Genomic DNA, 144,179 nt, shown 5'->3' with positions numbered 1-144,179 from the left:
AAAAATATCTCAGTAAAATGTGTTGATAAACTAGCACCTGGGACCATTTTAAACATCGCCATTAATCTGTGTTCCATGAAGACTTCATACAATGAGCACAAATGTGTACAAACACAAGCACACAGACACCCACACACTTACTCTCTGTTCGCACTGAACTGCTGTTTATGTCGCATGGTTGACGAATCATCTCAGGACTGAGGGAGTGCTTTCGGGGTCAGAGGTTATCACTGTGGTGAAAGAGAAGCTGGACACTGATATTGATGAAGGGCCATTTTGATCTCATCCAGCTCGATATTTTACGATTTAACAAAACTTCTTACTCACATCACATGTTAAATGTGCATGTGGTATGACCCATAGCCTGCATTGCCATGGATCACTCACAGCACTGATTGTATGTGTGTATGTTTGACCCAGTGGCGACTACCTAGCACTGGAATAACAAAAATGACCACAAAAATGAATAAATGGGTTTGCCTAGATGATTTATTCACTAAACTATACCATATAAGTCTGCTAGCTGTCAGTGTCGAGATTAGGGTTGAGATTCAACTGGTCTTGGATTACAATCCTCTAGGTGTATAAGAAGGAGCTGTTGTGTCACTACAGTGCATGAAAAAGTGCAGAATGTACATTTAATGAGAGACTGAAGGCATTAACAGTTTAGTATTCTACATGTACATATTCACAGCGTTTAACACCAGTGTGTCACGATAGGCCGCTCCTAGTCCTGTCCATGTGTTCGTGTTGTGTTTTGGTTTAGCACATGTGTTCTGTTTTGGTTTTGTAGTCCTGCCCCTTTGTTTAGTGACTCCGCCCCGATTGTTTCCACCTGTGTCTTGTGATCCCTTGTTTACCCTGTGTATTTAAGCCCTGTGTTTGCTGGTCTTTGTTGGATGTACTGTTGTTTGTTCTGTTTGCATTGTTTTTCTGGTTTGTCTGTCATGTCTGCCCCCGATAAATCTGTGTTGGCTCTATGACCCTGGACTGTCTCGACCCTGATTTTGTATTTGCCCATAATAAACGTTGCTTATCTCCGCATATGCGTCTGCCTCCTCGATCCCCGTTACACAGTAGTGTGCTGCCGTTAATGACACACTTAATTGGATGACTGGGTCTTTATTGTGTAGAGTCACAAACCTCTAGATAAGGTGATAAAATGAACAGCAGGCAATGTGATCGAGCATTAGGCCAGACGTGATTTCTAAACAAGAAGGTCTGGGGACAACCATGAGAAATTTTGAGCTAAATGTGGCTGGGAGCATAGGCTTGGCAGTGGGTGGGGTGTAGAACTAAACTAAGTTTGAGATTTGTAAACCAGTCCAATGCCTCATTAAAGCTGAGCCCAAAGTAGGGAGCAATGGTGCTTTCGTCAACATTGTCAGAAAGACAACATGCATGGCCTCTGAAGTTGCATATTATCCTGCAGCCGCTACTAGTTTACCAGTTAGCTTATTTTGCTTGTGTTATTGATTAAACAATGAATTAATTAAACAATCCAGACATTAAGTAAGCATGAACTAGAGGAATTTGGGGGTGGGGGTTTTAGATGGGACACATCCTTGTTTGTGTCGCTACAGTCCAGAACAGAAACATTAAAGAACAACAGAACACAAAATCAGAACACATCTTCTTTAACATGATGTACTTCTGAGTAAAACAGGATATTTAGGCAGGAAAAAATGGTGGGTGGGATATAATTTTATTACTCAGGATTTATGTGAATTGAGAAAAGGAGCCATTCCAAAAAGAGCATGGAATTAGACTCTGATGTTCAGCCAAATCTGTCAGTGAAAATAAAGAAATAAAATAAACAGATTCTGTCAAAAATTAACTTACTACACCATTTTGATTGTTTTGACTATTTTGATTCTTTTCTGATGTTTTTAAAACTGATTCAGCATGCTAGCCTTTTCTTACACTTTCATGGCAAAAGCAAGAGAAAACAATTCAGGAAAAAAGAAGTTAGCATCAAATTAAATCTGCAATAAATCTGTCCTTGAATATAACTACCTAAATGTGTGGGACAAACAGATGGACTATGCCTGTGTGTCTGTGTGTGTCTGCGCATGTCGCTCTGTCATTACCTGACCCACCTCTCGGCCTCACAGGCAGCAAAAAACTCCAAATAATGCCAGACATCTCAGCAATTTCACTTGTGTTAACATGAACAATGGTTGCCAGTGTAACCAAATTGAAGTATCTGCATCAATACCTTTTTTCAGGCTGAGTACAAGCGTACTTGCTGATACCACAACAACTTACCTATTTAGAATTAAGTAGTTGTTAGTGTAAATATGTGCAATGCACCTTAACAGTTAAAGCATAAAAATCTAGCTCATTTTGTGCATTAGCTAGCTAGTTACATTGGGTCAAGTAGCACTGCAGGGGAATGGAGTTTAATTCCATGTCAAAAGAGCACTTCTATTCAGCTGTAGGTAAAGTACGTTTCGCAGTTTCGAAGCTCCTCATCTCTCTCTTTCAACATCCGTCTCTGTAGAAAGTGACAGCAGGAATCACATCTGAGGCTAATGCTTGCAAGGCTAATCTGAAGAGCTCACTTGTAGAGTTTTACGTTTGGACTCTTTTGTTTGACTGGTTGAGCTGTAGTTGAATGTCCTCATAAGCCAGACAAGCACTGTGCAATTCTAGAAATCATGTTCTTTGGTGAGTCACACTGTAAATGTGAATAGTCTATCGTGTTTGAATAAAGCCTACAATATACATATTCATACTAAAGCTGGGTGATAAAACGATTATTGCGATATAACTTTCCTCGACAGAACAATAAAAAAATGTTGCTAAATTTTCAATACAATGCACCATTCTCACACTTCCACATTCTACCGAAAGCCCTGGAGGCATTTTCTACTGCAAGGAAAGCGACACTATTCTGCTGTCGCCAGAAGTCGCACTTCTGAGAACTTCCGAGTTTTTCGACATTATTAGAGAGGGAGGGTCGACGAGTAAAACGCGTTGCTAAATAAACTGAAATGTCTGAAATGAGGAGTTATACATTCCCTCTTTGAGTGGAGCGACCAGTGATCTGTTCTCCTGTGACCAAGTATGAGTAACAAGATAAGTGACGTAACTGTACTGTCCTAAAGTGAGCTCTTTTTGTACATCCTAACAAGCTTTAGCAGCATTAAATCACTTCTGCTCCACACAACTAAAGTGCTGTTGCAGTGCTCGGACAGTCATATTGAAGTATTAGTGCATTCTCAAGCAACAAAAGTGAAAGAAAGAAGTGGGTTCATGCAAGTTATAACACTGATTTAAACGAAAGTAAACTGAAGAATCTGTGAGGCATTGGAAAGAGGGAGAATCTTTCCAGGCTAGCCGTTTTTAGCAGCTGGCTAACTTTAAACAGTGCTCCATAATTCACATAGCACGATGAATTGATGATACTGTAGATCAAACAAGACACAAAAGCACCGCTTTTATCTTAAACATACCTAAAAGGAGGACTCTATTTGTCTAGTTTTGATATATTGAGGTTCATCCCTCTATTTATTATAGAGAAATCCAGACATCTGCTAGCTGGTGTTTGAATACTGTGATAGGCTCTGACATTGCTGTGGTAAGAGTGATGGCAGTAAGGTGACGTGATCCATCACTGACATACCAAGCCAGGTAATATTTGCTGTTCATACTAAGTTGTTGGAAACTAAACAGTTTAGCACTGTTGTTGGCCATGTTTGTAATGGTATAGCTGTGCACTCGTCACCAGACAAACAAAATAATTTGTTTTCTTTCTTAAACTATAACTATTACAAAAAACTGTGGCCATGGTTTTCCAGCTGATAAAAACAGCTCACCAGACACTTTCTCCCACTTTCCCTTAACAGCTTTGTGAAATATTCCGCTGTTAGGTGAGTGTTTGTCATGGTCTGACCATAAAGGATAGTTTAAAACAGCAGGAGCAAAAATCAGCCTTCAAACTTAAAAGAAATAATGATTTGACATTTATTGTGATATGTATTGATATCCAACGATATGAATTTTGTTTATCATGATAACATTTTTGGCCATATCACCCAGCCCTAATTCAAACTTTATGAAAACTCTCTGTTCAACTGACCTGCTATTTGAAATGCAGCCACCACAGACAACTCTGTCTACGGACAGTTTCATTCAAAATAACTGTACACCTGAGTACTGAGCAAACATGCTGAGAAACTGATCTACAGCAGCTCGGCTAACCACACTCTGAATTGAAACATACATGGTATGTTGTGACAGTCTCACGACAGCCTATTTTACAGAGACCGTTTTAAAAATCAATGTTATAAATGTTATAACCTGCCATTTTACTCTGTCAAACAGAATAAACGCACAGATGGGCTTTGGTATGAAATGTCGATTTTTTAATCTCCATTTTGCTATGTGTCTCCACCGACATTGTGAAAGTAGTCATGATTGTGTTTGTGAGTTTTTAAAACAGGCTAAAATCACAGAAATAACTCATAAGTGATTATTTTATTACCGGTCCAGAAACCAAAAGTGAAAGTGAGAGAGTAAAGTGATGACAGGGAAGGAGGTTGTCCGCTGATATACATGTATGTGCAGCCAGGAGCGAAGGTGATGACAGATGTCTCGCTTCATGATAGGTCATAGTGGAGGGAGGGAGAAGGAAAACACGCTAAGACAAGAATCATTTACTCCCGCCTGGTACACAGTGATGCAACCAAACTGCAGAAGGCATTTAGGGGCCAAAAAAGTTACTATTTCAATTAAAGATTACTGAAAAACAAAAGATTATTGTCTTCTGTCTGAATGATATGACACAATGGATTAGGCTGATTTTAACTACAGACATGAACTAACTAGGTTAGAAAAGGTCTGTTGTGATTTCAGGTTGACTTTAACAAATTGTCCCAAGATGTGTATTGTTGAGACAGACTGAGAGAGTAATCTAATGGAAGGTTGGGAGTTTGAATATGCACATTTCTCTTAGTCCAGTAGTCAGTACTGCACAATACTGGCTCTATGCAGCTAAACATTCCACCAACAGCACCATTCTCAAAGAAGCTAAAGTGTGACTTTACCTTTATGACAGAGTGGAAACCCATCAAAGTGCACTGCATGTGTCACCATGAAACAATTTAGAAACAGCCCTTCCACCATATTCACTCATCCTGTGAGAGGCTTTAACGTGTTGCTTGTTTACAGGCCGTCTTGCTTGAAGCACCATATACCTTTATCCTTTTTAAATTCGTTGTATATTCCAACTGGACAAACCGCATAACTCACTGAATGAAATGTAAAATCCCGCGTATAAAGCTAAGAGCCTTCCTTTCAGAAATGAATTGCATTGCAAGTGCTCAGGTAATGAAAGTAACAACAGGTCTTTCACACCTTCCTGAAACCCACATCAAACCTTATTGACGGAAAAAATGCCGCGTGGCTCCATAAAACGACTCCGTTGCGTCCTCTGTAGTGTCTAAGGGCAGTAATTACAAAGCTCATTTCAGAGGCAGCGCACCGCCCGGCCATTAGCCCTGTGAGAAAAGCCATGAATGCAGCGCGTCCATAGCTGAACGCAGCGCGGTAGTCAGGCCAAACACGCTTTGTGCCTCTCCTATCCACCAATGAGGAGGGTGGTGGTGGTGGGGGCGTGCGGCGGAGGGGCTTACTCACCCTGCTGTCTAAAAGCTGCAGGCCGCCGGGGTCACGGCCATTCTGCCTGTGTCCACATCAGAGAAGAAACCCACAGATCTCTCTCTCTCTCTCTCTCTCTCTCTCTCTCTCTCTCTCTCGCTCTCTCTCTCTCCTCTCTCTCTCATTCCTTCTCCCTCTTTCTCTGGCCAGTAGAACATGCACACACAGTAGCCTGGACCTCTCTCAGATGTATCAATAGACTGATATGTACCAAGGTCAGAAAGAAATCTTTTGAATGCAGCTGCGATCAGAATAATATCCAGAGGTGAAAAAAATGGAAAATGTTTACAAAGCCAAAAAAAAAAAACTTCTGCGTCTGCTGCTGAGTCTGCCCAGAGCAAAGCAGATCTTTAATGGAAAGAAGCGTTAACACGGCTACACCTGCTCCGGCACTTTTGTGCTCTCGCGCCGAGGAGCATCTGGACAGACGAATTGAACTCGGATTCAATTAACTCGTCCTGTAAGAAGGGGCAAAGTGAGGGAGTTAGCTATACAAGCCTGAGGAGCAAAGGTATGATTGGTGTTAGCCTTCATTCAACCCACGCACGAAAGGCAAGTGCAATGTAAACAAATACAGTGGCAAATGTTTGCTAAACGCTCTCTCTCCCTGTAAAAGCGCGGAAGAAGCCCATGTCTCCTTTTTTCCACACAAATTCTGTGCGTACTTAAAGGGACACATCAGAGCGCGGATTCTAATGGAGTGGCAAAACAGGCAGACAAGAACAATTAAGCATCAGCCGAGCGGGCTGTTAGAACTGACACTGGGGGACGGGCCCATATTGTGTTATTGCGGATAGATCTAACAAGTCGGAGACCTGGGCCGTAAATCAGCTGAGTGAAGGACATTCTGCTGCCAGAGAGAGAGAGAGAGAGAGAGAGAGAGAGAGAGAGAGAGAGAGAGAGAGAGAGAGAGATGAAGAAAGTGATAAAGACAGTAAAGCCTTCATGAGCGCTGTATACAGTAATAAGAGGCAGTACAGTAGCAGCGGTCTTTGCATGTGTAGATAAGCTGTCAGCCTTGTTTTAGCCCTCTAGAAACCTTCAGAAACCAAACGGTTTAATAGGGAGTGTTTTTAGGGGGCTGGTTTTGGGCTGCCTCTGTGGGGTTTGATGTCTGGGTAGGGGAGAGAGAAGACTTGCAGGGGGTTTGGTGAGGATAGGGCTTTTTATCAGCGCAGCGCTGAACGACACAGTGTCACATCCTGTCTGGAACCTTTCATGTTTCACTTCGCTGCACACTTCACAATCCTTCCCCTTCCCTCCGCTGCCACCGAATACATTAGCGTTGTTGTTCTGGCAGTTGTCATGTTTTGGAGACACAGAAGTAAAATGCAGAATAATAGCAATAACCAAGTTAAATCTTAGTACCCCACAGAGTTAAGTTTTTCCCCCTATAGCGCTGGGGGAAGACTAATAAACAGGCCTTGCTGCCAGGATGCAGAGAAAAACACCAGACTTGGACTCTAAGTAGTCATCAGAAAATCTCAAAATGGAAGCTATTTCTGGGCCATATTACAGAAACATGCTAACTCTGTAATCCTATCTGTTTATTCACCTTGGTAACTTAAGCCTGAATTTAGGAATAACAGTTCTTTTACCTTAATTTTAACTTCTGACAGGAAAAGAGTATTACAGAAGCATCCTAACCGGACAACATTTCCTGTATACGTTGCCGTCCTAACTTCTATTTTAACCTTCCATATCTTATCGTTTTTAGGCAGGCAGTATAACTGCTAGCATAGTGACGGCGCGTTTATTTATGTTGCAAAACGGTGGTTTTCGTTCGAGATGTTTTTTAACGCAAATTTCGGTTTCGCAAATCAAGGAATGTAGCCTCGAACGGCAGGGGTCGCTGTCACAGTATTCTTAACTTCAATTTTACCGCACTTTAGTTCATTTTTACACTGGAAACAGCGTTAGCTGTCATGCTAGCTAACTAACGTACATGTCTACCGTATTTCATTAGCTAACTACGTGTTTACGTTTCAGCCGTGCGCGGAAGTCGGTTGCTTAGTAACAGACCTGACAGTTCATCATCGACCTCAGTCGAGTAGTTTAGGATCTCCTAAATTGACATGCTGTAAAACAAAATCTAATCCTAAATTAAGATATGATTTGCTTCTGAAATAGAGTTGTCATATCGTGACGTTGTGAGATGTGAATTTAGCACGACAAATTGTAAGTTTCTATGCTATAGCCCCTGACAATCTCGGTAATTCATTAAGATGAGAATGTTTAATTGAAACGTTATGTGTGCTTAAAACTGAGACATATCCCTCTTTTTTGGAGACAGACAAAACTCCTATCCTGTAAAACAGTGGCTTATGAATTTTAAATAAAGTGAGCAGAGAACGAGAGTAAAGAACCGAGGCATCGGCATACAGACTGCAGGATCACAGCACGCTATAGTCTGCCAACACACTGACATGAATGAAAAAGTTCTTTAAAATGTAATTTAGCATCTAAAATACTCAACTCTTTCTCTGAGGAAATGTTTTATTTTTAAAATGTGCCACCATGTTTTGTTATTATTCTGATGTTATGGGGATAAATAATAAAAAAGATCAATGTTTAGATTTTAAAATGGTAGCTAATTGGCATTGAAGAAACAGTAATTATTCTATCGGAGTGGTAACTTGATAACTGAATCCAAGCAGGGGCGTTATTTCTATGCTGTTAATTGTATATAAGAGAGTGTGTGCTGAAACGTTTGAGTGAGTGTAAGTGTGAGGAATTCTGAGTCCTGACATCTGCTCTTCTCTGGCAGCATGTGAAGAGGGAGCAGTCCCTCAAACACACTGACTTGTGCAACACACACACCCACCCACACACACACACACACACACACACACACACACACACACACACCAAGGGCATACACAGCTATTTGGCGATGCGCAAGTACCCATTTACCTGCATTTTAAAACAAGACCATTTGAGATCATGAAATTGTGTGATTATACTTGCTTTATTAAAAACATAATGTTTTCTAATAAATACACTGAATAGGTTCCTTGTTAATAAAGATTAGCCTTTATGGCTCTGACTGTATGCTGATTTATATGATGTATTGAGTATATATTTGCATGAACTTGTATGTGATGTGGCCTGAGTTGAGAGACAGTGTGGGCTTCAGAGTAGTTTGATGTTCTGTCTGGATCTGCCCTGCCCTCTAGTGCTTAACTGAGGAAAAAGTCCATACGAGAATAAGAGAGCAGACTGGAGAGATTTATATATATATAAATATATATATATATACATATATATATACTGGACAAGCACACACATACATACACTCACTGGCCACTTTATTAGGTACCAATTAGGTATCAATTGCTTTTTAACACAAATACCAATCACATGGCCACAACTCAATGCATTTAGGTGTGTAGAGGTGGTCAAGACAACTTGCTGAAGTGCAGACCGAGCATCAGAACGGGGAAGAAAGGTGAATTAAGTGACTTTGAACATGGCGTGGTTGTTGGTGCCAGACGGGCTGGTCTGAGTATTTCAGAAACTGCTGATCTACTGGGATTTTCACGCACATTATTTAAAACAGTTTATTTTCACAACACTACACTACATATCATTTGACTTCTTCACAAAGGCTCAAGCTATTGCATGGATTTGTTAAATTTTGTCACTAGCACACTTGATTTAACATTATGAAGTATTGATTATCCAAGCCAGGTGTGGATGATAACCACAAGTAATACTAGGCTGACATGAGGAGTGGTTTGGAAGTGATTAAATGAAAACATTGATACATAAAATCACTACTTATTGTAATAGTGCTGTTTTTATTTATTGTAAAATTGGCAAATGAACACTTGTTACTCAGCTTTTTAAATCTAATTTTCTCTGGTGTGTGAAACTTTTGAAAACGCCTTAAAAGTGAAAGAGAAGAAAAAATTGTGTGAAAAGGTTTGCGCAAAAGTCTTTGCCACCTGAGAACATTATATTTAAAAAACAATTATCTAGTATTTTTTTACTCAGAACAACACTAATATTAGAATAAATGATAAAAACAACAAAAAGCCAATGTTTTCATTGTTTCCAAACGCCTCATTAAAGAAGCCCAGTACTACTATTAGTTATCATCTAATGCTTAGTTTGGCTAACCAATGCTTTACTAATGTGCTGTTGATGGTATCTAACAAATCTTTGTGATGGCTGGTGGCCTTGAGGAGGAATTCATAACCAAACCTGTGATCTTTTCAGCTCATAAGATATCAACAACTTTGCTAAAAATTGTAAAGCTTTTTACTGCGTTAATGTTTGCGTTACATTTTTTTCCAATGTTAAATGGGGCTTTTACAAGCAAGAAAAAAGTTACTTTCCAGGTAAATTGTCTTAAATAATTTGTTTAGGTGCCCAAGACTCGCACAGTAATATTTATGTCTGTAGGTCTGTATTTATGGGTATGTGTAGATCACACATTTTTGATGCATCTGTTTACTTGCTTTCGAGTTAGCTTATGTGTGCTGGTCGTTCTAGACTCACTTGACCATGTTTAGCCTGATCACAGTGTGAATAACCTTTTTGTGATCAAGTAATAAACAATTCAATAAAATACAAAATAAATAAATCAAATAATAAAGAAAAAATGAGAAAACACAGGAAGAAATAAGGTTTCTTAGATGGTTTCACTAAGGCATTAGTGTCATAGAAAAATAAGAAAAAAAGGAGGATTTCTAATTGAGGTCTCAGGATTTCCTGTTTATTGCTTTTTGGTTTTACTTGAAAACCTTTTATTTAACTGCAGATTTAGCCCTATGTCCACATCAACTCACTGTTATACTTTTTTTCTGATGGAGGTGCAAAGACTGAGCCAGAAAGAGTGAGAGAGAGAGAGAGAGAGAGAGAAAGAGAGAGAGAGAGAGAGAGAGAGAGAGAGAAAGAGAGAGAGCACGACATGTTGGAGAGACTGAGAAGTAGCAAATGCCCAGTGAGAGGTCAGCTCAGTATTGAATTTTTTGAATATTTCTCTAAATACCTCCTGGCGCTGTAAATATTTTTGACTACAGCCTGGTACTTTAGGGAAGGCCAGCTCTCCCAGCACAGCGCTGCTGTTCCGCTAGCCTGTCCAGAAAAACAGAGTGAGAGGGAGGGAAAAAAAGAAACAGTGCTTTGGGTTATTCATCGATTGACTATTCAAATCCCAACATATGCTGCTCCACTTCCACTCCTGAGTGCTCGGAGAAATGAACCATTTCCTCTCTCTTCCCTCTGCCTTCTTCCCCTCCACACACACACACACACACACACACACACACACACACACACACACACACACACACACACACACACACACACACACACACATGTAAATGGACCCTAAGCACATGTGGGGTGTGAGTGGGCTGTTTACTGCTTAATGTATCTCAGCCAAAGGGCCTGTCAATCCATTCAGCAGTGCTGTTTTTATGTATGTGTTTATGTGTGTATGTATTTGGGGGGGGGGGTGCTGATGATCATTAATTTACCGCATTAATATCCTCCACATTCTTGTTTTAGTGCATCTGGACTGCTATAATGTTCAAACCAAAACCATCTTCACATTATATTTAAAATATTTAGTTTCATTTTACTTACATCTTATCGTATATTGGTCATTTGAATGCTTAATTGGTTCATCTGAGCAAATGTAGCATGTGGTTCTTTAAAGAACCTTTTAAAAAACCCTCTACAACCAAAAAGAGTTTTGCTGTTGCTACCAGTCATCAGGGCCATAACTAGGATTAAAATTTGGAGAAATTCTCTGCTGAATTATTGTTACACAGCCAGTTTCTAAACTCCCTTATCATTTTTGCCAGTTCATTTTAAATCTAACTTTTCCTTTCATTTGTTCATTTCCCATCCCTCTATTATTCTTCTGTTAACTGCTATTACTGTCCCATCATTTGACTGTTTATTATCTATTTAGTTTATTATCTATTTAGTTAATTTATTAACTCTTTATATACCTATTTATTTCAGCTGCATTAAAGCCTATATATTACATATGATAAATTGGATTTGATGTTACTGACCTTATTTTAATTTGTACTAATTTGATGTGGTTTATAGTTACCCCTCTCTCTCTCTCTCTCTCTCTCTCTCTCTCTCTCTCTGTACATTTCCTTTTTTGTTTCTCGCTTCTTGGCTCTCATTACTGACATAGCACAAAATATACATTAGAATATGTCAAAAAAAGGCAGTCTCTGCCAAACCTCAGCTAACAGGATAGTTATTCATTTAACTCTAAAAAGGCTACACAAATGCATGCAATGGTCAAAATGATTCATACTGGAATCAGTAGTTTTCTTCAAAAAGAATATATCCTGTTTTTATCTTTATCTGAATGAAATAATTTAAGAATTATTACAATACAAATACAAAAAAATACAAATGTTTTAATGTTTAAGTCATATTTTTGGTCACTTCCCATGTACATATACAGTCAAGAAATATATAATTCAGTACCTTATAAATCCACTAGAACCTCTCCTCAACTAACCTGGCAAAGAGGCACCAGATTTAATGATTATTTATTTATTATTTATTTATTTGTTTATTTATTTATTTATTTTCTCAGTTCATCAGTCAATAACATGTCAGACAATATTACAGTAGAAGCACCACTCAATATTTGCTAGCTAGCTAGTGATAGTTAGCTAACAGTTAGCTAGTATAAACTCTAACATTTTACAAGCCCGCTGATTTAGAATATCTAAAATATGTTTCAAAATCTGTCGTAAAGCAGTTAAAAATGTGTAGAGAAAACTTACACTATCACATGAACATGAATATTAAATGACTGCGCAATTCAGTGTTCAAAAGAGATATCTAAGAAGCCTATCAAGTGACAAAAAGTTCTTGGGAATCAATTTTTGGCTAAAGATAGAAAATGAAAAAGTCTCATATGATAAAAAGATAATATTCTTCATTGTCCATTTCTCCAACAGAAAGCATAGAAAAGTGACAGTCACAATATTTTTTCATCAATCTACGGACTGTCAAGGAATAAAATACTCTTACTGATGAAACTTGACAAGAATGAGGAGGGATCATTTTAACCCCCTTTACAAAGACTTGTGGTAATGATACACTTTTTCCTCAGAGCCTATATATATATATATATATGACCAGGAAATATATAAATGACAGAAGGCTTAAAAACTAAATTGGGAGGAACGTATGGAATATCAAAAAATGAACTGTTCTTATTGATAAAATACTTCAAAACTCACATCCTATCAGGTCACCTGGACCTCATTTATGCATTCTAAAGTTAATCCTATCATAAAACAGGCTAAGCTACCTGTTGTTTTCCGAAATGCATTAAGTCATGCTATGCCATCACAAGTTAACAGTAAACTTTCTCAGGCTTTTCATTGTATGTTATAGTAGAAAACAGAATACAACAACTTGACCATTTGCAAAAGTCCCACATTCCTTAGTTATTGTCTAGCAAGCTTTTCTGTACAGCAGGCTACCACATTATCAGGTCAGTGTTTCAAGTAGTTATGGCCATGCAAGTCACAGAACATCTATTTTGCTAATTGTAATATTTGTGTAGCCCATTTTTGGAGAGTTCATACCAAGCAGTGGTTTTTAAATGAGCTAGTCAAAGTTTTAAAAATTTTATTGCATAATAGTTCTTTGTAATTCCAGTGACCCTGAGGGAGAAGCGGCTTAGAAAAAGTGTGTGTGTGTGTGTGTGTGTGTTTTGTAATGGATGGTCACATGGAAATAGCTGTTGACCATCACAGTTTTACTACATCAAGTCTATTCTAAAATACTCTGTGTATGCATTTCCCTTTAAATAACAATATTCCAATTGTCACTGAGTAGGTACTAATGGAGAGCCCTAAATATTTCACCAGAATTACAATATAAATACAGCAGATCATACACCAAAACTGATGAAAAAAGAAAAAAAAGCTTTACATGTTTGTTTGTGTGTTTGTGTGTCTTTCTCACAGTATGCTGCTGTCACAAATCATCCGCTTGTTTTTTCCTTCACAAGTTGTTTTTTGTTCTCTCCTTCTCTTTCTGCTCAGAGTGTTTGTGTGCCTCTCCTCCTGCTCTTGCTCCTTCACTGCCACTCTTCTCTCTCTCATCCCTCCGTTTGATCGGCTGGAACAGCGATCCGTCTCTTCTCCGAGCTGTCTTCTACTCGCTCCTGAATGTCCAAACCACTCTCTATAATCACACCGTGAGAGCTTCTCTAGCCTGGGCCTTTGTCCACTCAGCTCCCTACTCGTCTGTCTGCCCGTCAGACCACCCATCAGCACATGCTTTTTCTAGTGGGAAGATGGGGGAAAGCCCCCCCAAGCAGCACAGTCAGTCGTCCTGCTACATGTGGAGAAATAGTTTAACATATACATGCCTTACATCAGAGAGAACTCTCTAATTCTGACATTAACAATTAAGCAGCAATTCATTTACAGATATCATCTGAATTGAACCAGCATGGAAGCATATGAGAAGGGTTTGCGTCTCACTTGCTTCTTTTGGTAAGAACTGTGCTGATGTAACACATTTTGATCATGTAAATTCTATGCATCATTTTTTCAGTGCATCATTTTATCAGGGCTTAAGTTGCATGCTCTTTGTGGATTGACTGGAAAGTCTGTAAAACACACATTGTTAAGCAGCAAATATTTCAGAAATGATTTGTTTTGGTACAACCTGCCATTCCAGTCCAGACTGCGCCTGTGATTACAGCAACTGTGAAAGATGCTGGAAAAGTAATAAACTAAAAAAATCACATAAGATTAACTTTCATTATACAAAGAACCATTCAAATGAAAAATCTAACAAATAAGTCTATAAATCAATTAAAAAAATTAGATACATTAATATATTTGCAAAAAACTGTGGTTCATAACAGTCAGTATGTTCAGTTATGTGCGTGTACACAGAAGAGGTCAAAACAGGGGTCATATTTGGAGGACTATGATACCTTTATAAGGCTGCAAAAACATGCACATACAAAAAAACACACACACATAATGCAATGTCATCCAATATATAGTTTGGCTAATCATTGCTTCACAATGGTAAATAAAGTGTGCTAATGAGGAAAGAGGGCATCTATGAGAAATCTGTGTATATGAATATGAATTATTTCGTTACATTTGTTTCTAAGGCAGTTTATACCTGATGTCTATACATGAAATTGTTTCAAAACTATACAGTGAAAGAAAAAGCACCCTAACAAGTGTTTTTTGCCAATAACAAGCAGTGTGTGTGTGTGTGTGTGTCTTCTTCAGTTTTTGTGGTTCTGTATTCCATTTATATGAAATGTGTAGAAGAAAAAGAAGTAGAGAGATCCATAATATAAGAAAATGGAGGGGAGGGATGATTTAAGGATGATTTAGATATCTAGACATTTAGGTCTTTTGTTATGAAATCTTTTTTTTATTTGATTCAATATTGCTACTAATAAAACAGAATTAAAGTGCACTTAAAACATACGAGCTCACCTAGGTGTCTGAAATTTCTCACAAGTGTAGGAATGTTATTTATACTGAATGGAAAACATGGAAAATAGTTATTTATGAATATGATAATGACAGAAGTGGTGATAATAAAGATGATGATGGTGATGATGATTAATTTATTGATACTCCTGTTTTGAATGATGTACACTATACTGAAATATACAGTTAGCACTTTAGTAGAATGTCATTGCATGCTCCATAGTTCAGTCCATGCATACTGCTCCATGGATCTCTAGGCTGCTGTCAGTAGTCATTCACCATCTTCAGAAAACACTGCTGACTCTTCCTCCACCATATAGATACATACACTTAATTCTGGCTTTTCCTGCAGATATAACTGAGCTTTTTTCTATTAAAATTAACATCATCAAATGTGCATAGGACTGAATCAGAGTGTGCCCCATTATATATTATTTTTAAAAATAGAGCTTTGGAAAGAACTCTATAAGGTTTTTTTTCACCCCTTGCCTTTTGAGACTTAATGACTCTCTTGTGACTCCATGGAGAATTACACTCAGTAATTGATTATTAAAACCAGAAATTGCAAAGCACATCCATTATTTGATGAGTGAATGTGTTATCCTTGTAATTAACAAAGCGGGGTACTTGCCATCCTCCTGCACCAAGACCTCAGAAATGGAAAAAAAAAATCTGGGGTTATCCTACAGACAAGGGAGCCCACTCTAAAACACTGCAATTAGCTTCTATGCAATCTATCAGAGAGAGAGAGAGAGAGACAGAGAGGGAGAGAGAGGGAGAGAGCATTAGAACAGAAAAAGTTTGAAGGAGGAAAAAAAAGTCCAAGTGTTCAAAGTGCAAAAAACATTTGTTTTAACTCTGAGAGTGGGTGATTCTTCACTTTCGTGTAAGTTCAAGGTCCTGATACAAGAGTTCTATTGTACATGCATTATATTGAGCAATAGTGAAAAGCTTTTTTTTAACCCCATTTTGAACAGTCATTAAGACAAAATGGATGGTGATATCCTGTTTACCTAATACTTAAGCAGCCTATAAGCATCTCTTTGCCTGGGAATTGTAAATCTGTCACTCTTTATTCTATTTCCAGTCCACTAATTGAATCATCCCCCAAGACTCACAGTCTGTGTATGCAATGTAAGTGATGTATTCTCATTAATTGGAGGAGACAATAACTTATTAATCAGTTCATTTGGTCAGACCGCTGCCTTTGCATTACACACATCTGTTGTTCTTTGAAGCATATTATATGTCATTTAAGCATTTTCAGTCTCACACATTAATTAATGATTAGAATGCTGTTGTTCTGTTTAACACGGCTCCAAGGAATTATGCCACACTTAATGAAATATTTATCAATGTATGTTTGTGTTGCTGCATGATTTTTGCAGAAGTCAAGGTCATGGACAAATATAACACAGAGATAGCTACACGTCTGGCATATATGAGTATCGTCTGCTCTTTTCTTCCTATATATTAGACAGCTGTATAAATATGACATGCAAGTCGTGTCTCAAGGGACCAACTGACTTTGATGATCTGATTCAAAGCTTTAAAAACTGACAGTGTTCTCTCAGTCTAGACACTATTTGTGTTCCTCTGTTGTTGTTGTCATTTCTGTCAAGAACTTCTAACATACCGTTCCATCTTCAAGTTCTATCACTCTGTGCTATTTGCATGCAATGCATGTTTATTTGTTTGTGCATGTGCGTATTTGTTTTCATACTTTTTGCAGGACCACAATGTCCTATTTATGCAGGACAAGCAAAGAAAAAGGAGGAATCCACGAAGTCAGGACCTGCAAAATGCTCTTTTGCATTTATGGTCCTTAAAATGCTTTTAGGCTTAGCATTAGATCCTTTCATGGTGAATGAAGCAATAGAAATGCTCCAAACTATTTACAATAAAATCTCTTTAAATTATCTTACATTAAAATTTACAACCCCAATTCCAATGAAGTTGGGCCGTTGTGTAAAACATAAATAAAAACAGAATACGATGATTTGCAAATACTTTTCAACCTATATTCAATTGAATACACTACAAAGACAAGATATTTAATGTTCAAATGGATAAACTTTATTGTTTTTTGCAAATATTCACTCATTTTGAATTTGATGCCTGCAACACATTCCAAAGAAGTTGGGACAGGGGCATGTTTACCACTGTGTTACATCACCTTTCCTTTTAACAACACTCAATAAGCGTTTGGGAACTGAGGACATAAATTGTTGAAGCTTTGTAGGTGGAATTCTTTTCCATTCTTGCTTGATGTACAACTTCAGTTGCTCAACAGTCCGGGGTCTCTGTCGTCATATTTTGCGCTTTCCAAAAACAGTTTGAAATGTGAAGTTTTAAACTTTTCCACTTTGCGTCAGTCCATCTCAGATGACCTCGGGCCCAGAGAAGCCGGCGGTGTTTCTGGGTGGTGTTGATATATGGCTTTCGCTTTGCATGGCAGAGTTTTAACTTGCACTTGTAGATGGAGCGACGAACTGTGTTCACTGACAGTGGTTTTCTGAAGTGTTCCTGAGCCCATGTGGTAATATCCGTTACAGAATGATGTCGGTTTTTAATGCAGTGCCGCCTGAGGGATTGAAGGTCACGGGCATTTTGATGATATTATGGACTGTAGATGATGAAATCCCTAAATTCCTTGCAATTGCATGTTGACAAACGTTATTCTTAAACTGTTGGACTGTGTGCTCACACAGTTGTTCACAAAGTGGTGAACCTCGCCCATCCTTGCTTGTGAATGACTGAACTTTTCAGGAATGCTCCCTGATCATGACACTCACCTGTTTCCAATTAACCTGTTCACCTGTGGAATGTTCTGATCAGGTGTTTTTTGAGCATTCCTCAACTTTCCCAGTCTTTTGTTGCCCCTGTCCCAACTTCTTTGGAACGTGTTGCAGGCATCAAATTCTAAATGAGTGAATATTTGCAAAAAACAATAAAGTTTATCCATTTGAACATTAAATATCTTGTCTTTGTAGTGTATTCAATTGAATATAGATTGAAAAGGATTTGCAAATCATCATATTCTATTTTTATTTATGATTTACACAACGTCCCAACTTTATTGGAATTGGGGTTGTAAGAATGTTTAGTCTTCTCCTGTAAAGTTGCCATTTTTGGGTAACAGCAGTTGTAAATACAGTTGTATGCAAAAGTTTGGGCACGCCATGGTAAAATTGCATGTTTTGTTGATATGCTAATTGGAAATAAGTAAAGATCCTCTACAGTTAAAACACTTCTGCACACGTTAATGCACACTTATTGTTTATTTGCCCAGTTCAACATTTAATAAAACATAAAAAGTGACGTGCAAAAATTATATTTTAAATTGTTTGTTTTATTTTTTCCAATGTTAAACTTACTGAAAAAGTTTGTTCCCTGAAGAGGTTGCAAGAATTATTAGCACCCTTCATAAAGATGGGATAAAAAGTGTGAAAAAATGTGATTAACTTGCTCAATCTTACACTGACAATGTGAGAAAAATCTGAACTCTAACTGAAGTAAAAGTTGTCTAAGGAAATAAAACCTGTTTTTAAATGACACCATGTGTCTTTCTTATTGTTATTATTATCACAACACCTTCACTTCTCTTTTCCAACATAATGAGTCTTCTCCTATAATGCTTGATTAGATGTGAACAAGGAATCTGAGACCACTCCTCAACACAGACTCTCTCCAGATGCTCCAGAGCCATTGCTCTTCTCTTTTGGACTCTCCCTTTCAGCTCACCTCACAGGTTTTCAATGATACTCTGGTCAGATAGCTGGATAGGTCATGTCAAATGCTTGATTCTGTGGTCATTAAACCATTTTTGGACATATGATTGGATCGTTATCTTGCTGGTAGATCCTACCATGGCGGAGTTTTAGACATTTGGCAAAGGAAACCAGATTTTCATATAAAATCTCCAGGTACTTCATGGAGTCCATGATGCCACGTATCTTAACCCTTTAATATTACAGTCTTATTACAAACATGGGGGTTATTATTCATTAACTACAGTGACTTCAATGCAACCTAAAGGAGCTTACAGAAGTGTGTAATAAAAACTCGGGTCAATGGCTTGGTGAGGGATTAAAAAATAATAACTAAAATAAAGTAAAAGCAGCTTTCCAGAAAAACGGCTTGATTAGAAGCACAGAAGTAGCTGGTCAAAAACTAGAAAAGGCGTAGAACGGCAGCATAACTTCTTAATACATCACCTATATAGGAACTACAGTTTGTTAGCCTGTATTTTTATGTGCTCATGGTGTAAAACTAAAGATAAACCTTGAAAGTCAGGGCTATGACTTATCACCAACCTAACAGTGAAATACTGCCTTCAACCTCACAAGAAAATTAAACAGAAAAAAGGAATTAGTAACTGTAAATGTTACTGATAAAAATGTAACTGAGTAAAAAGTTATAACTTTCCATTTGATGTTTTACTTAAGTGTATGTTCTTGTATATAAAACTGACTTTCGATATCATGAAAAAAACGTGTGTGTTTTCATCAGACTATGTTGCTTTGCAGTGTCTCTAATCATCTTTACTTCAACTGATAGCAGTTCATTCTCTACCTTTGGGGCTTAAGTGACATTAAGTGTGACATTAACAGTAGGAAGTAAAGTCATATATGCCATTGAGCCCACTCTGACCCCTCTTCAGGGCACACATCCTGAGACACACTGCAGTCACATCCCCTCACCTCCGGTCTGAGTTAGTGTGCTTCCCCCAGTCCAGGGCTCAGCTGTTCACTGGCCTCCCCCTCTGTCAGGTGCATCCAGCGGACACTGCGCTCCCAGCTGCCCCTAATGGCTAGCAAGAAAGCGCCACAGCTAGCGGAGGAGGAGAGCCCCAGACGGAGCACCGCTATCCACAGGCACTCTGGGCTGCAGCTATTGGGGTGAATTCATTAAGGAGCAGCTACTCCAGAACTGCAGCTACTCTCTTTCTCCCTCTTTCTCTCTCTCTGACAGCTGCTGTCTGTGGAAGGCCCTGGAGCCAGACATGGATCAATGAGAGAAACACATCCAAGAGAGCGTTTAACAGCAGCAGACCCTGGAAGAAAGGGGGTGTATTTAAGATATCACTGTACACATGTGCCATGCATCAGAATGGAGAGTGAGAGAGAGAGAGAGAGAGAGAGAGAGAGAGAGAGAGAGAGGTTGGGCAGGGAAGAGGAGAGGTGATATATTCATATTCTCAGTAGGGAATAGACACTGATTTAAGAGCATGTGGAGGAAACACATTATGTCACATGAACTTTGTGTGAACTTCCTCATGTCTGAGTGAGTTTCTTTCTAAAGTAATTGGGTTGGAGCTCCACCAGGATTCTGCTCTGACGGTCATACTACTAGCCCCACATACTGGACTATAAAAACACCTGAGTTAGATGATTATAAATGAATTATGATTATAAATTGAATTCCAAATCTGCTGTTCCAGAAACTTTGTATATTTTACAGCAACAACAATGCTATAATACATGCCTATTCTATGTTTACTTATCATATAAGTTCAGTGGCTACAAGTTACATTCACTGGAACAGTTCTTGATTGCTTTAACATGTGTGCAGAGTAAATGGTCCTATTGTTTTGTAATCCTGAAGCCTTCAAATACTGTTTTCACCAAAAAAGGCTGACAACATTAGAAAGGAAAAAGAAAAAAGTAAAAAGGAATAAACTGAAACAATAAAACAAAAATAAGAAAATAATCTTAATTTTCATTTTTAATATTGTGCAGTAATATTTTGCTGGAACTGGTTTTGAAAACTTTCTAAAATGAAACCAAACTGCAGACTCAGCAAGGTCATCTACTGCCATCTAGTGGCTATTCACATAATGGAAGGCCACACACCATACACCATTCATCACAGCAGAGATTCATCTTACAGTAAGGTATATGCCATTAATTATTGTGGCCCAACATAACATTACACAAGTGGACCCCTAGAGGCTGTGTTCTACATAAAGAAATGTCTTACATATAGATAAGAGGTACACACAAGCACCGTGTACAGAGCCCACATTCATCCACAGTGAGAGCTACTGTATGTACAATTACTTTATTTAATACTTTTGAAATATGAAGTAGGGCAGAGTATCAAAACATACCTCCAAAAGTATGTCACTGCTTAAGCGTGGCTTTTGGAAAGAAGTGGTTGGAGTTTCTAGACAGCATGCAAGGTCTAACATCAGTAAACTATTCATAATTAAAAGGGAATTCGCAGTTTTTTTTCAATATTTCTACACAATTAAGTTGCTAAAATGTAAAAGCCATTCAGAGTTATTTAATGTGAAATGTACAGAATTATTAATTGCTGTGGTGAAAAGAGCTAAATGTCTGAAGCGTTTAATGCCTCTAAAAGCTCCCTCACAGAACTTTATTGCATTATATGGTTACAAATATGTTGCCTGATGCCTGAGATGCTACTTTATGATAGTTTTGCCTGAAACGCATTTTTCAAATGTATTCATAGTCAGGAGGTACATTAATACTACTACTACTACTATTAATAATAAAAATAAATAAATAAATAATAATAATAATAATTTAGCACAGAAAGAGAGTTATTACAATTTAATGAAGACCATTGTATTTGGTTTATGTACTACTGGAAGGTTTTTGGTGTGTACTGTACAGTAATGTTAGCTACTAATAAATGTTCATGTAAGGCAATAATCAGTGACTAAAGCAAATTCTCAAATCTCATGTTTTATTACCTCCTGTGGATATTTCCATGTGTCCTAAGAGGTGTCAGTGACCCAGGTGCCATCATAGTGAAGTAACAATCTACTAGTGAGAGTTATGATAGCCTTTCTTCAGAAGGGTGCATATTCCTTAGAGCAGATAAGTCACTTGATGTTTTATCTGGAAATGGATTGTTTTGATTTAGCAGGTCATGAAAATGGGATCAGACCCAATTAAGGCATCTTTCAGATAGAAACTATATTAAAATGAAAAAAAAAGAAAATCAGTCCACATCAGTCACAATACGCACGTAGTAAAAACGAAATTGAGATTTGCTGCAGTACTGTAAGTATTGGCAGCCTCCTATATCTTAACTGAAACTGTTATGTACTTAGAGTGTGCATTGTGTGGCTGTATTATCTACTAAAATACAAACATGGGATCAGGATTCAATATCAAGACTCGGCTCAGGACTGGGACAAAAAGATGGCATCAAAGAGTACATAGTTAAAGTCTGTGCCCTAAGATAATGATCTAAATGTCTCTTTCTCTTTTTGAGGGTTTTCGAAGTTCAACATAAATGTACTTTGGGTTGTGTAATGCCCCCCAGTCTCATGGAGGGGTTTTTCTGTTCATGATTTTTCAATGCATTTTGCAGTGGCTGGACTTGTTTTTATCATGGACTCAACAGGAAGAGCTTGCAGTTTAAGTAAGTAATGCATCTTTTAATATTAACCTTGGTGGTGATTTAAAAACAAGTCTGAACTCATTTATCTCCAACACTCTGAAATCATTTATTTATGAATCATTTATCTCCAACACTCTGAAATCATTTATTTATGAATCATTTATCTCCAACACAAAGTAACGCAAATAGCCATTCAGCAACTTTACTTGAACAGTACATGTCAGATTATGGACTGGTGGATATTTGGAGATTGCAGAATCCCAGAAGTAAAGAATATTCATATTATTCCCACATCACCAACATAACAGTGAAATACTGCCCCCCCTCAACATTAACAAACATTCTGACATAACTGCATGCACTCTATTGGAAACAGCAGAAGTTGTGATAAGAAGAAAAATCATTTCATATTAGCAAAAGAACAAAAGCTACAGGATTAGGTGCAGACACTGAACCTACTGGCCTCTTAGACATCTTTTGAATCATTTTGTAAAGAAATAATCAAAATCAAATATAAGCCTAATAATATTCTGCTCAAGAAGACTGAACAGGTCATGCTTAGACTTAGACAACAGCAATTTGACTTTGGAAATAAAACTGGAAACATTTTAGCAAATTGTTTAAACAGGAAACGGAGAAGTTAATGATAACAGCAATCTCAGATTTTTCCAATGAGATCAATCAGGACCCCTTAGCTATTAATGATGGTCTTTTTTGGTTCCAATCTCTACTCTTCAGATAAGATAGCCTCACTGGAAAATTGAAATAGAAGCATTCCTGAGTAGTGTCACCTAAACTATCTACAACTGTATCAGAATCTTTCCTCTGAAGAAGTTACCAAAGCCCTCTATCTAAAGCCTATTCAAAAATGACCAGAACCTGACAGCTACACGGTCAAATTTTACACAGATATGGCATCTTATTTCACTATTCTTTTTAAAGGTAATCTTAGAATTTTTCAAAGCAAAAAATCAACAGATTGCTCCATATTTTACTAATCAAAATAATCAACAATCAAAATATAAAAATCATAAGTAAAGTTTTTCTCAATCAGATCTTGTAAGCACTGATCAAGCTGGTTTCATCACAGAGAGACATTCCTCAGAGAAAACACACAGATTATTTAGCCTAATTCATAAACATAACAGCAAAACTTCTCCAAATATATCACCATGTGTAATAGTACCCCTTGATTCTGAAAAGCTATTTGATGGGCTAGAGTAGCCCTTTCTCTTCACCTCTCCTAAACACTTGGGATTTGGCCCATACTTTATCATCCAGATAAAAACATTATACAGCTCACCTTCTGCCTCTGTTTCAACAATCAGGCATATATCCAGACCCTTTCAGCTACAAAGAGGAAGTTGACAAGAATGTGCTTAAACAGCTTTACTGTTTTGTCTTTTCATTGAACCCTTGGCTGCTTCCATCAGACAGTGTGATAAAATCTCAGGTATACAGTCAGTTATGCCATTATAAAGTTAGTCTATATGCAAATAATGTTTTACTATACATCACTAGTCCTTCATGGTATCTTCCATCAGACCATAGCCCAATCCAACTGAGATGATGGGGTCCAAGACATACTATCTAAACATCTGTTAAATACCTGTTAAATATAAAAAATGTTTGTATATACTTAATTATATTATTTAAATGCAACAAATGACAGACAGAATAAACTACTGCATCTCTAATTGGCTGAATATCAACAGTTAAAATGAATACCATCCATCCATCCATCCATCCATCCATCCATCCATCCATCCATCCATCCATCATCTTCCGCTTCTCCGGGGTTCGGGTCGCGGGGGCAGCATCCTAAGCAATGAGGCCCAGACCTCCCTTTCCCAAGCCACTTCCACTAGCTCTCCGGGGGGATTCCGAGGCGCTCCCATCCCAGCTGGGCAATATAGTCATGCCAGCGTGTCCTGGGTCTTCCCCGGGGTCTCCTCCCTGGTGGATTTGCCTGTGAAACCTCACGAGGGAGGTGTCCAGGAGGCATCCTAACCAGATGCCCGAACCACCTCAACTGGCGTCTCTTGACGTAAAGAAGCAGCAGCTCTACTCCGAGTCCCTCCCGGATGACCGAACTTTATGCCTTATGGCTCAGCTCTTTCTTTACCACAACAGACCGGTAAAGAGCCCGCATCACTGCTGACCCAGCACCAATCTCAATGTCAATCTCCCGCTCCCTTTTACCATCACTCGTGAACAAGACCCCGAGATACTTAAACTCCTCCACTTGAGGCAAGAGCTTATCCCCGACCCAGAGAGGGCTCTCCACCCTTTTCCGCCTGAGAACCATGGTCTCGGATTTAGAGGTACTGATTCTCATCCCGGACAAGTAACTCAAACCACCCATAGTTAGACACTGAGGGCAGTTTAATTAAGGAACTGGACATTAAAAGTATCCCATTCATAGACAAAACAATAAAAGAAAAAACATATATAAATATAACACAATAAGTACTACCTTGAATGCCTGGTAAAATTTTAACAAAAATATCAATTCCTCCGATCAAATTCCTTTATGGAACAATACCATGTTTTAAAAAATGACACATCCTTTGTGTTACATGCAAAATATATGCAATGACATCTTCTTTAAGACCAGCAATTCAAAACTCAATTCAATATAAAACCCTTCACAGAACCTACATTGCTGTCTCTAAACTACACTGTATGTGATTTAGCCGCAGTGATGCATGCCTACATTACTCAGCTTTAACAGATAATTACTATCGGGCTTTCTGGATTTGTCCCCATATCCTGCAGTTTTGGTCATTGACAGGCTGAGATTTTGGGCCTTGTCACCCCTTTCTGTCCCAGTGGACCACTTAATGATCTCTCTTCATTTTCAGCACCCAATCACCTCAAGATTCTTATATTAATATCATTTATCATTGCCAAACAATACTGTTGAACTGAAAGGACAGAATCCAAATTTCAGTCCAAATTGTCTATAGCTTATTCCCAATTCTATAAAACATACTGTAATACCTGGAGGAGGCGCTGCTGCTGCTATATTGTAGCGCTGCCTCTGTTGTACTGCCAGAGATTGATGAACGTAATGTTCAGCCAATCATATCAGATCTCATACTTTGTAAGCCAGTCATATCAGACCTGGGAGGAGGGGATCTGGTCATGCACTGCAAAGTAATGGTAGCCTAAGAATCTGGGTTTGGGTTTAAGTGAGGTAAAAAAGAAGAGGTTAGGCTAACATTGATATTAGCTAACTAAGTGACAAGCCAAACTAGTTTAATTGCAATTCAAAGTGAGAGTGTGAACGAACAAGATGGATAGAAATAACAGCTCTTATTGTTTGTTTTCAGATTTCTCTTCAGTAATTTGAAAGAATGACGCCAGGATTTATCATATATTGTTGTTTACAGTAAGTTCATATCAATGAAAAGGACAAGGCTCAATCTGGCTTCCTGTTCACCAGATTCTTGTTCGAGTCTTCCCACTGTAAAGCGCCAGAATAACAACTGCAGCACATCAGCTTTGTGAGAAAAGATAATTAGAACACAATAGTAATCAGAAAAGTTTTATATTCCTCAACTTATAGAAACTTACTGCAGACCTGTTTCACAGCAATACCAGAGAAAAACACTCCATGAAGCCCTGTATATTAAGCACTGGACAGATGTATGTGAAAACAGCCCTTGAAAGATAAACTTTCCTTGATTTGCTTTAGGGTCCTGGCCATTTAAGGACTTTAAGGGTAGTTATATCAAGCTTTGGGCAATGCTTGATGTAGGTAAAATCAGATTGATTGCTTTGCTAGCCAGAGACTATGTAATTTAAATGTGAAATGGAGAATATGAAGAACTGCACCATTGGAATGAGCTTTTAACTCTTAATAGGACTATATCAGACAAATTTAGGGAGTATCTACATGGTCACTAATGTGTGGTTCCTTAAAACATACAGTTGAGCCATTGAAATTAGAATTTGTGAAACTTTGAAGGACTTCACAGCTAGATCCATAGCTGGAAACATCATTTATTCAAGACAAGGATAGCAATCTTAGAAAGACCACAAGAGGTACAAGAGGCCAGCTCTTCAACCTCCATCACCTCCCAGATCAAGCTGTTCTCGCTGTTCATCTGCAGTACAGCAGATGCAGCTCTGCTGATCAAAGTCTGATCACTCTGTAGCTTGGTTTCAACCGCAGTTTTAATCATTAACAGGATTTCATTTTCTTTTTTTGGGGAACCTAACAGAAAATCTGTAGCACTATGAGTAGACCATTTAGGTGAAATATCTAAAATCATAGTGTTACAGGATGAGGATCTTTTATGCAATGTCAGCTTTTGCACTAAACAAAGTATAGTGGGGTCTGTCTGCAAGCTATGTTGTTGATCATATCATAGAGTTCATTTTGTTGAGTACTTTGTCAATATGTTATGTAGCAGTTAACTAGCTTGACAGAGTGACTGGTTGTTGTTCAGACAATTGATGGTCAAGACCATCAGTTCTATTGGCAAAAGATTTACTTGCTTCATGGCAAGAAATGGCACTTATTGCTATTTACTACTTGGTTGAATCTTAGCTTGTTTATTGTTGCCCTTGGCTGCTATTGCACTATATTACTACCTACACATTTGCACCGTTTATGTACATGTAGATTTTTGTAAGAATGGTCAGATATATTCATGATTTACTACTCTCATCTGTTGGTTCCTTTTTCTGTAAAGGGTTCTCTCAGGCAGCGGTACATGTAATGGGATTGGGTAGCATTATGTGAGTGTGATTTATTTGGTTGAATAAAGATTATGGCGAGTTAACTTCCCCAGTGACCTTGTGTGGTGACTGGCTTAATTTCATTTGCATTCTTCTCTCCAACATCACACTGACCCCTTGACTGCTAGATTTTATTTAAACTACCTAAAATGTGAGTTGGAGTAATGCAGTCTTTAGAAGTTCATAAAATAGTCCTAGTTATACTACATGTCTACACATTCTCACTCATATTTGGACATATCATAGTTCAAATGATATTCAAAACTGTGCTGCACTTATCATAACTGTACAAAGTAAAAAAGTAGTGGTACACTCCAATATATTTGTTTCTCATTGAGTTCAAAGAACACTGCTCATGCTGTGGTATTGCTCTAACCAGCAAAAGCAGTTTATAATAATTGAACAATAACCCTTCAGTAATAAGTGAACAATTAACCTACAGATTAAGGGGTTAACCCATATTTCAACTAAGAACAGCTCTATGTAGATTAGAAATCCTTGCAGGATCCACACTCATAAATGCCATGCAATCTAGAGAAATTTGTTATTCTTTTACTTTATTACCCTTACGTGAATTTAAGTCCTATAGCTCAGAGTAATGGTGACCCTTTAGAACTATAATCAAGGGATTTTTAAACCCAGACATTCAAGTATTTGTTCAAGTCATTGGGTAGAAGTCGGGAAACAACCTGGACAGGTTGCCAGTACATCACAGGACATACACACATACTCACACTTGGGGCAATTTAGTATCTCCAATTGGCCTGACCACGTCTCTGGACTGTGGGAGAAAACCTCTGGGGAGCACTCAGAGGAAATCCATGTAGACACAGGGAGAACATGCAAATAGCATACAGAAACAACCCTGGCCGTCCAGTCAGGGAATCAAACCTAGGCCCTTCTTGCTTTGAGGCAACAGCAAGATGTTATGATACATTTACAGAAACGGTGCTAGATTTTATTTCAGAGACATAATTACGGCTGCAGTAGATTTATTACATAGCTTACCTAATTAGCACATACTTGCAGAGTATAAGCATCGGTGCCTGCTGCAAAAACAGCTGATCTCAATGCACCAGTTTGCCACTGTCAACAACTCATTATTTTTTCACAAATTCGTCAGAGCTATCATATTGCGTTCACTGGTATTCATTATAATGATCTGTAGCAGATGAATATTGCTCATCACAAAACTGCATTAATGACAACAAAACCAGTGTGCTCTGTACATACAGCTTACTGCCTTATTTGTCTACATAGGCCCATTCATAGATTAAGCGTTTAAAAAATAAGACTGACTCTTGGTTTTATGAAACATAGCTTAAGAGAAAAGTCCTCGATTAAAAACGCCCCTTCTAATCAATAAATTTAAGTATTTGTGACACTATGTGCTGTGACACATTATTCAATTTCGCACATACAGCTTGTTTAATATCCATAAAAAAAAAAACATTGACAGTATAATGTGATGCTCTGGAGCAGCTGAATATGAGCCTAAAGTCATCATAACCAATGCCAAGCATGAGCTAGAGGAGTATAAATCCCTCCCACCTCTGGGCTGTGGAGCAGTGACATTGCATTCTCTTGAGTGATAGAACACCATCCAATTTATCTGTGTTAAATTGGAGTGGCATTTGTAATCCTGAGCTAATCATCCAACATCTTTATCTGACCTCACTGATGTTCTTGTGGCTGCAAGTAAATCCTCACATCCTTCCAACTTCTAGTGCAAAGCCTTTCAAGAAGAGTAGGGGCTGTAACTGTAGCAAGAGCATGGATAAACTCACCAGTTAATAACCTTGATTTCAGAAGAAATGTTGGATGAACAGCAGTTAAAAGACATTCTGGATACATAGCATACATTAAACAAGGTAGACGCTACCATGCTACTTTTCACCACTGCAACAGTAACTCCAGGATACAAGGTTATGTGTCCTTATGATCTGTTGCAATACATATGTTTGCTTCATAAGCTGAAGAGTAAATGATGATGATGTGGAAGCAGGTGAACAAAGCCAGTTTTATAGGAGACATATATAAACAGTGTCATTTCACATACACTACACTGTTGGAGTTTGTATCAAAAGAGCAGAGCATTTTTGAGCAGAAGCACAGGAATATTGCAGCAGTAATAAATCTACACATTATCAAAAGTCTTTAACAGTCACAGATATCCCTCGGCAATGGAAATTAAAAGTTTACCAGTGTTTTGACTACAGTGCAATAACCATGGCAAATAAAACCTTTCAAAATGCATTTTTTTATCCATGGATATAAAACAATTTTGGATTAATTTTACAGTTCATTCTGCATACTAAAGATTACAAAACAGGACTCAAGCAGTACACACAGACAGAAAATTAGCTTCTCTACAAAAAGACATTGCAGTCTATGATATATACTGTTCTCTTTTCATTAAAAAGAAAGAAAAAGAAAAGAAAGGTTTTCCTGGCTTTAAACTCAAAATGCATTTATCTTTTTTTAACAGTATTAAAATACCTTAGTTAATTTTTTCATCAAGTACATTGCTCTTTAGGTTTGTGTTTTTTTACAGTACATGTTAGTCATCCTATCAGCTTATATTTTCTTAAGGGCAGGGTCAAGGAGGGTGAAATGACACGACCTGAAGAAACAGCACATGTTCAGACCATAGCTGTAGTTGTGTTTTTCACTTTTCTATAAAACATTTACCAGATCAGGTGTGGAACATTGTTAACCTGAATATTGACAAGTATCTATAAAATATTAATTTAAATATACAACAATTCTGAAATGTTCAGTTATTAATGACAAGTGATTTTTCTGTCTCACATTTTGTCCAAGCTTGAATGTAAACCACTTACAGTGTGATCCAGCATCATTCTAGGTGGTGGGTGTGAATGTTTGTATTGGTGGGTGTATTGATACATTCCACATTCTGGTAGAGAAGAGACAGAAGGGGAGAGTGTTTACGTCTGCATGTGCATCCATGGCTGCTTGTTCATGCTTCGCAGTTGGACAGAATGTGGCCTACATGCACAGAGCTAAGAGTCTCTTCAGCTAGCCACACACCTCTCAAACAAACTATACATATCACATTTTTTTTTATAAAATACCTGAATATTTTGTTACATGATTAAAAGAAACAAAAGGAGAAAAAGAAAATATTTACCCAAACGCTCAGAGGGAGAAAGTGTCCATATCCTTCGAAACCCCTCCCTCTGCTGGCAAAACCAACAGGTTCAGCTTATTGTGCATGTGTGATTATGGCTGTACCATGTCTGTCAATTCTGTTCATATGATATGGACACAGGTTGTCTGCCATTAGAACTTAGCTTTGATTGACAGTTTGCTACTGTAGCTCCCTCCCATCCTCAGAGAGAGTTTTGAATTCAGGCCATTAGAGCTGCAAAGTCTAAAATTTCAGCACAATACATCAACCAAACCCTTCATCTCAAAATACATCAATCCTCCCTTATAGTAAAACACATTCTCAATGAGGAACACTGTCAATGAATCCAGTTGACAGCATTTAACAACTCCTTTCTACCTCTCTACTAAAGTCTGTTTGATCTCTAAGCACCCCAGTGTACTGAATGTGACCCTAATACCAATAGGTAGGGGGGTGAACAGTGAAACCGGGCAAGGGGAGTCAGTGGTTTAGGCTGGCTGGCTTCCCTCCAAGTTTCCTGTCCAAGGCACGAACTGCACTGGCGATTTGTCCAGAGTTTCCCTGTGTGTGGTTACGTGACAGTGCGCAGAGGGTCAGAGGCGAATAGCGGGGTGCGCAGAGAGATTTTGGGCAGGGGTTAGAAGGGTGACTGGGGACAGAGCAGTTGGGCTTGAAACAGAGTGAGGGTGACATGGTGTTGGAGTAATTCAGTACTAATAGAGCAGCTGGGGTCAGAAAATGGATGATATCACAGCATTGTGGGAGATGGAACAGGGGGCCCACGGGACAGGTGGGGTCAGGGGAGCACAGGGCAGGTTTTGGGGATGGGCTCACAGAGTGGTTCGGGCACAGTGGTGTTTGAGCTTGCAGGGCAACACGCCTCGATTCAGCTGGTAGAACTCCACCAGCTGCAGTAGATCACTGAAGCGTGTGTTTCCATCATCCAGACTGTAGAACAGCTCACCGTCATCCTCCACCTCCACATACACACACACACACACACACACACACACAGTTTCACTGACCTCACAGCAATAAACACATATTAAGCTGAAGTTGCTATCAAGTTTAAAAGAGGACTCACAGGTACAATCTGAAAGTGTCTGATTCTCTGTGTGTGACACAGGGACAAAACAAATGTCTTGGGGTTGCTTTGGCTGTCCCTTAAGAGAAAAACCCTGAAGAGAAACAAGATGTCAAAGCAGAAAATCTGATGGAGCTAATGAACTACAGATCAGCATCAGTGTTATAAAAATCAAGTTAAGCAGAACATACCCATCAATGAGACCATGCTGGGTGATCAGCTTGTGAGCCTCATCCCGAGACAGCTTGCTGTGGAACCATGGTTGAGCCATATGAATGGCTAGAAGGCAGGAGAACATATCAGCAAAGACTGTGAAAAAACAGAGTAGGGCTGCCCAAACCTTTTGTCTGGTTATTCATTACCATATCATTAAGCAATAACTACAGTGAAATAAAACTTTCCAGAGCACATAGTCCATTATAGTGTATAGTCTCAAGACCACAGATTAAATGCTTTTGTCTTGTTTCAATCTTAGGGTAAAGAGGACTTCTTACTTTTCCTTGAGACAAGTAGAATGCAAGCCCATATTTTGTTTCTGTTTTTGTTTTTTTTCTCTGGCTTGATAAAGCTTAATAACAACTTCCACTTATCTGGAAAATTCATAACTCAATGTTAGTAGTCACCACTTAATTCTGAAGCAATAAGCAGCCTGTTAATTAAATAACATATTACACTATATTTTGAGAATTGAAAAAAAAGAAAAGTTATATATAGTTTAAAATATGTTTGTTCTCTTTGGGTGACGGTCTGGCATTAGGGTGCCTGTTTATCAGGCCAAATCAAATGCCCCCATAGGCCAACTTTCAGTCTTATGTTTGGGCAACCCTGAGGATAGACAGACAGAGAGGGAGAGAAATGAATGGGGGAATGATTATACGAAGGGCTCACCTATGTTGGAGAGGGAGCTTTGGGATGGGGAACAGCTTCCATGGCTCAGTCGATGGCAGCTCTTCCTCTGAAGAAAAAAGTCAAGTATCATACAGACATGATCACTAGCAACAAACTAACTTTTACTATGTACAGTCAATTACGTACATGAGACCTGCTGTAATTACTGACTATTCACAAATAATAACCAGTTAAATAAACTGCTTGAGTAAACTTGTCCAAGATACAAAGGAATGATTTCCATGGAGAGGTTTCACTTAAAAAGGCTGACCAGGTGAAGCTCACCTAATGCACTTTTGATGTGATAAGAGCAGTATTTGTGCCTCACCCTCCATGACAGTCCCTCCTCCACAGCCACTGACAAAGCCTCTGATGGGTTCTCAATCACACGACTCCTGTGCCCTGAGAAATCCATGGCCACAAGAGAGTTCTCCGAGATGCTTCTCTGCATAACACACAAATGCACCACATAAAGCACACAAACATTAAGCACTTAACTATTGTCTTTGTTCATTGCACTCACACATAAAAAAAACAAAAACAAACAAACAAAAAACACAAAAAAACTGCAGTGGAACACTTAAGCTCCTTTGTATTTGCGGAGTCATGCTGCCACCCAGTGTTCTAATAATGTAATACTTGCTCAGAGTAAGAGTATTAGCAGGGTGAGAGAGAGAGGGTTATTTATGTGGATTGGATTAGAGTGTGTATATAGGTTGACAATGGGCCACATAGCTTTTTGTGTGTTTTTTTTAAGCTGTCACACTGACTAGCTCTTCATCCCTCATAAGAGGGCTAAGAAAAAGGAAATTACTCTTTTGCCAAGATTACCAAGCTTGCACTTAGTAACCAACATGGTTTACTATGCACCTTTAAGCTTCCGTGTCACAAAATCCTTAAGAAGCATTTAAACAAAGTAGTCAGTGTTCTTTTCTGAGAATATAGACATTCCTCCTTGTGTAAGACCCTGTTGCCCTGCTAGAGACAGTGAGAGAATAAAATGTGGGTCTGTTTTCATAATGGATCACAGAGTTCAAGTCTGGATATCCAGACAGAACAGTCTCTGTCTGAAATAGTTTTAATCAATGTTCAGTTAGGTTCACATTAAAGAGTAACATAGCCTACAGAGTATAAAACCAGAAATGGAAGAGACTAAGAGGTTTTCTGAGAATGCAAACTGACCTGCTGACTCAGGAAGTACTGATTATCACCTCATGTTTCATACTTTAGCCCCATACACTTTCCATCCATTCCAGTGGTGGACAGTAACATGCTTTGTTACTGTACTTAAGTACCTTTTTTAAGTATCTGTTCCAGATCTAATACTTTCATTTCACTACATTTCAAAGTAAAATATCCAGCTTTTAACTCCACTACTTTCTGTAGTGTATGCATTGTTACTTGTTACTCTGAAGTGGGTGAAATTGTGATTTTCTAAAACAATATGATGCACTTTCAAATTGACCAATAGCACTGTACTCTTCATGAAACTCCACCCGTTACTTCTGATTGAACATCATCTGCAGGATTTAGTCTCTATATTTATTCTTTTAGCGCCACTAGGCTACTGTTGCCTTCAAATGCATACTGGAGGTACAGCAGACTACTTTGTCTATGCCTTTAAAAATTCGTATGCACTGTTACAAAGATCGCTAAGAATTTAAGGCTTAATTTTCTACCATTGTCACTGTAAACTCTATAAATGAAATTGTGCATTTTGTAGCTTGTCAGATGTAGCAACAGTAAATGAAGCAGGCTGCTACAATGTTGTGTCTGAAAAATGTGGTGTGTTGCCTGTGCAGGTCAGGGCTTTGTGCCAGTGCTAAATTCATCTGCTTCTTTTTCTCTGTGTTGCTGGGAAAAAAGCTGTGATGAACTGGACTATTGGTCTTCAACAAAACGCAAGAGTAACCAAAGCAGTACTAAAATATTTCAGCATATGCAGTAGCATTATATTGTTAATACAATTTTTAATAAACAGGAGGTTTGCTTATTTTTTGAAACTAGTTATTCTGTAATAACTTGAATAAATCATAGTACTTATTCATTTGATACAAGAGTATAAATACTTTTATATTTTATCTCAAGCAAATAAAATATATAAACAGACAACTTCTACTTTTTACTTGTAATGTAGTAGTGTTAACAAAGGGTATCTGTCTTTTCACTTAAGTACAGGAGTTATGCACTTTGTCCACCATTATTCCATCTACACAAATTCCACATTATAAAATGATGGATCACTACTCATTTAAGAACAAAGTCAAGCAAGGTGTGCACACACACTGACACCTTATGAGCACAGGAACACAAGTGCTTGTGAACACAAGCCAAAAATTAAGACAGTGTGTGTGTATGTGTGTATGTCAGTGTCCACCCTAGGGTGGTTTGTGTGTGTCCAGGTCAGGACAGACTATGTGCGTTCCACTAACAACAAGCTGAGGTGATGAGTTGTAAAGTCAGCGAGCAGCTGATGCAGAGTTATATTTAGAGTGAGCCTGGCTCCCCCAGCATGTTCCACACACCAAAATATCTCAGGGGCTTACTCTCATTCAATACTTTCATTTAGAGGCAAAATTACCAAATTGTTCTCAGAAATGAGTATGAAACTACAGGTTCATATTTATAGCATCTTTGAGAAGCTGTGCTGGCCAGAGGGCCTGTAAAGCAGCCCAAATCAGTACTTCACAGAGCTGCACCCAGACAGGAACATGCTGAATTGACGGAGTACATTTTGAGCTTTGCAAGGGACACTGCATTCTAGTTCTATGTATTGTAGAGTTGGAACTGATCTCTCTTGTTCCATGACTTCATATTACATAGACCAAAGGATGGGCTGTGGCCTTTTTTAGGTGTACTACAGCCCAATTTAAGTGACAAAGGACAGAGTATTAAAATAAAAGAACTCACCATTGGAGAGTTTTTCTGCTTCTGATGAGGCTGAATGAAGTTTTGGTAGAGCTGCATTCCAAACTGCACACATTACAACATCATCATATTAGACTGGCTACATAAATTGTGGAGAAAGATCGACTGAACAGGTGGTGATTGCAGAAAGCTATGTAGACAAACCACTTAAAGAAAAAAAAACTTAACGCATCATTCAGATATAACCAGTAAGGATAGTAAGAAGTTTCATCAGAAAATAGTATAAAGAGAGTGAGGGCAGGACAGAGGGAGGATGAAGGAGGAAGCAAAAGTAAAAAAAGAGTGCCTCTTCACCTTGAAGAGGCGCATGGCTGTGATCCAGCAGGTTCTGGTCTGTTCATCATCAGCACAAAGCAGTTTGAGGTCCCGTGCTGAACTTGATTTACTTGGCTGCACATAGAGTCACATGCATAAACACTACCTTACCAACCATCAAGAGCCTAACCACACTCACTAAACTGCCCAGTTTCCCCAAATCATCAGAGCATTACAATATTTTTACAGCTTTCAAGTATATATGCATGCACGCACACACACAAGCACTCACATACACAGTACTGCACAAAAGTTTTAGGCACCAGAGAAAAATGCATTTAAAACATATTAATCTGGGCAGTAAGTTTGAATTAAATTAAAGTTAAAACTAAATTAATTGAAATTACCTGGTTTGGATAATTAGTGATTAATTAACTGAAAGCAAATGTGCTGGTGATGCAATTTACCAAATTAATATGATGGCTGGTGACATCAAAGATATATCTGGAACCAAAACTATGTTCTTCATGGGTTCTTCTTCCAAGTACTTTTATGAAAACAATAAATTCTTGTTCCTTTTACTGTATCTATATTTATATTGTAATGATATGTTTTTTTATTAGCACAAATATTGTCCAGATAAATGGTTTTAAATAATGTGTTGAGGTGCCAAAGACTTTTGCACAATCATGTTATATCTTGTCTTGTGATATTACATAATATCTCACAACTGAGTAAATGTCAAGGGAGATAAGAATCCATATGCTATGTTTGATTAAGGCTTTATATAACTCATATTAAACAACAAAACTTAGATAAATGAAACTCTTAATTAGCTTTGCTATAAAGCTAACTGTGCATGACTGGCATATATAATATAACTAGATATTGCACAACCAAATATATGAGCTTTACGCATTTGCGGATTTAGCTGGGGGTGTTGTAAAGGAGAGAGCGCAAATACTTTCACACAGAATCCGTAGTCTGCAGGAGCTCCATGTGTTTTTCTGGCCGATAACAAAGTGTAGACATCACTGTCGCAAAACTCTGCAACAAACTGAAGATGCCTGGGCTCCTTACAATGAGAGAAATGGAGAAAAGAAACAACAGAAAGAGAACGAAAGAGAGAAAGAGAGGGGGAGGGAATTTTATGTCAGTTGCTTAGTGCAATCAGAAAATCAAAAAAAAAAAAAAAATCACAGGACTTTCTTATTCAAAAGCCATAAAAACATGTTGCATTCTCAGCATGTGAGGCTTCTTATGCAGGGGTGATGAGGGAGGGTGGAGGTGCCCTGCATTCTTCTGCCTCTATCCCCGAGTTCCAGCACTAAGCCTGCTGTAGCAGGGGGATGAATGTAAACATGTGAGTTATGTGCAGCATCCAGCATGCTGTCAGGACACATGCTAAACAAATGAAGAGTATACTGTAATACGGCAAGCCAATGCAAGCGTTCAAAGCCCACTGGAGCAAGAGAGCCTTTGGAGCTCCCATAGAGACACACAAGAATGGAGCAAAGTTACACTCCTCACTAATGGACTCCACAGCCTGACCATATAAGCTGTTGTTAGAAGGTGAAGGACACTGGTTTGAGTGGTGCAATCCTGGTTTAAATCTGAAGGTGAAGGACTACTGCTGAAGCTCTGGAAGGGCCACTGTGCTTGTTGTGGTTTAACATTGTTATTCTAAGACTTATAGTTGACACTGCAGCAACAGGATTTAAAGCGTAGGAGGACATTTAGGCATATAATACCATGGCTTAGGTTGCAGCACTGAGACTGAAATTACTGGACCAGTTAAAATCATGTGGATTTACTTCGATGGTTCATCTAAGCTCCACTTAAAAGGTTTAGATTTAGCATTCAGTGTTTGGAAACATTTCTCAAGGACTCTGCAATGTATGATTAAAATCAAGGGCAATACTCACACAATGTAAGCGACTTAGGGCAATCTTTTCAATTTCAAACAGGGCTGCCCTCTCAATTACAACCAGGGTGTAATATGTACAACAGGAGATAAAACCAAATACATGTTGCAATGCCAACAGCTTTATCTTAACAACAGTGAAAGGGAGCCAAGTGAAAAGAAAAGAAAGAGAGAGAGGGAGGAAAGAAAGAAGGCCTTTCCCAAGCAAAGCAACACAAAGCATGCCTTTGTCTCATTTCTATGTGCTACACTATTCTAATTTCCTAACTGCCCACAGACAGACGTGGACAGACAAGCAGACAGAGAAAGAGGCAGACAGACTGACTTAAAGGCAGAAAAAGGAGAAATGCACACTATGCAATGTGTAAAGATTAACCAGTGCTAATATTTTATCTAAGGCAAGGGCTCATTTCCAAAACCTAAATCAAAAATGAAGACATGGTGCAGAGCAGGTCTCAGCTCCCAGGCAGCGTTAGCAAGCAGAGAGCAATCTCTTCTTACGTGCCTAACAACAACTCTTTGTTGCTAAAAATGAAAAAAAGAAGAAGAAGAAGCAGAAGAAGCAGAAGAAGAAGGGCAGCACTGGCTGGCATAGCACAGAGCAGGTATAAGCTTCACCTGGGGTGAGGGGGAAGGGTTCAGAGCCTGGCACAGCCCCAGCCCCCGTCGCACAAAATCCGGCTTGACCAGTTCTGCACAGCCAAGGCCCACAATGCTGCTCTGTTCGATCTAACCATCACATCTAGCAACAGAACTGCAGGGGATTATTGCCTGAACGAGGGTGCTCAGGAATAACCCATGGCAGGTTCATGAGACCAAGCTCTGTCTGCCCCTTATACATGTCCAAAACTGGATAAGCTAGGTGTTATTTAGGTAAGCAATGACAGAATTACTGTCTTGTATTTATTACCTTTGATGTGCCCTTATTGGAAAAGTACAGCCCAGACCTTCTCAACACAAAGTAGAACTTCTTCCACGATTTCCTGCCTTGCTCTTTTGAGTGGAGGAAGCCATGAATCTCTGGACACGTGCTAGAGTTAAGAAATGTCTGAGAGGACACAAAAATGCACAGGTTTCTTTATCATTCAGTGTTACATATCAAGAGACTTAATTATTCTTCCCTTAATGCAGGAACCTACAAAAGACAGGCTTAGTCATATGTGCTCTATGTTAAAGCAGAGACTTGGAGAGAAAGGCTGCTAAGAGTGGATACCTGGATAAGTTCTGAGTGGTTCATGAGGCCGTTGGTTTCACTTGATATAGACACCATGCTCTCTGGGAAAAAATCCTAGTGAGATAAGAAGAGCATCAATCATGATTAAATCAGCCACTGAGCAGGTTTAGTGAAGACTCTGAAACAATCTAAACTCTGACATTGGGACCTTACATGGATTCTAAAGGTTGACTTTCTAAAAGTGCCCTAAAAGTTGACTTAAGGTTCACCCATGCACATCATAATTTCTCCTGGCCATGGTGGAATGGAATAATCTTCTATAAGCAGAGTGAACAAAACCAGACATGAGTCAAACGTTAACTCCAAGGAAATTCTTCAGACCTCTGCCTACAGGAGTAGTAGTAAAGCCTTTGTCCAGGCTGTGGTGCAATGGCCTTCAGTTTTTAATGTATTTTATTAATTACAGTTAAATGAGCATTCTTATGTATATTCCTGCACCTCTGCTTCCAAGCCAAAAAATTAAACATTACCGAAGCAGCATGCTCTAACTCTTCTCTGTGAACATCAAATACACAGGCACACACATATACGCATATACATGCACAGTACACACCAGAGGTTTCTTGAAGAATTCATATTTGGCATAATTCTTCCTGAAATACAAGCGACTGTCTGAGTCCATGCCCCAGTTAGACTGCACCTCCAGGACTGATTCGTGGTCTTCTATGGTTCTCTCTGAAAGCATGAAAAGAAGTATGAGACAATAGGGGAAAAGGGGGGTGGTGGTGGAAAGGGGGGCAAATGTACTTTCACATATACTCAGAACTCAAACACACACACACACACACACACACACACACTAGAGTAAGTCTCTAATAATAGCAGTCTATTTAAACTAAACCCTGCACTTGGAGCACTTTCAGTGTTTTACAGCTTTTATTCACTCCAAGTCTTGGCCTTTACACCCCCCTGGCAAGTTGGGCCTGACAAATTAAATATTAACACGTTTTTCAAAAATTATGCTTCATTAATGAGTAATCTTCAATAATAACTAGTGTGAGGTACAAGGGAGTCAGGGGAATCTGGGTGAGCTGACTGCATTGCTTCACTTTATCATTAAACATTATTCAGTTCCTTGAACCCCAAATGAATGTTTGATGAATGAATGGAAAGCGGCTATTTAGAGGAAGCCATCTGGAAGAGTGAGAGCAATGTTATTCAAGACTAATTAATTCCCATAGCATAACTGCAATCAGGGCTGGAGAGGCTCATCAAAATGCGCTGGCATCCTGGGTGCTGGAGCACTTGGCATCTCTCTGGGTGTCTGTGTTCTCCTGCTGCGAGGCAGAGGGCACTCTACTCGTGGCCGATCTGTGGTCGATTAAGTTTTGCCAGCGACACTCACAGACTGGGGAAACTATTCCTAAAGCAGTACTTCACCTACATAAGACCTGCATCCAGAGCAGAAATAAGCCCTGCAAAGCATTTTGGATGATATGTGTGTGAACCTGCTTTCAATGGGAGTTCTTCAAGGAGAACTCTGACAATGAGACACTTACCAGATAGAGTAATGCTTTAGCTGATTTTAGGCTCAGGTGAGAAACAGTTCCATTATTACCTGACCTGTGGCAATAAAGCACCATGCCAAGCAAAAATGAACCCACAGTTTTTCTCAGCTGCTTAAAGGGATTGATTTTTGCTTCATCATTAGTTGATTTTAGCTTTAAAAATTCAATTGTAAAATGTTTATAATTAGGTACTCAAAGTAATTTGCCTTTGACTGCAGATTTTCTTTAATTTCAACACTTTAAGCTGTAAACAGCATTCTGGCCATTGTGATATCACTGAAATACACATCAGGTAAATCTAGCAGCACAGAGGCTAATAGCAGGCGACATGGTTCACTGAACTTATTGTGCATGCTTCAGTGTCCTTTACCTCTAATCACTAGCCAGTGATGCATGACCTGATTAGGTTTTCCTTACACATGGACCATTTAAAGAACAGCTTCTGGACTTTCCAACCAAATCACTGTTATATTAGTAGCATGAGATTGTTTTTCCCAGGTACACATATTGAGGGTTCTATCTATAGTAATTTGAGAGGACATCTTTTATAGATATATAGTGTTTTTTATTATTATTTAGGGCTTTAGTTCAACTGGAAAACTGGTTATTGGATCTCAGTGTTTGGAAACATTTCAGGTGCATGTTAGACAAACCTTTAGTAGTGTTACTCAAGTTGAACAAAAAGGAATATCTAGGCCTGCCACAATCATTACATAATCATCTAATCACAATTATTTGAACTGATCATAATTATTTACTATTATTTTCTACAGTTGGTAGCTTTCACAATTACATGTTTACAATAAAATAAAAGAATGTTAATTAGGTGTGTTAGATGCTTTTTTTTAAGACAAATACATGTGTGGCATGCATATGCCCCCCAGGCCCCGATGATGATGGCCGTGAGAGCCGGCAGGAAGGCAGGGCCCAAACACCCAGTGGCGATGAACCTCAGCGAGGACGGCAGGGAAAGAGCTGCGAGTGTGGAGGGGCCAGAGCGCAAAACCTGTACTACCCTGATGGACACAAGTCACTGGCGTGACTGTGAGAGGAGGAGTATGAGGACGCTGGTGCTGGCTATGAGAGGCACCAGAACAACGAGCGAGTCCCGAGCTCCATCTCCTGGGCCCCGCCCCCAGTCATGCAGCGAGACCACTTCATTAAACCTCACGTTCGACCTGGGCGGCCGAGCTGCCAACTGGGGGCGGTAAAGAGGAGTAGTGCCGAAAAACCCGGGAGAAGGATGCCAACACACTGAGGGAGTCTCCACGGCAGAAGAAGAGGCCATCAAGACCCTGGTCCACCTGCACCTGGCCGGCTGGCGGGAGCTGCAGGCTATATCTCAGGACGCTGAAAAGCACTCGATGCAGCTTGAGGAGCAGTGAGTGGCAACCCGTAAGATGGCCAGGAGACTGCTGGCGGAGCGGCGAGCTCTCGTTCCCTCTCGGCTAGGGTGCGCACACTGCCCTTAATGAGAGCCAGCTGATGCTGATTTGGCTGGCAGCGTGAGCACCTTTTAAAACGTGCTGAGAGGCAACAGAGACAGAGCAAGAGAGAGGGACAAGCTGCAGCTGCAAGAGACTGAGTGAAAAGCTGAAAAGCTCCCATGAAGAAAGGACTGAAAAGTCTAGGTAGAAGCCACTGAAAAGTGGGCAGCATAGGTTTGGTTGTGTTTACTTTGTGTGATTGTTTGGGTGAATTAAAAGATATGGCTGCTGCAACCTTAAATCCTGCCTCCAGCGTGCTCCTTGAGGCCAGAGTAGCACATGCGGTGCTACAACATGTAAATAAAAGTAAACAGAAAATGCATTTATTGAGACGTGTCAAGGGTCTTCTGAAAATAACAGAAGTTATAATTACTGACTTGCTACTGTAGGACCTTTAGAAGGCAGTGGTGAGTAATGTTTGTTTATTCAATGTTTGAACCTTGAGCTGTGTCTCCTGCCAGTTAAGAAGTACTAGCAAGTCTCAACAGCTAGGAAGCAAGATGGTTACATAGACAATTTGGCCACTTTAGGCCTGTACTAGATACTAGGTTGTACTACCTTGTACTAGGTTCAAAAAGAGACTTTTTGCTTAAGCTTGGCCCCACTACAGAATGACTGGACCAATTCTGAGGGTGATTTGCCTGTTCTGGCATTCACAAAAGGTGTCCTGATTTGAAGAACAATTATTTTTCCAGATTATCCTGTGATGACAGTTGTGTAATCCAGTCTTTACCCCTCTGATCTATGCACAACCTAGTGCACAACCATGACTGTTCCAATTTCGAATTGCAAATATTAAAAGATGTTCAATATTTAGCACTTAACATCCTGTAGTGTGGGGTGAAAGCTAAATCTCTCATATGAAATGCTGTGCTGATTTCATGCAAGGAAAAAATGTGGCCCAAAATCATTTTATCTTGTGATATCCATTTTATCTAATAATTTTATTCTATCAATTTTATCCTGCAAGATCAGGTCAGTAATTCATGAATAGAATCTGAAAGCATGTGGTGTTTTGTTTTGGGCAAATATTGTAGCATAGGGTCTTGGATGACTGGAAGAAGACTAAAGACAAAAAAATCAGCACAATCGGTCACTAATTATGTGTGAGGTCTCACGTTTTCAACATCAGCTAGAATGTAAAAAATCCTGCAGTGTGGACAAGGCATTAGGTTAATGCTGCTATTACTAATGACTATCATCATTGCAGTGTAAGTACAATAAAATTGATTCTACTCAAACATACTGAACATAGAATCACAATGATAGTCTAGACTGGACCAAAGTCCTTCACATGGAAAAGTATTAACAGCAACTTCACTGCTGTAGGGCTCTCTGCATTGTGGAGTTAAACCTTTATTCATTATATTCTATTACATCATCTTGTGGTGAGCAGTTCAAAAAGCAAGATCTTTCATGTAAACACACAAACTATAATCTGTTTTGCTAATGTTTTTAGAGGTCAAATAGAACAGTGTTACTCAGCCCTGGTCCCGAATGCCCACTGCCCTGCACCTTTTGGTGCATTCCCTGTCACCAACACACTTGATCCATTTAAACAGCTCATTACCAGCCCCTTACTGAGTTAAAATGTGTGTGTTAAAGCAAGGAAAATACTAAAATACGCAGGGCAGTTGGCATCAAGGTCCAGGATTGAGAAACACTAAGCACTGATTTAGGATGACATTTTTTTTCATTTAGACACCTACTGAACCTTTTGCCAGGATTACTCATCTGGAAACAGTACTTAAATATGCTCTATGAAGATGGACCCTGAAGAGAAGGAAAGCGGAGGGGTGTGAGGAAACAGAGGTTCCTAACTGAGGAATAGATACATATTAGAGAAATGAAATATAGAAAGACATAGAGGGAGAGAGCGAGAGAGAGAAGGGGAGAGTGAGAGAATAAGAGGAAGGAAGGAACAGATGGTTGAATTATGCAACGGTGTGAAGAATTCTGCTGAGGAATATTCCTGTGTGAAGGGTAGGCTACACCAGCAGGGCGCGGGAGTCACTGCTAGCGGAGTTAACTGTTTACTGCCTATAGGAGTCTCACACTACAATTCATTAAACCTTTGGTGTCTGCTGCAGACTCACTGCACATTAACCACATGAGGCCTGCTACCAGCTCAAGGCACATTTCATCTCTTAGAGTCTTCCACACATCACATGATTTTACACCATCTTTCCTGCGTTGGGTGGTTTTTCACACAATGAAATCTTTCAAATCTCCGTCACGTCTTCGGTCTTGAAATATGAGCGTGTGAAAGATCCTCTGTGGCTGGAAGTTTCTAACTGTCTAAGGTGCACTGATTATGTTCAGATATGAACAAGATGCTTATCGGTGATTCTAAAGTGTGATCTGAACTGAAGCAAGACATTTTTGAGATAGCTTATTTCACAGAGATGGTAAAGGATGTCAAAAGAGATCTTTGCCTGTCATGCAGGACTAGGCTACAGAAATTTGATTGCATTCAACAGTGAAATTTTGCAATACGAGTGCTTTCCTGATAAAAAGACTCTCCAAGTCATGCAATGCATTCCTGGCTTTACTGGCAACTTAAAACTGATGCTGCACTCACACTCTGCACTGTATTCCACAGATGAAGGCAATCATCTACCTACTCTGTTTACAAGGTTCAAAATGTACAAAATGCCTGCAATGCTTTAAGCACAGACTAACTTGTCTTGTAACACTGTATGACTCTAACATAGATTAAGCCTAGTCGCAGATGGCTACTGATGTAATAAAAAAAAGTAAAAGTTTTCAAGAGCAGTCTTTCTATCCTTGTTATATTAGTATTAAAAGCAAGGGATAACACATGAGGATCAGATCATTAGGAATCATGAATTATTCTATACAACATTCCAAGGATTATATTACAAGAAAGGATAAAACACTGATTCTGTTATGTTCCATTAACAGCACATTCAAATTTGGACATAGAGGGTGAGAGGTATGCATACCGATGCCCAGATGAGCAAGGTGTTCAAACAATGTCCAGCTGTGGTCATCGATGCAGTGGTTCTTCAGCACGAACAGCTGGCAGATATCTCGGGCAATGATGTCACTTGGGACCTCCACAGCTCGACTGCTGTTGTCCTCTGTGTACACTTTGATCACCTGCCACATGGAAACTCATTCATCAGCAGGGAACCAAATTCAGTTAGTAAGAACATTTTTCATGACAAGGTGCTAACAGATACAGACAAGCAAAAAATCACTTTTGACAGAGGTGACACAAGAATATAACTCAGTTATATGCCTTTTGAATGAGAGCAGTTAACTGCAGCATGATAGAGCTCATATGATACTACAAGCCAAACCGTCCACCTCACACCCCACATACTCAGCACCCCATTCATTTGGAATGACTGTGAGGCAGTGACTGCCAGGCCAGCAAACTGGGAGGAAACCATGAATGTTCCCTTTCACTTGCTGCACATTTTCTAGACTCACACACACCAAAAGCAACAGCCACAAGAGCTGCACATATTATCGGCAAATCTGAGTCTCTTTGGTTGGCTCTAAGTTTAGATCAGCTATCAGTGAGTTCTCAAATTATCCCTTACAAAAAGAGAACAGTGTTTCTATCTCTCTTACAGGGCATAAACCACTTTACACTCACACACAAATACAGATGCTTGCACACAACATACACACACACACACGCACAAAGAAAAAATTTAGCATGAGCACTGAGCATTTCAGCACAACTTACCCCTGTGTTAGTCGGTTGGCAGAGCTGTGATTTGGGGCTAGCTCTGCAGCTTAGGTAAGGCTGAGTACACAGCATTGTAAGAGCAAGATTTTATGTGGAACATAGAAACATGCATCAGCTGAGGGAGCAGCAGCTCTCTCCCTCCCTTCTCTGTTCTGGCTCACTCTCTCTTTCTACTGTCTCTCTTGTTCTCCTTTCTCATTCTCCTCTTCATCTGTCTCTCACTCTCTCCTCTCTCTGCCTCTTTCCTCTGTGTCCTACACTCACTCTCTCTCTCTCCCTCTCTCTCTCTCTCTCTCTCTCTCTCTCTCACACACACACACACACACACACACACACACACACACACACACACACACACACACACTTTGCAGCTGAGCTGAAATGAGGTAATTAAAGAGAGCAGCCTCAGAGCTCCAGCACTTCCTGCCTCCCCTGCTGCATGTCACCAGCACTCTGCCCAATCACCTGCCATCTCTCACCCACTGCAGGCTCAAGGGGCAAATCCTGCACCTCCTGCCTCTCCACCTCCCCCGCCAAACCCAAACCACCAGGGAGAGAGGGGAGGGGAGAGCAGAGGGCAGAGAAGGGAGGGGGAAAGGAGTCATAAGGCTTGCTCCACCTACCTTTTCCCATAGCCGTTTCCAACCCCTGCCCTCTGTCTAATACTCGGCATGGGAGCTGCAGCATTTCCAAAGGTGCTGCTTAAATGTAATTCTAGTGGGGTTCAACTCTGTGTAAAGTTGCAAAAGGTATCCGGGGGAGATGGGGGCAGTGGGAGAGGGACAAAGAAAGATTTAACAAAATGTGAAAAGAGGACAGAGATGGAGACAGAAAGAAAGAAAGTGAGACTGGGAACTGGTGTAAGGTGTCCAGCCAGGGCTCAGTTAGGGACTATTGATAATTTATACTTATAGCAAAGTCAACCTACAGAGTGATGAATTGAACATAAACTGGTGATAAACAGACATCCAAGGCATTCATGCTGACAGATTGTTGCTGTTGTTGCTTTGACATTTCTTGATTGAACAATATGTCTAGTGTCATTACAATTTTTTATATAGATTTTTTTATATTTGATATGAAACTGACAATATCAATAATGTATAAAATAAAAAATGTTGGCAAGAAATCTTGTTATTGATTAGCTGGCTTGATGTTTGTCCTCCTCATTTACATGACCTTGCTAGAAGAGGGAAAATATAGATGGAACATCTAGAGTAGATGGACTGGAGGGCCAGTGTCCAACAGAGTTTGGTAGTTTCCCTACACAAACACACCTACAAAACCTATGAGTCAAATCAGGTGTGTTTGAGCAAGTAAATCATCAAATTATGCTGGTTGCTGGCCATCTAGTACTGGAGATGTCCACTCCTGATCTGTTGCATCTAGTACTGGAGATGTCCACTCCTGATCTGTTGCATCTAGTACTGGAGATGTCCACTCCTGATCTGTTGCATCTAGTACTGGAGATGTCCACTCCTGATCTGTAGAAAACTAAATTGTGGCTGAAAAAGACAAGCTCAGTATGGTAACACTGTAAAACTGTGGCTAAAACTTAAAAATAGTTTGTTGTTTAAACACCATTGGCTAAAGGGATGAGCTGCATTTTCATCTAAACTGAATGGCTAAATTATAATTATCCATTATCAGTGTGTGAGTGTGTGTGTGTGTGTGTGTGTGTATATGCTACTGAAAGCAGATATGTTCATAACATGGATATGGATATTTTTTAAAAGCATAAGTTTTGATCTCTCACATGTGTCAAACAGTATTCTGCGTTAATAAAACTGAGTTGATGTACTCCATGGAGATTTTTAAAACTCTGTTTTCTTGGTTTCATGTGGATGTATTTTTTTTAAACTGCTGACACCATGTGCATGTTTATTGCATGTTTACATAGTATCACACATCAGACCACTCAGAATAACTTTATTACGTTTCCATGACTGAATTATGCAGACACTGTGAAAAATAGGTGGAATCCCCTTTATATGGTACAATACAGCGCTCAAATTCCTTTAACAAAGTAAAACAATGTCTCTGGTAGAACAAGAGTTAGCAATTCATATGTTCTTCTCTAAATAAAGTAAACAATATAATATTTAATCAGTATAAGCCAGAACATAGACAAAATGGGGAAAAAACAGGTAGATCTTTAAGCAGATGCAGGTAGGATGTACTACCAGACAGTGTTTGGATTATTCAAGCCTGTTCTAGACTCAAAACAGCACCGCCTTGATAAAGTCACAAAACTACCTTTCCGTTCTGCCTGAAGAAATTAAGCACATTTCAGTCCTTCTGATATAATCGTGAAGCTGCAGTTGCCTGCTGAGCTGAACTTTTTGGATACCTTAACTACAAAGGACTCCAGTGACCATTTATCTCTCTCTCTTTCTGTGTGTGTGTGTTTCTCCTACAACAACAGTTCAGTCTACTTTGATTAGATACTTGAAATTACACATGGATTAGGCATTTTTTGTGCATGTCCTTATTGGCACCCATTTTTGAATTCTCTCATTAATTTTGAGGACAGAACTGGGAAAAGGAAACAAGTCGTACATGTGCACTAGTATGCATAAGTTTGAACACACTCAAATTAAATTACATGTTTGTTAAGTGAAAAATATGTTAGCATTGGTAGTATTGGTAGTAGTACAATTTCTTTCATTTAATTTTTGGTTGAGGTTGACATATTGTAAAAAAAACAGGCTACACTTTCATGTTTTTTCCCCTCAGGTTAGTTCAATCAAACCTTTGCCTAGGACTGTATCTTCAAATATAGACAAATACAGAATAAAAATTTGTGTTCTGTGTGGTCAGGTCATGCCTTCTACTGATGGTTGTGGGATGAAGCAGGAAGAAAGAACTCAGGGAACGTCTGAGTTCTGGAGTTCTTGACAGTTTCTGTTGTGCACCAGGAGGTTAAATCCCCTCTTTCTGAAGGGCAAAGAGATGAGTATAGAGGTCATGGAGGAGCAGAGAGGAGAGAGGGAGAGGGAGATGGAGGGCTGAAAAATGTCAAAGAGAACAGAGGAGAGAGCTGAGGGGAGTATACATATTTTGTGAATGCAAAGAGGAATTTCAGCAGTGGTCTTTCTCCTACATAACATTTTAATGACTTAGTAACTTTTAATGCAATGTCTTAGAATCTGTACTGCAAACTTGTTCTAGAGGTTTGTGCATGTGCAAATTCATGAGCATGTAACCAGTGCTTATGGTTGTGTGTGTGTGTGTGTGTGTGTGTGTGTGTGTGTGTGTGTGTGTGTGTGTGTGTGTGTGTGTGTGTGAGAGAGAGAGAGAGAGAGAGAGAGAGAGAGAAAGAGAGAAGAGTGAATGAAAGAGACAGAAAGACAGAGAGAGAGTTTGTGTGATAAAAATACAGATAAAACATCTGTAAGGGCAACTCAAACTGTGCAGTGTGCTATCACTGAACACAAAGACTTGCATTCAGCACCCTCCACCAAACACACACACACACACACACACACACACACACACACACACACACACACACACACACACACACAAACAAACACAAAGACACATGCACAGCTCAATCCATTACTTCATTCAACGTATTCTGAAACCCAAGAAGACCCAAAAGTCAAGCATTAAAAATGTGTGTGTGTAATCGGTGTCTCTCCATGTGGCTCTCCATGCAAAGAGATAAGCTCTGGATCAGAGCATGCTGGGAACATTGGAACACTGAGAGACAGTCTCCCTCAGACTATCACTCAGGCAAACAAGGAAATAAGATTAGCAGTAACCTGATTACACCCATGACAGCTTTATGCACCAACTGTCGTCATCACATCACACAAAGCAACTGAGGATGGGCATCAACTGAATTTTTATGTTCCAGTTCTGAATTAGTTTCTGTGAAAGAGTTACAGTTTCACAAAACATTTATGCATCTTTTATGAAGGGATCTTTCAGAAAGAGTTTATGATGTCTTATCCAAACACACACGCTGCAAAGCCTTCCATTCCCCAGAGAACAGCAGAATCAAAAGAGCTCTAAAGCCTGATGCTTTAACATTTTATGGTGGACTTGTTCCAAAAAATAAGCAAGTTTCACTTTTTCTGGCAAGCACTAGTGTGCACTTTTTATGTCATTTGGTCTTTGTTGGAACTGACGTGTTTCAGTGGTAATCAGCAAGATTCAGTCAGTTCTTTTAACATCTCAACTTCTTGTACTCATCGATAAATAGCACATTATTTTCTTCTTTTGTTTTATACCTTGGTAAATTGCATTCATTATAGATGAGGCTTTTTGCTTTCAGACTGGGAGAATATTCTACTGAGCTTCCTGAGAGGACAGAACCTGGCCTGCGTTTGAATTCGTTACTTTGTCCTAAAGACGCCACAGGATTTGTGTTTTCCACTTATACTGAATTGGTTACATAATATAGGTAGAGGATGGAAGGAAGGAAGATTGATTTCATTTTTTTTTGTTCAAAACAAATTAGTGAGGGTCATGCTTCATCCAGGAGTTTCTTTGATCAAAAGTTTAGACATAATAGGCCTTCTTTTTAAAGATGAGCAGGATGACATATAATCAATCCTGTATAAACTCCATATTGATATGTTTATTAAGGCTCTTGTACAAAATTTGCTGTTATGTGTGCTACATGTGACAGGTGACTGTGCACCTTTCACTGTGAATGTGACCAGCATGGTATGCGCACGGAAGCACTATAAACTTGATGAGGAATGTGTCAAAGTATCTAACCACACTATTAGTTAATTACTGGATAAATATCCCTGTGCTGAAGTAGAAAGAGCCCCAGACTAGTTGATTGGGATGGCCACTTCTTTCTAAATAAAGTACTGAAATGACTATTTCATTTTCTCTTGTTCTTTTCAGTTGGTACAGACGTGAGTAGGTTTTACACAGTAAGAAAAAGTAACGTGATGAGAAAAGAGATTACTTTTCCAAGAAAGTAATCTATAAAGTAATTCCATTACAATTTGAGGGAAGTAATTTGTAATGCATTATTTTTTTGAGTAACTACCCCACCTCTAAACGTTTTAGCCCTATCTAGGAGTGTAACGACTCGGAAACCAAGGCTGAAACTGGGATCTAAAATCTCATTCAACGCCTCTATAAATAAACAAACAAACAAACAAATAAATAAAATGAACTATGAGCTGAACTAATAGCCTGGATAACTTTATTGCAAACTGATGTTTTCCAGACGGATTAACCATACTGTGGAGAGCAGAGATGGTTAACACTCATCAGCTCAAGGTCAGTACCACACAGATCTGTTCCTTAACAAATCTGGCCTTCCATTAGTGTGACCTCTCGCCTCACAGCTGCATATTTATCTGAATATCACACATAAGTGGCCTTGGCATGACCAGTGCTTATCCTATGTTCTCTCCATCTATTTCTCCATCTGTCTGTCCCTTGTTCCTAACATGAATGTGAGGCTCCAAAAAAGCTTCGACATCCCCAAGCCCCACTGCAGTTCACACTCTCCAATTAAAAATTCTCACCTGCTTTCAGTGCTTGTATTGCTCATATCTACATCAGGCAATGCCAGATTTTAGATGGTCTTTTATTACAGAAAAAAGTGGTACATAATTCACAGACTGATTTGTGTTTTTAATCTCAGTCTTAAAGCTTTCTAGAAACTTTCTTATGTGAGTTTAGCATCTGTCTGTGTAGTTACAGGCATATAACAGCCTCCAGCATTTCATGTGACCTTTGTAAAACCTCAGTCAAAACCCACACCGGCAGCTTTAATAATTATTTTAGGCATATTTTCCTTTTAGTCTGTCTCACTGCAAACTGAGTCTGTGAGTTGAGCTTGTCTCACTCTACCATGTCTCACTACATGCTGAGTGTTTCAGTTTAGTGTCTCTCTGCAATGTGTTCTACTATATTTTCTCTAATCTAAATGTAAATCTAATATAATGCCTCATAACAGAGATCTGTACAATTAAGAGGTGAGTGAAAATGCTGATTGTGATATGTTTCCAATACAAATGCTGGATTTTGGGTGAGCACATGTGGATATATAACAGCAAACACATGTATCACTGTAACATATATACACTATCCCATGTTTATCAAAAGCTTCCACAGATTAATCGAAACAGCAGGAGGGACTTTACAAAACATCTCAATTTCCAACAACTTCCTAGAAACAAGCTTTGCAGTATAGGTAAACTTGGGAAGACAATGAAACAGTAAACATCCAGCACATCCACCACACAGTGGCTTTCCAAACACCTCACAATAAAGGAAAACATAAGTCCAAACAAAGAGTAAAGAAGAGCAGACGAAACAAGCAAATTCAACATCCGAACAAGCTTACAAGTTTTTTGGTTTTCTACATGATTGTTCAAAGAACAGAAAACAGACGCTCATACAGACTGACATTTTTACTAGAGATTACTAGAGACTAGTACTAGAGATTAGGTTCTTAAAGGAAGGCTTCAAGGAAAGAGTTGAACCGTTCTTACCCGCTTCTGCAAGCAAAGAGGAGTGATGGCAGGCAGTGTAACTCTTCTGGCCTGAAAATTCATACTGCACTCCTTAATGTGAGGAATGTCCATCCAAATTCACTTTTTCTTTTCTTTAATATTACTTTAGTGGCTTACTAAATGTCTATGAACCTCTAGGTATCTAAAATGCATGCATTATAATCTACAGAGTTCCCGGGACTAGGGACAGTGATCATATGAGACTGAAAGTCAGATAAATGCTCTTCTCGTCTCTAACTCCTCCTGTGGCCTTGAAAACATGCAGTGTTTTTCCCCACAAGAAAAGTGTCCCATTCTAATAAAAACTCCTGATAAAGCACCAAGGAGTTCAGTTAGCTCTCCGAAGGTCAGGAAAAAGACCTACAGTATCTTTATCTGCTGACAATATGTAAACCTTCCCTCAAAAAGGCACCCAAGGATGATGTGACTTCCACACTGCAGTCTCCTCTGGAGAACTAAATGAAGTAGAAAATACTTTTGCTGTAAAGCATCAAGCGCTTTTGGCAATATTATAATGCTAGCAAAATAATCAAAGCCCATTTCTTGGAAAAAAGGCATTTTTAAAAGTCCCTTTTAGAGAATCACAATGATTATTAATCACAATCAGAAACTCACAGCAACTTCTGTGCTTTTAAATTTGTGCATATGTTCACATGGGCACACAATGTGAATTCACTCATATTTCATATTTCAAAGGCTGAGATTAAAGAGAGTGTTGGTTAAATGAAATGATAAAGCAAGACAAAAGCAACATCTGTCCTCAGAGTAGAGAGGACTTCAGATGAGCCTCACAAGGGATAATGGATACTTGAGCTTATTTGGATGAAAAGGAAGAGATGGGGAGTGAAGGGAGAGAGTGGGGGGGGGCAGGGAATGGGAGAGAGTAGGGGGAAGAGCAAGAAACTGAGAGAGGTAGAGTGAGTGAGAGAGTGAGAAAGAGGGAGAGGGAGTATGAGAGACAGAGAGAGACGTGAGAATCAGCATGTTTCTAATGGCTACAATGTTTCCCCACATCTGCACAAAAACATTGTCCTAAAAGCTCAACTGGATCAAAATAATAATGAAATACTATAATGTAACATAATGAAAATATCTATGATCATTTTAAAACCTTTAAAACCTAGATCAAGGAAGAAGGCCTAATAAATAAAATAATTTAAAAAAGGTTTGATAGACAGGAATATTTCTAGCCTGAAAGAAATCCACTGTAGAGAAGAAGGGTGATAAGCAATTTCTGCTCACTTGAAGAAATCAAATGAGTCTTATTTTCCCAGGGTGTGCTAAGATGAGAATGCATGTTAAAATAACGTTTCTTTTGGATGGCAAGATTCATTTCCAGATATGAGAACTTCCAAAACTATATTTAGACCACTTAAATTGAATGTAGACTCCTCCACAGAATGTGCAATAGCTGACTCTACAGCCAACTGAAATAATTATTCATCAAACCTCCACACATTCAGTTCCATCACACACATACACATTCCTTTCAGCCAGTCTAGATCAATGTCTTCACGTGTTTCTGTTAAGGCTACAGGTCCACACAGGCTCGGATGAGCAGACTCAATCAAATCTGAACAGAGGTGCAACAAAGCAAGAATCTTACATCCTCTCAGAGGAGACAAAGAGAATCAAAAGTAATTAATAAATCAAGAGTTAAGTGTCTTTCTCTTTTTGAGAGCAGTAAAGAATTTGTGTCTGTGTTTCTGTGTGTGCTGGCACAGGTACCCCTTAGCTGGGACTGTGATATTCTTTATTTACTTGAAGTTTATTTTTTATTTAAATAAAATAATAATAACAGCAACTTTCTCATTTGTAATTTTGAGTCACTGGCACTGAAGCAGGTTTGAGTGCAAACAGTGATAGCTTGTAAGTTGAAGCATAAACCTTGAGAAAAAAAGAACATAAAGGTGCATACTCTTTTTTTAATACTGCAATTTTTAATTTGACCACAAAATGGTAATTAATCTAGTAAGCAATAAAGGAACTGCAAATGTCACACAAACTTTACCATCTGCAGCTGCTTAACTTGGCCTGTTGTCTTCTTCTCTGAAGCCATTTTGCCTGAGGTCATTTGAAACAACCTGTTTTGCCTGATGTATGAGAGCTAAGACATGATTATATTTATGTGTTTTTCCTGAGATCTGAAGCAGTTTTTTCTGATGTCTGAAACTTGATGCTGTGTCTGAGGATGCCATAAAACGTACACTTTGCTATTTAGGCAACTTTTAAGTGTAGATAATTCCCCACAGCACTGAACAATTTCAGCCAGCTTAGAAATACAGCCAGGTTTATACAATAATGTCATTAATGTTAGGTACAACAAATGTGTTAATGATCATGTTATTAACTGACCATCTGCAAAATTTTGAGAACACTGTCCCTTGGTTACTGTTGTTTATGTCTGCCAAACTTTCAGTTCAGGTAGAAACTAAAATTTAGGAGCACAAAGATAAGGTCAGGATAGTTTAAAGCGAACAAAATATGCAGTCTGCAAACAATGTTTACATTAATTGAACAATGAAAATCGAACCATAGAAAACTCGACATTGTTCATCATGTCTAACAATGAGGAGGTTTTAGGAATGCAATTGAAGCTTTGCCTTCAGATGAGCTAACTAAAGCTAACACTAGAGCTGATGGTGCAGTGTCAGATGCTGAGGAGGACTCATCCTCTTTAACAAAATGTATTTCAGCAAACTGTAATGAAACAATGCAAAGAATGGCATGTGTACAAGTGCATTAATATTCATGTTTACACACAATGTTTTAATCACAAATGTGAGCACTGTAGTCCTGTTTAATCTGACTGAAGCAGCTAAGTTAAGAAAAGCTAAGTAGACACTGAAACTGATTTTCACAAGTTCTATAATGTAATTTATCATTAGTCATGACATTAAAAATAGTTTAGCATTTAGTTTAGTTTAGTTTATTAAAACTTTTAGCAAACTCAATAACTTAAAGTTAGTTGAAAAGATAAAAGATAAAGTTAGCTTAATTTAGAGTGAGCACAAGACTGCCTGTTAATAGCTTTGACACAGAGCTGTAAGTGTGGACCAAATCCAAAATTATTTCAGCTTAAAGAATGAAAGAAAACACTACCCTCTAGATCAGAGGTCTTTAAAGGTCCAGTCCAAGAAAAATTTCTCAAGCAAAGGTCCAGAACATATGGTCTAACTTGCATTATGATTCAGTGCCATATACCATAGACTGAAGTAGTAGTTATATCAACATCTTACATAGTCAACAACTGAATGTCGAATTAAATCAAGTAGAATTCAGTAATATTTCAACAATATTTATTGTCAGTCTTCTCTTTTTAGAGTGTACCATGCAAGATAATCCGGCTCACTTTCTTCTCCGACTGTTGTTTCTCATCTCATCCCTCCCCTGTGTGTGCGCCACAAATCTCAGTGCTCATCGTAATGCACAGATATGACAGGTTGAGTAGTGTCATGTCAGATTTTTACAATGCATGCAATTGGTCTGTGAGACTCAGCGTCTGGGTCCGGACTCGGACCGCGGTCCGCCTATTAGTAACCTCTGCTCTAGATGATCAAGATAGCATGTCAGGCATTATACATTCCTCAGAAACACATTTCCACATTTTTTACTGTGGTAATTCTGATGAATTTACTGCCACTGCTGTTGTCACTGCAGGCTTGTTCTGAGGAGTTTTCCCTTTGCTTGATGGAGGAAGGAACGTTTACAGAGGATTGTGAATGGTTGAGAGTCGTTAAAGGTTTGTTCAATTATGATTGAGTTATTTATTTATCATTTATTATCAGTGATTATTATTTGTGGGAATACTAGTATTTTCTTATGGTCTGCATAAAATAAAGAAATGAACAACAGGTTTTAAAATCAACAGTAAATGAGTTGTAGTCTCTGGGGGTTGTTACCATTGCAATTTCGTTAACTGTCACTGGGCACAGGCAGGTTTATTTGAGCTTCATCTAATACACCTGATCCAATTTGTCAGTTAGTTAGCAAGGCCTTCATGAGTTGAATGGAGTTTTAGAAGAGGCAAAAGGCTATTCTCTGGAGAGCTGTGGCTCAGTAGGACCCAAGTTTGACACACCGCACTAAACACAGAGTGAAGCTACTGAGTCAATCTTAACTATTGCATCACTTGTAAATTACTTGAATTATAGTCATAGCAGTGAAGTATAAGGTACACTACTGCTTAATATGATACTGGTGTAATGTTTAAATGCTCTCTGATTTGAATCATTTTTCTTCTGAATGCTATCATTACCTTTCTGACAGTCTGGAGAGAGAGAGAGAGAGAGAGAGAGAGAGAGAGAGAGAGAGAGAGAGAAAGAGAGAAAGTGTTCTCCTGTTCTCTTGAGAAAAGAAAGTGAGAGAAGAGTCTAGTGCTCTCTGTCTTTATCTAGAATGGGAGCACAGACAGGCAGACGCTAATACTTATCACAGCCAACCCAAAAAAAAGAGCAAAATGAATAGAGTCTGTTGATAAGCAAGTCTCTGCCATTCTCAAAACACAGGCAGACTTGGAGACACTGGTCTTGACCGGCAGCAAGACACAAACACCAACTGCCACACACCCGAGAACAGCAGAACTAAACTGCAGAGCTACCTGGTTCACCGAGGTCGCACGCAGTCTACTAGTAGTGCATCAATACATAATACAGCTCCCCAACACACTTTATGAACTAAAGGTCCCATGCTGATAGTTGCTGGATGTACTCACTGCAGTTTCACTGTAGTTCCATAGGGAATGTGTTAAATTAACTCCACCTTTTTTACTCTTTTTACTCTTACTCAAGATATTTTTAGTAGCTAATTTTACACTATAAGTTAAAAAGTATTCAGACACCGCTTTCTACAAGTAAATTCAGCTTTTTATGGTGTCCTGTGTGGACACAGGAGTTCAATTGTGCCAACTGGGGACGCACTGATACCATTTTTTCAGACCAAGTATGAGTATGTTTCTTAATGCTTGTCAATATCGATACCATGTTGAGTAACTACAAAGAATTGTAGTTGTTTTTAGTGCAATGTACCTACAGAGTTAAATTGTTAAACATAGCTTTTAAGTGACACACATTAGCCCCTTGCATTACATTAAAAACCCCTGGAGTAGCAGTGGAGCAGAGAAGAGTTTGCTCCACATCAAAAATGTGCTTCTGCACAGCTATAAGTAAAGTACATTTCATAGTTTGGTCACTGCTCCTCGTCTATCTCTTTCAACCACATTCTTTGTAGCACAACAACAGCAGTAATTCTACATCTTAATTCTTTGGTGACAACTCATCATCATCACCATCATCGTTGACCGCTAGTCCAGACAGGGTCGCGGTAGCAGTTGGGAGAGCAGAGAATCCCACAGATGACCCTGTCCCCCGCAACTTCCTCCAGTTCAATCCCGGGGACCCCAAGCCGCTCCCAGGCCAACTTGGAGACATAATCCCTCCAGCAGGTCCTAGGACGACCCCGGGGTCTTGTCCCAGTAGGCCGTGCCTGGAACACCCCCACCGGGATGTATATATAGTTTGTCCTCACTTCTTTGTGTATTGCCCCTGTTTGAAAGAGCATTATTTAACTGCCTGTCCCGTTGTATTTTTGACCTGATTTGTTTGATCTGTTTTTTTTTTACTTTAGACCTTTTTGTACTGTTTGGTCTTTTTTGCTCACTGGATGTCCCTTTTGGATTTTGTTCGCTCTCTCTTGGCATTGGCCTTTGTTTGTTTAATCACTACAAGTTTGGACCTCCCTTTTTCATGAAAAGCTCAAACTGTTTTTGTGTGTTTGCACTGAGATGGAGTTGCTCTTAATCTCATTGTACTGTGTATAGTGACAATAAAGGCATTCTATCTATCTATTCTATCTTCTATCTGTTTGCGAGCATCTGATTTGTTCTGACTCCTTACTTACATATCTGTACGTTGTTAAAGTATTTCTATTTTTTAAGACTTTTACTTTCAGCAAACTACTAAAATGTCATAACTTTTTACTCTATTACTTTCTGTAGCATATGTCATTATTTATTACTCTGGGGGGGACTACATGTTTGAAAGAACATGATAAAATTTCAAATGGAGGCAAACCAAACACGGTGCATATTTCACTATATCTTTAGACTTTTAGTGCCATTAGGCTACCGAGAGATCCCACCGTTGTGTATAACCATCAAATGCATAGAGACCTTTTTTGTCTATTCCTTTCTGAAATTTTGGATGTCTTGATACAAAGAGTACTATGCATTTCACAGGCTACATCATATAACTTTGCCACTGAAAATGTCATAATTGACAAGCTTATTGGCTTGATCAGCTGTACCCATATAGACAAAAAATAGTAAGCTGGATACAGCTCCACAGCTACAGCTATAAATGTCAGTGAGACAGGAGGAGTGACATTGCATTGCCTGTGCAGATTGGGGCTATGTACCACCGCAGTTTGTGCCTGTTCTTTTCCATTGCACTGTGTTGTTGGAAAGAACTAGTTAAACTGGACACTTGGTCTTCAAAAGCATGCAAAAGTACCAGTGTACTTGCATGGCCAGATGTTATCTTGAATCAAGAATATCGTCACTCTCCAAACACGCTTCTCCAAAATAGTAACTAGTACAGGAGAGGGCCAAAACTTCCAACATAAGTTAAAGTAAAGAGATCTTATTTTCTATTAGTCTAACCTTCATGAAATTTTCACATGAAGTAAAAAAAGCTGTGGAGCTCAAATTATGCAGAAAACAAAAAATCATGGACAACAACGATATACATTTGGGGACAATATGTGTTTTGATGCTAGTACGCTCTCTTTAAAACAATTTTTCCCTGTGAGAGGTAATGTTTATTTTTAATTGTTGGGGCTCTCTGTCAACTGGTTCCATTTAAGACTAGCACAGCAGCTAAATGCTGTCCTCCATGTTTAGCCTTTACTTTAGACAGGACTAACTGACTCCTTCCCAATGATTTAAGAGTTCTGCTCAGCTCGTATTGCTGCAAAACATCAAATAAATATGCTAGGCCTACACCATTAAGTGATTTGTAGACCAGCAGTTATAATAATAATAATAATAATAATAATAATAATAATGTATTTCTGATTATTCATACATATTTTTTTCATCTCTGCAGGCAGAAAGGTCTCAGTAAAAACTGTTCATCAACACAGTAATTATAACCATAAGAATATCTCACACTACTTTTAATTTAGATACTTTGCTTTTTAAATCAAGCAGTTTTGTACTTTAACTCAAGCAGAAATGTAAATAGAGGACTTCCATTTCTATTCAAATAATATTTTACAAATCTTGCACTCAAGTACAGGATTTATGTACTTATGTAATATGTCCACCGCTGTTTCCATATTAAACTAAGAGCTGGCAGTACAAACCAAATTGGTTTGTTATTTCTGAACAGTTTCTGATAGGAGCTTTAATGGGAAGATGTTGTCTCTGCTAAAAATTAAACTAGACATGCTTTAACCACAAAACAGTTTCATCAATAGAGTGCAGTATCAAGTAAGGTCTGGTTCAGACTGCAAAGCTCACTGATTTGGTCTGCTGGAAAGCAATGCATAAGCTGACTTGAGTTACATGTGTCAGCATTTATGGATGCATAACATGGTGTCTAATTGTTTAGTGTACTTTTATGTCACACTTGTTTCAATTACATTATTATTGAGTTGATTTGTGATTATCCATTCCTTAGAAGTGTATCTGGGTAAGATGAATGCTAAGCAGCGCCTGAATAGAGTATATGCAGCGACTGGATGCACCACAAACGCTCTCTCAGCCATTTGCTCAGCATAACACCAGAAGACCTGTGACGACTGTGTCTGTGACTGCTAAGAATCCAGTGCTCTTCTTTTCTCTCTACCCGTCTCTCTCTCTCTCTCTCTCTCTCTCTCTCTCTCTCTCTCTCTCTCTCTCCTCTTAAGAGGGCCTTCGTCAGCACTCCCCCAACTTATTCATAATGCATGACAGCCAGGGTAAAGCTCAAAAACTTCATATTCTCATTAATTTGTAATAAGAAACTGTTACCACAACTTTAGTACACTTAACACACATTAATAGACTTTTTCCAGAGGAAATAGTTTGATTTTATCTTTGACCCAGCTCCAATGGAACCTAAATAAAGTTTTTGCCCTAAATATTTAATTAAAAGTTCAAAAAGACATATAAAACTTAAAAGCATTAAAAAAGACTTTAAAAGAGATTTTATGTAAAAGATTTTATAGTTCCTCTTTCCAAATTTTTTACATACGGGATAAATTACAACAGGGTGGTTACATGACAGTAAACCATGACAAACAGCATGATGCTGCCCAGATAAGAGGAGGGGTTGGTACTGCCCCTATTATTCTATTTGTACTACAGCTCTTGTAAACAGCGAACATCACAGACTTCATATGGTTTGTTCCCCAACTAAACAATCTTCCAGCAAAGTGTAAAGCATATGGAATGATTCTCTGCAAATTGGGCTAAAAGAGGCATTTAACATGGTCATTTGCAACTATGTCAGTTGTGGTGGATGATGTTTTGCATATAAATGGATTTTATAAATGTATTTTAGACTACTTTTATAAGATTTGAAACTTAAGCAACAAGAAAACATGTTATAAGTGTCATTTGTAACTGGTCTAATCTTGGCAGATTATCAGATTAATGCTGTCTACTCACTAGACTACAGCAGATCAGCCAACTCAATTCACAATTCACATGCTAGGTTACTATCATAATCATAAAGTGAGAAATTATAAACTGAAGTAAGTCTTTATAAACTGATTCCCTTTGTATTTGCCTATGCAGAGAACTTCTCTTTTAGGCTGTGTAAACAAGGATTAGTCAGAGTTTATCAAAATGACAGTGGGCAAGATTAGTCCATATCGAGAGACAGCCATTTTAACGTAATTTTTCAAATAAACAACTTAAACATCATCCTGCTCTTGCCTTGAAGAAATGTAGCTAAGACTATTTAACAATGAATATTCAAAAACGCCTCGTATGACTGTGTAAGGCATGTGTATCGAATGGTAGATTAAAGCTTCATAATATCATTCTGAAGTGAGAAAACACTAATAAATGAATAAATTAAAAAATACATATATGCATACATACATACCTAAAATATAATATCCAATCTACATGTGACCATCTATAATAATATAAATACATGTAGCTAAACTACCATGTTAAGCACATGAGAAAAAAAATACTAAATAAACCAAATGCTTATTTGTTAATTTTCTATGCTGTAAGGCCATGTTTGGAAAGCTGCATATGCTGCTGTGTGTAGTAGGGGTTTGTACGTCCCTGGGGGTGGGCATAGTGAGCAGGACTGAGGTCATAATCCAAAGAGCAGCAGGATTTTATTTCACAAGCTCGTCAACTAAGTGCCTCTGATACATCTTACACTGAACCACCCAGACAGTTTGGCCAGGAGGGGCTCGTGATGCTATGATCACTACTTATCTAAGTACACCCCTTTAGAAAACACTATTTCTGTACACTATATATTGTTATGCTCTAGTAGTGTGTGATATATTGGTTCATCCAGTATACCAGTTCAAATTCTTTGTAAGCTACTGCATGTTTGTCATAACCTTTATACTGGTATGCCTGGTAAGTGCAAATAATGCAACATGCAAACAGTTTAAAACACACAAACATTATCCTGTTTTGCATAATGACAGAGACAGGAGTGTTCCAGTTTTTTCAATGAACCTCCCGCTTCCTCAACTACTGTTGTGTAGGCAGTTATGGTCTGAAATTCAGACTAATATGAATAAATATGGAAGGAACAGCATAACATGACTAGCCCGCTTGCTGCACTTCTGTTTCCTCTCACACCACCTGGTCAATTGTATCAGTCTGCTCACATTGCATGCAATGCATCAAAACAAGTAACTCTGCAGATTAATGTGTTATTCAGGGTGTGGGTGGCTTGGAATATAAATTCCAGCTGTGTCTAAAGATTGTATAAGTTATAAAAACATTAATGTAGAAAGCAATATTGACATTTATCTAAATTTTGTTCAGTTCAGTTCTGGTATTTTGTACAATATACTGAAAATTCACTTCAGATACTAAATTCAGATCTTATTGAAAGTTTAGAGAGATTCCAGACTAAACAGCCATTATTAACTTGTTAATAGTTAGGGATGCATCAACGTTGTTAGTCATACTTTTGACCCATCCATCTGTCTTTTTCAACATTGGTCTCTGTAGCACAGGGACAGAAGGGATCACATTGGAGGCTTTTTAGATTTTAGAAATCAAAAAGTGACAACTCACCATATATTTGAATAGACCGTGTACAGATGTTCTATGCTCACACAGAATAAGAACATTTGGTTTGACTGAATGTCATGTGAAACACAGCCTCTACATACAGCTCTGTATACAGATAATTTCTAATGAAACGTCATTCAAAATACCACACTGCACACCCGAGTACTAAGCAAACATGCTGAGAAACTGAGCTATAGCAGCTAGTACCATGCTGTGCAGTGAATCTAAAACCAGGCAGTGATGCACATGGGCAGGACTACACAGTCTCTCTGCTGCCTACTTTACAAAGACAATCACCTAGTAAAGCTGGAATATAATGACTTTGGAGCCTCAAATGCTGGCTTTTTTCACCTCTGTTTTACAAGCCTATATGTCCTACATTGTGGAAGTGATTATGATTGTGTTTCTGTGAGCATTAACACAGGTTAAAATCGCACAGTGTATGCCTAATGGGAATATACCAAGGCAGAATGTTTAAACATGACTTTGCATCCCACTGCCACAGCAACAGCAACACTTTGCTGTGTTTTTTTTAATTAACACAGTAATGTGCACAAGGCTACATCACATGGAAGCACACACACACACACACACACACACACACACACACACACTTTTATCCTCTGTTCGCAATTGCACACATGCACAATATTTCACTTGGAACTATTGTTTGTCATCTTGGCATCAGGTGGTACTGGATGCCTGTATTGGTGCATTTTTTACAAGTATGAATAAACAAGCATGGTACAGTATGTACAATATACAGTATGTGCCAATAACAGATACCAGTATCAATATCAATGCCTCACTATTAATAGATTTATGTACTTATGCACCTAAAATGTAAATACACTATAACATGATATATACCGATGTATAAACCAAACCCATGATGATAGAATTTTTTGGCCATATTATCCATTAACCACTAATTAAGCTTTCAAGAGCATCTAACATGCTGGGACACACAAGACAGGTTTGCACTCTGTCTTAGCAATAGGTCTGTGGTTTTACTTCTCTTTGACCTGATAGCATTGCTGCACATATGTTTTTTGGAAGCACACAAACACACACACATGATTTTTATCCTCTAATCACAAACATTTCACTTAGAACTATTGTTTGTCATTTTAGCAGTGAATTGGATCATAGTTTTAGGCCGAAGCCCTCTGGGAAACTTATGCTTATTTACATTTACAGGGTTGATTTTACTTGTACATGTAGCACAATTCATACAGTATCATATGTTCTCTAGAAGTTTCATTCAGCAGACAGAGCAACATTGCTGTGAGCTGTTAAAATAAAATGCTTCAAATATTGGCACAACAAAAAACTTATCTTGTCTGCATTATTTGACATCTTTATATTAATAAAAAAAATGGATGAATGGGCGATTATAAATGGTTTCAAGTTATGTTTAATTAAATCTGTTTAGATTAACTTGCATTAAAAGTTAAGAATATTTTTTCCTTCTCCTGTAAAGTTAAAATTTTAGACACACAGGATTTTTGATATTGTGACCATATGTAGAATCTAACTACGGAGACAGGCTCAGGGTAAAGGGGATTCTCAAAGCTGCATTTGATCTAAAAAGGACAAATTTAGCCTGCTCAGCAAATAAAGGAAGGACAAACTAGTGTAGAGAGAAGGAAAGAGAAAGACAGCTAGAGAGACAGCAAGAGAGAAAGTGGGAGAGAGAGAGAGGGAGAGAGTGAGAGAGAGTGTGAGTGAGTATTTAGGCTAATAATACATTGTCTTGTTGAAATACTGCAGCATGTTCTTAGTCTGTGTCGAGGGAGAAGGATAACCTGCAGTCCTTGAACTATAAAAGATGATGCTGAAATGTGTTTAGGGCTGTAATTTGCTCCATAAATAAACCAACAGTCATGGTCAAAACTTACATAATTACTATGAGACCATACATATAGGAATGCTTACATAACTAAACAAAGCAGCATGGAGCTGAGATAAGATACTTATTCAAGACAGGCATAAACAGAGACACCACAGCTGCAGCACTGTATTCAAAACAAAAAGATCTATCACAGAAGACTCTTCTCTTCTTCATTCATGAATTCTCTTTAAGGATCTCTCAGGGGCTGCACAAGCCACAAGCTGAAGCAACATGATCATTCATATTTTCTGAAAATAAGACATCATAAATCATTGTTCAAGCCACATTCACATAAAATTCAGACTTGCGTTAGCCATGTTGATCGTGTTCGTTGAGAGGAAAAATTATGAGGAATGCTCCTTTAATATAGGACATGAAACACGTTTGCTGCCTATTACTGAAGTGTGAAAAACAGATCAAGGCAGGAGTTTGAGGGCAGTAGCTGCAGCTCTCCCACTCAAAAGAGCCTTGAGACAGCCGGTCTGCCACGCTGCCTTTGTCATGGAAATCCAGCATGACACTGCAAACGCAGAGCCTGGGAGAAGCGCTTTCTCACGACAGAAATAGCTTCTTAAAAAACCTGGCTAAAACAATGGCATGTCAGCAACCAAGGCCCTGTCCACGTTTCAGTGCTCATTTGGAGCATAGTTGCTCACAACTGACCAATCAATCAAAAACTTCCTTAAGCTCAGGCTAATACTGCTAACTTACATAAACATAATTTATGTTACACAGGCGTGTGTTTCTATGGCATGAAGTTCACCCCAGTACACCTAGGAGACAGGCTTTCTGCTTGTTATAGTACAGACATTATTCATGTTATTACAGTACAGGATTGGCACGTCTTTGACAGAGTTATGACCTACCTGCTAATACCAGGTAGAGTGTGCTTCTGTACTGTAGGCTTTAATATCTGTGGAACAGTGCCCTCTTGTTGATAACCATGACCATCCACAAATACTCACAGCTCTAACTACTGCAGTAAGATGAAACTAGATGAAGAGGAATTACCATTTATTAAACAAACAAAAAAAATCTAAATAAAAGGGAAAATATATGCAAAGAATATCAAGTATAGCTCTGCCTATAAATTAGATTTTTGAAGTAAGGTTTTACATTAGAATTCAAAGCCATGTATTTTCAGTTCTGCTTCAGCAATAAAACTTCACCATTAAGACGGTGGGGCTGAGAGGGTTGGGGGGGGCAGTAATGATGCAACACTTAACCTAGTCAAACTCTCATGCTCTATTCAGCAGCAGGCTGGGGGTTGTGATGATGTCATTGCTGTGTGGAGGACTGCAGTGAGAGCATATTAACCCTCCTGCCTCAAAGGTTGGAACAGGCAAACAGCTGTGCTCAGTGACATGCTGCTTTTGTTCCAGCCACAGCAACGGCTCAGAAGGGCTCCGTGAAAGACCTGTCAGGCCCATCAGGCCAGCACGCAGGCTCACAACAGTACTCCTGCAAAGACGCCATTCAAAGTGGCCAATGAGGAGCACAAGGTCAGAGTGGTGTCATCCCACTTCTATAGCTGCGACTTCACAGCTCCACTCCTCCAAACCACCAAAAGACAAAAGCGAAGCCAGCACAATCCTCCCACACGGCTCCCACAATAGCAAAGCAAGCATTAGAGAATTGCAATCGCTCTGTAATGCAGGGATGTCAAACGGGGGTCAAGTGTGAGCCAAATGAGGGACCAGAGCCTTGTTTGTGATGCAACCAATGTCTTGAGACAGAGAAAGAAATGAGAACAAATATAATGAATCCCTTTAAAAGATACTTGATCAGACAAGAAGGAAGAGAACAAATAGTAGTCTGATTAACTACACTAGTGCTGAATCACACAATTACTAACTATAGAGTTAGCAAGAGCTACTGAGAGAATAATAATAAACCCTGAAAGCGATTAATTAAGAGCCTGTGCTCAACTGGGTCTGATACTGCCCCAAGATCCTCCACTCTGCTCTGTACTGCTCTGCAGGCTGTAATTTCAGCCTTTAGCACAAGTCTGAGCTGGCCTTTCTGTCACACACACACACACGCGCGTGCACACATACACACACACACACACACACACACACACACATGCACATGTAACCTGTCAGTCTGGTCCTTATGTATCACACGCATACACCTGATGGTAATTTGCACCTCTATACAGCCCCACAGTCATATATGCATGTGTTAGAGCCTGAGTAAGTCTCAGAAACTGTCTCCATTAACAGACCAATGAAAATAGCACCGGACAAACTTTCCATATGACCAGTCATTTTACTTTTTTGTTAATTAATTCAATTATACAACATTAACCACATTTAATAAACAAGTGAGAAAAGACAGAAAAGAAAAGACAGAAAATGCACAGATTTGGAAATCAGTTAATCATCTCTGACCACCACTCTGCACTTCTGTGTCAATGAAATATGACATATAGAATTAAATATATGTTACACTGAATATAACCCAAGGAAAGACTGATGTGATTAATTAACATTAGCTGGTGACAAAGCAAAAGGTGATAAATTATTTCCTTCCTGAGTATGGGATTTGTAGCTGTGATTTTGTGACTAGCAACAAGTTACATGGCAACAGGGTAACAAGTGACAAATGGAGCTAAGGTTTTCTCAAGAAAATCATGTACATGGTGAAGCAACAATCTTAATGACTGGCTCCAACACATTCCTCAGACCAATCATAGACATGAGGGTCCCCAGGCTCTGCTCTTTGAACTTTTTGCTCCTACCAGCATTTGTTTCTGCTTCCAACAGTACTGTGCTAAATACAAACCACATAGGCCTGTCATGATCATGAAATTTTTAGATTTTCGTTAGAAGCTGGACAGTACACATGTCCACATGTGACAACAAAAGTGTCTTCAAACACATTCACAAGACAGGAACTTGATGTGACATTAGCAACTAGCTGTCTGCTAAAATGCATGTACAATAAGCATTCACCCCTATAGTCATTGTCTATGGGGGTAAGTAAATTTACTTATTAAAAATAAGTAAATAGCTGTGATTCAGCAGCTACTGACAAGCTTCAAATTGAGCTGATTTAATTGATTAGGTCAATTTGCATTTACAATGTTACACAAATTAGCTATGATGCAGTGAAACAACAATCTAAATGACTGGCACCAAAAATTTCCTGGTTCAATCATAAATGTGGGGGTCTGACAGTCAGTTTTTGCTTTTGCTTCCTTTTTATGTTTATTTATACTCACAGACCTTAATCTGTATGTGCCTTAAGTCACTTTATTGTTCATTTCAGGGATATTTCTGATATTTATATTATTATTTTTATGTTGTTTTACAATGTTAGCAACTTGTCACCTGCTAATGTCAACATATGATAATTTGAGAATATAATTCATTTATTGAATGAATGGATCATATCTGCCAATCTCTGTTCATCTATTATAAACTATATATAAAACTATATATATATATATAGAGAGAGAGAGAGAGAGAGAGTCATGATTGGCCCCTCCCAGTCCTCAATGTGCTTTGGAGTTGTTTTGGTCTCGTCCATGTGCTTTCTTTGTTTTGATTCATCTCTGTCCTGATCCCTTGTTTCTTGATTGTTCTCACCTGTGTTATCCACCTGTGTATTGTTAACCCTCGTTGTTTCCTTGTATTTAGCCCTGTGTTTTCCCCTGTTAGTTGGCTGGTCTTTGTTTGGTCTCTGTTTATGTGCTTAGTCTGTGTTCCTTGTTGTCATGTCTGCTCATCGTTCTCTCCATGTTGACTCGTTGACCCTGGACTGTTTAGACCCTGATATTGGATTTTCCCTTGATAAATCTTGCTTCTCACATGTGCATCCGCCTCATCATCACTCCCCGGCGTTACAATACCGTACTACATTTCCTGGCAGAATATTTTTTACGTTGCTTATTATTAATAATAACTTACACAATTTTTCAGAAAAAAATGTTATAATTTTATAAAAGCAATAAGACACTTGAGGCTGTGTGTTACTGCGATTTTATTATATCTGCTTCGCCTTGTGCCCAAGAACGCCCTTCCCATGATAAAACTGCAATAACATATGGCCTCTTGTAGCTTATTGCTTTATCAACTACTGGACATGTGTAGACACCGGAGTAAAAAAAAATTCTGTACTGGTAATTTTGAAGTTTTTGTTGCAATAGTTAAACTCATCATCAGTCACAGTTTAAGCAAGTTGTTTTATAAAGGACTCTTTAATTCAAGCTTGTAGAAAGCTCCTGTTCTACTATTACACTTGTATGCCTTATTTAATAAGGCACTGTTATTATGTTTTACATTAAATATGCACTATGACATATGAGCACACTGCTGCACATTTCAAAAAAGGAGAACTAAAGTTTCATATCATTACAAAGCTGGAAGAAGACCTCCAAAAGGTGTGAAGCAGTGACTTCTCTGCAGCAAGAGATCTTTGTTGAGAATATAAACCAAGGTAAGGAGTTAAAAGACTAGAGGTGTACACATGACTAGGGTAAGGAATGAAGACATCAGAGTTTCAGAAATTATTATTTTAGACCCCCCTTTTACAGTATATACTGCACATAGTTTTAACTGGCTTCATGTAACAATTTTAAGGTTGCTTTCATCTCCAGTGAGCACTCGAATCTGGATGCAAATAAGGTCAAACATGAATGCGTCCTTATAAATGAGGCAAGATTTAACCTCATCAAAGGCATAAGGCCATGCAAGTAATAACAGTGGTCAGCATGCCAGAGCATGTCTCTGGCCAATGTGGGGGCAGTGTTACCATGTGTGTAGACAACTGTATTCAAGAAGCCCTCCACTACTTGCTATATTTGGACTACATGAAACTGAGCATCTTGTTCTAATTTCAAAATTATTTTATATTTTCTTTTGCCAAGAGGTAACATTGTAATTTAGTGGCTAAATAGTGATCAGCATAATCTGCACCGTCCATGCCTGTTTCATGATATTATTCATAAATGAATAATTGGTAAATTCTGAATAATTCAGTTTTGTTTATTTTTCCTTTTGTAAATACAAAAAGTGTACAGGCTGCACAATCTGTATAGTTTTGAGAAATGTGTTAGGGCATTTTGGAGCAGAGATTGTTTCTTGAAATGTGTGTTAGCACTTGATAATGACAGAAAAAAAATCACTACAAATCAATGAAAAGTTAATTACATTACGTGCAAGCAACCATCTATTTATCAAAACCACTGGCCTATAGCCTGATAGCCATGGTGTTATATGTCTCTTCCACCCTTCCTTGGTCATTATGTACAAATCAGTAACTCTTACAAAAAAATAAAAAGTATTTTTGACACTAGTCGTGTCACTGTGCAGCCTTTTCAAAGATCACATGTGACAAGAACACCAAAAGAGAGCTGCTTTGTAAGATGTCTTTGTGGAATAGACCTGTAAAGATGATTATTAAAGTGGTGATCAATTCCCCTGAATCATATTCTACTTATATTCATCAGCATACAAACAGCACTGATCCAGGATTAGAACTCCTACACTAAAAAGACTAATACATGTGGACCTAAGCGATATTCTGAGATCAACAAACTGCCTGTGAACTATCACAAGAGTAAGATGTCACCTTTACAGCATTGTCTTTACAAAATATAGCTACTGCAGTGCCATGACAGTGGCCTGTTAATGTAAGGCATAGTGTAAATTGTGTAAACAGTCACTATACGCATGTTAAGAGTGCAGCATTGCTTCATGCGCAGTAATGCATTATGCGTAATAGGAAAAATGTGGAGTGTACAGCTGACAGAATGTTCACACAACATGGTTGCCATGACATTAAGCTGTGAACTGTTTGGTGATAAGCTTGCACACTGATTGTGTTTACTTTTCATTGACATGGCTTGGCTCCCTTAGGTGTTGCTCTCACAGATGTTGAGGGGTGTAGAGGTAACTCAGTTTTGGATGGCAGTCACACAAAACTATACTGCATTTCTAGTTTACTTTTAGGTAGTTAACTTCAGTGGCGCAGGTTCTTCCACAACATCGGCCAGCCTGACTTTACATACTGTATTGATGTAGCTAGACTTGTTCACCGAATCAAACTGCACGCCAGCCATTTGGATCTCTATATGTGGGCACTTGTTAAATAAACTATAAATCTCTGCACAACAGAGGGTGTGGGTGATTTCAATCACTATCCAATCACAAATAGTCATCAGGAAATGTGTTTTTTTTTTTTTTGTCCAGTCAGAATTTAGTAAGAGTTGTTTTACAGGTTTGCTTAAACTTGTAACCATGTAGTTTTTTTCCAATTACAAAAATAGCTGTTTCACTATTTTGTGTCTGTTCCAGTTTGAAAAATTTAGGCTGTGTTCATATTAAGCAAATATTTTCAGCTTATGTCAATTAAAAAATGCATGTAGCATAACCACACAGTGTACATTGGCCAATGCTCTTCTGAATAATTAAACTCCAAACTCAATACAAAGTAAAACTCAAATACAAAATAAAACACTGCAATGGCCGCACTTATCTGACCACTCTTCTAGCTACTTCCCCAGGGGTTTAAAAATAAAAGTAGCAACAGCTAGTGTGAACAGAGGCTGATTTAGGCAAATACTAATGATGTTGAAACATGTGAAACAAGCTTAATATTTTTTTATTATATTTGAACCATTTTGTTCAAGGCATATGTATTGAAACAAAAAGTACATGTTCTTTTAATCACTAAATTCAGTTTAGGGTGACCATAGTTTGGAGCGAATTATTATCTCTGTTGTTTCTACTTAATTGCTACTGGCTAGAATAAAGAAAAATATAATTTATTGCAAACGTTTTCACCATAAATGTGTAGTATTTTATTGTCATTTAATATAAAAATAATTTTGTCTATTTAAAATCTACATGACAACCTTTTTAGGCAGGCCTAGCAATCTAACAGAGTGGGCATGACTCCCTGAGGCCTGCTCATGTATGTCACTAATGTTCAGCATAATATAACAGTCAGTTACCTGAGTTGCGCTGTTTTTGGTCCACGGTAACAAACACTCGGAGGAGAAGAGGTCTGGGAAGGCATTTGGGACCAGACTCATCTGCATCTCCTCTCCCTCTCTGCATTTCCTTGAGAGTGAGAGACAGAGAGATAAAAAGAGAAAGAGAGAGAGAGAAAGAGAGAGAGAGAAAGAAAGAGAGAGAGAGAGAGAGAGAGAGAGAGAGAGAGAGAGATATGCATCATCCAAACACTATTACATTAGGGACCATCAAAGTGCATAAAAGATTAAAAAGAAATTATCTTGACACAATTTGATCTTCTTAATGTAGCTACAGAGATGCCTCCATTAGGAAAATGTTGACACTGAGAGACTGCGTTGGATGGCAGGAGGCAGAGGTGAGGTCATTGTGATGATGGGCCAGCTGACTGAAGTCCTGTCTCCCTGGAGACACATGCTCTTAAACCAGGGATGACATCATCGTGTCTACCTGAGACACATCTCATCGCTCATGCAGGCTGAAGAGCTGCAGGCTGAAGCTGTGAGCTCATCCCTTCTAATGGTCTGCGTGTGGCAGATAAGCCTCAAGCAAACTTTAATGGGTGTTAATGAATAAAATGAATGCAGGAGGAAGAACGTAAATATGAAAATCAACGTCTGCAAACACTCAGTGTGAGTGCTGGCACAGCTACATAACTAAAAAAAAGAGACAAATGTTCTATAAGAGAATATAAAGGGATAAGGATGGTAGGAAAAGGAAAAACAGGGAAAAAGTGAGGGAAGAGAGAGAAACAGCAAGTGAAAGAGTGAGGAAAAAGGGGAAGAAGAAGGGCACTGAGGGGGAAAACTCAGCAGCACGTGCCAGTGAAAGCATGGCCATTTCTCAGGCACCCTCCAACCAGCAGCTCATCAGTAATGCTTATAATACATTTTCAAGCATGTCAACATGTTACAGCCATTGGACTTACATGCCATATATAACATCAAAATGTATGTGTATGTGTGATTAATGCAGCGATGCATGCACAACCCTGTTGTACGTCTGGTGGGGGCAGTTCTGTGATGTGAGGAAAAGTGGCGGCCATATTAGTTGTTTTGATTTTTATTTATGGCACAAATATGCTGATCATATCAATTTAATCTCCCTCATGTTGAAGTGAAATGAACAAAGAGTGACATGTCTTTGGGGAAACCTCTGTCATGTGAAGCAGGCAAATCAAGATTTCAACGTTCTCAACGTTGTATGCAGAGGCCTTACATTCCTGATTCGGGCCATGTCTCGCCTTAGTGTAAGCCCTCTGTTAACACTGCGATTACTGAGTTACTGAACACGGTCTGGAAAGTAGCAGGTGCTTGATTTGAGTCCAGTTTCTGCCTGTGTCTTAGAGCTGTCAGTTAAGAAGTGCAGCCGAGTGCTGGGACGCTGTTTACAGGGACAAAGTCTACTGCGTTTTTCGGCCAAACCTGTGGGAGAGCACAAAGGCTGCTCTGTGTCTCTGCAGTATGTTCTTACCGATTACATATGTTAAAGATTAACTGCTGAAAAGTGAGTTACAGACACAGACAGACAGACACATACAACAAAACAAAGAAGGAAAACTGGTGGAATGACTGGGCTACATACTTGACGGCACACACACACAAACAGTCACACATATAGATTTGCACCTCAGACTTGTTCCACACTTCCCACACATTCCCAGAAAGACTTGCTTAAACACTGTAAGCAATAGTAAAGCGAACTGAGCCTATACGTGGACAGTCATGATTACAGGCAGCAATAAGAGCCAGAGGAGCCTACTGGAGGGAGAAAAGCAGCCCTACCTATTCCCTCTGAAGAGAGTGGCAGCAGCAGCAGTAGTCCTGTTGTGCAGGGCACCGGGTGGCTGGAAGGGCGAGCGCAGCGGTATGAGGGCAGGGCCGCTGCCGAGCACACTCACATTCCCCTTGCCTTCCCGAAATATGGCTGCTTTCTCGCTGAGGCTGACTGGAGTGTCTAGCTCATCCAGAGAGTCGCTCATAGCACTCATGGAGGCCGCTTATATCCACCGCATCATCTAAAGCATAGAACAGGAGGACATACAGCGTCAGGGGAGTAGAGTAAGAGCGTGAACGTGTGTGTGCTGAGCATGGAGCAGCACTCCTCTTCTGTCAGCATGTACACACACACACAAACACACACACACACACACACACACACACACACAAACACACACACGCACACGCATACACACACACACACACACACACACTGCTCCCTTGCCCGACAGGCTGTCCTAGCATGGGAAGCAGGTCCCTCCTACCAAAACATGATCTACCACAATAAAGTTATTTTTAACTCGATGACTCCCAAACGAGCACTGCTCACACTCACACACGGCTCAAAATCCCCTTCACTGCTTCATCCCGTCCACTCAGCCGTGCCTGAAAAAAAAGCTTTACCACTCAACTACGTTTTCGTCTCTCTCTCCCTTTTCTTCTTTTCTATGCCATTTTCTTCTGCATCTGTTTTTTTATTCTTTTTTATACCTGGAAAGCAGACCTGCTCAGGCAGCTAACTCCTACAAAAGGCTTCTTCATTGTCGGTATGCAACTTAGTGCAGTAATGAGGCCTGGAGGTCAGCCAGACAGTAAAACCTACTGTTCTTTTGTCACAGACTTCGCACCGCACCTCCCCACCCCCAGACACTCTCCAGCTCCTCTCCCTCTCCTCCTCTGGACTGTTATAGAGCAAGACCTCTCAGCCTCAGATTAGTTGAAACAGGTGGAAGCTCTGTGTTTGTGTGCGTCTCCTACACAAAGTTTAACTTTATAAAAACATAACATAAAGTTTATATGATAAATTAAGATATAAAAGACTAAAATATAAAGACACAAGCCTGACGGGAGAGAGAGAAAGAGTGAGAGATACCATGATGATGAACTGATAGGAACCATACATGTAAAGGGGTAGAATGGAAGACTACATAGTCCATATTTATCAAGCATCTCAGAGTAAGTACGCTGATCTGGGATCACTCTGTTCGTTATATATAACTAAGGCCCAACCCAATTTTACCCCTTGCCCCTACCCACTTAGCCCTTAGCCCTGTTTTGTGCGTTCGTGTCTAGGGTTAAGATGTCACAATTTTTGTTGAGATGAAGGGGTAGGTCGAAGTGTGTGTGTGTGTGTGTGTGTAAAAAAAGAAAACCGGCAAGATGGCTGCGCGAACGTATTTTGTATTTTCTCCGTTAGAATTACGATAACCATAGTATTATCTTAGTTTAAATGTCGTTTTCGTATATATGGCCCTTTTCTTTATGACAAGCATAAGAAATCGCTAATAGCATGCTAATGTCTCGACAGCTAGAGCTTAACTTTCCCGTTCCACCTTAAGTAGTCCAGTAGTTCTGACGCCTGAAGCGCAAGAATATAACCGCTTCATCATTTAAGGTGGAACGGGAAAATTCGAACAAGAACCGGGTGAGTAGCTGACTTCAGCATCGTAAAACCAATCGCGGTGGGCGATAATACATGTGACGCAATACTATACCCCCTCTGTAAAAACTTCAAGAGCTTAAAAACCTCTTTTAATGCCCTAAATGTAACTAAAGCACAGCGGTGAGGAGCTGAACTTATCCTTCTTCTCTGCTATCACTGAAGACGGGACGGGTTGCCTACAGAGCAGCGCTAGCAGCTGTTAATGAAGCGATTTTTTTTTATTTTAAGGTTGTCGCATTTCGTAGGCCAAGATTTCAATCACTAATAAGTGTTAGTCAGTTACCCCTTGTAACTCAGTCCCAAGAGGTTAGGCTGACACTCGAAAACAAGGGGTAGGGGCAAAAGGAAGAAATGGGATGGGCCTTAAATTAAATAAAATTAAAATGCTAATTTAAAAAAATTAAACCGTGTGAATCGATCATGCCTGATCTTAGATCAGTGTTCCTACCCTGAAGCGTTTGATAAATATGAGCTGAAGAGTTTAGTTTTGGGCATATCGGCAGAAAGGACAAGCAACACAAAGTTAGCCAATCCAACCTGACACACATCATGCCTCAAGCACTTCTGATCAAACAGATAAGATACCACGGCCTGAGTCAGAAAGTAAGACGAATTTGATATTCTTCAAGAAATTACACGTATTTACATATATAATCATAATATATATATATATATATATATATATATATATATATATATATATATATATATATATATATATATATATATGTAAATAAGTACATATATGATTATATATGTAAATAAGTACATATATACACACACACAAGCTTATACACTTATATTAAACCTGAAGTCAGCTTCAGACAGAACTAAGTAAGTATTTAAAAACAGACAGCAGGACAAAATACACAGGTTAACTTACCTAGCCTAGCTAGCTAGCTAGTAACGTTAAGCTAGCCTGCTAACCTGCCTGCTTTCATACCTTCCAAGTAAATGCCACCAGCCACAGCACAGACCGCTGTATCTCCTGTCAGGGAACGCACTTTTTCCTCAAAATGACTAGATTATATCGGTTGCTTCATTAAATACAGTTAATATCAATTTTTAAACGTTTGGGTACCTTATTTCCTTTCGCTTCAACGTCGTCTTCTGGCGCAAATTCCTACAGCCGTTAGGATTCAAATTCGTCTCGCGCTGTTTACCGTCTTTTAGAAATGTAAATGTGAGCATAACACGCTGCTTGTTGTATACCCTATTTAATTATAAGCCCATCCGTGTGCACTGTGGCTTGCATGAATCCGGGGACATTACATAAAATGTGTTTTTGTCTCATCCTCTCGGATGAAACATTTTCTAAATCTTAGCTAGTAGGAAAGGTAAAGAGAGCATGTCTGTGTGCGTGTATGTAATTAGGTAAGCTCCAGTAATGCATGTCTCACTCTAATTTTATACTAACTAGTAACAATGCCACTCTGACTACAGAAAAAGAAAATAACCCAAAAATCAAAGGATGGCAACATACTGGCAATCAGAACGGCACATAGTAGACTTAGCTAAGCCTTTAGCAATATCTTTGTGTGAGAGCATGTTTGGCTGTCCATGTTTATGCATGTGAGTATGCCTGTTAAAGCACTGTGATTCCAGAAATAGGCCTGACCACATTCTTCTGCAATCAGTCAATGCAAATACTTTCTAATTACATTAGCAGGAGAACAGCGCCAAATCAGGAGCCATCGCCAGCTCCAAGGCAGCAGGACACACTCGCACACTACTTCATACCCTCAGCTGCTGCTGCCCTGTGCCCTTCCTGACTGACAGTGCGGAATAAGAGGGAGAACTAAAAAAGGAGGCTGAGAAGGGCCTACATCTACATAAAAAAATTGTCTTGCTAAACAGACCTGGTGCATTCCTTGACTGCAAGTACATACATGCACTCACACAAACACACACAGACATACACAGGGTTCCCAGTCTTTTAGAATTTTTTTTTTCCCCAGGACATTTTGACTTAAGCCATGGCCAGACCAATGGTGAATCAAAATTGCCTGTCGAAAAATAAAATTCACTCAATTTTTTCCAGGATGTGCAGAAGTTATCCACTGCCAGTAGAGTGTAATTTCACTTTGTGTTGAGTACATCTAGTTGAACTCTAAAATCACAAATTCCCAGATGAGCAAAACAAAATCTGATCCCAAAAATAGGCCTGAGACTTTCTGGGCTGAGAACCAATGATGTAGACCTCATTCACTCATTGCAAAAAAAATCTAGGTAAAAATACACTACGCTCCATTTGTTACATTGTATTTCTTGTCAAGCTTGAAAGCTAAATACAACCTAGCTGAAAAATACTGATGTTAGGTATCAAAAAAACCAAAGTTGCTAAGGCTAATAAACTAATGATTTACATGTCATGGAAAGCTTGCCAATATGTGAATAAAAAGTGTGTTTAAATAAAGTCATATTTATCAATAAATATTTCTATTATATACTGTGACTTTTTATTGTTAAATGCTGCAAGAACCTGGCTACATTCTAGGGCAAAGCATTGAGCCCCCAATATTACTGGCTGACATTGATGACCTCTGTATTTATCAGTGAAAATATTGCAAATAATGCATTGATAATTATTTACTTTTTAAATGGCTATAGCTAATCATTATTTACTTTTTAAATGGCATTGAGCTCATAAGTTCAAAAGGATTGGACTTGCACTGAGGTGCACCACTCAGGAGCCAAATGAATGACTTTTTTTAGAATACAGTGATAGATTGACATGTCAACCAACATTCACATCTAAGGATTTAGTAATTTCATACCCATATACCAGTCTTTTAGGATGCTGCTAAGCTTAGAGCCAGCATGTGCACCTCTATCACATCAGTACAGGCTGAACTGAATTTAAACACATGGTGAAACAAATGGGAACAATAAGAGCAAATTAAGAGAAACTAACCACTTTTTTGTTCATATAAAATTATCTTGCACAATGATATATACTGTTTGTGTTTTTAGCATGTGATGTCAGCTCAGACATTACAAGTTTCTCATTTTCCAGCTGTTTTCCACAGCCTGGAATACTAGTCCATACATTTCCAGGTTTTCCAGGATGTGTTGGAACCCTGATACATACACATACATAAACACTCAGGCTTACACATCCATGCATACTTATGCATAACCATATTAGACTATTTTCTCAGGTTATATTGCATTTTCATATTTCAGTACCTGGTTGAAAATGAATCCCTACATAGGTCTCAAAACAACAACAAACATTCTTATGAAATAAAGACTATGTGCCATAAACCTGCAGAATTCATTCTAAAAAGCAAAAATTGTGCAACATATACTTTCCATTTTGTTTGTTTCAACAATAATCTGAATCTAAAGTGCACTCATTGAATAGTATTGAGAGGTCAAGCATTTAAAACATTTCAGTAAATAGTTTTAGTTCCTAAGATTGTAAAATGTTATTCCAAACCTCTTTTGCTATCTCTTTTTGTACTATTCATTAATCTGGCAACATGGCAACAAGAAAAAAATGACAAGAGAACCAGAATGGAACAAAAGCAGTGTCTTGGGGCAACAGCTCAGTGTTTGTAGAAAATGCAAATACTTAATAGTTTTGTAGCATTTAAAGGCTCTGATTAAAAAAAAAGGTTATACTAATATTTAAACACAGTACAGAAAGAACAGCATCTCTCAAAAGCTACAAATGAGCTGGGTCTGGTTTAAAGCATGACAGCATTATAAATCATTATAATCTTTCGGAGACAACAGTTTGGATCTTAAGAGTGTGAAACCTTTGGTAAAAGGGCCCTGGATAATAATAGCAAATCCAATGACCTCGACCAGCCTCACATAATCAGTTCGTGAGACAGTTGCTGTTGATTCACAAGTTTAGACTTTCTGAGATACACAAATCCACTACTAAATCAAACAGACTAATTTACCACCAAGGTTACTACATTTGGTTATATATTAACACTCAAGAGGAAATAAAAGGCTATGTTCTGTATTGCACATATAACTACCAGCTCATGTATAACTGTTAGTTCAGTCAGGGCTGCAAGACATTGATTAAAAAATGAATATGATATTATAGGCATATTAGTAATGAGATAAATCACTTGCAGCCTTTCACAGTGACCTAACTCCAGAAGTCAAAATCACACTTTTGATTAATATGCAATTAAGTATGACATAAAAGGCAAGCAAATGCCTCTCAGACTTGGTATTCTGGGCTAATTCTATGTTAATCCAGCATTCACAAGAGCAGCGTTGGTATTGCTTTTATATTTTATGTGAAGTAAAAATCAATTTTAATGAAAGAATTCAGATTATCTACATTTACTGCTATGATTTCATACTAATGTAGATATAATAAATAAATAAATAAACTAGTCTTTGAAATCAGTCGAATTGTAAACATTCCATTTCTCTCACAAAAACCTCTTGCAACTTTTATAAGAATATATTTATGAGCACTGACATGTGGTACTAGTTAGTAACAGAATCACTGAAACACACTGTTGAGTAAAGCAGGAGTAAGCCGTTTGTATAGAAAGGAAAAAGTTGTAGAATACACTTTGTACTTTAGTGTGCACCACATACAACTGCTGAAACTTCAGAAACTCTTCACTTTCACTCACTTTGTTCAAAAACAAATCTAGTTTGAAATCATTAAGACAAATACATTCCCAGCAGCAATGTATTTTTAGTTTTTCTTTATTTATTCTTTTAATAGATTTGCTCAGGGCACAAATGTAAGACATAAAATGTGGGCTATGCACATGTGTATAAGCTGACATACAATATTGAGTATATTGTCATAGAGCACAACTCATAGGAATACCTTTGGGATGATTTGGAATGGCGTTTGTGATTCTGAACTAATCATCCAACATAACTTTGTTAATCATCCAACCTGACCTGACCTTGCTCTTGTGGCTAAAAGCAGTCAGGTCCTCACAGCAGTGTTCCAAAATCTAGAATAAAGCCTTGCCAATAGAGACTGTTACTGCAGCAAAAAGGGACAAACCTCATATGAATATCCTTGATTTTGATGTTAAATGAGCAGATGTGTACAACACACAATATATGTACACACACACATACATCTCAGAACAAAACCTTGTATCTCCAAAATGGTAACTTTACAGGAGACAACAAAAACGTTCTTTACCTTCAAAGTAAGGTAATGTAAAGATATTTAATTCAAAGCAATTCTAAAGCATTTCTGTTGGTCCAGTCATTAGATTTTCACAACATTTAGAAGACAGCTCCTGAGGTCAAAATATACAGACACTAAAAATTGCAAAAACTGAAGATACCTGTTTTTTTGTTTCTGGTTTTTTTTTTTGGGACAGCAACAACATGAAAGTAAAAAGAAGTGAAAAGAAGTACTGAAAAGAAGTTAATTTGCCCAGAAAAATATACAAATTAGAATAGATACTGCAAATAAAGTTAATAGAATATGTATTAATTTTATGTATGTCTCCATTTTATTGTTCAAAGCTTTTTTAATGTAATTTCTCAGCACCAGTTGCCCATTATGTGAAAATTTCACAATTTAAGGACCAACACAATTTTGCAAAATTGCAAGGAGAAAATCTGTTTAAATGAATGTCTATTACATTATTTTTTTGTGAAAAGGTAAAAGAGCTACAATATTTTCTTTATTTTATTTTATTTTCAATTTTATTTATTTGTTACTGATTCAAGGTCAGAGTAAAGGTTAGGTGCAGACAGAGTCTTACGTAGCTACAGTATTACTGAAGTCAATGGAAATACCTCACATAGATAGGATTACAAATCTGTATGTGTGTCTGTGTGCGACCATAAACATTAACAATATAATAAATTTACTTTATCCTGTAGGTGAGAGCTTGCTCCACATATGCTGGCTGCTGCTGCACAGGTCTCTCTGTAACGGACTGTGCTTTTACGATGAGGTCATTCATGAGCTCAGTACAGAAATCTAAAGAGCTGAAGAGAGAAGATTAGAGTTTTGAGGCTGGAGGCTGCACCAAGGATTTGTGCTAATAAATACAAACTTAAATTCCTGTAGTTTTGTTGAGTGATTATTGGCTGAAAGTTTCACCACACTGAAATGTGTGACTAACAATGGAGGTATGTTATTTTAGTAGGTAAAAAGCAAAGAATTATAGGTTGTTAAATTACATTTAATTGAACTTGTTCATGTACACTTAAAACAGTCTGCCTTATCCACAATCTCAGTCATTTAGACATTTGAACATATCATCCACAATAACAGTATAATTTAGTTAAAGGCAAGGGCTATGTGAAGAGAAAAAGCCTAAAAAAAGGTTCAACAGATTTTTAAAGAAACATGGAACATAATAATTCCAACATTATTATACTTTATTTGTTAACTGAACAGTTAATGCAGCTAAACTGAAACAGCTAATGCAGACTATTACAGCCTCATAACCATAGGATAAGGTCTGACAAAGTAATCACAAAATGGGAGCATGTTATAGAATGTGCTTTCTTTACTCAGTACTCCTCCTTATAAAAATGGATAATCCACACAGAATGTTTTAGAATAGCATCGCCAAGCAAACAATGACAACAAACCGTTAAGGCCAAACAACACAAGACTTCCTTTACATGCCAGTATTGTTATTGTTATTGCCCTGGAATCAAATCACACTGTCATAAAAATTCTCTGAAGAAACTGACAATCTGTGGGGCCTGTTGCTGGTGAATGTCATGCAGGCAACTTGTTGAGGAGTGACTCTCACATGCCTTTTCATTTCAGTGCATGAACTAGGTAATATAAAAGACAGAGAGGAGCGGGTAATTATAGCATGAAGCATGCGCCCAACCACGCATACAGCCCACTGCTCTCTAGCACTGCAGTTTCTACATTCATCATCTTAAGTGCAATGTGCCATCACATTACTAAAACTCACTTTGCATGTCTGGGGAAAAGTGGTAAGGAACCAGAAAGACAAATAAGCTCTGTGACCTACAATGACTAGCTGAAAAAGTGCAATGCCAGAGAGCTTCTTGTCATATCCATAGATAAACATTTCAGATATTTATCTGCACTCATTGTTTCCCTGATTAATGTAAAGACAAATGTAGCAGTAATTTGTGGAAGCTGCAAACAACTGCATTCTTCACTTTTTTCTCTGTTAAGGGAGTGCACGTAATGAGAACTAGTGTAGAAATCTTTATGGGCCTGTTTCCTGGACAGGGTTTAAGCCTCTTCTTAAACTACACAGGATTTGATTGGATATTTTCTGGTTAGGTTTGATCCGTGTCCAGGAGACAGGAGAACTAGTCTAGAAATCTTTTTAGGGACCCGTTTCCTGGACAGGGTTTAAGCCTAGTCCTAAACTACACAGGATTTGATTGGATATTTTCTGATTAGGTTTGATCCGTGTCCAGGAGACAGGAGAACTAGTCTAGAAATCTTTATGGGCCCGTTTCCTGGACAGGGTTTAAGCCTAGTCCTAAACTACACAGGATTTGAATGGATATTTTCTGGTTAGGTTTGATCCGTGTCTAGGAGACAGGCCCTAAAGGTCTCTCCTATGTTATGAGTCATGCCAACTGCAAGTACACCTGTGTTATTTACTGAAATAATACAGATTGTCACTTCAAAACCAATCTGGATTTAAAGGGCAATTTCACCTTGTTTTTAAATTTCTGCACAATTTCATCATTCATCAATCATTCGGTCATTCAGAGTTGCCTAATGTGATATGCAAATTTGAGAAACTTAGGTGTAATCTAAAAGCTACATCACAGAAAGTTATTACGTGAGATTGCTGCTAATACACTCTCTGATACCCAAGACATTGTTCTACAGTATCCTGCATTTACCTCCCCACCATAAATAGATGTGTAAACATACATTTCAGGGCAAAGCTTTATTGCAAAACTATTGTGTGACAAAATAGCACCCAGAAGAAAGTTAAGTCTTTTGGATACACTACTACTTTACTATTACCAACACTGCATGTAAAATAAAGAAGATGTGTAGGTTCACCAGCTGCTTTGGATAGTAAATAAAATACACTTTTGGTTTGCAGACATCGTGACTGCTGGTTCTCATCACCACAGCCGCAATGAAAACAGAAGTTGGTAAGTTTCTCTAGAATGACCCATCAAACCATTTTTACAAATGGTGGAATTTTCCTTTAAATATCTGGGGAGTAAGAGTCTAGTCCAAGCGTAGACCCTGTATGTGATCTTCAGAATACGTTACAAAAATTAAGGCAAATAAGGTATTCTAATACGTGCCAATAACTTCCTCTGCCTTACCAATAGGTGGCACTAACATTTGGAGCGAAATTTACCCACAATCAAACCCCCTGGCGATGTGCATGTAAATTCCACTAACAATTGCGGCTCGCCTTCTTGGAATAAATACCAAACCCAGCGGTGGTCCGCAGAGAAGGTAAAGTTCCCATTCTTCTGACTTAAGCACTAACCACACTCTTAGGTTCGCTAAAACGCTCGAAACAAACGCTAACATTTTAGCAACAGCTGTAGATTTGCCGCAAAGACAAGAGAAGAGTAATAAAATCCTGCCCGTCATGTACCTGCCGCAGCGCCAGCACAGCCTACCTGCTCGCCTGAGACATTCCTCTTCCACTAGAGCGCAACTAAAACGCAGAATGTCATCGAGACAAACTAAAAAGTAAAAATGAAGCATTAGCATTGGTGCCTCACTGTTTACAGGCGTCTCAGACAGAGCGTTGATCTGTGATGATGTACAGTAACCTACACTGTATGCGAATGAGTTCTAGCGCTGGTATGGAGGACTAGCTGGGAGGAATACAAAGTACAATGAATAAATGAACTATAATAACTAATAATAGCTATCGGATAGTTTACAGGTGTGACCCGAAGTCGGCTGAAGCACTGTACCTGCTGTCCGGAGCTATGAAGCGCTCTTACTGCTCCCATGGCTGTCCGGCACCGCGCGCGCTTACTGGGTTAAGGGGCGCCACTTATTTCTCATGCATAAACGCTACGTCACGGTATTGTGACTGGGCTTTGAGGTGACGCCTTGTATACGGACTCTAAATGAATATTTCCATGTTTTTAAGCGTCGTCTGAAGACTAGTGTAATGCGTAAAGTCCTCTTAAGCGTCCCACGTGCACCTAGCTACGCTTACCGTCTCACACAGAGGAACTTGAAGGGGAATTCCACTGATTTTTCAAAATTACTGCATAATGAAATCATTACGATGTAAACAGAGTCAGAGTGGTTAAATATGAAACGGTCCGGTCTAGAGAAACTTAACGACTGAGAATTGTTCACAGTGGTGGTGATAGGAACCAGATATCCAAAGAGTCTAGCGCCTCTAAAAGCTACACCACAGAAAGCTATTACAGGAAACGGTTATGAATACATTACCTGAATCCTGAGACATTGTTTAATGGCACTTTTACATTAAGGCTTTGGTCGTTACCAACATTATATATATATATAAGCTTGCATATAATTATATATAAACATTATATATAAATTTTGAGTAGTAAATAAAATGCATATACATTGTAGATATTATGATTTCTGGTTCCTATGACTGCCATTGTAAAGAATAGTCAGTACGTTTCTCTACAGAGCCCAAAAAGAATGACTATTTTTACAGGAATTAAAGGTCACAATAGTTTAATTATACAGAAATTTTGAAAATTCAGTGGCCTTCCTCTATAAGACATTGTATACAGCACTAGGGGAATCAATGTAGGATGTCATATTTCAATCCGTTTTATCAGTTCATGATGTCTGTTAATGAATCCTTCCATAACCAGGAGCAAGCACTTTTTTGGGGTTAAAAACATTTCGCAAAGAAAACTTGGGTTTATTCATTATATTGTGTTTCATTTACACTGTATGTATGTACTCAAGGGGAGGTACAGTAGGCTACTCAATGATCAGATCCACATGACCATGACTAGATAGCCCTCTAAGCCTATGTGCTACATAATATTATCTCAACAGCATGTCTTGCAGCTCTCTTGAGCTTGAGTGAGTGCAACACAAGCAATAAGCCCATTCATGAATGACTCATGTGTTATACTTTAATGCACAGACTGGGAATCATTTCAGATATTACAGCAGTATTTTCAGCATGAGCAGTGTCTTTCTCTCTTAGCTCAGCTTTGTTGAAAACATTAACTGGTTTTTTGGCAGCCCTCTTATTTGTTTGTTATGCATAACACCCACATATGCATTATAATCTATGTGTATGTGCACGCCATTACATACAGCTTACTTCATTGTGATCCATGTAATTTACAATTATGTAATGCGTACTAGTAGTGTTTACCAGCACAAAAGGTATGTGTTCAGTATACGTGCACACAGGTATACAACAACACCAGTTCGGTGTACTTGAGTACCTTTTTCCACGGCTGATAACAGTATTCTACATCCTACGCCTAATAAGTTAAAGAAAAACACAAACCATCTTTCATAAAACTGAACATATTCATAATTAATGGAAATCAAATAAAACAATTCAACAAGGTTCAGAATCAATATAAATGTTTCAACATATGACAATTAATAAAGATCTCAACGTAATAAATTTGAGTGGGAATAAAATAAACACAACACATGCTGATAAATCTCCAAACAATTACAGACTCAGTAAGTCTCCTGCATAATAAGTTAGGTCAGAGGTTTAAACCCCAGTGATTTAGTTCCCTCAGGTGCTCCATGTTTGCTCAATATTACAAGGCAGCCAGGACGATATATACTGCATTAAATATTTCCAAGTAAGAGTGCTGGTATAAAAGCCAGTCTTTTTTTTACAATCAATAAGATATGAGGGGCAAAAACTGACCCTAGATCGGTTTAATTTCCACACTCATACTCAGGCATACTGTGGATAGAAAAGAGACCAGAAGGCAGTTTACAGTAGGGATTGGCATTTGCAGTCCTAGGCCACAGCAGTGCACAGTTTAGATTCTTCTGTACCCTAACACACCTTTTTCAACTTATCAACTAATCCTCAACCCTTTGATGAACTGAATCAGATCAGGAACATTAGAACAAGGAGCTCTAGTCCCCCAGGCCGAAACTGCCCTGGTTTAAAGACGCTGAGCTGCATTGTCCTCAGTGTAGACAGAAAACGAAAAACGTGTGGGATGGTTGGAAAGTCCAAAGGACAGAGGCACTAAGCTTATAAGAGCACACTAAGGCACAGTGGGATCAAAGCTGAAGTGGAGAGACACTTTATTCCTCCTCACACTGTGCTGCATCTTGCAAACTCCTCGGCACAGGACATGTCACAGGAGACACCACAGAACCCTGCAAACAAATACAGATAAACCTGTGTTAGGTTTGTAGAGAAATTTACTGACACTGACTTCTTTACAGACATGGTGACAGGAATCAGGGGTTGCAATGTCTTCAGTATAAATATCTACTTTATTTACTATCCAAAACCACTTGTGAACCTATATGTGACTTCTGAGTTTTTATGTGTAATGCTGATAATAGTATAATAAAAAAAGAAACTTTTTTCTTGGGGGACTGTTTTGCCTTTGAACAGTTTGTATGTACCACTCCACCATGAATTACATGCAGTTCCTATCACAACCACTGTAAACAATTTTGACTCTTTAAGTTGCTCTAGAATCATTTTATTAAATATTTTATGGCGTTTATGAATGGTTAAATGGGTGAAGTGTTGAAAAACATTTTGTGGCCACTGCATTATTTCTTCATACAGATTTTGGAGTAATTATTAATAGGGAGTCATATTGGTATTTGCAAGCATTTGCTTTAAAAAAACAATACAGCCATAAGACAGATTTGATGACGTTCTTTAGCTTGCAGTAGAGCAGAGGTTCTTGGCCTTGGTTCTGGAGAACCCTTGCCTTGATCATTTCAGTTCTGCTCTGTAATACCCACTATAACTCTTGAAGGGCTTGTAAATCAACTTATTAGTTGGGTCAGGTGTATCAAAGCAGGACAATCACCAAACATACAGGACAAGGATACTCTGAGGGCCAGTTTAATGTAGGACCCCTGTACAGGACATGTTATGCTCACTCACTGATGAGAGATCGGTCGTTCCATTCTTCCACATGCCCTCAGCTTCAGTATGAGGAGCACTCAGTGCTAGGCCACTGCAGTCTGCGGAAGTTTCACTGTTGGCCCTCCGCTGTTCGTATCCACTGTCTACATCCTACACAATAACACATACAGTTAGTGCTGAGAGATGTGCATGCAGCCTGGCTGAGACCTGCTATTTTAATTAGTGATGGGTAAGATTTCTCAAATATTTGAATAGTAATATAGTAATTTAAAAAAATCTAATAGTAAGTAAGCATTTTTTGTATGCAAAGTAGCCCACTGATAGGGCAATGTAGAGCCAGGATTTTACATTTTGGTCATAGTTTCTTATGTTTAGTCCAAAGAAGGAAGCATAGAAATTCTTCTGTGGCTGGCTAAAGGCTATTGGTGAGAAGCACCAAAGCATGCTGCCAGAGGGTCTAGCAGATAGTACGAAGCACAGCTAGAGCACAGAGGAAGCATCACAGAAAAAATCGCTGATGAACAGAAAGTTATTTTACCATATGTTTATATAACATTGTATTCAATATCATATAGTGATTATTACAGTCGGTATCAGCTAACTCTTCATAAACTCTATCTAAAAGGTGAAGTTCAATGTGAAAAGGACAGTAATGTTAGCTGAGATGAACAACATAATCTGAAATTTCAAGTTGCACGTCATCTACTAGGCGGCACGGTAGCGTGGTGGGTAGCGCTGTTGCCTCACAGCAAGGTAGGGCCTGGGTCCGATTCCCCGGCTGGGTGATCAGGGTCCTCTCTGTGTGGAGTTTGCATGTTCTCTGCGTGGGTTTCCTCCGGGTTCTCCGGTTTCTTCCCACAGTCCAAAGACATGCAGTCAGGCCAATTGGACATGCTAAATTGCCCCTGGGTATGAGTGACTGTCTGTGTCTGTCTGTCTGCCCTGCGATGGACTGGCGACCTGTCCAGGGTGTATCCTGCCTTCTGCCTGATGACTGCTGGGATAGGCTCCAGCACCCCCCTGCGACCCTGATGGAGAATCGGCTTAGAAAATGGATGGATGGATGGATGGATGGATGGATGGATGGATGTCATCTACTATGGATTAGAGGTCTGGTTCTGGGTTTAATATTGTAGAGTAACAGTGAGATGGTTGTGGCACATTTTGCAGACTGTACCTGATGCATCTGACATGTGGCAGCCTGTAGCCTTGAGTCCTAAATGTAGTTGCTTTTTTACTGAGGGGTGGGTGGCAGTATTTGAATCATTCTTTACAAATTTGAACATCAACTGGCATTGAAATGCAAATCCCTTATGAAACAACTCAATGGCATATCACAGAGATCATTACACACCCTACCTTAGAGATTCACATGTGCACACGCTACAAAATGTAAACACACACACACACACACACACACACACACACACACACACACACACACACACATATATATATATATATATATATACACACACACACACACACAAATGACACACATTCATGCTACACACTTGTACACAAAGGAACGTTATGGAAAAGAAGTAGGAATGTGCTGCCCTGGGGAAATGCACACAGTCAAATACAGCATGTTTAAGCTATGGATATCCTGACACCAATTGACTGTTACCAAGCAAGGCTAAGTCAAAGAGCTTCACACAAGCACACATACACACAAAGTGCTCCCTCAGGCAGCTGGCTGATGATGGAGACATTGACACTCTGACACACCTCACACGCATGCTCTCAGATGTAGGTTTTGTCTGACACCAGAGAGAAACAAATGCACAGGATCGTCTGTCAACGCACACAGCCGCACGCACACTCTATCCCAGTATCAAACAAAAGCTTTTTTCAGAGGTGCGTTGTTGTGACGCCACGGAGGGAAAATAGCATATTGTGCAGGTTGAAAGAAAAGAACAGGGCCTTTTTCCCTTATTGAGTATACTCGGCGATGACATGGGTGACATCAGCTCAAGGGAAGGAGACAGGTCACTCTGGGACGTAGATGACTAAGACATATGTGTCAGGGTAATAATTAAAGGCAATGTATTCAGTTTAGCATTCACTGCCTCATGTGAGTACTCAGTGCAACTTTTAACTGGATATTTACTTTTGTTGGAGAAAGACAAATAAAATGTGTCAGTGCAATTAGCAGCTTTAATCAGCAGCTGTTTCCATCTTCCTGGAGTGTGCAATAGTTTCATAAAAGCAATTGAGTAATTCATAGCAGTTCATTGCAGTTATTTCATAACTGTAAAATGAACAACTGAGAAATAAGTTCATGGGGTTCAAGCCCAAAACCAAAGTCATACTTACAGTGCTAGTGGGTGACTCAAGGGAGTCAAGAGACTCTCTGATGGGACTGCGTTGGGTGAGTGCTAGGGGCACCTTGTGGCCATAATGCCCCACGGGACTGACGCTAAGGGACTGTGACCTTTTTACTGCGGAAGAGACAGCCTGGGCAAAGCGGGATGGTGTGGTAGGTGAGTATGGCTTGGGTGCCGCAAAGCTACGCAGCTTCTCCAGACTCAGGCCAGCAGTTGGCTCCCTGGAAGGAAGACTCATCTGGCGGGGCAACAAGGGGCGTCCTTCAGCTTCTCTTGGTGAGAGCACTGGAGTAGCTAACTCTGGCTCTTCCTGTTTCAGAAGAGGTAGTGGTGAAGCAACATGCTGTACTTCTGCAGTCTCTTTTTTCTCTGTACATTGGATAGGTGGTGGAGGAGGGAAGTTCTCTTGTGTTGCGCCAGGGTAACTCTCTCTAAGTGGGCTGCCTAGGGCCTCCCTCTGGCCCCCTCTGGCAGTGCTGCTGCTACTGCTGTCACTCACACTCATGCTCCGCACTGCTGCTGAGCTTACATAACTCCCAGGTGTTCTTTTGTGCTGTGGTAAGCAGAAAGAAGCTGGTTTGGGTCTGGTCGCAGGTGGAGCTTTCTTCTCCTTAACCTCAGGGCCTCCTCTATCTGCTGTGAAAGAGAAGCCACCAGCCTCAGGCAATGCTGGAGATGAGGGAACAGAGTGGGGCAGTTCACTGCTGCCAGACTTAAGCGGCGCAGCAGGGCCATTTGTGGAATGAGGATGCGCTGTAGACTGGAATGGCATACCTAGGGGATGCCCCAAACCTTCCAAACCCTCACCACTCTGCTCCTGAGCTCCAGCCATGCTGGGGGATTCAAGTGTCAACTCCACCTCAAAGAATCGCAGCTTGTCCAAGGACCTCTGAGGCACAATGGTGTAGGTGGTCATGCCCACTTTGGGGATATAGTCACGGGTGAGCTCGTTGGAGGGTTTGGGCTTAGGCTCGGACTCTGCAATGTACTGCAAGCTGCCTGCTTTAGTGGCTAAGGGAATCTGTGTGGACAGCTGACCCTCAGAATCCAGGGTATGTGTTGATGTCTGGCTCTCAGGGGTGTGAGTGCATATGGATGTCTGTGTCTCAGGACTGTGAACCAAAGCTTGCTGAATGCCTGGCATCTGGAGCTCCTCCGTAGATGTAGCCATGTCCCGCTTTGAGCTGGGTGAGGCTGAGGGCGGAGCAGGGATCAGCCCAGTTGGTTTGGTTGAAGGCTCGTTTTCAGTAGACTTGCACCACATATCTGTTTGAATTTGCATGTGCGTATGACTCATGCTGGCTACAGTGGGGGTAGCATTCTGCACCCCTTGCCCTGAGGCTTCCACAGGACCGGGCCTAGGAGGTGCCTGAGGCTCTGCTCGCTGAGTTTGTGTGATTGCATATGTGTGTGATGAGGCAGGACCCTGGAATGTACTGTCCTGTGAGATGACTGTTGTGGAAGTACTCTCTTCCTTTGTAGTTGTGTAGTCTTCAGCAGTCAAAAAGGCTGCTTCAGTGCTGTCCTTAAAATCAGCTGAACACAGAGAGAAAATAATAAAATAAGTAAGAGACACAATCACAAAGTACATCAACGTTCATTTAGCAAGTTTCTCTCATTATGCTTTTCAAACTAAGTTAAATAATAGGACCACCATAAACAGAAACAGCAACAAAACGCACCATCATCTGCTGTCTGTGGTGGAGCATCAGTCTCTGGCTGATCTGAATTCACTTCTGAGTCTGCAGCTAGTCTGTCAGGAATGAAAACCATGTAAAGCTTTGGCAACTCAATCGGGCTAAAATAAGCACATTTTCTTCTCCGAAATAGTGTCGTACTTGCCATCTGTGGTCAAATCACATGACACTTCTTCTGAGTTTCCTCCGGGTGGCGCCACGCTCTCCATCTCTGAGTCTTGAGAGGGTGAGGCAGTGCCTGCTCTACCTGAGTCCAGGGACACGTCAGCAGACAGGTTGATGCTGCTGTCATCCTCCAGCAGCTCCTGTAAAGAGCTGGGGCTCTCAGGATTGGGGCTGATAGGACTGGCTCTTGCAGGACTGGAGCTCACAGGGGTAACAAGGGCCTCTGTGGACATAGGACTCTCCTCTTTCTCCTGGATCTCCTCAAGAGCCGATGGCAACCCTGTAGTATTGCATCAAATGTTTGAAAGAATCCTCCAAGACATTACAAAGAGTCTATGATATTTGTATACAGTACTGTGCAAACTCAGAGACCACCCTTTTCCACTTAACAACGCCATTAAATTCAGAAATGTCTTAAAGATACAGTAAAAACATGATTGCTAACAACTGCATGAGAAAAGTTAGACCACCAAAACTGTCATCTTTGATAGAAAGGAGATAATCATGCTCAATTCTTGCTTCAGATCTGAAAAAATCCACAGGTGTTTCTGTCCATCCTTCCACTGTGAGAATAATGTGGACTAAGCTTTTGTAGACTGATGAGCATTTTTAATTGGAATTGCTTGTATGATGAGAAGCATAAAATGCAACCAACTTCTAAGGCTGCATATTTTTTTAGCAAAAAAGTAAGTCTCTTGAAAATAAGCTAAAGAATAAAGGCAAAGTATGTATGTTAAGTTGCTGAGGCTGAAACAAGAATAAATTGTAGTTTTAACTGGATATTAAATAAATTAAAGGTGGTCTTCGACTTTTGGACAGTACTGTAGATGCTCAAAGTATTGCCAGAGTTAAGGTGAGCATGTTTATATACCATGACATGCTACCACCCTGAGTGCTCTAGATAACTTTGAGTATACTGTAATAAAATACATCAAGAACTTATATTACTAACATTATCTGCACAAACCAGCAAGGAACCTTTGGCAAAGACAGCCTACAATTTTGGTAACTATAGTAACTCAACTCTTTGGTCTGTACATCTGAGTGCCTCCTTTTTTAATCTTTATGTATTTTTCAAGTTTCCTTTTTTTCTATCAATTCATTTAGTGCTCTCATAGAGTGCAGGATGGGTTTCCCTCTTGAGGCTTGGCTCCTCTTAAGGGTTCTTCTTGATGTCTCAGGGAGTTGGCCTGCACTTTAGAGGTCTGTGCCCAGATCTCAGAAAAGCTACTTTGAGACAATGTCTGTTGGAAAAGACATTATACAAGTAAAATCAAATTGCTTTAAATTGGTACATAAGCTGTCTCACTTCTGAAATGGAGATAAAAGATTTAGAATAGTATTTTAATAACTGTTTGGGTTATAAAGTGTGCTCGCCAAGTTATGCTGGAGCTTTGCCTATGGAGTTTCAAACAATATCTGGGCGATTCTCTGTCTATTCAATTTTTTTGAGGAAGATCAGTGGCCAGTTTTGAACATGGGCTAATAAAGACATCCTTATTCTCATCTGCAGTGTCCAGGAGCAGCTTACATAATGGCTGAAAGGAGTGGGTTATTTGGTATTTTCAGTATTAATGTGAGAGTGTAGCAGGCAAGCCAAAGCGCTGCAGCGCACCACTCTTCAGACTGAGTGAATCGCTCTTAATTAAGACGTCTCGCTTCCCTCGCGCCCTCCGCCAGCGCTGCATTCAGCACTTCAAGGGCTGTCGCTGGGGACTCGAGAGCAGAAGGAATATTCAAAGAGAGAGCTTCTCTCTGCAGAGCACTCTATGATCTCTCTCTCGCTCACTCCCTCTATCTCTGAGTTGTGGAGTGTCATGGATATAGATACAGACATTCAGAATCCAGGCTTTACTCTCTCCTGTGTCTCCCTCTCTTTCTCCTTCCTTTTTTTCCTCTCCTCCATGCTCTCGTCTTTTCCTACCATTCGCTCCCTATATATCTTAATCCCTTTCTTTGTCTATCTTTCTTTTTCCACTCTGTCCTCCCCCTCCCTTTTTCATTGCCTTTCTCCACGCCTCCTTCTCCTCCTCTGTGAAGTCGATTATTGCTGTCGGCAGGGGAGCTAGGCAGGGCTGGAGACACAGGCAGTCAGAGACTAGTCCAAACTTTAGGAACACTTTATTACCAAGACTTCAGAACATACCGCTGACATACTGTAAGACATTTCAAACTCTAAGCTACTTACAAAAGACAAAAGGTTCATTATAAATGCAGCACACAAACACACATACAGTGGAATAAAGGGATATGTCACTGAAGATCAGAAAACCCAGTGCAGCAGGGAGAAAGTTTGCAGCTTCATTTGAAAAATATACTTAGAAGAAAGCAAACTGAATGAAGGATCCCTCCCATGTCTCAAGAGGCTGCTTTTGTGTGGTTATGAACAACGAGCAGAGTCTGTCTGTAGATTCAAATTCCTGATTAGAGTGCACTTACTCCCTAAAAGCTAGTCCCCCTCCTCGCTCCCTCACTTGCTTTTATGGAAAACTTGCTATCACATCTAAGCAAAACAATGTGTTTTTACGAGTGCTTTCAGCACTAGGTCCCTTGGTATCAAAGAGACATTTTGAAAAGTAAAACATGTCATGGTTACAATAAGAGCTCTTGTTAGGTTACCTCCCCGGATGAGGCACACTTATGTTCACTGCCGAAAATAAAGCACGGTATTAAAAGCTGAGAGAGGACAGCATGACAAAAGAGAAAAAAAGTTAAAAACCCTAATGGAACCAAACCACAATGAGTTCCTTTCCCAGTTTAATAAACAAGCATCAGTGCATTACTTTTATAAAAAAACAAAAACATGAATATAACAAAACAGTGCTATCAGATCACAGTACAAGACTACTGAGATTACACCACTGTAGCAAAAAGAAAAGGAACAATAAAAAAATACTTCAAAAAGTCCAAAAAATGTCCTAAATTAAATAAGACAGTCCTTTATTTTTCTAATAACTAAAAGAAAGACTAAAAGATAGTTTGTTTTCTTTAGTGTTCATTGTCATATATGCAATTCAACAGTCATACATCCCTAGCCTGTACTAAACAAGATTACAAAATGTTTATAAAATTATTCAAACATTGACAGAAAAAAGTTCACACACAGTAAAGAGAAAAAGAAAAAAGTGAAAGTGACAAACACTGAGAAGTACATAAGTTAAAGCAAATATGGTGAAAGAGGAGGAAGAGGCCACCACATGAATAGAAGAAGGATGAGATGATCACACAAGAGAAGAAAGAAGCAGCAGACAGAGCTGCAAAAAGCCAGGCTGCCATATGCCCCCTTCTGGTCAGTCTGAAAAGTGAAGAGGTGTAACTGCTGAAGAGCAAGAGAGGAAGTAACACAGTGCGGTAAGAACTATGATAAGCAGTGGCTTACGTACCTAGCTACATCACACAAAGTACAAGTACTAAAATAATACAGTAAAGTGAGGGTGGGCAATGTGGCAAAACTATAACATCACAATACATGAGCTGCATCATAATATGTTGTTTTTCTGAGGGTTGATAAGTTGGAACAAACAAAAAGAAACAGTGGTGGCATATTTGAAAATACCATGAAAAACTATGAGTTATAATTACTTTTACTCAATGTTTTACACATTGCTTAACTTAAGCAGGACTACTTAAGCTCTCACTGCAGTGTAACATGCAGTTAGTCAGTGTACTTTAGGTACTGAAGATGATATTGCGATGAGATGAGCACTAATTTAGCAGGATAATGAAAGATATTGTCCTACTGTAAAGTCTGTTATTGTCCAGTGACTAATAATCCTACTGAGAACAGGACTGATTAAAACCTCCACATTCTGTTACTAACCTCAAATGTTAATCGAATGCACTATGAAATGTTGTGTTTTAAAAGTATACAACTGAACTAAATCACCAAAAAAGTTGACACAAAAAAGCAAAAATAATTACTGGGCAAAACTGTGTCCCATAAGAGAGAAGCTCTGCATATTTTAAAGAGTTGCTGGTGCCAAGAATTCGAGCAGAAGTTTTACAGTTATGGTGGAAAAAGGATGACGAGATTTGCTGTTATTCACATTTTAACAAAGGATATCTGAGCCGCAATTGAATTTAGCTTTTTCCACTGACATCATCAAAGCTGGGCCAGTTATGCGACCTAATTGAAATGACCGGAATTTTAGTCAGAAAACAAATTATGTCACGGCAAAAAAACTCCAGTAAAACTATTATATGTGCTGCAGTATGAGGAGAATGTTCTGTATTTCAAAAACTGCATATTACAACCCCATTTCCCAAAAAGTAGGGACGCTGTGCAAAATGTTGTGCAAATCATTTAAACCCTATATTTAATAGAAAATAGTACTAAGACAACATATCAGATGTTGAAACAGAAAGTTTATTGTTTTTTGAAAAATATTTGCCCATTTTAAATTTGATGCCAACATGTTCCAAAAAAGTTGGGACAGGGGCAACAAAAGGCTGCCAAAGTTGCGTAATGCTAAAAAATATCTGGTAGCTGATCGGCAACAGGTCAGTAACACAATAGGGTATCAAAGATCATCTCAGAGAGGCTGAGTCTTAGAAGTATAGATGAGGAGGGGTTCACCACTCTGTGAAAAACTGCACAAGCAAATAATGGCACAATTAAAGAATAATGTAAAATAGCAAAGTACTTTTGCTTTTCATCATTTGTGGTACATAATATAATTAAAAGATTTAGAGAATATGGAGAGGTTTCTGTAAGTAAGGGACAAGGCCAAAAATGATTATTTGCTGACCGTAATCTTTAGGCCCTCAGATAACACTGCATTAAAAACAGACATGATTCTGTAGTGGAAATCACTGCAATTGTCTCAGAAACACTTTCTGTGAAAACAGTTTGTTGCTGCATCCAAAATTGCAAGTTAAAATTCTAAAACACAAAGAAAAAGCACTGCCACCTTCTCTGGGCCCAAAGCTCATTTAAATGAGCTAAGGGGAAGTGAAAAAATGTCCTATGGTTTGATGAATCAACATCTGAAATTATTTTTGGAAATCATGGACACTGTCATCTAAGCTAAAGACCACTCATCTTGTTATCAGTGCACAGTTCAAAAGTCAGTATTCATGATGGTATAGGGGTGCATTAGTGCACATGGCATGGGTGATGTACACATCTGTGAAGGCACCATTATTAACAATATATACATGTTTTGGCAACATATTCTGCCATCCAGACAATGTCTTTTTCAGGAAAAGACTTGATTATTTCAGCAAGACGATGTCAAACCACAATCTGCATGTATTATGACATTCTGTATTAAAAGAGTCTGGATGCTAATCTGACCTGCCTGCAGTCCAGACCTGTCACCACTGAAAATATTTGGTGCATTATGAAATGATGCAAATGCAATGTTGTCTTTGTAGTATTTTCCTTTAAAAATATGGTTTATATGATTTGCATCATTGCATTCTGTTTTTATTTACATACTGCACAGCATCCCAAATTGGGAAATGGGGTTGTATAAAGAAGCTGGACATGCACATGTTTTTAAAACACTAACTGCAGCCATTTTAATCACTTCTGTGTCCGACTTCTATGGAAGAATACAGAAGCTTTTTAGTACTGTATATAGATCTACACACAAGTGGAACTTTATGTGCTGTTTTGCATGCTTGCTGGCTGTGCGTGTCTGCCAGACTATGTAGATAAAAGCATTCAAATTTAATGCAAAAAGCTATTCTTAATCAGCCACCTCTCGGTCCCACAGGCATACAATGTTAAATCAACTAAATTCTAACTCTACCTCTAGTTTCAGTGTTTTGTTTCTAGGGTGTACTTTACCTGGAGACAGAAAGCAGAGGAGAGGATTTTTCAGAAGTGCATAAACTTAGAAGATAGAAAATGGAAAGGCAGAGGAAAGATTAGTGATAGTACTAGAGCAGTGATATCCCATTTCGACCACTAGGAGGCAGAATGTATACATATGTGACCTGTAAGCAGCCTGCACTGTCCACACATCCCCATCTCAATGCCTTTCTCTGTTTACAAGCTGACCAAAGTACAGTTGTTCAGATCTGTCAAGGTGAAAACCTCACAATTCTCCACATACAATTAATGGTAAAACTGAAAAAAACTGTTACACTTAACATAACAAGCCTTTTGTAAAGACCAGCTGTGCGTTCCTGTCATACTGAAAGTGTGTTTACCAGAGTGAAGCAGGGTACGGCTGCTGCTGGGTGAAGTGAGCAGATGTTGGATCAGTGTATGTGTAAGTGTTTAATGGCTGTCAGAGGCTGTAGACTGACCTGTCACAGCCTTGTCCTGCAGAGCTTCTTCAGGAGCTGCTGGGAGACTGCCGGGGGAGGTGGGGGGCGGCGGGGCCTTCCTCTTGCTCCTCTTCAAGGAGGATCCGGCTGAGGAGCTACGACTCAGAGCTCCAGTGATCTTCACAAAGCAGAATGATCACTCACACCATGTACAATGCCCATCAGAAGTTTGGAGACATCAAGCTTTTGTCTTAAGTAACAGCTTTAATGATGTATTTAACACAAATAATGTTTTTTCTTTGTCAGTTTTATTTTTTGCAAGAAAATTTTACATTTACTTCCCTGGAAATCCATTACATAAACCTTACATTATACACCACTTTGATAAACATGACACTGAGAAACCTATACTTAAGAATAACTTTATGTTGCTGTTTTATGTTAATCCTTTGCAAATACAATACAGTGCAAAGTCAGAGACCACTCGTAATTTGTTTAATTAAGTCAAAACAGCCATTAAATACAAGTTATTTATTGTTCATTTTTTCGAAAGAAGTAGGAAACATATTTACCATAAAATTACACAGAATCCTCAACAACTCAACAATGTCTTTAGTGTGTGTACCATTTTCCTTTTGAAAAGGTATTATTTATTATTTATGATTATTCTTTTGGGGAGACTTGCTTTCAGTTTTGTAAAGAAATCTGCAGAGATATTTTTCCACAATTCCAAAGTTCAGTCTTCATTGAATTTGGTTGAATTTTACGCTCCTCACAGTCCAAGTAATCCCAAACACATTCACAGATATTGATATCTGGGCTCTGGGGTGGTCAGTCCATTGTTCTGAGAGCACCAGCAGCTTCTTTCTTGCTTTCTATATCCCTTCCTCAGTAAGGGCTTCTTGACAGCTACACATCTTTTCAGAACCATAACGCTAAATTATTTTATCACAGTGAGAGGATGGACAGTTTTTTGGTTCAGAAGCAAGAGCTTAAATCTCTCCTCTCTCTCAAAGATGAAAGCTTTTAGTACTGTTTATCTGGTGACAGTTTTGGTGGTCTACCAGGCCTTGCAAAGTTGTTAGGAAGCACATGTTAGGCTTGAAAGCTCTTGTTTTTCACTTATTTTCCATTGACTTTTCGCTTCCTTATGAAAGTTGTTCATCTTATATCTAATCCATCAGAAATATTGCTTGTATATAATGGCCATTTTGACAAGAAATTAAATGAAGTGTGGCCTTTGACTTCTGGTCAGTACTACATATTTAATTGAAATGCAACAGTGAAGAATACATATTGCTTGGAAACCAAAAGAGGGCAAGATGAAGGCAAATACTTTTGACAGGCAATGTAACTATAGGACACCTGACTGCATTCAATCACAATAATATGAACTGACTTTAGTAAAGCAAAGTTTCACCATGCAGTTTTGATTGAGTGTGTGAAAGACATTAATATGTGACAGGATGAAGACCAAACAAAGCAGAGAGTAACCTTGTGCTAATAACTAAACTAATAGCTCAGTTTGAATTTTGAAGATGGGTGTTCAAAAAAAGCAAAAGCCAAAAGCAAGGATAATTTAAGAATACCTGGTTTCCATCATGCTGAGTGGACGGTTGAGCGTTGCTGTTTTGACTGAGGTCAGAGGGCATCATGTTAGGAGGCAGGGGGGCACGCCTCTTCTTCGGTGTGTCTGAAGGCATGGTGTTGGAGTCATATGTAGGCGAGTGTGTGCTGAGGGAGCTCATGCTGACGGGCCTCTGTTTCCTGTGGACCGGGGACGCTGGTGCACTTACCGTCGAAGCCTTCAAAGAGAGACAGAACAGCAAAACTTTCCTGACTTCACAGCCTTTTGGAAGAAGGAGTCAATCACAGTTCCCACACCCCTGGCTGGTAGGTGCTTTCTGGAGATTAAGCCAGTCCCAAGTCAGCAAAACTCCTGATTTGTGTACAAGGACAAGCATGACCACTGACCAATGGCACAGCTCAGTACTTGCCCATGCAAAGTTTAAAGAGCACCCAAAGCAAACATTCCACTCCATCAGCCATGAACTCTCTGCAGTGTCAAACAAATTAGCTTTGGAAATGACTTTCAGAATGTTTTTAGTCCTGTCCCTTTTCCCTCTCGACTCCTAAAATTTCAGTACCAATGACTAGACTTTCTTAAAACCATTTTAACTGATCCACTCTACTATCTTCAAGTGACCTCAAAGGTATGACACTTTCAATATAGCAGCTGATAAAAATAGTCATGTCTATGTGTTTAAAAACATTACAAAAGTGAAGAATAAAAAAAACACCTACCTGATCCTGTTTCTTCTTACTTCCTCTTTTAAACATGCCAAACAGCCCTTTATTCTCTTTTTCTTTCTGGAGTTTGTCCTTGCCTGGTTGAATTATATCTGCTGGATAAATTAAAAAATTGTAATTACTTATTTAAATAAAGAACAGATACTCAGAATAGAATCTATACTGAAACATACAGGAAACATCTTATTTAAAGATGTAAAATGTGTGGAAATTTTTATTTCAAAAGAAAGTATTACAATTAAATGTGTGACAAGTGGTACCTGACTGGGTTGGTGATGGAGGGAAGCTTGCTGGACTAATAACTGTTTGGAGAACAATGAATGTCAAGTTAATAGAATGCCAAAATAAGTTAGTGTGGATAAGTTCATTCATAGGGAGGAAAATTAGTGATGCACAATGATATCAGAATCATATCAGTATCAGCAAATCATTTCTTAAAATACAGACAGATTATCTGCATTTTATTCATTTTACAGCATTTGTAACCCTCTACAAATGAATTGTTATGTTTTTCCATAGTGCTAATCTAGACAGTCCCAGTTTCTACATTTTCTAAATGTTAATGTATCAGCACTGGCAGGTACGTACATAAAACATATTGAATATCAGCATTGACTCAAAACTCTCATATTAGTGCATCCCTTGTAAAAGTCTTATAGAATTTTCAAGTCACAAGAGTTATTAGTTGTACCTCTTGTGTCTCTTGCATAAACTTCCCTGAGCCCAAGCTCACTGAGGGAGCTGCTCAGGTCCAGCGGCTCCTCTGAGTGCACATTCTGTAGCAGCACAGTGCTCTGTGGCTGAAATTCACATTTCTCACAGATAGCAGGCAGTAGCTCCTGCAGCGGGAGTCGAGGGTTCACCCGCAAAATTGTCTTCTGGGTCTTCTTATAATTTATGACCATACGCACTGTAGCCTGAGGGAGAGACAGAGACAATCAGATATCCACGAAGACTCGCAAGGAGAAACGGGAGAAGGAGAAACAGAATCCAGGAGCATTTTCACCAAATGAGATGGCATTCACAAACATCAAAACACTCAGTAAATGCAAAAGGCTAAAATAGTACACAAGAAAAGAAATAACAAAGTGAAGTCTCTGCATGTTTACGGAAAGACTGCTGTGTATACATAGAAAATTCTGCACTTTCAGGATCAAATTAGAGACCAGAGCTTTACCTCTGGCATCTGTGGCCCAGTATTTTTTCTGTCCTCCATGCCTTTGGGCTTGAGCAGAACCTTCTCAGCCTGCATCGCTCCAATAAGGGCATTGGGCTTGAACTTGATGTGGTTCCTGTTGGTGGAGACCAACTCGATGGTGTGGCCTGATGGGTTCAGATGGTACTTTGCACACAGCATCACCAACAGGTCTATCATGGGCTTACTGCAAAACAAATACAGATAAAACCTATTTACAATGCTTGATATTTGACAGCCAATCTCCACTGCATGCAGTGTGATGAAGAGTGGTCATTTACTATAAATAAGGTAAAGAGACCCAGAGATTAAGACTGTCTAAGCACCTTGCCAGTCTCCTGAAGAGTATTAAAAAGATTATCATTAGGAATCTGTGAAAAATACTGAGGGTGCAGCGCAGTATATTCATTTACAGGAATAACATAATGCCAGTGGAAAATCCAAATGCAATTAAGTTTCTGGGTTCTAACCAAAGTACCATACCACATATTCAGAAGGTAAACTATCCTTATAAAAACGTAGTTATTGTTGCCTTATAAACCGTCATTAAACATATTTTGTTCCGTTGTGTACAGTGATTTTTGGAAAAGGTCAACAGGTTGCGAATGCCAAGGTTTTCTGTTAGACTGACACTTTGGTGCCTTCATTATTTTATTTACACAGCAGCATTTCAATTTCTTGCTGCCATTAATTTTGATTTCTTTTTTCCCTTCAGTCAAAGTGTAAAAGAACATGTACACTGCAGAATGCTTCTGCCATAAGGCATATTGAGTGTGGAAAATCCTTTAGCGACACAGAATGAGCTACACAATGCTTTCCAACTGCTTCTGGAATGTCAGGATCGGAGAGGCCTGTGGAAATACACTGGCTACAGTTTAATCCTGCTTAGTTAAAGGCTATAACTCTCCCAGCATATCCAGAAGCAGAAAAGGGTGGGAGCAACTCATTACTTAATTCTTTTATATTAAACCTTGCTTTACTTCTGTCATAAAAGGATGCAGAGCTGCTGGTTTATTTGTTTTTTTGAAGCCATTTAAAGTATTTTGCTTTTCACCCAATTAAATCCTCTACAATGGCCAGTCTTTCAAGTGCCCAGTCTGTGCCTATGCTACATAACAGCACCAATGGTTGGCAAGAATGAAGGCAGCACAGTAATTTTGGCAGTTCACCACTCAGGACCCTATGAATGGCAGCTCTAAAGACTTTATCTGGATTACCAAGGAGAAGAAATATTGAATGTTGACGACTGAATAGTGACTTTGCTATATAATCATGATATGAAGACACCTACAGGGCAGACAAAAGACTGAACTGAGTGAACTGAACCCTGGATGTATAAAAATCCTTTTTCATTTTCCATCCTAACCTCACTGCAGCAGTCTGCAGCACCACCCATCTGACTCAGTGAGACGGCAATTTCAACTGCTTTAAAACTGACGTAATGCCCTCGTGAGCTTAATGATCTCACTTGCACCATGTCCTCCACACTTATGTTCTCAAAATCAAAAGTTCAGCATAGGTCACATCTCTTCACTTGGGATTTGCATGCTGTTTAAAAACAACGGGGCTGACGTAGGGTCTCTTTAGCCACAAATGGACAACAGGTTATAGGTGTTAATTTACTGTGAGAGCTCTTCAAATGAGATAAGAACTACCTCAACATTCCAATCAAAAGGCACTGAAACTGCCAAGCTAGATTATGGTAGAGCAGAAGGTTTCTCAAAACGATTATGCAACCGCTAAATTGCGCAATGTTGTACATTTATCATGATGTGTTACTTCATATCTAGTCGTAGGGAGTCTGTGAGGCTGTTTGGAAATTCTTGATTACTGATTTTAAGCATTTGTGTTTCATCACCCTGTGTTTGGAACAGAGGTGCAGTTGCTAAGCAGCATTATTATAGTCTTTCTGTAGGCATGCATGCAGTTATTTTTTTAAAACAGCAGTATCTATAGACATGCACACTTAACTTATAGCATGCAATATCATCAGAGCAAGCACCAGTGCAATACCTTCATACAGCATCTGAGCAGCACTTGTCTAATCACCTGCAAAATAGCACCTGTGCTCAGAAACAACCTCTGTAGGGCTACAAGATTAATCATTTTTATGTCCAAATTATTATGTCCAAACAATTTAAAAAAGTTTAATTTTCAAATTGCAATTTTAACTATAGCCTACATTATCAGCAATGTTGACTTAACAAACTTAAAATTGGGACATTTAACCTAAAAACACAGAGCTTGTGAAGTGCCTCCAGATAAGTTAGACCAGTTAGTCAGCCAAAGTACATGTGCTGGATACATAACAACACAACCACAACTGACTGGCAGCCTAGTGTATTACATTTAGTGTTCAAGGCCCAAGCCAGAAAAGTGCACATGCTAGTTTTCTTGGCCAAAAAAATGCTTGGACCTTAATTGATAGAAAATGATTGTACTTAAAGTTGCAGTTGCAACACTGATCAGAAATAGATACTTTCCCCAAGTCTTTCAGACCTAGGTCTTAACTTTAGAAAGCTTTGCACCATTAGTATAGTACTAGGAATTGCCAAACAAGTGCAAAAGTAAATGAGAAAGACAGAGCTGCTGATGTATTTGTTACAAGCAGAACTAATTACTGTAATGCTATTTTTTACCAGGCTTCCCAAGAAAACAATCCATTCTTGCATAAAATGCAGCAGCATAGATCCTACCGAAAACAAATAAGAGAGCTCATATCACCACTGTTTTGAAATAACTGCACTGGCTGATTTTAAAGATCTGCTACTAGTTTTTAAAGATCTGACCTACAACCCTCTTACCTCACAGAATGTCTGTCTGTTTACGTTCCAAAGCGTGATTTTAGATCTGAAGACCCAAAACGTGATTTTACCTCTGCAGATACAAATACTTTTTGTAAAATACAGAAAATATGGAGAGGTCTTTTTCGGTTATTATGCTTCTAAACTGTGGAACTTAATTCCACCTTTTATTAGACATTTCAGATTAGTGCATGCTTTCAAGAACTACAGCATCACCCTGCCACAAAGCTATGCAGGTTAATCGCCTGAACATCTCATCCGAATTGTTTGTGGACTGTGCCTGTCTTGCAGCACTATTAGAAGATCTCTAGAACATCTCAGCTGCCTCAGGGCACTTCTTAAGAACCTCACCTGCCATGTACAGCTGTAGTTTTCTCCACTCCCTCAGGCAGCACCACTGTCAGCAGCAGCTCCTGCTCCAACAGATTCTCCTTCTGCTCCATAGCAGTGTGGGGGAATGTGGGATCACTTGGTGACACACACGTACCATGCAACACTGGTGGAGGAGGGGGAGCCTTGCTTTTAGATGACCTCCTGTAAAGGACAGAGAGATAGATGTTACTTTAGAAAGAGGCAACATTGTGCCTGATTCTTGAAAAACTCACTTACTCCTTGAGCAATTCTCATTGCTAGCAGCAGCGACTGTGTTTATTCTATTACGTTTGATGTTTTGGTTCAACAGGCTCCATTTCCAGCAAATGATAGTGATTAAATGGTCACCTGGACTACAGCACTGAACTGTCATTTGCAGGAAGCAAAGAGTATAATTCAGACATAATGTAGTCATTGTGAAATTGCTTCATTCATTAAAGAGCTATTCAAATTAAGAATAGTATTCTGAATTCTGATACCCTCAGTTCACTTAAAAACATACTGCATTGACTTTGTACACTAACTAAATGCTGTGAGGTTCTTTGCTTTGGTAACTATCCTTTTTGTACCTACATTAGTTTCAAGTATATAACTGGCACATAGCTGCAAGAGTAACCCTATACTTATGAACAGACAAAATCTTTAACCCACCATCCAAACTGGGAATGCGGCCAGCTGCACTCCCACCCATATACAGCACAAGGCACAGCTCAGATTTGATTAAAGCCAAGAAGTGGTAATGCTTTGTGGTGTTTGTCTATTGCGCAGTACAATCAACTAGTTTGGGCTGGGATGCTTTCCTCATTTAAAGGGTACATTGAGCATAAATGTAAAAACTGTCTTTTAGGCCCTGCTCACATTTGATATCAAAGAGTAACTATACCCCAGATGGGGCTGGGCTGGGCTGCTGTGTTCTTCTAATTCTGGACTCCTCACAGTTCCCTTAATTAGACTTTCTACCAAGAGTGGCAGATCTTTCAGTGCTGCAGCCCCTCTGGAATTCTGTACCTTCCACTCTTCGTAATTTCTCTTCTTTGTCCTTCTTCATATCTCTGCTTAAAAATGTCCTTTTTTCTTTTCTTTAGTCTTCTAGATTTTATTTTTGACACTATGTAAAGCGTCCTTGGGTTTGTGAAATGCGCTATATAAGTTTTATTATTATAAAAGAAAAGAAAAAAACAAAAACAAGATAGCTAGCTTCTAATTATCTATTCAGCATTTCCTTATATGATATAACCCAAGTCCTGATTTCTTAGATTCACTGCATTCCGAATGAATAAAGTGGTTTTCTTTGAACACTGTCTAAGTAGCATTCATTTTGACATCAAGCTGGGAAAACCATACTTCTATTAGGCCATTAGGGAACCATTTCCTTCTACACAGGTGCACCTTTGGGCACTGTACAAATCTCTCACTTGTTGAGGACATTTGCAGTGGGGTGGTGGCCACAGTATGTAAAATTGAATGCAGAAAAAAGCTAACTCAACCTTTGTAGCCTGAGCTAGTTAGCTTACACTAGCCCTTCTCTAGCATTGCCAGCATCACAACCTAGCTATTAGCATGCTGCCTGTTTGATTCCGAGCACAGAAGTATAACAGGGAAACTGTATCGTACCAAATAGATTGTTCACAGATGTGACCAGGTTGGGATTGTACACCACCTCACCTGTCATTCATGGCTGGCTGCAGTGGCCCTAAACCTTAAAAGCATTCTGCGAGCTGTTCATGGCACTTATCAGAAGCTCTATGGAGATTAACAAGAATTCTCACTTAATTGGTCTGTTGGGTCACCTAATCATATGTTGTCAATATAAGGCTATTTAAGTCTGAAAGTTAAAAACTTCAATATCTACAAATACAGTAACTAAGAATTGTCAGTAATAACTAACTAGAACACTCCCTTGCTCTAGATTTGTATAGTTTCATATTTATGAGTGCAGCACAAGCAGAACCATCTTTCTACATGTCTCTGGGCATGAGTAGGGCATCATCAGGGGGCAGTAATGTTTGTTGACTGATTTGCATACTGTCATCCACACCTATAGCAGACTTGAACCAGAGGCGGAACTGACCACGATAAAAAAAAAAAATTACAATTTGGAAAGATATGTTCGCATTTCAAATCAAGTCTTGATCTTATCAGCAGTGGACAGCAAGCTACTTACACCTGGCATTTCCATGTGTATCAAATGCATCTGAAGTGGCCAAATGTGACTGGATTTTGTGACGGGAGGAAGGGCCCCATGCACATTTACTATGCCAGTCTCTCACTGCATTTCTTGTCAGACAAAAAATGTAAAGGATCATGAAAACATAAGGACTATTACAAACATTTAGATTGCATGGGTTGCTAAAGCAGCTTATAAACAAATGGGAGGCAAAAAAATAAGATATTTCTGCATCCATTGCTGCTGTGACGACGCAGCTGATTAATGCAGTCTTTCACATGTGTCAGTGACACAATGAGATGCTATAGCATTCACCTTTCAAATATTGTGTTGTCACATATGCATCCCTGATCTCCTCTGAAGATGGTTTTAGTGATCGGATCACACTGTTTCCGACACGCATTGGACCTTGTTCAGACCTGTAATTTGCTCTGTCCACTTATGAGCAGATTACTCTGGACACATGTTAAAGCAAATGCGCAAACGGGACCCTAGAGTCAGGAAAATGCCCTGGAGGATCTTTCCTGTGACACAACAAGCAGCAATGGCCAGGACTGCAATACTGGAATGTGCATGTATTACATATAATTTTCTTCGTACACATGCATACAATAATACCAAACATCGTCCAGAAAATCTAGTGTCATATTTCAGAAAATTTATGGTAATTGAATCTGAACCATTTCCATTATCATGGAAAACACCCTAATCAGGCCAAACTGCGTGAAATGGACTGAAAGCGATCCTTTAGTCCATACTCAAAGCAAGCAGCTATTAAATGAGGGAACTTGGATCCACTTTACACAGAAGTCACAAGACACTCGAATGAAGTGATTTATTCAGTGAGACGGGGGGGTGGGACCCCAGATGAAAGCACAGAGGACGAGACCCATGCTGATCTCTTTAAGCTCAAGTAAAGGAGGAAAAGGGCCATCTTCTTGATATTCTGCTGGACATGACTGCATAATTTGCCATGATTTGGCAACTGGGGCCTCATGAGGACCTCACTTTATTGCACCACACTGTATGTGTGCTGCTGCGCTATTTAGGTGAGGGGTTGTGAACATTTGAGACTATATTAGGCTGTGAGGACCAGAGCGTTTGGTCCAAATGTCTGAATAATCCAAACATGACAATCCTGCCAGAAAGAGGGACAAAAAAGAACCAATATCAAGGCAATTTTGGTCTAGAGTTGCAACTAAAGAAATCCCACAAAGCCATCTGCTGTTGTACTAATACCCCAATGTACACTAAACCACTGCCTTTTGTTCTAATTACTTGATTTTCATTTGACTTAGTGGGTTCCCTGTAGAGCCTTCCACATAATCCACCCCAGTAGAATAAATATCCTTCTGCTCAGGACAGAATGCCCTGAAACATGTATATGTTTGGACTATCTTTGCCTTGACTTCAGCTGCAAAAGGAAAAGGCCAAAGTAAACATGCCCTTGTTTTTGTACGGGTGAATCAGCAGACCAGTGGGCACACTTTGACCTTCAAATAGCAAAGATCTGAACATGCAGATTTCCCATTAGTGTGTTTAAGCACGGCACATCTGCTCCATTTCCACACATCTATTTGCAAGCAGTCCAGTATACAAACACATGTAAATTCCACATGATGGATGACTTCAGCTACTACTCTCAGTAAAATACCAGTGTTGAGAGTGCTGAATGACAAACTGGATTACCCTATAATCCACAAGTTCTTCTGTAAGAGGGTAAAATGTCTCTTCATTCACATGAAGGGCATGGAGGCTTGCTCATGATCACTGTCAACAATGTCCTACATTTATGATTGTGTTGACAGCAAACCTCAAATACCATGTGACACTATCATCTTATACTGGTGTGACTGATTTACTGTAATCAATGTCTTTTTTCAAAGTAACTACCACCAACTGCACTGACACAACATTACATTTATGAGCTCCAGCGATGCCAATGGCTTCTATAGCTTGTAATGCTGTAGTTTTATCATTTGAAATGTTTTATTTTTTCCAGTCCTCTGCTTATTTTACTGTATACAGCATTGTGGGATGGTGCAACTAATAAGTGCTATATAAAGTGCTACATAAATAAATATTCATGAGTAAAAAGAAGAAATCAGAAGCTGTCAACTCAGATCTAACTGAGAGCACATGTGTAGTTTTCCCACCATGCAAAGTGGTTTATCTTTGTGTTTGAATACAAAAAAAAAACACATTTGAAAAACAGGAAATTCCCCTAAACACCCTTAGCCCTTATCAGCTCAGGTGTTAATGCCACCACACTCAAGTGTGCTTTTCAAAGGACAGAAAGAGCACTGAAGAGATATCAAGTTCTTTTTTCACAATCTCAATAGACGTCTTATCCAAATGGTACTTTTAATGTTGATATAGTAAAACATTTAAAACACACCTAAAAAGTAACAGCTTTCAGTCAGCAAAACTGTTCTTTCTTAGGATGGTTAAAGTCCTACAATCTATGATTGGCCAAAAATGTAAATGAAGTTAGATATGTGATCAAACAGAAGTCCAAAGTCCATATTTCAAGGCCACTCTTCCTGAAATTATCTAATAGCATTTTGTTAGAATGTGTGTCACTCTAATGCCTCAAAAGTATGATCATACAACTTTTTCCGATAATGCCCAGGCCTGAGAAGAAGTGATGATTGTTTTTCTGTGAGGGAAATGGAAGCTATGGACTGATGGCAGACGTTCACTCCCAGAAAACACCTCAGACTCCAGAGCTCAGCAGTGAGTACAGTTTTTTTTTTTGGTTAAGAGCTCTGTTTACCCCTCTGGCTCTAATATTCAGACAGGCGTGTAAACACAGTGCACACGTGATGGGGTGCCTCAAACAAAGCCCTGTTTGCGCATAGTAGCATGGTGCTTTTCAACAGCCAACATGTTCCAGCCTGACCTGCAAGAGGCCTCCTTCACCCAAACCTGCTTACACGGAGGTCTGATCACAGCATGTTCATTCATAAATGACACACCTAACCTTATAGCAAGAAATGACAAACCTAAGAGAAACCAGCAATACAACTTACACAAAACAGAACATGCTGCTCAACAACTGAAAATGTTTTGTTTTTTTCTCAAAGGGCCAGCCTAAGCATCTAGACATCTTTGTAGAGCAGTAGTTCATAGGCAATAATTAACTGCTTTGAGTAATTCCAGAACCAATACCGATCAAGTAAAACGAAAGCACTGATATTACGCCCAAGAGTGTTCGAGGCATTAATGCCATTAACAAACAGTACTGATGCTGCTTCAGCCACAGAAACACATGGGAACAGATGCTGTGGGCACACTGCCCACTTTGTTTGGGGAACACCTAGTGCTGTGAAAAGTATGCAGCACAGCTGCAGATGGTTTGTGTACCCTTAAATGAGGAGGCCTGGAACCCAGAAAGTCAGAAAAGCAACCATGAAGGGCACATTATGATAAAGAACATATAGATTCCACACAAAAGTAGTCATTCTACTCCTACAATAAATGGACACTGTAGGAACAAGGCTCATTGAATGGGACTCAATGAAACACAGGTATATACTACGGTTTTTCCCATATGTTGAATACCAGTAGGAGAAGGAAGTTCTTTACTTGACCTACTTCAGATCAATTGGCATATCAAACAACAGGAGAACAATGATGTTATTCATAAGAAGGAAAAAAAGGGCGATGAAAGGGCAATGGATGTTTGCTAGAGTCAATAAATCACAATAAGACAATGTACTGAATTTCTACTTGAACAGGACTCATTTTCACTTGAGTACAATCTCCAATTCCCAAAGTTGGGACATTGTGAAAAACATAAATAAAAAAACAGAATACGATAATTTGCAAATCCTTTTCAACCTATATTCAATTGAATACACTACAAAGACAAGATATTTAATGTTCAAACGGATAAACTTTATTGTTTTTTGCAAATATTCACTCATTTTGAATTTGATGCCTGCAACACATTCCAAAGAAGTTGGGACAGGGGCATGTTTACCACTGTGTTACATCACCTTTCCTTTTAACAACACTCAATAAGTGTTTGGGAACTGAGGACACTAATTGTTGAACCTTTGCAGGTGGAATTCTTTACCATTCTTGTTTGATGTACAACTTCAGTTGCTCAACAGTCCGGGGTCTCTGTTGTCGTATTTTGCGCTTCATAATGTGCCACACATTTTCAATGTGAGACAGGTCTGGACTGCAGGCAGGTCAGTCTAGTACCCGCACTCTTTTACTACGAAGCCACACTGTTGTAACACATGCAGAATGTGGCTTGGCATTGTCTTGCTGAAATAAGCAAGGACGTCCCTGAAAAAGACGTTGCTTGGATGGCAGCATATGTTGCTCCAAAACCTGCATGTACCTTTCAGCATTAATGGTGCCTTCACAGATGTGCAAGTTACCCATGCCATGGGCACTAACACACCCCCATACCATCAGAGATGCTGGCTTTTGAACTTTGCGCTGATAACAATCCGGACAGTCCTTTTCCTCTTTGGCCCAGAGGACACAACGTCCATGATTTCCAGAAACAATTTGAAATGTGGACTCGTCAGACCACAGGACACTTTTCCACTTTACGTCAGTCCATCTCAAATGAGCTCAGGCCCAGAGAAGCCGGCGGCGTTTCTGGGTGTTGTTGATATATGGCTTTCGCTTTGCATGGCAGAGTTTTAACTTGCACTAGATGGAGCGACGAACTGTGTTTACTGATAATGGTTTTCTGAAGTGTTACTGAGCCCATGTGGTAATATCCGTTACAGAATGATGTCGGTTTTTAATGCAGTGCTGCCTGAGGGATCGAAGGTCACAGGCATTCAATGTTGGTTTTCTGCCTTGCCGTTTACTTGCAGAGATTTCTCCAGATTCTCTGAATCTTTTGATGATATTATGGACTGTAATTGCACATTGAGAAATGTTGTTCTTAAACTGTTGGACTATTTGCCTACGCAGTTGTACACAAAGTAGTGAACCTCGCCCCATCCTTGCTTTTGAACAACTGAGCCTTTCAGGGACGCTCCCTTTATACCCTATCATAACATTTCCAATTAACCTGTTCATTTATGGAATGTTCCAAACAGGTGTTTTTTGAGCATTCCTCAACTTTCCCAGTCTTTTGTTGCCCCTGTCCCAATTTTTTTGGAACGTGTTGCAGGCATCAAATTCAAAATGAGTGAATATTTGTAAAAAACAAAGTTTATCCATTTGAACATTAAATATCTTGTCTTTGTAGTGTATTCAATTGAATATAGGTTGAAAAGTATTTGCAAATCCTTGTATTCTGTTTTTATTTATGTTTTACACAACGTCCCAACTTCATTGGAATTGGGGTTGTAGAACAGCGTGATTAAACTTTGAGGAGAACTAAAATGACTGGGGATGCACTGAATTGGGAATATCATATGTATACATATCTGCCAATACCGATGTAGATGCATAAATGTTTCTAAATCTGATAACTTGGGACTATATCCACCTGGATAACCACTATGGAGAAATATATAATTTTTTCTAGAGGGAAACAAATGCAGAAAAATGAATAAAATGCAGGCATTATAGTACAGTACTCCACACTCTGCTCTTTCAAAATAGAATAAATACATAATCAAATATTTTGGTTTGAAATATGAGTCTAATCTAAATGATGCTGATTTTTTTAAAGCAATTATCTGCCCATACTAATATGATTCTGAGATTATCATGCATCCTAAACATTCCCACACCTTACAACTTATAAGCAGTATCAAGGCATAATATTGAACTACTGAGATCTCTCCAAATATCTGAAAGTGGGTAGGGTTTAATGCAGCTGAATTTCCCCTTCCATCCTTAATGGTGACAAAAGTCAGATTTACTCAATTCTGTTTAAGTATCATTTTACCAGATCCAGACTTTACTGTGAAACACTGGAATTAAGTAAACTACTGGGCATATAATCAGCAGTCATAATGTGGGCAGCACTGACCCTGTAGAAAACACCATACAACCGAATTCTATTGCTTACTTCACTGTTGCTGCATTAGGAAGTGCAGTAGGCTCTGGTGCTCACCCATGAAAGGCTGCAATGACACATGAAGATTATCATTTTTCCACTCATCCTTAAAATCACTCGGTTGCATTCAGGAAGAAGGAAAAAGCCCCACTACCTTGCTTTAACAGGTCAAATTGCTTCCTCTATTTGAGAACTGAAGCGTGCACCTAATAAGCCAGGCCTGATTTTTAGACACTAGCCGAGCATAACAGTCCAGCACACCCATTTCCGACGGCATTATTAAAAGTGTGTGGGGCTTGAGGGAAGCAGAGGAGTGACTACTGGAGCCTGATTGATGTTTTTCCTACTTACTCAGCAAAGACGCCTTGCGGTCTTAAAATGTACATAAATACACCTTACTGGAAATGCATGTGACAGAGACTGAGAAACTGAGAAAGTTATCTGAGGTCAGATGTGTTCACAAATATCGTAGGGAGGCAGAGAGAGAAATGAGCCATGGGGGTCGTGCAGATTCCATGCATTCCACTTCTCATTATTACAGCTGGTACGTGCTGCAGCTTTCATGAGAAAGAAGATTATGGAAGGCCTTCATAGAATTCCACTATCACTAGGCAAAGACAACAACTCAGACTAAATCTAAACAACAAGTAGAAAAATATGAGTGTCTGACTTGCTTGTGAAGGTGTGTTCTAGTGCAAATGAGGGGTGCTTAATTGCGGCTTAGCTGAGGTCATGACCAAAAGTGTGCCTGGTTTAAAATGGCTGTAAAACGGCTGATTGGTGCTGAGCTCCTGTAAAGCAGCCAGCCCACTGTTCCAGTGGGGAAAGGTGGGTTTATGTTCTGAGCTCTGAACAATGTGCCAAGACACCATCCTGCTCCCTACCGGACTACACCCACATTATTTTAGGAACAACTTAACAATGCACAGCACTGCAAGGAATGAACCTATTCCCTTCCATCTACAGGAAATACAATAAACAACATATCTTGATAAGCCCAACAGAGTATCATTCATTTAAAATGAATGGCATTTATATAGAATATACTGCAGAGAAAATCACTTGCACAAAAAGTCAAAATATGCAGTGTTTTACTAGCATGAGTAAAATAGACAGTAGTGGCAATTACAGCTTGTAGGCAAACCAAAAGGAACACACACACACACACACACACGTCTGCTCCTCCATTCACTCAACAGTGTGATTTAATATCTCATAATTGCCTGTGTAAGCGTTGAAAGAAACAATTTTTCTCTTACCTCCAGAACTGCTGCCTTAAATCCTCCTGTTTACAGAGCAGCCATAGATCCAGAGAGAGGGTCACACAGAATCGGCTTCACAATACCCACATACACCAAGACTACCTTAATGCCCCGCCTCAGCCTGTGACATCAAAGGGTCTGGCTTCACATACCTCTCTCTTCCTCCAGCCAACTGTCACAGAAAACCCCTCAACTGCTGAAGAACCATGCCGGAGTGCATACGTAAGAGCAGACGGTCCTGATTGTACAGCTTCAGCCAATTGTAAGCAGACTTGTAATCAGCTTTAAACTGCGCAGAGTGTTCGGAGCATGTGGGCCGGCTGATGAGAGAGAATGCAGCGTGGCTCTCACAGCCTTAACACACTTATCTCTGAAGCCACGAGGTTGGCTGATGAAACTATGAGGGGTTGAAACAAATTCAATCAGGAATTTCTTTATCAGCTATATCTATGTTTGTTTTGCTCCTGAGTGTGTGTATTCATGTCATGCTTGAAGCTGACAGATTCAGCTGAAAAGGCGTAAACTGTAGCAGTCTCTGAAACATTTTACTCTTCAGCTGTACTGCAGCGGTATGAAAAAGCTGCAAGCGTGAGCTCTCATTCCTGTACAGGCATGTTAGAACCCAGGGGTGCAGTTAAATCATGTGACAAAGGGCAGACTTAAACTGCCCTTTTCCTGGTAAAACTTCTCACTTTTTAAAATAAAACAGTTTGATGTAATATGTTAACATTGTTAAAGTTTCCAAACATACCACGTACTCTTTGGTACATATGGCATGGGCATTTAAAAACAAATTATGATTGTGGTACATAAATTCTCACAACTGTTATAGGACATCAAGAAAACAAGAAAAATGCAGGATATGAGTCTTTACCATTTCCTGACAGATCTGTAATGTCAGTAGTAATAGCAAACTAAGCTTTGTCTCTGAAAAACACTTTCATCTATACACAACAATGGCTGATTAAGTTACTTAAACTTTAAGTCAGTGCTGATAGCTGATACTCTGAAAGCTATTCATGTGAACTGATATGCTAACACAAAGACAAGCTTACAAAGATAAGACATTGTTCTCAGAGCACAGATCAATCACTGTGCTTGATTGAAAAGCATTTTGAAACAAAACAAGTATAAAAACAAAACAATACGCTTTCATGACATGCTTTTACATAATATGCTCCTAAACAGAATGGTTTATAAAGTTGTATATAAACTTTTATTCAGAGATCAGGGAGGGCCGACCTACACTGAAAAACAAAAGCAATACACTAATTTACTTGATTTAAATGTACACAATACTAGTATATTGAATAATTTTGGTCAATTTATCTGCCACCACACTGGTTTTACATTACTGAAAAACTGTGATTAAAAATTATTGAACGGTGATTCCAAACATTCGAATAGGAATCAGAGACCACCCTTCTCCTGAAAAATAACTTGTATATAACGGTTATTTTAAGAATTACATTTATGGAAATTAAATAAATGAAGGGTGGTCTCTTACTTTTGCACAGTACTATGTATTACTTTAGTACAATTTGACTTTCACTTAACTTATTGTTGACAATAACTTGAAAAAATGATGTACATATTTAAAGGACATTAAGGCATCATCAGTGTGTCTTATTACATCAATTAGTGTCTATTACAAATACACTGCAGGTGTATTTGACACAGACAGTGTTTTTATGTCACAGACTCATTTCCCTTTAACAACATGCCAATGTGTTCCTTGACCAAGTGTGATTTTTCCATATTCTATTCAGGTTCAGGCCCAGATCCTGCCTCTCCAGATTTAGCAGAGATTTGGGTGAGGGTTAAGAGTGCTATGTCTGTGATCCGATCAGGATGATGGGATGACTCTCAGACAGATCAGGGAAGCATAGCAAAGCCGACTGTAGTTCATTAGGTCTACAGACGGATGGATTGCTGACATACTGAGCATTAATGTGATCAGGCAGAAGGAATTCTCTGAGGTTTTAAACAGCCATCTCCAATTTTCACTCAACTGCTGAAAACATTAATGACGTTATTATGCCATACTGTACTTTCTTGTTACTGTTTGCATAAGTATTCAATCCCTGTGCTGTGCAATTTCCAAGTTACACAGTAACAAGTTTTCAAGTAACATGGACAGATTGTGAATCTGACAGAAAGCTGAGAAAATGACAACCAAAGAGCATTCCATTGACATTAGAGATATAGACATGCGAACAATAAGAAAAGGCTACAAAATAATATACAACATAAAAAGGGTTTGAATATCCCAGTGGCACTGTTGAATCAACTGGGAAATGGAAGCAGCATCAATCTAGGCACTGCCTATACATGGCCTTCCCTCAAAATGCAATGTTATAGCAAGAGAGGGACTTGTGAAGGAAGCCACTGATAGGCCAGTAATTACTGTGAATGAGCTACAGAGTTCAGTGGCCAAGAATGGAATGACAGTGCACCAGACATATGAAGAGCTCTGCATACAACTGGCCTGTATGGAATGGTGACTAGGAAGAAGTCACTACTCATGAAAGAACATGTCAAAGCACATATGAAGTTTGCCATCATCAGAAAGCATCAGAGTGACCCAGCTAAAATGTAGGATGTTATTTGTGGTCAGATGAGACAAAAATGCCCATTCTTCAACAAACACCAACCCAACAGTAAAGCATGGGTTGGCAGCATCATGTTGTAGGAATGCTTTTTTTGCATCTGAAGGATGGATGGTGCAAAATACAGGGAGACAATGAAATACAACCTGCTGTAGTCTGCTAAAAACTGAAGCTTTGGAGAAACTTCACCTTTTAGCAGGAGAGTGATACCAAGCACAAGGCCAAAGCAACACAGGAGTGGGTAAACAACAAAAAAGATGAATATTCTACAATGACAAAGTCCAGATCTCAATGCATTGGCGACTCTGTGGCAATATTTGAAAACTGTGGTACACAAGTGTGATCCAACAAACCTGGCAACAAAACAAATCCAACAGAAAGAATGGAAAAAAATCTCTCCCAAACAGTGCGCAAGGCTGGTAGAAATTCACCCAAACAGACGTAAAGCTATTGCAGCAAAAGGTGGTTCTACAAAATATTAGGCTGTAAAGATTGGATTTTTATGCAAGCAGTGTTTTTCAGTTTTTAATTGTATGAATAATTATAAGCAATGATTAATGATTATAAGCAAAAGAAAATATGCTTTAAAAACATACTGATTTGCACTGAAAATGCTGGCTTGAATAGTCTACGTATCATTTATAATCCACATGACTTTTAAGTGCACTGAATACTTTTGCAAGGCACTGTGTCTTCAGGAGCTAATACTGGTCACGGTATAATTTTTTTGTTTTATTGATGTGAAAAACTTGCAAAGGTTGACGTCAATGCACACAAAAATTCATGTGTATTTTAACTCAGAAAATCATTCTGATTGAGTCATTACTGAGAAGATTAAGACAGGAGGGGCATTGCTGCCCATTGAAATAATCAATTAAGAAAAAAGGGAAAGGCACCAAAAAAATCCACTCTTATCCTTTAAAATGGAGATTACACCCTGAGACACTCACGCACCTCCCGCATGTTCAAACATGACCCATAATCCCACTGGAGCGTACACACAAAAAAAAAAAAAACTCACCCCTTATTTAACAAACTTTACAGAGAGGGCTATTTGGATTTCTGAATCATTGTTTGCACTGTGGAAAGTATTATTCAGTGAGCTGCATTCAATTGGAGATGCATAAAGGCCGGAAGAGGTGACCTTGAGATCACAGTTGTGGCTCTCTCACACACAGCAGGCTGTAGGCAGCAGTAAAGCAGAGCTACATGTTGTGAGTTTTTTTTGTTCCTTAGTTTCCATCCTCTTCTGCCCTGTTGATCTTGCCAGGTTTCCTTTGCCCTTATAAAAACAGGGGGAATGCTAAAAACGCACTCCGCTGACAGAATCTCTCCGCAGAGCTGCTTGGAAGGTGTGACAGCCATGAATGAAAGCATTATACTGAGTTTGCAAAACAGGGCTGTGTGTTAAATCAACAGAGTGACTACAAATGCCATTCTCCTCCATTCTCCTTGCCTTTAAATGCACTGCTGCATATGCAGCATGGCCTTTTATTGTGGGGGGACACATTAGATGATAAGGATTCAGTGTATTGAGGTTAAAATAGGAGGGGTTAGGTTCTTCGGGAAAGGTTGTTAAAGAGGAGGATGTCTGACAGGCGGCAGTAAGGCAAGCAGAGGGTGGGAGGTAAAGAGAGGGGTATTCCCCACGGAATGACAAAGCCCAGAGCCAGCACCACAGCTGGTAATATGGTAAGAGAGGTTGCTAACAGTAAACACAGCCTGCTTAGGGAAGGTCTGGGAAGGCCATTACTCCAAAAGCTCTGTGGGAGAGAGAGAGAGAGAGAGAGAGAGAGAGAGAGAGGTGAGTGGGGGTAGGGGTTTTGGGGGGGGGGGTGTAATTCTATATGTGAACTCCCCATATCCTCTGTGCATCCCCCATTATTCAAAGCAAAACAAAGTGTTTTTTCCCACACTGCACCCCTAGGCTGACCCAAACCTGGCTGTAAGCGCTTGCTAACTCGCTTACAGAGATAAGATTACCATCTCAAAGATATTACAAAACATGCACGCTTATCGTCTCTCCTATAACGACTCCATGATATAAATCGTTCCATTCCAGCCACTAAATAAGACAGAAAAAATCCAGAGAAAACATTAGCCCAATGGGAGGGCAGGGCTGGAAGGTCATTAAGTTTAGAAAGTCACAGTACATTTACATTTGCTTTTTTTTAAAAAATGGTTACACAGTAATTGGAGTTCAGTGGAGTTATATAGTTAAAGGGGTGATCCCTCTGTAACCCCTCTGTAAAAGATCATAAACAAGGTCAGCGTACTCCCTGATGGACGCCCACCCTGCCATTCACCCGCAGCTTCTCCTGGGCCCAAAACATCCTGCGCACAAGATTCCCAGCACATACACAGATACAGACACTGCTAGCCAAGGTCATCTGAACTTGAGAGAAACCTCTCTTTCTCTCTCTCTCTCTCTCTCTCTCTCTCTCTCTCTCTCTCTCTCTCACTCTCTCTCTCTCTCACACTCTCGCACAAACTCTCTCTGGATGCTGGTCATAACATCTGCCAAGTATTTAGATAAGGAGGCAATGAGAAGCTGCTTCCAATCACAAGTTTACAGGAATATCATGTACTATTTACAAGATAAGCACACCGGAATTAGGAGTTCTCAGCACTAACAGTTCCAGACAAAATCAAATCCTACACATAATTGAGTCTGTCAGTCGGCGGCCGTGTGCAGGCATGTGTGAATATAAAAGATTTGAGTGAAGAGTCAACGTTTACATATAAGTGAGTGCAGAAAACAGCATTTTGCCTGGAGTCATAATTACAGCCATTACACAGCATCCTTTCTTCAGACACAAAGGTGCATTGTCTGTGCACAGATACTTGCCAAAGACACACCAGCAGTAGGAGATCACATGCCTAGTAGCTTCCAAAAAACGTCAATGACCCCCCAACAGTTCTATGCTTCTTCACTGACAAATGGCTGTCCCCGTTGCTCTTTAATCAAAAAAAGACATACATTAAATGTTTTTATTCCAAACGACTCCAAAGTCTGAAAACTGCTGAATCAAACATGATCCACAGATAATTTTTCCATTGCAATATGATTTTAATCAAACACTTCATAACAAACATCCAACTTTTTCTCATTATGTATTTCGCAGTAAAGTGTGGTGAGCCAACCACAGCAATGCATCATCATCATCATCATTGTCGTCGTTAACTGCTTAGTCCAGTTAGGGCCATGATAGCAGCTGAGAGAGCAGAGAATCCCAGATGACTCTGTCCCGCGCAACTTCCTCCAGCACATTTCCGGGGACCCCAAGCTGCTCCCAGGACGACTTGGAGATATAATCCCTCCTGCGGGTCCTAGGACGACCCCAGGGTCTTGTCCCGGGATACCATGCCTGGTATACCCCAAGTGGGAGGCGTCCAGGGGGCATCCGGATCAGATGCCCGAACCACCTCAGCCAGAGGATTAGCGGCTCTACTCTGAGCTCCTCCTGGATGACAGAGCTCCTCGCTCTGTCAAATAGATCGTAGCCTGCCACCCTGCGAAAAAAGCTCATTTCCACCGCTTGTATTTGCGATCTCGTTCTCTCGGTCATTACCCACAGCTCATGACCATAGGTGAGGGTCGGGATGTAGATCGACCGTAAACAGAGAGCTTTGCCTTATGGCTCAGCTCCCTCTTCAGACTTACAGTCTGGTACAGTGACCGCATTACTGCTGCCACCTGTCCCAGCCTGCGGCCGATCTCACAATCCCTCTTTCTATCACTCGTGAACAAGACCCCAAGATACTTAAACTCCTCCACCTGGGGCAAGTCCTTTCCCCTTACCTGGAGTGGGCATGCCATCCTTTTCTGGGCTAAGACCATGGATTTAGTGGTGCTGATCCACATACCAACTGCTTCACACTCAGTTGCAAACCGCTACAGTGAGCGCTGGAGGCATCCATGTAATCCAGCCAAAAGAACAACATCATCTGCAAATAGCAGAGATGCCACCCTCCAGCCTTTACACATAATGCCCTGTTGAACCTGGCTACGCCTTGACACTCTGTTCATGAATACCACAAACAGGAGTGGAGACAGGGCACAACCCTGGTGGAGTTCAACGCTAACACTTGAATGGCCCGGAGTAGTAGCCCCGGCACCCCATACTCCCGGAGGACCTCCCACAAGATATATTGGGGAACACGGTCAAAAACAAAACACATGTAGACTGGGTTGGCAAACTCCCACGCCCGCTCAACAATCCGTGAGAGGGTGAAAAGCTGGTCCACGTGGTTCCACGACCGGGACGGAATCCGCATTGTTCCTCCTCAATCTGAGGTTCAACTATTGGTCAAAGTCTCCTTTCCAGCACTTTGGCATAGATTTTCCCAGGGAGGCTAAGCAGTGTGATACCCCAATAGTTGGCGCACACCCTCTGGTCCCCTTTTTTTAAAAATAGGGACCACCACCCCAGTCTTCCAGTCCAAGGGTACTGTTCCCGAGGTCCATGTAATATTGCAGAAGCACGTTAGCCATGACAGCTCCACAATATCCAGAGCCTTAAGCATCTCTGGATCTCATCCACCCCCAGTGCCTTGCCCCTGAGGAGCTTGTCAACCACCTCAGCGACCTCCACCAGGGAACTGGAGCTTGATCAGAAGCCTCTGGCCCTGACTCCCGTGAAGGAGGCATGTCTCCCGGATTAAGGAATTCCTCAAAGTGCTCCTTTCACCAACCGATAATATCCTCATTTGAAGTCAGTTTTTCACCCTTGCTGAATACAGCTTGGGCGCAGCCACCCCGACTGCTCCTTAGTCACCGGACAGTTGTCCAGAACCTCCTTGAGGCAGACCAAAAGTCTTTTTCCATGGCTTGACCAAACTCCTCCCACACCCTGGATTTTGCTTCTGACACAGTTGCGGTTGCCACCTTTTTTTTTGGCTGTCGGTACCTATCTGCTGAGTCAGGAGTCTGGGCCATCCAGTCCCTAAAGGCCTCTTACTTCAGCTTAATGGCCTCCCTCACCACCTATCTCCATTAGGGGGTTCTTGGGTTACTACCTTGACAGGCACCCACAAGTTTTTGGTCTTAGCTACTCCTGGCAACTTCCACAATGGAGGTTTTGAACAGGGTCCATTCAGACTCCACGTCCCCTACCTCCTCCAGGACATGAGAAAAGCTCTCCCGGAGGTGGGAGTTGACATCATTTTGAACAGGGGCCTCTGACATCAGTCCATCAGTCTTCCCTTCCCAGACCTTACCAGAAGCATATTGCTCCTGACAACTTAGCTCTGAAGATCCCTAGACCATACAAGCCCTTCCACCACGACAAGGCCCCGATCCAGGATCCAATGCAGCGTTGCCAAAATCACCTCACTCTGTGAGATGCCATTACTGTACGATTTTAAAAAACATGTAAATTGTATAAATTATTTTCATACAGCAGTAAAGTAATTTATGGGACTTGTTCTTTTATTTCTTTTTTGTTTGCACACATACTTTTCTACTGCATTTAACTAGTTCACATAGAACATATGGTGCAACACTCCTTCAACAATCCTTCCCCTGCCACCTCCCCATCTGCACCTCTGTTGGATTACAGAGATCATAGACATGAACTTCCACTGACAAACAGGAATCATATTAGAATAACATGTATTATTTCATTATAATACCTGTCTTGCTGTTTTAAAACATCACTACAAAAAATCAACAACATACATTACCGTATTATCAGTTTAATACATGGAAAGATTGAGGTTTTAGACTCAATTCACATCTAAATAGAGGTGGAATAGTCTGTGCCAGTGAATACAGTACTGAAATGTAGGAACAGACTAAACATGTACTTTGTTGAAACAACCTGTTTTATTTCAGAGTCACTTTCTGACATACTGTAACAACACCAAACATGTTTTGTTAATGCATCATTTCACATCTGCATGTTTGTGTGCATTTGAACGGGTGCGCATAGTTGTGGAAGCAGAAAGAATACTGCAAGTGAATATGTGTAAGTATGCCAGGGTAAAAGTATGCCTGTTTGTGACAAGGGAAATATGTGGCCTGGCATGCGTGCGTCTTGCTCTTAGCTTGGCTGTACAGATATAAAACAGCGATAAATCATGGTCTCTTGTAGTGCAACCAAAAAAACACATCACACACAAGGAACTCACACTTGCGCTGACCTCACCCATCCCTGAACCCATGTGATTCCCAACCCAACCAGTACATTCTCCTGCTTTATGCTTGCTATTCTGTTTTCAAATTGCAAAATAAAGGCACTTTATTCCTCCACTCTACAGACGCACTGATACTGACCTACTCATATAGACCAGACATAATTAGAGACGGCATCAATCTGAATCCAGTTATCGATATTGGGCAGATATCAGCAGAAAATGCTGGATCAAATATCAGATATTTTGCAATTAGAATTTGTAATACATTGTCTAATATGTTATCTAATAAGTCTGGGCGATCTCTAAAAGGTAGCTAAAAATCATGATTATCAATTTAATCACAACAAAACCCCAACCACACCCAATAGACATGACCTACTTTTTTAGTTTATATGCATTTTTGCATTAACAGTTACAATAAAAAAAAATTTAAAAAATCACATAATAAATCATATAATACTGTGCAACTCAACATATTTAAAAAACTACTTAGCATGTCATTCTAATAGATGCTACTGCAACCAAGTGCATTCAATCTTTTTGGTGTGGATTCATAGTGACTTGCATGCTAATAGAGTTCCCTGCTCGAGAAACCATTTTCACAATTAACACAATTTTCACAATTTAACTAATCCAAACCAACATTATCCTTAAGCCTTTGTTATCTTCTTCTGTTCCTGTTACCTGGCCGTAGAGAAGTACAGGAGGAACATTTCCTACTTCTAAAAGTTCCATGGCTACAGCTAACTTAGCTGCTCTAGGGTAATATCCAGTTGCATTAGCTTAGTTGTTTTACTGCAGTAAGTCACATAAAAGCATGTTCTAAAGCATGTCTGCATTTATTTGGTTCCATGCACTCAAGCTAAACTTAACATAAAGCAAAATGGGTAGAAGGAGAAGAAAAGTGAGTAGGTAAAGCCAGCATTACGGTGCATACCAGCAGCTTCGTAAAAATCTCTCTCAACTATTGGGGTGCATGGCCCCACACTTATTAAAGGAACCTGAATCCCAATTTTTATTATTATTATTATTATTATTATTATTATTTTCTTAACAACTAAGTTAAAGCATAGCAAGATAAACAAGCTAAATGGCTCCTTACATTACTCTGAATTTCCTGCTGAAAAATTACCATTACAACGGTTTTACTTTGTAATAGGAACTCACTTAATGGTTAACATTAAAGACCACAAGAGACAAGTATTCCCCATAGGATGCCAAATCAGCTCCAGAACACTTAAACCATTTGAATCTTTTACAACAGCCCTTCAGGAAAACACAAAATACCATTACTGGCCATTGGACACCATTTGGAATCAACAACAACCTTTTAATGGTTTCTCTGAGGGTTGATCAAATTGTGTTTTCTAAACAATTCAGTGTAAAATTACAAATGAAAGAACAGAATAGGTTACTTGAATGTCTTATGCTCTTTAGATGTCTATGTTAAAAAGTTGTGTAAAAAGTAAATACAGTAGTAAAATGTTTTATTAGTTTGATGCTAATACAACACAGGAAATCACATTGAGGCGCTATTAATATTAGTGGTGATAATTTCATGGGCAAATACCACTTCCAAGGTGCGTTTGTCGCATTAAACATTGTTATATGGTGATGTCTTCATTATTATAGGTTAGGAAATTACATTAACTTTGTAAAATGACTGCAATGTACAATGATAGGCAGCTGAAAGTTCTCTTTCAGTAGTCCATGGTTGCAACAATAATATGCTCGTAACAAATTACATTAATTGGTGGGAAATTTTGTGATTTTGTGAAAATTTGTGATTATTTTTTATTTTAATTTGAAGTATTTATTTTAAAATGTGATTATTTTATCACATTTATATTTAAATCATGCATTTCTCTGATATAACAGTATGTTAGTTAAAACATGGCCTGTTGTGACTCATTGCTTTAGTATATTGTTACCTTGCTACTACAAAACACAGATGTCCTAACATATCACTATTATCAGATCAGTACTCAGTTCAGAGTTCCTATACAGGAACTGCTATAAAGAGAGAAAAAGGTGGATTGGTGCTTGTCACATCACCATCCCCTAAAAAACATCAATTCTTTTTACAAAGACACCCCATTTACCCTGTACAGTCACCCCATGTTCCCCTGTTCCCTGGAGATCTGCCACTCACTGCTTCTGCCTTCTGAGGCAGAAATCATTCACCATGAAAGAGCTCATACTGCTCAGAGAGGACCAATACACTGAATCTGAATCACTAAAGTCTGAACCACCGCCACAGAGCAGACATGCAACTATTTTCCTCTTCAGGATCCTGGAAAATGTGCTTTTTCAAAGTTCAGCAAAAAAGTACCAGACGCAATGGTGTGAAAAGTGGCTGCTGAGAGCGAGGGGAGAGTAGGAGATGTGTGTGTGTTTGTGCTTGCGTGGTATGTGGGGGAGTCATGACGTATGGTATGTACAGTAGATATATGACACGTGAAGACACAGAGAGCATTATGTAGCTCTGAAGGAGCTTTATTCAAAAGCTCCCCTACAAACTCAGGGACAAATGAAGCATATATTTCATGATGTAGAGGTACATTTTCTCTAAAGCAGTGCATAGACTGCACTATGTTCCAGAACATACTTATACAGCCCTAATTCCAATGAAGCTGGGACGTTGGGCAAAACATAAATAAAAACAGAATACGATGATTTGCAAATCCTTTTCAACCTATATTCAGTTGAATACACTACAAAGACAAGATATTTTATGTTCAAACTGATAAACTCTATTGTTTTTTGCAAATATTCACTCATTTTGAATTTGATACCTGCAACACGTTCCAAAGAAGTTGGGACAGGGGCAACAAAAGACTGGGAAAGTTAAGGAATGCTCAAAAAACACCTGTTCAGCACATTCCACAGGTGAATAGGTTAATTGGAAACAGGTGAGTGTCATGATTAGGTATAAAAGGAGCATCACTGAAAGGCTCAGTCGTTCACAAGCAAGGAGGTTCACCACTTTGTGAACAACTGTGTGAGCAAATAATCCAACAGTTTATAATCCAACTTTTCTGAATGTGCAATTGCAAGGAATTTAGGAATTTCATCATCTACAGTCCATAATATCATCAAAAGATTCAGAGAATCTGGAGAAATCTCTGCAAGTAAGAGACGAGGCAGAAGACCAACATTGAATGCCTGTGACCTTCGATCCCTCAGGCGGCACTGCATTAAAAACCGACATCATTCTGTAACGGATATTACCACATGGGCTCAGGAACACTTCAGAAAACCACTGTCAGTGAACACAGTTCGTCGCTCCATCTATAAGTGTAAGTTAAAACTCTGCCATGCAAAGCAAAAGCCATATATCAACACCACCCAGAAACACTGCCGGCTTCTCTGGGCCCGAGGTCATCTGAGATGGACTGATGCAAAGTGGAAAATTGTCCTGTGGTCTGACGAGTCCACATTTCAAATTATTTTTGGAAATCATGGACGTCGTGTCCTCCGGGCCAAAGAGGAAAAGGACTGTCCAGTTTGTTATCAGCACAAAGTTCAAAAGCCAGCATCTCTGATGGTGTGGGGGGGTGTTAGTGCCCATGGCATGGGTAACTTGCACATCTGTGAAGGCACCATTAATGCTGAAAGGTACATGCAGGTTTTGGAGCAACATATGCTGCCATCCAAGCAACGTCTTTTTCAGGGAGGTCCCTGCTTATTTCAGCAAGACAATGCCAAGCCACATTCTGCACATGTTACAACAGCGTGGCTTCGTAGTAAAAGAGTGCGGGTACTAGACTGGCCTGCCTGCAGTCCAGACCTGTCTCACATTGAAAATGTGTGGTACATTATGAAGCACAAAATACGACAACAGAGACCCCGGACTGTTGAGCAACTGGAGTTGTACATCAAACAAGAATGGTAAAGAATTCCACCTACAAAGCTTCAACAATTAGTGCCCTCAGTTCCCAAACAGTTATTAAGTGTTGTTAAAAGGAAAGGTGACATAACACAGTGGTAAACATGCCCCTGTCCCAACTTCTTTGGAAAGTGTTACAGGCATCAAATTCAAAATGAGTGAATATTTGCAAAAAACAATAAAGTTTATCTGTTTGAACATTAAATATCTTGTCTTTGTAGTGTATTCAATTGAATATAGGTTGAAAAGGATTTGCAAATCATCGTATTCTGTTTTTATTTATGTTTTACACAATGTCCCAACTTCTTTGGAATTGGGGTTGTACTTACAAAAGCAGTTATAGAAGTTAAAGCAGTCTTACAGCAGACAGTGAAGACTTGCATACATTTAGAGCGAAGAAAAATAGATTAACCATAATTTGTTGATACATTAATTAATGTCTGCATGTTTCTATGTGTTTAACTGGGTGTGTGAAAAGTTAATATGTATTTCCTCAGGGTGCGATAATGGCTACAATGATGATCCAATTTCTGATTCTAAAGTCAAGATTAAGATCGATTTGATTTTTGATATTTTATATGTGAAAAATATTTATATTTTAGTGAGCTGAGAACTATATAATACACAGAATGGTTTAGGTCAGAGAAGTTCTCAAAAATCAAAAAAGCTATTGAAACAAAACAAGCAATAAAAATCATTACTACTAGAACTGAGATCCTCAAATTTAGACCATTTTCTGGTCCAGGATGTTTCAGTGTTTCAGCCTTTGGCAGGCATGAGACTAGGTGGCCAATCAGTTACATCATCAGTTTGTTTAACTATCAGTGGCCACAAAATTCAGGACTAGAACAGAAAAAAAAATTATAACCTTTCAAAATGTTTGCTAATGTAGGACATGGAAATCAAAATCATCATAATGCAAAAGCCTATACTGGAACCCTTTTTTTTGGTCAGGAAAGATAATGCAGTAGTCTTTGGAGATGCTAGAGAAGACGGAAGTAAGTTGTGGCATGCATGAAATTAAAGATGGGGAGTTTGTTTATCGACAAACTAAATCTTCTGCAACAACAGTTTTGCAGGAAATAATGTCATTATAGTAATTTTTATTGTTAAAAGAAAGTTTGATGCAAACAGGATTATAAGCAGCAAAAATCACTTTTCTTTTTGAACACTTGGATGAACATTTTGATGATTTCCACATTAGACAGCAAATGAGAGATGCGAGTTAGAGGGGTAATATAGTTTAAATTTCTATACACTTTTTCAAACATTCAAACTTTTTTTGAATGCTTTTTATTTCTCGATTTATTTCTTGATTTTTTGATACTGCATTGAAATCATTACACCCCCAGTTTTCCACATATTTCCTTTGTATAGCTTTCATTACTGAATTAGAGAGAACAGTTGTGCCCATAGACTCTGTGTGTGTGTGTGTGTGTGTGTGTGTTTGTGTGTGTGTGTGGGAGAGAGAAAGAATGGAAACATCTGCTACGATTTGCAGTAACTCAAGGCCTGAACTGTAGCTCACAGATGAAGGTGTCCATGGTGATCTTCTGGGTCTATAAGCAAAAGAATAAATGACATCATAGGTGAATGAAAAAAAATCTGCATGCTGGTTGTCTGAGCACCACATTCCTAAGCCAGCTGTCGTGAGAGAGAAAGAATGCCAGTTCCAGCAATGCAAAATACCAAACCAAAATCTTCATTTTATTGCCAAACTTATTCATCAGTGCCTCCAACACTAAAACCTGATCTTGCACAAGCAGTGTCAGACTATCCATTTACCTTCTACCATCTTCTTGTCTTTAGAAAACTCAACACTCAAGTGATGTCAATGATAGAGCAGGCAAAACTGCAGTGTGTGGTACAGCAGAGTGCAGATGCAGCTGCAGAGCTGTAGAGCTGAGTGAATAAGGCAGGTCTTGGGGAGCTTGTTTGGATTTCCACACACACCGTTTCACCACAGCCGGGCTGGGCAGACTGCTGCCCTGCAGTGCCAGACGAACCGAAGCTCTGCACCCACATTACACAATCATCTCCCTGCAATTAAGGCTCACATTGTATTACAAAACCCCTTTCTCACACTAAAAGCCTCTGGCAGTAAACATCAAATATTTCTGAGAGGAAAAGCAGGCAGTTTGTTGGAAGTGCTATGGAAAAGCTTTGAAATCTCAATCTCACTTTTAAGCTTCTAATTACATCTGATTGCCAATGAAAGCTAGACTAAGAGAGGGAGAGAAAGAGACAAATAGAGAGAGTAATGTACAGTACAGCACTAATTCAGAGACCCTTCGTTTATTTAATTTCCAGTTAAAATGACCATTAGGTACCAGTTATTAATTTTTCTGGGGCAGGAAAAAAGGCAGAAATCACATATTTAACAGACAATTATGCAAAAGCCTCAATAACTAAATATAATGTTGTTTTTTTCAGTATATAATCAGTCCATGCTTTGCCTTTATTACAGCTTCCATTGTTCTCTACAGGAAATCTGCAAGGATATTTTTCCATATTTCCAAAGTTCAGTCTTAGAAGTTGGTTGCACTTTCTGCATCTCACAATCCAAGCAGTCATAAACACACTTAGTGATGCTGAGGTCTGGACTCCATTGTCCTGAGAACACCTGTAGCTGCTTTGTTTGATTTTTCAAATTTCCTTTTCTCAGTAAGGGCTTCTTGACAGCTGCACATCCTTATAGACCCATAGTGTTGAGTTGCCTTCTCTCAGTTGAAGAATGGAGAGAAACACTTGTGGAGTTTTTCAGATCTCAAGCAAGCGTAGAGCTTGATTTTCTCCTCTCACCCAAAGATGAGTACTGTTTATCTGATGGTGACACTTTTGGTGGTCTAAGCTGTACTGTGTACAATTGTAAGTTCTCTTTTCTATGTACTCCTCTGTTTTGGAAACGTGTTATTTTACTTATTTTCTTTTCACTTTACCCTTATTTATGTGACTTGATAATTTCAAATCTAATCTCAATATTTCCTGAAAAATAACTTACTTAATGGCAGTTTTGACCAGGTGGTCTCTCATTTTTCCACAGCATTGTAGTTTCATTACATGAAGTGAAGCACTGACAAAGTTGCTTATTATAGACGCAGGTTATTATTTAAATGATGAGTCTGGTCCATTGCCTCATACATTTAACAAAATATGTCCAAAAAATGAAAATGAAAAGAGCATTTCTAGTATTTCTGGATCTACAGGATGAAGAGAGTCACAGCAGTTGGAGCAGCCTCTCCCAGATTTCAGAGAAAATGCCTCCAGCTATTGGACTGTTGACAGCTGACATCATTCTCAGCAAGCTGAACCTGAGCACAAATTTCCAGCATCTCTCAACTCAAAGGGGTTTATAAAGATGAGATTTGGCACTAATATGGCACTGGTCTCTGCAGCTAGAGTCCAGACTCATGCCTGTAATACAAAATACGTCCAAAAGTATCAAGCCTTTCCTAGTTACTGAATTCCACTACTGTAAGGTGCACCCACTGCTGAGACAGGTGTTCAGTTGCACTATCACAGCATATAATTTCCACAGAAAAGCCCTGCCAATAGAGTGGGATGGTTAGGAGCAGCTGCACATGAGCCAAATTTCACTATGCTCAATATCAAGAGTCAGCCTGAGGGGTATGAAGCTCCCAGCATTGGTCTGTGAAGCAGTAGAACTGTGTTCTCTGGAATGATGGAGCTGAAGTCGTAAACCAGAAATAATTGACCCGCCCTTGTGGCTAAATACAATCACACAGCAATGTTCTAATGTGTTTTGTAAAGCCTTCCCAAAAGAGTGCAGGTTGTTACTGCAGTAAATGAAGGCCAAACTCCCTATTAATACCCTTGATTTCAGAAGAAATGCTGAAACATACAACATACCTCCCTCTTATACTGCAGCTTCCTAATTCCACATTCCAGCCATGCTGAAAAGCCATAAAGATATGATCTATGTTATGTAATTTGACAGAGATATACAAACAAATGGTACAATTTCCATCCCTCTCTGAACAAACGGTGACTTTGTTTATTAGATAAGACATATGTCTTATAACTTGGTCTCAAATGCAATTAAATCTTCATTTCCTGAATATGACGATGAATTAGTGGAACTCTACATAATGCAGCAATTCCTGTCTGGTTTGCTTACAGTTTGTTTCCCACGATCCCCCATCTCACTGGCTTGAGGCAGGAAATAGGCAAAAGTCAAAGGTTGTGTCAATGCCTGCAACAACTGGGACTTTAATTAAAGCTAGAATGTTTCATAAACAGCAACCCAACCAGAGCCATTCTCACACACAGCAAACATACACACCCACCTTCAGCTTATGTGTAAACCCTCACAACTGTAGTGACAACTTGCATTCATGGGTGGGTGAGGGTGAGAGAGAGAGAGAGAGAGAGAGAGAGAGAGAGAGAGAGAGAGAGAGAGAGAGAGAGAGAGAGAGAGAGAGAGAGAGAGAGGCTGTGGAGGAGGGGACCAGACAGGGCAAGATAATTTACACATTATTATAAAGTAATTGTATCTCCTTGCTAGTATTTTCTTTCCATTTTTTCCCATAAGTCCACAGCCCATTAAATTAGATATGTCTTATTATTTCATAATTTAGGTTATGTCACTGCAATGCTATTCCCTCTCAACATATGGAATGGATTGTGCATGGAAACCCTGTCACTGGGTTGGAAACTGTAGGGTTTGGAAAAGTAAACGTTAGAGCAGACACAATATCAAGACTGTAAGGCTGAGCTGTCACAGTGCCATAGTACAATAGCCAAGAGATCTTACACATAAATATGCTTCATGTACAGAATACTGGGATATGCTTCTGTTTAATAGAAATCCTACAATAACTACATTGCAGCATGACGGCAGCACACCCTGAACAGACAGAATGAAGGTGAATAGGAAATTGAGGCTGCTTTACCGTGTGTCCTGACGTCTGTGTGGGCTGCCCTGCTGACCATCGCTGTCCATACCTCTGCTTGGCTGCATAGCGTTGACCCTGGGACTGCAACACAGGGGGAAAGACACTAAAGACACTCAAACACATGTACTTCCTCATCTAGCTGGAATAACCAGGTGGTGTCTAATGCTTTCATCACAAACTCTACAGTTAGACAGACTTTCCAGGAAGATGAGGGTTTTTATGTTGTCATGTAAGCAGATGGGTGTGATTTACTCAACATGTAGTCAAGTAACATTTTGATTGGCATGTGCTTTAAGAGAGCATCAACACTTTAAAAGATAATCTTTAAGTCAAGTACATTTGTGAGGGAAGGAATCTGCTTTACTAGTCACATCTCTGACCTGAGGTTCATCATTTCATTCTAGACCTAAAGGATTCCTATAAACAGAATCGGTTGCTGAGATGCAGGCTAAGACGCTCCACTACAGTTCTGAAAGTTACTCAGGACTTCTGCACTTCTACTCAAGTTGTTTTTGGAAAGGTACTTTTACTGCACCGCCACTGTAACAACACTTTCACCAGAGTATCGCTTTCCACTCCTCCTCTGACCTCCTCTGCCAGAAAGGAGATAAAAAGTCACGCAGTGGCAGGTTAACACTCACCCCGATCGCCCGTAATCCTCTGCGCGGCTGTCCACTCTCATCAGTGTCCCCTGGTGTAAAATGTCCCCTCGTATTTTATCCCCGCTCCTGCGCTCCTCTCTCGCACTCGCCTTCACGCATCGCCGTGCCTTCTCCACGCAGTAGGATCACTTGTGTCCCACTTCCCTCGGAGACTTTAGCATTCTGCAACTCCCACCATTTCTCCCGGAGTCCTGCCCCACTCAACAGTCGCTCCTCTGTTTCCCTCCCCGCCCGCACGCTCGCTCTTTAATTGAGAGAGCAGCATACATATTCCAGTCATGACACGATGGTGGAACTGCGTGCCAAATGCCCCCCTTCCATCACCTCCCATCACCTCCCCTTCACTTTGCGCGCATCATCATCGGACTGCGTTGCATTCACTCAGCTCGTACCGCCCCAACAGATCTGAACAGTGTTGAATGCGTTACAGAAATCCCACTGAGTTGAGACGAGGTCAGACCAGTAATTAAACAAATAAGCGAATAAGTAAGTTACAAATGGCAAGACTCCGCTAAACTGCGAGTTACAGTAGCACATTTTACCCGTTTAAATCCAGAGCACAGTTTTAGATTGTATCAACTCTAGTGAAGGGCTCTAAGCCTCTAAGTCGAGAGTTTAGCGCTGCACCTTGTTAAACACACCTGATTCCATTCCCAAATTCGGCAGAAGCTAAACTGCAGAAGGACAACAAACCGTTCACCCCAGAGTTTAAGTGTGCTGTACTCAATTACTGGCAAAATAGCGGCATCTTGTGGCCAAAGCATTGAAGCACGCCTGTGCGTTCCGCTTCGGCCCTTCAGCACAGCTCAGGGATTTCAACCTTCACGTAATTCAGCTCGAAGGTGAATACCCCCGCATTGAGCTACTTGTTGTGGCAAATAATGTAATATTGTTTGAATTTTCCAACTTAAAATCTTGCTTTCAGGACTTAACCCTGGGCTGCCCAAAGCGTGGCCCACATAGCTAGAAATAAAGGTTCTGTGCACATTTTTCATTCATCAAGGTACAAACAATGTAAATGTAGCCTCAAAGGTACAACAGTGGGTCCAGTTGTGTACCCTGAATATGTTTGTCCCAGATGAAAAGTACATATTTGTACATCTTCATAAACTAATGGTTTAAAACAGACAATGTAAAATAAAAAGTCTAGAGACGAGATGGGGTGTGTGGAGTCAGTACAATATAGAAATTATAATTTCAATAGATTATGGTACAATTATGTTCCCTGACTAAAGGTACTGAGATGTACCCTTGAAAGTTTCACCCCAGTGACAAGAGGGCCACAGCCAGGGATGGGATAGCTACTGAAAAATTTGTAGTTAGCTACTTTGTCGCTACTTTCCCAAAATGTATAGCTAGCTACAATTTAACTACTTTTCCAGAAAAATAGTGCCAACTTTTTAGCTACTTTTTGAAAAGAAGTTCAATTTCAAAGCATGATTGTCAGAATACTTGGGTCATTCTATAGAAATGCCCACTTTTCTATCTCTCAATAGGTATCACTTGTGTTAGCAATCTTTATTGGTGTTACACATAAGAAAGGTAACACCAGAGATGTAACACCAGTGACATTTTAAATGAAAAATTCATTTTACAACATGGCTGCTACAGAGCATCAAACTACACGCTGTCAATCATGGAATATCCACTAAAATATGTCATTTAATCCATTTGTATTCTATTTTTCCGCAACTACCTAAGAATAAAGTAAGTCACACCAGTAACTTCAACTAAAAGCTTCATATGAAATCATGAGCTAAATGAGAAAATTTCTGAGAACTGAACAGACACAGTGGACATGTCATGTGCTCTTCTTCATAGAACATCAGAAAATAGGTAAAATAAGTCAAGTGATGTCATCAGTGATGTCATCAGGCACCATTTAAGATGGAACGGGGCAACTGAAGCTAGAGAATGAGAAGTGACTTCAGCCTCATAAAAAGTCAAACATTGCGAGACATTTTCAAATAACTCACAGAGAAGTTTCCTGAGATGTGAGAAAAGCAGCTACAGATGACAAAATGGCTCTTCTTAACATTTTAGTTAGGGGTGATCAGCACGTGGGGCGAGTGTGTGCTCATTTGTTCTTACTGTCCGCGGCTCAGTCAGGTTTGCACAATCGCCACCAGCTCAATTAACGGGCTCTGTGGTTAATTTTTGGTGGATTGTCTGAAGCCTGTAGTGAAATTGTAGCAAAACTTATCACTATAGCTACACAGTAATTTGTAGGCGCTACAGCTGTTAGCTACATTTCATACAACTGTAGTGGCTACAGCTACTAGCTACAAATATTTGTAACTAACTATGAAAAGTAGCGCGCTACTTAGCTACTCCCCCATCCCTGGGTACAGCCCCAGTGACAGTTTCATACTTTTATTTCTGAGAGAGCATGACGGATGTCTGATGTGATCTTCCAAAAGTTACCTTAACCCCACCCCAATTTCTAATGTGCAACTGTGTAGTAAGTGGCCAGCAAGTGTAGGTACAAATAACTGCCCATTAAGGCTAGTACTGTTCACACTGAAGTGATAAGAGCTGCATCTCATTAATCTAATCTTCTAATCTAATAATAATGTTGTTGATGAGACTGAATTTCAATATACCTATGTGAAGTCTGGTGATGAGAAGCTTGTGTAGACTCAAACTATATAATTGAAGCATGTGATATGCATGTACAAACATGTACATATAGCTGTTGTCTGAAGAAAACCTCGTATCTCCAAAATAGTAACTTTACAGGAGAGGGAAAAAACATACTTTACTTTGAATGTAAGTCGATGGAACCAGATTTTTTTCCAAGTCATTCTGGGTTATTTCTTCTGGTCAATTCATCATGAAATTTATAAACAATCTAAAGGACAACAAAAATGCAGATGCAAAGTTTTCTTCCAATGGCAGCGATATGCAGTGATGTTTTCACAAGTGTTGAATATCATCATATCCTTTAAGCCCAATGATGGGTGATGATAGTGACTATTGAATGAGTGACATCTCATCTGTAGTAGTTACTGAAGTTGATGGTGATATTAAAGAATTTAACTCTGTGCTGTTTGTTATGTCACTATAAAGGCAAATGATTCAGACATCTGAAAGGATTGTCTAAGTTTATAGCAAGTGTAACTGTACTTTTCAAACAAAGTGCAATATAGTGTCACCAATCAGATCAGGGGTTATTTCCATGTTATTTACATTCCCATTTACAGAAATATTTACATATTTCAATGGCACGGTTACCAAATAAAGTCAGTTTAATTCTAAGCTCTGAGGAAATATTTGTCCTGCTAATGAGTCAAGACTGTTTTCAATACATAAAACCACATGGATTTTGTAAGTGGAAAAGATACAACAGAAATGTAGAGTACGGCCTGTTAAAGTTGTATAATATTTGTTCTCAAAGATATACAAAGAGGTACTTCCTTTCAAGAAATGTGCAATTTATCTTATATTAGTCTGTAAACAGTTATGAATATAATTATGGTCAGTATCATGTAATATGTGATGGTAAATATAATGTAATTGTGGTCAAAAAGTTGAGTAAGTCTCTAGACACTGTGTTCAATATACACTATATTGCCAAAAGTATTTACTCGTGTGCCTTCACACGTAGGGGGGGGCACCCTGGACAGGTCGCCAGTCCATCACAGGGCAGACAGACAGTCACTCACACACAGGATCAATTTAGCATGTCCAATTGGCCTGACTGCATGTCTTTGGACTGTGGGAGGAAACCAGAGAACTCAGAGAAAACCCACACAGACACGGGGAGAACATGCAAACTCTACACAGAGAGGACCCCGGTCAGCCAGCCGGGGAATCAAACCCAGGCCCTCCTTGCTGTGAGGTGACAGCACTACCCACTGTGCTACCCACTGTCATTCTTAATCCATAGGGTTTAATATGGTGTTGGCCCACCCTTTGCAGCTATAACAGCTTTAACTCTTCTGGGAAGGTTTTCCACAAGGGTTAGGAGTGTGGTTATGGGAACTTTTTAACATTCTTACTGAAGCACATTTGTGAAGTCGGACACTGATGTTGGACAAGAAGGCCTGCGACCCTGAGGGAGAAGCGGCTTAGAAAATGGATCCATGAATGGACGGATTAAGAATGGGATCTCACTCAATTTCATATACGTGTGAAGGCAGACGAGTAAATACTTTCACTCTAATTCATCCCAAAGGTGTTCTATTGGGTTGAGTTCAGGAGGCCAGTCAAGTTTTAAGATTAAGTGACCCTAATTAGTCCTACAACGGGGAAATTTCCCCTCTGCATTTAACCCATTGTTGAAGTGAAACACCAAATACACTCTAGTGAGCACACACACACTAGGTGGCAGTGAGCACACTTGCCCGGAGCAGCAGGCAGCCGAATCCACAGCGCCCAGGGAGCCGTTGGGGGTTAGGTGTCTTGCTTAAGGACACCTCAGTCATGTGCTGTCGGCTCTGGCGACCTTCCGGTCATGAGACTGGTTCCCTAACCTCCAGCCCATGACTGCCCCGAAAGTTCTACCATACCAAACTCACTCATCCACCTTGCTTTGTGCACTGGTGTGCAGTTATGCTGGAACAGAAGGGGGCCGTCCCCAAACTGTTCCCACAAAGTTGGGAGCATGAAATTGTCCAAAATCTCTTGGTCTGCTGAAGCATTTAGAGTTCCTTTCACTGGAACTAAGGGGCCGAGCCCAACTCCTGAAAAACAACACCACACCATAATCCCCCCTCCACCAAATTTTAGACTTGGCACAATGCAGTCAGACAAGTACTGTCCTCCTGGAAACCTCCAAACCCAGACCTGTTCATTGGATTGTCAGATGCAGAAGCATGATTCGTCACTTCAGAGGACACGTCTCCACTGGTCTAGAATCAAGTGGTGGTGCTTTGCACCACTGCATTCAACATTTTTCATTGCACTTGGTGATGTAAGGCTTGGAAACTCATTCCATGAAGCTCTCTATACACTGTTTTTGAGCTAATCTGAAGAACGCATGAAGTTTGGAGGTCTGTAGCGATTGACTGCAGAAAGTTGGGGACCTCTGTGCACTATGCGACTCTCCGTCATTTCACGTGGCCTACCACATTATGGCTGAGTTCCCAATCGCTTCCACTTTGTTATAATATCACTGACAGTTGACTGTGGGATATTTAGTAATGAGGAAATTTCATGACTGGACTTCCACAGGTGGCGTTCTTTCATGGAACCATGCTGGAATTCACTGAGCTCCTGAGAGTGACCCATTATTTCATAAGTGTCTGTAGAAGCAGCCTAGGTGCTTGGCTTTATACACCTGTGGTCATGGAAGTGATTGTGACTCCTGAATTCAATTATTTGGATGGGTGAGGGAATACTTTTGGAAATATTGTGTATAAACACATGATGGAACATATAATTGAACATATGATATGAGGTAACCAATTGATTCTAATAAACTCTGAGCTAAATTGCATTGAAAATATGTATTTTTCTGTCAGTGTTAGTTCAGTAATCAGCTTAATCACATTAATAAACAAAATCTATTCAAAGTGTGACACGCAAGGACATTCGAGTTCATTGGCTTTCCTCAACAGTTGAGGGAGCACTAGTGCTCTTACCTTGTATTATTGACCTCAACTTCACTGTATTTAATATATTCTTATACTTTACTATTTTTCTTTTCTAAGACTATATTTGTGAATGGAGGAACAGCAAAGTAAGAATTTCATTGTATAGTGTAGCTGCCTGTTTCTGCTGTGCATATGACAATAAAACTCTTAAATCTTGAATTTTACTGCTTACTGTTTGCTTAGGAAGCATTTTGCATTTGATCTGTCCTTGACATGCTAAAACCAAAAAGCTGTTTTGACAAGAAGGTTAATCAGTCTGATGAAATGTTTTTCAGATATCCATTATTGTACAAACAGGATAGAGCAGGTTATCAGGAAAAGTTGTATAACAATACAAGTACATGACTTTTTCAACATCCAATATAAATTGTTGTGACACTTCTGAAGCTACAATTTCCAGGGTAGTATTAGAAGACTATTTTAGATTAGAACCTGTTCTGAGAGCCCAGAGGCAGCCACACACTAGCTCAGGAGTAATGACTCCAACACAAAGATCTTGATTGCACAGTAACTCAGTTACTGTGTATCCAGCACTATAAAACCTTTCTAGTTTAACATGTTCATAAATTTGATCTAAATGAGTTCTGGGCTCATTGAAGTTTAAAGCAGAACAGATAGGACATGGTGGTAGAAAGGTCACTATGTTTGATTTGTCCTTGTATTTTAGATTGGTCATTCTTCATGCAAGTATTGAGTTTGATTTCCACTTTCATTATGATAAATCTACTTTATTAATACATGTATGACCCAAGGACAGTGATAGTAAAAAAGCTTTATATGATTTACAGTAGCTCTAAATGCACTTCATGCCCCTCCCAATTATACCTTTAAAATGACCCTGCTGTATATTCATATTAAACTTTACAACCCCTGCAGAAAATATGCAAACTGTTAAATTGTTGACTTAATTAATTGGTTGCGCTTATCATGAGATATTTAAAGAGGCAGTTATAGAGATATGGCTGTAAATGTAACAGCTTGATGAGAGAGAGATAGGTAGATACAGAGAGAGAGGCAGAGAGAGACAGAGAGAGAGACAGAGATAGAGAGAAGCAGAGACAGAGACAGAAAGATATATAAACACAAAGCAGGAAGCCCTTATTTAATATCAACCCTTTGTCAATATGAAGTGATTACAAAACATTCAGGGACAGTTTTCCATCAGCAGAATCAGTCCTAGGCTATACAGGAATTTCAGCAGTGATATTTTAATTTAGTTCTACACTAAACTCAGTTGGTATCAAGGGCTATTCAAACAGTAATTGCTCTACCTTCATAAAATATGACCAACATGATGGATCTGACTTGATGTTCATAGTTACATTGTGATTTTATGTCGTTTGATTTGGTTTGACACCCCCTCATCCGATGAGAAAACAAACATTTTTTATATACTCACAGCTTATTAAATTCCATTTTCCCTTTAAAATTGTATTTGACGTTTTAAATTAAAATTAAAATTTGTATTTCATACAAAAATTTTCACCTTTGGAATGGCAAGATATCTTAAAACTTTTTTTCTTTTACATTTAATCTTAACTCATTGGCTGTATTATTATGCTTAAGTGGCAGCTTAATACATTTTTCTTTTACTTTTCTGTGCATGAATTTAAAGGCTTTTATGAAATAAAAGGTCATATAGTCAGAGTTACAGAATAATAATTATAATGCAAACAATCAGGAGATTATTTTATTTATTTTAATCAAGTTTGTTAAGCATGTGATTAAATGATGTTTGATCAATTGCGCTACTGTGTACTTGCTATAATAATGAAAATATTTGAAAAATCCGTCATCAACAAGTTATAATGCAGCCTCTTAAATCTTAACTCCTCAGCGTAGAAACATTCACTGAATATAAATGATCTTGTCAAATGTGACACATTTTATTTAATGTGACAGAAAAAACATAGTGACACCAGTGACACTATGAAACACCAGTGACCTACATAAGACCTACATCCTTTTCCCTCAACTATTTTTAACAATGATATTAACAATGATATATAATAATATGATATATAATAATGATGTTAAAATAATGAATTCTGAGTGCTATTATATGGGAAAAAAGCCTCAATAAACAGCTCTGATTAACATTTATTTGTACATGGGAATCAACGTTGTTGATATCCACTAAATGATGGAATTTAATCCATTTGTATTCTATTTTTTACAATTCCTAAGAATAAAGTAAGTTATACTAGTCAGTTCAACTAAAAGCTTTGTCTGGAATCATGAGATAAATGTGAAAATTTCCCATAAATTAAAAGAAACAGTGGACTTGCCATGTGTCTTTCATTAGAGATGACAGGAAAAAGGAAAAAGAACGTCAAGTGATGTCATCAGTGTGATTTATAGTTCAAATTAAGAGATTTTTCTGAACTTGGTAACACCAATGACATGACCTCAGGGACCACTACTTTCATTACATATTTTGCCATATTTATTTGGCATTTTGTGCTTTTACATCATTTATATCCTATATTTGATAGTTATGTATACCTTATTGCAGGTTAAATGGTATAAAAACATGTTTGACTCACTGTGGTAAATACATGAGTGTGGGGATGAGCACTTCTGCAGTACTTAGAATTCTATATTATTGCCAAGTTGATTGCTCAGCAAGGCATAAACATTCAAATAGCATATAGTCAATGGACACAAAAATTTCTACATTTCCAGAAAATCTCTAATATACTGTTGCAGTCAGACCAAAACTTTCCTTGCATTTAATAACTTTACAGGAGAAGGATAAAAATATTCTTAAGTTTTAATGTTAAGATTAAGTTAATGCAGCATGTGTTTTGGTAAATTTTGGATTTTTTTTCTATTGGCGTACTGGGCATGAAATTTCCACACAATGTAAAATGCAGCTTGCATTTTCAAATCATGTACAAAAATGGTGTCAACCGCCTTAGACCCTTCTGATAGTCTATTGTTATCTTTTGTGGAAACCATTTGGGCAAATCTTATTGGAGTAAAGGAATGTCTTAACTTCTTTTCTGAAGTCACTAAATCCTTGGAGGTTATACTTTTGGGTGTTATTTATATAAAAACAAGTTGTAAAAGTATACAGTAGTTGCACCTTGTACTACGTAAAGCTCCTAAACTAATTGATCTGACAGTGGGATACAGTACTTGTCTGAAATAAATAACTTGGATCCAGGCAATATAATTCTACATGTTAAGTGCCATGTAATGTAATAGATAGGAAAGTGATGAATAGGGTAACTAATGGAGAAAAACAGGAGGATCCACAACATCATGTTTATCTTGGTATGTGGTATACGCTCATCACACTGAATTATACATCCCATTAGATATATTAAATTTCATTAGCATTTTAGTCAATATGTTTGTATTAGATAAACAGATTTGTTCTACCACTCTGAAGTATTACACAGTAGCGGTGCTTCATTTAAATAAAATTAGGTGACTCACATCACATAATGGATAGTACATTGCACTGTGAAAGCAATGACTTGTTCAGAAACCAAAGCACACAGCAGTCATTCTCTAAGCATTGCCTAAAAGCTTAAATAGTAACTCATTTGTTTGGACTGTAATCAAACAAAGCCAGGCCTAGAGGCCAGCCAGTGCAATAGAATGAGGAAATAAAGAAGCATACTTCTTCTAGTTCCCTTCTTTCCCATCGCTGTGTTGCAGGGTGTGTATAGGCTGGTGCTGAGCTTTGTGTGTCATATACCTGATAAGGTGAGTTGATTGATACTTCTGTGATAGATTAATACACATGTGATGAATTTCCCAATAGCTATGCAGTACATAATTAACACTGAATAATCTCTTAGCACATGATTTTATGGCAGTCTCTCCACCATGATTTTGGGAAACACCAATGACCAATTTCACTTGTACCTTTTTATGAAAATTATGCTACTTAAATTACTTAATAATATCCCTACTTAACATACCAGAAACCAAATGTATAAAAATATTATTTAATTCCAAGCAAAATTGTCAATTTGTTAAATATCATTGCGGTCAGAGTAAAACCTTGTATCTCCATGTTTGTGATTTGTCTTGAGTACATACATACACATTCTCTGTATTTTTTTGCCATTAGAACAAGCCCTTTTGTCTCCAAAATAACTTATTTATTATGTCCTGCTGAAGACCCATGACCTAGGACGCAAACCCAGCTTTCTGACACTGGGCCCTACATTGCGACCCACAATCCTTTGGTAATCTTCAGATTTCATGATGCTTTGCACACAGTCAAGCGCCCTGCGCCTGCAGGACAGCTTGAATTTCTTTGGAACTTGATTGGGGCTGCTTATCCACCATCCGGACTATCCTGCGTTGCAACCGTTTATCAATTTTTCTCCTCCATCCACGTCCAGGGAGATTAGCTACAGTGCCATGGGTTGTAAAGTTCTTGATTATGTTGCACACCGTGGACAAAGGAACATCAAGATATCTGGAGATGGACTTGTAACCTTGAGATTGTTAATATTTTTCCACAATTTTGGTTCTCAAGTCCTCAGACAGTTCTCTTCTCCTCTTTCTGTTCTCCATGCTTAGTGTGGCACACACAGACACACAATGCAAAGATTGAGTCAACTTCTCTCCTTTTTATCTGGTTTCAGGTATGATTTTTAAATTGCCCACAACTGTTACTTATCACAGGTGAGTTTGATTGAGCATCACATGCTTGAAACAAAGTTATTTACCCTCAATTTTGAAAAGGAGCCAATAATTTTGTCCAGCCCATTTTTGGAGTTTTGTGTGAAATTATGTCAAATTTGTCTTTTTTTCCTCTGTTTTTTGTGTTGTTCCAATACACACAAAGGAAATAAACATGTGTATAACAACACATGTGTAATTGCAATAATTTTCAGGGAGAAATATTTCATTTTCTGGAAAAAATTCAGGGGTGCCAACACTTTCGGCCATGACTGTTATATATATATATAATATAACATAAGGTAAAGGTCTACACATGTGCCAAGTAGCTTTAACGAGAAATGAAAACCTTCTGAACACATCTATGCTTGCAAGTGAGAAAATAAAAATGAGAGTTAAAACATGACATGACACATCTGAAGCCAAAAAACAACAACAACAAAAAAATATGGCCTGTTAAACAGTTTCACAAACATGGAAAAGGCCAAACGATGATACTCAGCAATGTAGTGCAAATGAGTCAGGCAAATATTCATAACACAAATGACTAATTCAACAGTCGAATAATAGCAGTCCTGACAAGTTTAATGGTTGTGTAAACGGCTCCACAGCTGGGAAAGAAACATAATGCCATAGACCTTCTAAGGCTCATGATTCTTCTATTGCCTTAATAAGGCCTGTATGAGAGTTTCTTGTGGTGCACTTTTCTCCTAATAATATCAAAAGATTGAATTTACTCAGAAAAACAAAAGCAGGAAGCAACAGCTCCTATAAATACCCATCTCAGTCATTTTCAGAGGGCAGTGTAGAAAAGTGTAAACATATTACTTAAACCCAGACAGCATCATAACCCATAACCTTCATCATGACCTATAATCTGGAGAAGTGTAAACATGGTGGTCATATTCAGCCAATCCATCTACCATGTCTTATCAGTTGTGAAGCATTACTTACAGTTACAGCCTCACCTACAGTTGTTTTGGTGAAAGTCTGTCGAGCATGGCTAACTGCACTGGCCTTCTGTAACAGTCCAGTAAAATAGGCACTTTTGGCTGGCACAAGCAAGACATTCACTCAGTTGGTCATGCTATGCTGATGCTGTGCTTTTGTAAAGTCACTTTTGATCCCCTAGCACATCCAAACAGCAGATCCAACAAGAATGTGGAGTACTTCAAGGAGATGTGCTTCCATTTCCATTTCCATATTCAGCTTTAAACTAAACTTAGCGCTTTGCACGGACATCCTCAGCACATTCAGTCAAGTTTTCTCCCTCATGTAATTGAAGGCCTGTTGCTTGACATAATACTTTCCTAGCAGTTGTTAGTGTTGCAGCGTGCAGGTAATGTATGAGAAATATACTTTTGGCATCTCCATTGCACTGGCTGGTGTCACCTCACCCTCTTCATTCAAGAATTAGCATTTGGATAGAGTACAATGTAAATCTTTACAGACTGTCACAATCATGTTCTTAAAAAGAAAGTTGGCTGGCTGGGTTAGAAAAGCTAAGCTAAGGTAAGCTAAGTGCTGAGCTAACATAAATTCATATATTTTGGTTGTTCGAGATTAAACATGGACATTTGAAGCTTGTAAAAGTCATACAATGTTTAACTGAAAGCTTGTAACAGCCATATTAACATGTGCTCCCTTTTGGAACATTAACACTCCAAATCAAATTACAGTATTTCATTTCACCATTTCTGTTGCTCTGATTGTCTTGAAATGTTGACACTGTGTAAATGGCATACAGCATTTCCAAATTATGTCAAAAACTCACAGGCACAAAAAATAGAGATACAAGGCTTTGATCTGTAAACAACTTAACATTGCCTCAGTTTTTCTTTTCTAAGAGCAGACAGAAATACTTTGGTCAGACTATTACCAGAAGGCCTAGAGTGTTTTTTTTTTCTCATGAAGTTGGTCCCAGCCATTGAAAATCTAAACATGCAAATTTCTAATTATGTTAGTGGCTAATCTGACACATTTGGCCTTCAGTTAAGCTCCTGAAATCCTAACCAATTGCAGGGCTTGGTTGGTTGTTTATACCAAGATGCCACAGAGGAAAATATCCTATTTGAATTATTTTTTATTGTGCATTTCAAGAATATAACTTGATTGGTTCTTACCAAAACTTAACATGACTAAAATTAGTATTACAAACATACTTGCATAGTTTAAGCCCAACAAGCATGATGATTACTTTAATTAAACTTTAATCAGCCCTGACACCCTTCTCCACCCACTCCATCCTGCCTGCACCCTCTTCTTCACCTCTTTTCTACACTGTCCATTGCTCTGGATGGTTGACCCAAGATATTTGAAGTCATCCACCTTTACGATCTCTACTCCTTGCATCTTCACCTTTCCACCTGCCTCCCTCTCATTCACATACATTTATTCCGTCTTGTCTCTACTGACCTTCATTCCTCTCCTCTCCAGTGCAAACCTCCACCTCTCCAGATTCTCTTCCACCTGCTCTCTACTCTCACCATAGATTACAATGTCATCTGCAAACATCATGGTCCATGGAGCCTCCTGCCTGACCTCATCTGTCAACCTTTCCATTACCATTGCAAACAAGAAGGGGCTCAAAGCTGATCCCTGATGTAACCCTACCTTCACCTTGAAACCATTTGTCACTTCAACTGCACACCTCACCACTGTCTCACTATCCTCATACATGTCCTGCACCACCCTAACATACTTTT

The 144,179-nt window shown here is 39.2% G+C and overlaps 2 protein-coding genes across 6 annotated transcripts; both read right to left on the bottom strand.

Annotated features, from left to right (window-relative positions):
* Window positions 1-29,266: 29,266 nt before the first annotated feature.
* grb14 (growth factor receptor-bound protein 14) lies at window positions 29,267-83,456 on the bottom strand. Of its 3 annotated transcripts, XM_017692240.2 has the most exons (15): window positions 83,382-83,456; window positions 72,857-73,089; window positions 71,054-71,162; window positions 44,686-44,842; window positions 39,278-39,399; window positions 38,704-38,778; window positions 38,401-38,538; window positions 36,531-36,641; window positions 35,606-35,701; window positions 35,294-35,356; window positions 32,712-32,828; window positions 32,384-32,450; window positions 31,687-31,774; window positions 31,496-31,589; window positions 29,267-31,388 (listed from the first exon to the last, which is right to left on the bottom strand). In XM_017692240.2, exons 2-15 carry the CDS (start codon window positions 73,060-73,062, stop codon window positions 31,242-31,244), a joined length of 1,590 nt encoding a protein of 529 aa, XP_017547729.1. In that variant the 5' UTR covers window positions 73,063-73,089; window positions 83,382-83,456; the 3' UTR covers window positions 29,267-31,241. The 3 variants fall into 3 exon arrangements, 2 of the variants coding, with proteins under 2 accessions (XP_017547729.1, XP_017547733.1); XR_005130396.1 differs by lacking the exon at window positions 83,382-83,456 and having other exon boundaries at window positions 31,340-31,388; window positions 31,687-31,743; window positions 72,857-73,250; XM_017692244.2 differs by lacking the exons at window positions 71,054-71,162; window positions 72,857-73,089; window positions 83,382-83,456 and adding an exon at window positions 45,441-45,665.
* A 1,063-nt stretch (window positions 83,457-84,519) lies between these two features.
* On the bottom strand, window positions 84,520-131,473 carry cobll1b (cordon-bleu WH2 repeat protein-like 1b). 3 transcript variants are annotated; one of them, XM_017692231.2, is made up of 14 exons: window positions 131,210-131,473; window positions 130,566-130,649; window positions 103,584-103,766; window positions 100,411-100,615; window positions 99,925-100,150; window positions 99,494-99,535; window positions 99,228-99,328; window positions 98,513-98,728; window positions 96,963-97,101; window positions 90,681-90,984; window positions 90,525-90,595; window positions 88,832-90,378; window positions 86,531-86,662; window positions 84,520-85,779 (listed from the first exon to the last, which is right to left on the bottom strand). In XM_017692231.2, exons 1-14 carry the CDS (start codon window positions 131,248-131,250, stop codon window positions 85,705-85,707), a joined length of 3,366 nt encoding a protein of 1,121 aa, XP_017547720.1. In that variant the 5' UTR covers window positions 131,251-131,473; the 3' UTR covers window positions 84,520-85,704. The 3 variants fall into 3 exon arrangements, with proteins under 3 accessions (XP_017547720.1, XP_017547721.1, XP_017547723.1); XM_017692232.2 differs by having other exon boundaries at window positions 99,228-99,325; XM_017692234.2 differs by lacking the exons at window positions 130,566-130,649; window positions 131,210-131,473 and adding an exon at window positions 113,014-113,220.
* Between the last annotated feature and the right edge of the window lie 12,706 nt (window positions 131,474-144,179).

Source organism: Pygocentrus nattereri, chromosome 6 (genome assembly GCF_015220715.1).
Source record: "Pygocentrus nattereri isolate fPygNat1 chromosome 6, fPygNat1.pri, whole genome shotgun sequence".
Lineage (NCBI taxonomy): Eukaryota > Metazoa > Chordata > Actinopteri > Characiformes > Serrasalmidae > Pygocentrus > Pygocentrus nattereri.
This window is presented reverse-complemented; position numbering and strand designations above follow the sequence as displayed.

Coding starts and splice junctions, on each gene's coding strand:
- grb14 (XM_017692240.2), bottom strand. CDS start 73,062: ATGAGTGCTATGAGCGACTCTCTGGATGAGCTAGACACTCCAGTCAGC. Junction 38,539..38,703: donor ACCACTCAGAACTTATCCAG/GTATCCACTCTT, acceptor GTGTCCTCTCAG/ACATTTCTTAACTCTAGCAC. Junction 31,590..31,686: donor CAGCATGGTCTCATTGATGG/GTATGTTCTGCT, acceptor GTTTCTCTTCAG/GGTTTTTCTCTTAAGGGACA.
- cobll1b (XM_017692231.2), bottom strand. CDS start 131,250: ATGAGAGTGGACAGCCGCGCAGAGGATTACGGGCGATCGGG. Junction 100,151..100,410: donor CTGGGCCACAGATGCCAGAG/GTAAAGCTCTGG, acceptor TCTCTCCCTCAG/GCTACAGTGCGTATGGTCAT. Junction 85,780..86,530: donor GAACGACCGATCTCTCATCA/GTGAGTGAGCAT, acceptor ATTTGTTTGCAG/GGTTCTGTGGTGTCTCCTGT.